We start from the raw sequence: 119,588 nt of genomic DNA on the forward strand, positions 1-119,588 counted from the left end.
TGAGATTATTTGCCACATAGACACACAGACATTGCTCAGTTCGATTAACTGAGTCGAATGGTACGTTTAAAAACTGAACAATAGTCTCATGGCACGTGATTCTGCTAAAAAAATGATAAAATCATCTGTAAATAAATAAAATTTGCCGATATTAGTAATTTCCGAGATTCCACTTATGCCTTTGGCGAAATAAAGAGAGTAAGAATTTTCAACGATCTATTAAGGAGCAAGACTCTTTGCAAGCGTATGAGTAATACCAACAATGTGTGCGTAAAAACAAATTCTGGCGCTTCTTTTCCTGATTTTAATCAATAAATCTTCCATATGGTTGAAAAATAAACCAATCGGATCATTCTGCTTAAAATTGCAATTCAAGAAAAGCGAAAATCTTAGTCTAAAACTCTTCCGCTTTCCTTAAAACTGCTCGAGAAAAAATATTTCAATTCAGCTTACATCCACTAACACATTTGATTAGCAACAAACACATTCCTATATGGATTTCCTCTTGCAGCAATTATTGCGATATAAAGATTTACGTACCTTCTATAAGTAAACCCGAAAAAAGGAGCCTTTAATTCAACACGCGAAAGGCAATGGATATGAAATGTTGTCGTAAAACTATTTATTTTTCCGGAAAACTGCTTTTGTAACAGAAAATATTTAGTTTTGTTTATTTTGTGTAGCGCAATCTAATACAAATCCATTGAAGCAGTGATGCTAACTCTGTTATTTGGGAATTGAAATCTACATTCATAAAATGTAAGCAATTTTCAATCAAACGTTGGTAAAAACTTATCAAAACTGATATTTCATCCAAAAAGTCTTAAGGTTCGTTTGAGAATAAATTATTTCTAAAAAAGATTGTTTGAAACTCAACCGTGCAAGCCACTTTGATAAACTGGTTACACTTCATATATGAATACATAGATCTATGACATACGTACCAAATAAAATGTACGTAATACACAAATTACCAACACAAGTTAACTTGGTTTACACTTGATCCTTACGACTGGGAATAATTTCACGAATGATTTTAACTTTCTATGAATCGACTCAACTCAAAGTTTAATGTGTGGAAAGTTATTTGGATTTATTTTGTATTTTTTGTAAACAAATGAATACAAATTGTATAATAATTGCAATACAAAGAACACAAGAAGAACTTGAAAAAAAATTTCATGGTTGTGTAGGAGACACGACCGATCATGATGACAGTAAAAAATCAATTTTCAAAATCTCTTCAACTGATTAGAATTTTAAAAATAGGCAAATAATTGTGAAACACTATCTGAGATTCTAAAGCTACTGTTGCTAGTAGATGGATGGTCGCCACCACAGTTCACACATTTTACAGCGATGTCATCTAGTAGGCAATCGTTGGTATTGCGTGAATCGGCACATTTCCCGCACCGACTTTTCATGTGGCAATTCCTCGCTCCATGGCCGTAGTTCAAACAGTTCGTGCACTGTGTGACATCCCGATGTACCGATTTATACTTTTGCCATTCGATGATTATGTGAAATAATGATTTCATGGTTTTCAGTTGACTCATGGTGATGGAGCCCTTTGATCTCGATACTTTTTGTCCGTGTTATGTCGCTTCATTTTAAACACCATCAAATGCTTTAGTCCAGCCTCCGACAGTGCCTGCTTTAGTTCGGCTTCCATCATATCGGGTAGTCCTCGAAGTACAACCTTCATAGGTTTATTGGCGGCAATATCGTATGTGAAGTATTCCGCTTTTGTCTGCTTCAGGTACAATTCCACTCCTTTGTAGTGGTTCAAAGCCGGAACAGTTATTTTGTAGCCTTCAGTACATAAACAGATTGTTGCCTGTAGTCCTTTGCTGATCATTGTGTTGAAATCCGATCGTAGAGTTGGTGGGAAGCCCTTCAGATAGAAAGGCGGCATTTTTTCCTTCTTCTGCAGTTCCTCTTCGACATCAACTGGCAGATCAGCATATTGGTTTTTACTCAGCAAACGGTCGTTTACCTGTACATCACTTGGCTTCAGACGCTTAGCATCCTTTGGATCCTTCTCGGATCTATGGCGCGTTTTACCCATAGCTTGGGTAGGTAGAAAGCTGCGAATAAAACATAAAACAAAATCGAAATAAGTCGTAGTAGGTTATTCGTCTATCCACATCGAGTGTTAGATGACGAATTGAAACGTTAGCTATAATTTTGTTTATATTTATAGCTTCGCAAGCTTCCAACAGCATCTCTTTTGTATCGATTCACCAATCAGAGCGATGCTTTCCCTTTGATATATCGCTTACTCCTTCAAAATCGTCGACTATGGCAGAGAAATCCGATATACCGGGGATTTTTAGCAGACAAAATAGGACACTGCTCGCTATTAATCAACATTTCAATGATATACAATTAAAAATCCATGGCTATGAACATTCAAATCAATACGTAGAAAAATTTCCAATCAAATGGTGACATAATATTAATAACTGATACAAAATTGACTGAGCTGTAATTGTTCAAAACCTGACCACATTTCTACGTATATTTTTCTTGAGTTTCTAATTTGCACCCCTATATAGAAAACAAAAATGTGTTGCACATTAAAACTTGTTTTATACTACCAAAACTAAAAATGGCAATATGAGTTTGCCTCATGTTATCGTGTACAGTCTACTCTACAAATAAGCAACCATAACCACTTCTAAAGGAGTGGAAAATTGTAATGAATTGTAATAGTATGACCAATAGGGTTAAATGCATAGGATGCTGACCATATAAGGTACTTGTTGTATGTTCGAGACCCGACATTAAAGGATTTTTAGTATCAACAGAATTTAGCAAACCAACCAACCAACCATGGAATGGTTCTGTACGTAAAGTATTGGTTGCTTAGTCCGTTGCCACAGTATTAAAAAATGCAATACCTAAACTAATTATCATGTTCCTGTTAACTAATACCGTTTTCGTTTATTGGTCAGAGCAGCCCGAGAGCTGACCCAGAGTCGCCCAAACAACTTTTGGTGTTTGTTTTAACAACCTGGGGTCGCTCTAGATCGGACTCCAATCGGGTAGTTTCGCTCTGAAAATTTTCTCGGGTCGCACTACGCATCCATGCGAGTTTGTTTATTTTTTTCCTTTTTATTGAGTTGTTGTTTAGGGCGCGAACCACGTGTTCGTTTTACTTGGAGTCAGAGTCGCCCACGTCTAGGTTCAAAAACGAAAACGGTATAAAGCTCACTTTAGCTTTCAGAGTCATTAGATGATATTCAAATTCTACGATTTAAATCCGATACAAATACTCTTGCTTGAGATTCAGTTCATATCTTTCCGTTCCCTTGTCAAGGACACATAATAATAAGTTGTAATATTGTATTTCTTGATGATACTAATCAACAAACATTCATCAATATTCCGCTTAACATAGCTCGAATTCATTTCAACCACCCGGAATGAACAAAGAAAATTAACAATTCTTCTTTTTCGATTACACGCTAGAATGAACAAGGAAAATCATTTCCGTGATATTTTAACTGCAACCAAACACACCACAGCTCCACGAAGTTCAATACTCAGCATGAAAAAAACATTTCCATCGATAAACACATTAAACCGTCACTGTGCATAGTCTGGCCTGCTTCGGTTACCGTCCAACACATACTGCTGGACTCATGCCACTAACGTATTTAAATTATTATGTGATCACGAATGCAACAAGAAGCAAAATTTTATAAATAATATATGAAGTGTGAAATAATTAGCATGATTTTAACATAAAAACAACTGCACTTGCACTTGAAACGAATGCAATAAGCCATTACGGTTAACCATCAACAAAAACCATTCGACACGAACAGAGAAATTGTGGTCTTTCCTACACTCCAGAGGGTGCGGAAAATCACAACATGCACATATAAAGAGCAATTTCCATCATCAGCGGGACGATACTCGTTGATTGAATGCCATTCGGTATTTTATATTCTATGTTACGTAGGAAATCTTTTCCTAGATTGCGCAATCGACCAGAAACAACATTTTTGTAAGGTAACTAGCTTTTCCTGAAAATTACATCACTTTAATAGGTCCTATTATAAATATAAAATAAAACGATTCGTACATATTAGTTGGATACAAAGTAAGCAGTAAAATACTGGTTTCGAATGTAGGCTAGTAGTAGCAATGTTTTCCTTTGCCCATTTTCCTATTTCGCGTCTAGTATTAAGCAGTAGCAACACTACGCCAACGAGTTTCCCATGCGGCGTGTTGTTATGTTATGTTTACCGCCGATGAACCATCACATATGCCACCGCCTGTCGGGATCACGCCGAGTAAGTAAATTATTGCGTCAATGAATCAGTAAGTCAATGCTATCAAACATATGTCATTAAACATGTTTGGAACTCACTGCTTCCTACTTGCCTACACGGCGCTACGTGAAAGTTAGGCAGTTACGTGCTTTTTGTTGAGCTAATTAGATACCACATTTCTTGTAGCTTTAGTGTGATTATTCTGTATTAAAATGTAATACACAATAAAGAAACAAACTGAATTTAAAGAACCAAAACAAATTCAATTATCTTAACGCGATATCTTTTATAATAATATTTTTAAATAATAAAAAAAATTTAAATAATTAAGGATTTCTAATATGAAATGGAATGTTGAGATGAATGTATTGTTAAAAGAATTAAAAGAATCAGTAAAAAAAACGGCGAGTTTCTTTTAATCTGAATCATTTATAATTAAAATATTGTGTTTTTGAAGATCGACGACACTTAAAATGACGTGTTTACTTGCGTTCATTGCTCCGGTTTTAACAAAACACGTGAGAATCAAACCTCAAAAAACCCTTCCTTATCCACCTAGTGGTATGAAAATGCCTTTCTCTTCCTTCATAACAGTGTCATGAAAATATTCTTCATCCTTTTATTAAATAATTTCGGACACTAATGCCGTTTCTAATTGAAAAACACTGGAGGCGTGGATTGCTCTGATTTTGCACTTTCGAAGAGAAGTGCAATTTTTTGACGGTGTTTTATTATCATTTCTGCTCGAAATTGCAAAACCAGAGCAATCCACGCCACCACTGTTTTTCAATGAAAAACGACATAATATTGACCAGATTGATGCAAGTAGTTCGCAAAAGCATGCTTCAGTGTTTCTGTCACATAGTCGGCATCATTTTTCCCATCTAGTGCTTGACATTTTAGAAATATATATTTTTTTTAAATCGACTTTCTGGAACTTTAAGAAAAAATATCAAAACTTTTCCAAGTCCCAAAAAGTCGATTTTTTCATAATTTTTTTTTTTAGATGACACATAATCTCGACGTTTCATGCAATTCTAAGACGTTTGACATCAAAAAAATTTTCGATTTCGGAAATTTCATGCACCTCCTATGGTGAAAATTTTGAAACCAAAACCGTAGGGCAGCACCCCTTACCCATATCTGTTTCAGCACAAACTTTGTATGGGGACTTTTTTCGAAGTGCTCAAGCTTTTAAGCACCACCGCATTACGAAATTAGAGGGGATCCCAAAATATTTGCACCCTTATATATATTAGAGCGGTAATAAACAACGTTTTTTGTCGGTTGCGTCACTTATATCATCATATCTCCGAAACCAGAAGTCGCAGTCATTCGACCTTCGAACTTCATCAAATGCCCAATAGTAGCCTTCAAGCGAGCCTAAGTTTGTTAAAATCGATTTAGCCATCCCCGAGAATCTTGCACGGTAAAAAAAACAACGCGTTTTGTCGGTAACGGTATATCATCACATCTCCGGAACCAAAAGTCACAGGCTATTTGATCTTCGAACTTAATCAATGGCCTCACAATAGCCTTTAAACGGATCTAGGTTTGTTAAAATCGGTTAAGCCAGAAACTTGCGCGGTAAAAAAGTCACTTATACCATCATATCTGCGGAACCAGAAATCATAGCCTTTTAATCTCTGAGAAAATCGCGCGTTAAAAAAATTCGTTAAATGGTGCGCATACACACACAGACAGACATTTTCCGATCTCGTCGAGCTGAGTCGATTGGTATAAAACACGATGGGTCTCCGAGGCTCCGTTCGATAATCGGTTTTCCAGCAAATCTAATACCTTTCTACAGAGAAAGGCAAAAAAACTTTATATCGAATTCGTATCATTTAAAATATTCATGTGGATCAATACAGCTTGTTTTGTTATATCCAGGCACGTATGCAGGAGTGGATTTGGGGGGTTCAAACCACCCCCCCTCTAACCACGAAATTCAAGAAATTTTTAGGAGAGACAGGGGCTAGACCGGACACAGGCTTAAACCGGACAGCTTGTAATTATTTCGATTCATGGATTAACTTTATAAACGCGCGTAGAGATGACGCGGTAAAGATGACTTGGGTAAAAACCCAGTTGTAAAGGATATATTTTATTTTTTAAACTGTCCGATTTGACCCCGGTCTTCTCTTTATTTTGAAAACCACTCCCGAAACTTTTTTTTTGGTACGCGCCTGGTTATATCTATTAAACAAATTAAACTAAGTGGAAAAACAAGGAAAGTTTTCATAAGATGGAGTTTAAAAATTACAGTCAAATTTATTTTTCGGTTTACTCTAGCTCTTAGAATACTATTCTAATAAGTACAGTCATATCAAATATGTAAGAATATATTCAAATATATTCATACAAAATGTATCGTTGATGCTTAGTTGAATAAGCAATCTTTTATAATGCCAATTTTCTGTTCATTATCATTATGTTGTCGATTCTTTGTATGCCATACCGGTGGGTGAAACAACACAATTATGAAACGAATTTGCCTCAGGATCAAGTAAACATTTTCAATATCCGCTTTTTGCCCTGCCATTAATCTATTAAGCATTCCATCACATCACTTGAGGCAGATGGTTCAATGTGATATACGGGTAGAAAATTACGAGGTTTGAACGAAATACATTCCACAAGTGACACATTTTCTAACCATGAATAATTTTCATGGGTAAAAATTTATTGCTCATGGTTTGAATTATTAAATGATAACCAAATAATCATGACTTCATAAGAAGTTAAAATGATTAGTTTCATGATTTTTCAATCATGACAGCTGTAACGGACTTCTTTCCGAATAGATTCAAATAACACATGGATCAATAAGTCCCGAGACTAACAATGCAATGGAAACAACATTTTTTTTTGCAAAATTTTTTTTATTCGTCAACATAATCACCTTTCAGGGAGATACAATGGTTCCAACGTTTTTCCAATTTTTCAATACCATGTATATAAAAAATTTTATCTTTCGCTTCAAAATTAGCTTCAGTTTCAGCGATGACCTTGCTTGCCTCATTTGAGCCAAATCTTTTTCCCTGGAGCATTTTTTTAAGATCAGCAAAGAGCCAGTAGTCACTGGGGGCTATATCTGGCGAGTATGGGGTGTGGGGAAGCAGCCCAATTCGTTCAATTTCGCCATTGTTTTCATCGACTTGTGACAGGGTGCGTTTTGTTCCATCGGAAGCAATCGCGGCACCCACTTGGAAAAAACCTTTTTCATGAAGGATAGTAAATACACTTCCATATGATATCTGTGTCATCTCAGCAATCTCACGGAGCTTCACTTTACGATCTTTCATTATAATTTTTGTCACTTCACTCACATTTTCCGGTGTAACGGCTTCCACAGTTCCTACCTATTTCTACCCGAGCGTTTCGCGTCATTTGTGTCGGTACGACCACGTTTAAACTCGGCGAACCACCGACAAATCGTTGCTTTTGATAGACAAGAGTCCGGATAACATTTTTCAATCTATTGTTTCGCTTGCACGGTGTTTTACCCATTAAAAAAACAATGTTTTATCAAAACACGAAACTCGGTTTTTTCCATTTTTTAAACAAACTACAAAACGACTTTACTTCAACCTCGATAACTCAGCTGTTTCTGGTCGGATCGACTTAAAATTTTGACCCGTTTCAAGCAAAGGTTAGTACTCTAGAAAGACGTGGTTACTGGTTTACTATGAGCGCCATCTCTGCTTTAGTCTCGGGACTTATTGATCCATGTGTTAAAATATTCTATAGTCTACGAACTACTGCTGAATTTTCTTCGGATTGAAACTTTCCTTTTCAAACTATCCGATGCCGCGAAAATGGTACGAAATCTCTAAAAGTTTTATTAAAGCTATTCAAATTTTGAGTTCTCATTAGTTGATGACCAAACAAACTTAATTTTGTCAGTTCTCTGTTTGCAGTTTCAACGCCTTCAATTACGAAAATGGAGATTTAATCGATTTTTCATACAGGGTGCGTACTGTTTTTGAGGAGAAAAACAATGTTCTTCTGCAACCCCATCAGCTGCAACAACATACTCAATCCTTAAAATTAAAATCGGAAATCAAATGTTTTAAGGGTCATATTGGTCATTGATGCTGTAATAACTTTTGACGATGAAATAATGTCATGGAAATGTTCACGGGTCCCCCGGTCAACTGGCACTATACATTATAATTAGTGGATTAAGGGCTGTAGAACTTGGAGCCATTGTTTGGAAGTGAAAAGAACAAACAATAAATCATGTGTCACCGAGGCTTTGTGCTCTTTAGGTGTTTTTCGTTTTGCAAAAGTTTCTATATTGCCAGCGGACATTACCTTGCCGGACACAGTCGAGAAAATTGACGTTTTCTAAATCGGTATGCTTCGCACATATGGCGACAATAACTGAATGTCAACTGATTTCCAACGTTGACTTATAGTTCACGTTGACGTCCATTACTAATATGAAAATGAATATTGCAATGAAAGACACCAAAGAATTTACAGCCACAAGTATGAGTGTCCTCGAATACTGTACCTACCCTGTATAAACGTTAATGAGAAAGGTATCATTACACCACAAAGTGCATTAAAATAAGTTTTTCGATCTCATATTAACAAAAAGGTATTGTTGACATGCATTTTCCAAAAAATTCCAGGCAAAATTTGTACATTTGCGGTTGACCAAAAGAATTTTTAGAAAGTCCCACAAATCTGCTTTAAGATATTTTTAAAGTCACACGAACCATGTTTAACCATTTCACATCAATTTCGTTTGATTGACTATTTAGTTGAATTTTTATCTGCATTTTCGAAGTAGGTTGAATGCGACTTGACCAAATTTATTATTCTTATCAAAAATAATCTATGTATAAAGAAGGATGTAAGTTTGTATGTTTGTAATGGCATAACTCCAGAACTACTGAACTTATACAGCTACTTCATGCTCTTCAGAGATGATCATAAGGGAATTTTTATATGGAATGAAGCGTAGCAAGTGTCATTGACAGAGGGGGTCATGAAAAAATTCATATAATTTGACAAGAATTGACACTTTTAGAAGACCATAGAAACATTTTCCATATCTTAGATATGATTATATGGGGGTGGATGTATCAAATGCCTTTAAAAAGGGGGTGTAATGTTTGTAACGGCATCCCTCCGAAACTTCTGAACGGGTTGCCACCAAACTTGGCACAGGTACTTCTTGCTCTTCAGAGATGGTCATAAGGGTATTTTTATAGAAAAGGGAGCGATGAGTACCTCTAAAAAGGAAGTTTAATGTTAAGTTGATAGAATTTTCCAAAAAACGATGCTTCTTGCTAAGTACAAATATAATTTGCAGTTCAGATGATCTTAAAAGCATTGTTAAGGGAAAGGTGGGGGGGTTGATGAAATGAGGGGGTGCAAAGTTCAAATTGTTTTTATGATCAACCAAAACTTCGACAAAACTCAATAGATTACCACACCTAACATAGCACAAGCTATTATTGCTGCTGAGGTGTCCATTTATCTGATGTCACATGTGACGAGGAACGTTAAACCAAATATAAGAGGTTTTTGAGAATGTACTTCTAGAGAAAGGTTTATCTTAAATGTCCTTACTAAAGTAACCAACCATAAACTGACGCGATTTGACGAGAATCACGTGAAAATTACGATTATTGTGAGATCAGAGATGGGACACTGGCCGTGTCCAATCTGAACATCTACAGAGTATTGTTCAATTGAGTTGCCGTCTAAGTTGTGTTTCACTACATTTAGAGTATTTCACTGGCAGAACAAATTTCTTTAACTCCAGCGTTGTGTTAATAGTTTTGGAATGTTTGTCAAGTTCTGTCCTTAAAATTTTCCAGAAATTTTCAACCGGGTGAAATTTTGATGAATTTGGTGGATTTATATATTTAAACACAAAACTTGGCTCGGTACTACACCAACACGTTTCGAGCGTAATGGCAGGGTGCAAGATCGAACCAATTCAGAGTTCATTCATCGTTCTTTCATATGAGTGATGAAAGACACTTCCTGATACAGTCTTCTTCGAAAATTGCACCGTTGATTATTCCGGAAGTAATTAATGGATACTTTTTTCGGTTTTTTAACGATAACAAACTAACTAGAGATTATAAGAAGAGAAAGAATATGAAATTATAGAGCCATAGTACTCAAGGAAGAGCGAGGATGTGAAGAATAAAGTGCGGAAAAGTGAGACGTGACAAGGGTCATTTAAGTAAGCAGAAGGCTTCTCGTATCTAAACTTTTACCTTCTACCAGAGGAGTCGAACTTAGGCATCTTAGCGATACGAGTCATCCGAGTCTCCGATATGTCAGAAAGTAAAGGCAAAGGTCGTTTGTCATTTACTATCCGAACCGGCCGGTGTCCTTTGCTGTATCAAGCATACGTCTCCACATAACTCGGTCGATGGCTGCTCGTCGCCAGCCACTCAAGGCACGGATGCTTCTGAGATCACCCTCCACTCGACCGATCCACCTCGCTCGCTGCGTTCCTCTTCTTCTTGTACCAGTCGGATTAGATTCAAGAACCATTTTCACTGGGCTGTCGTCCGATATCCTTATAACATGCCCAGCCAATCGTAGACGTCCGATTTTAGCTGTCCGTACGATGGGTGGTTCTCCTAGCAGCTGTTGCAATTCGTGATTCATACGCCGTCTCCACGTTCCGTCTTCCATCTGCACTCCACCATAGATGGTCCTGAGTACCTTTCTTTCGAAAACACTGAGGGCGCATTGGTCCTCTGCCAACATAGTCCAGGTCTCGTGGCCATAGAGAACAACCGGTATAATGAGCGTTTTGTAGATGGTCAATTTCTGGCGGTGGCGTGCTTTTCTAGACCGAAGGGTTTTTATTAGTCCGAACTATGCACGATTTCCTGCCAAAATACGTCTATGAATTTCTCTGCTGGTGTCATTATCGGCGGTCACCAGTGAGCCCAAATACACGAACTCATCAACCACCTCGATATCGTCGCCGTCTATCAATATTCGTGGTGGGAGGCGTAGTGTTTCTTCTCTAGAGCCTCTTCCTCTCATGTATTTTGTTTTGGACGCATTTATGGCCAGTCCGATACGCCTAGCTTCAGCTTTCAGTCCGATGTAGGTTTCCGTCATCTTCTCATGGTTACGTGTCACAATATCAATATCGTCAGCGAAGCCAAAAAGTTGTACGGACTTTCGGAAGATCGTGCCACTCGTGTCGATCCTCGCTCTTCGAATCACATCTTCCAGGGCAATATTGAACAAGATACAAGAAAGTCCATCACCTTGCCGTAGCCCTCTCCAAGATTCGAAGGGACTAGAGAGCGTCCCAGATACTCAGACGTAGCACATCACTCTATCCATCGTTGGTTTGACCAATCGCGTCAGTTTATCCGGGAAACCGTATTCGTGCATGATCTGCCATAGCTGTTCTCGATCGATTGTGTCGTATGCCGCTTTGAAGTCAATGAATAGGTGATGCGTGGGTATATTGTATTCACGACACTTCTGGAGTACTTGTCTTATCGCGAATATGTGATCCGTAGTGGCGCGGGCGAATTCCTTAGCTATGGGTGATAGACGACGGCAAAGGATTTGGGAGAGTACCTTGTAGGCGGCGTTCAGCAATGTGATTGCGCGGTAATTGCAACAGTCTAGCTTATCGCCCTTTTTGTAGACGGGACATACCACTCCATCCATCCATTCCTGCGGTAGAATCTCCTCCTCCCAAATCCTAGAAATCATCCAGTGCAGCGCACCAGCCAGTGCCTTTCCTCCATGTTTGAGCACCTCGCCTGGCAACTGGTCATTGCCCGCGGCTTTTTTGTTCCTCAGCTTGCCGATCTCCGACAGATCAGGGGCTGGGAATCTGTCGTCGGCTGAGCGTGAATCTCTGTATCTTGTGCTTCGCCATTCAGATACTCGTCATAGTACTACTTCCACCTGTCGTTCACCTCACGTTCGTTCGTGAGAAGATTACCACTGGTATCTCTGCACATTTCGGCCTGTGGCGTGTAGCCTCTACGTGAGCGGTTCACCTTTTCATAGAACGTCCGTGTGTCATTTGCGCGGTACAGCAGTTCCATCGCTTCGCGATCTTGGTCTTCCTGGTGGCGCTTTTTCTTCCGGAAAACCGCGTTCTGTCTGTTCCGCGCCTGTCTGTATCGTTCCTCGTTCGCTCTAGGGCGGTGTTCCAGCATCCTCGCCCTTGCTGCATTCTTCTCTTCGACCAACTGCTGACATTCGTGTTACAGGAACCCATGGTATTAAGTTCGTTTCAACTCTGGACCTTACCAATATTGTACCGTCGGCAATATTTTTAAATGTATTCCATATCCTCGTCTTATGTACCGTTACCCTAATGACGTTTACGTCTATTTTATACATTTCCAGTACTCTTAGCTAGTATGCGAAGAAACCAGAGGACACCACACATCAAAAGGTATATCAATCAGACCAACATTCTGATTGATATACCTTTTGATGTGTGGTGTCCTCTGGTTTCTTCGCATTTGAGTTACTTGCCAACGATGAATTCATCAATAATGACCTTAACTTTACAACCCTGTGTTAGAAACATTTGGTTAGATATTGTAAATTGTAAAAAGCTAACTCACGATAGAGTTGAACTTTGCATTTACCTATCAGCTCACTTTGAAATTCTAAATCACACTAGCAGTTTTCATAAACTGATAATGCCCATATGAGCCGATCCATGTGTATGTTTTTACGACAGCCTCCCTGTTGCGTCAGATACAGTCAAAATGTTTATCGTATATGAGCAAAAACACGTGAAAATTGGAACGAAAATTGAATATGAAGAGCTTATAGACATAATTTACGTCAATTTTGTTAAAAAAATAAACTATCTTAACTCAGGTCAAACAGAAAAACTGTAAAATATTCTCGTCCTGATTCATACATTCTTTCATTGCACTGACAAAAAGCTTGCTATTGAATGATAAATGTATTTAGGGTGACGTTACCCCCATGCATCTCAACTCCATTAGAATTGGAGTCAGATCTGTTGTCTTTGTTCTATAGATTTACTTCAAGAGTAAGATGAAATTAGGAGCATTCAAGCTTTCGCATCGCTGTACCACTATTGGTGCATTAGCCCTATGTGGTCTAAAATTCCACACGTGCAACTAAAATGCATACAAAGCAATAACTATCATCCGCGAACGTATGAGAAAAGAATAAAATAACTTTCTCTTACTTCTATATTGCATCTCAACACACCTGAACGAGCAGACAATATTTTTTCTCTGACTGTAAAACTTGTATATATTCAAACTTCTGTATGGCAATTGAACTTTTGTATGGTGCTCCTAAAATTGACTACACAAGCATTTTATAATTTTTTGATAGCATTCATGGTGTCCCAATACCGTCGCACCTCGATGCCTTCCCAGTCTGCATGCTTATTCTTTGAGAATATACTGAAAAATATTAATAGTAGATAGTAGTTGTTGCTTTTAGGATATCGGTTTACCTTTTTTTCAAATGTGCTAAGACCTCGTGTTCTTTAGTGGTTAGTCCATCATAGAAAGCATCCAAATTAATTCTAACCAAATCCTCGGTTTGCATCCCACTTAGAAATGTGGCTGGACCGTTGATTTGAATAAAATGATACATTGCCAGTTTTCCAAACTCAATTCCCTCATGCTTGCAAAACTCGCTTGCCTCCAAACAAATTTGCTTGGTCTGATCATGAGCCGGGTGCCAGGGTTGAGGGCCGGCATTTGTGAACAAACCCATACCATGACCAGAAGCACATATAACAGCCAAATTGTTTTCTTCGAAAAATGGCAAATATCTCTTCAAAGCGTCATCAATTAATGTGTAACGACTGTAACATAACACGGTATCAAAGCGCCCCTTTGCCATTGAGATAATCTTTTGTAGTACATCGATTGGATAGGCTGACACTCCGATGAATCTCAATTTTCCTTCATCACGGAGTAGTTCTAACGTAGGCAAAGTTTCATTTACTATCACGTTCAAATCGGCCGAAAATTCCACATCATGAATCTACAAAGATTAACAGTTCAAAATTTTATGATTGATTGGTATTCAAATTTATGCAAAAAGAATCATCACTTACTTGAACCACATCAAGGTAATCGACTCCAAGTAATTTCAAACTTCTCTCTATGCTCTCGCGAGTCTTTTTTGCACTATAGTCAAACATTTTATCGTATTCCATCTCGTACCGTCCAACTTTGGTTGCAATATAATACGCCTGACGCGGAACATCTTTGAATGCTTGTCCGAGTATTTCTTCGGATCGACCTTGACCATAGTAAGGAGCTGTATCAACGTAGTTAATCCCCTTTTTGAGCGCCAAATGAACTGCTTTTACACCCTCGGTTTCTCCGAGAAGACTGTAATGAATTGAATGACCACGTATATTAGCTGACTTCACTTTATTTTTGTTCCTAGCTTACCCATAAAATTTACTGAGCGTACCAGATCCAAAAGAAATTTCCGAAACGTGCAAACCTGTTCTTCCTAATGCATTGTATTTCATTTTTCTAACACTAGCTTCATCATGAAAGCCCTTAACGAAAGTGTCTGGTAGCTTCTCCATTTCACTACACGTACTGACTTAGGCAGAAGGCCGGTCAAGAGTATTTATATATGTATTTTAATCTTATCAATAGAAGCAAACGAATCAGTAGTGTTTGTTATGCTCTTCTCTCTGTTGATGTATGAATATAAATTTGGTTCTGGATTCAAAGAAAAAACCTGATGAACTAATTCATTTCAATATATTTTTAATTACCGCATAATTTGTCAATATCTATTGTACGCATATCTAATAACCCAAACAAATGGTTTATTGTGTGAGTAGTACTATTACATATAATCTTTATAATCTTTTCAATCGATGTTTTTCATTGAATGGATTTTGTTGACTATAGAAGCAATGTTACCTCTACTCCCCTACTAAAATATCGCTTTTGATAGCTCCAACTTGATCGAATTTACGATGGCGATGGTAATACAGATTTACACCCAGAAATGCGAAGTATGTCTAAAATAACTATATGTTTTATTGAAAAAAAAAACAATTGAAGATTTCTGTCTCCGAATCTGAATTAGCGAAAAGTTTGTTTTATTTTTATTTTTATGTTAATTAATCATTTGACAATAGTGTCACTATTTAAGTAACATTTAATTCCACTATTTCACTGTCACGTTATTACACTTTCACAAAGTCACTATACTTTAATGAAGCATAACAAACGTTACAATACAGATACGCGTATTTCGGAATGTTATTTACATCCTTCTTCAGTGTATCGGTTTTATATTTGACAATGAATTATTTTGACATTAGGCATTTACAGTATCTAGGGGAAGCGAAGGGAGAGTTCGCCTCTGGCGCAACGTTTTTGGGGCGACAAAACTTTTATTGCTCACTTTTCGATGGTGAAGTCAAGACCGTTTTGCATTTTTTATATAGAAAGATAATAGAATTACTGGAAAACCGACTTTTGATCGGAGCTCCGGAGACCCATAGTGTTATATACCATTTGATTGAACATTCAACAAGCTTTGGCTCGTTTGAAAGCTACCAACGGATTGTGGATTAATTTCAAAGATGACTCTTTCGGTTCCGGAGATATGATCGTAGAAGTGACGTAGCCGACAGACCGCACTTTTCGTCTTTTTCTATGGGAAGCTAATAGAAGTACTGAAAAGAAACCTACTTTCGAACGGAGCCTCCGAGACCCGTAGTGTTATATATCATTCGATTCAGCTCGAAGAGATCAAAAAATGTTTGTGTGTTTGTATGTGTGTGCATACACTAGTCAAAGATTTTTTTTTATTGTTTGATTTTCTCGAAGGTAGCTGAACCGGTTTCAGCAAGTTTAGGCTCGTTTGAAAGCTTGGACCATTGATCCAGTTAGAAGATTAAATGGCTTTTTCTTCTGGTTTCGGAGATATAACCGACAAAACGCGTTGTTTTTTTACCGCTCAATTTTCTCCGAGATTGCCGAGTCGATTTTAACAAGCCAAAGCTCGTTTGAAAATTAATATTCATCCAATGCGTTCTCATTGGTATGAGACATCATTCTTACGAAGACATCCTTTTTTCAAAAAGTTTGCAAATAAAAAAAGTTGACTGAATTTGTTGACGAAAACGGGAAATATGCATGCAATGTAATGATTCTGTTCGCTTAGAATCGACTGCGAAGTCTGATGAAACAGAAAGCAAAATTCCACAAAAAGAATTTAATTCCAATACTTTGCTTTGCTTTGCCAATAGATTTTATTTAATGAACTGTACTACAACAAGAAAACTTGAAAAGTTAAAAAAAATGATTGGATAGCTAGACACGTGCTTTAATCGAATCATCAACCGACATTCGTTATTCACATTCGGATATGAGCTGAAGATTCGATTTGGTCCAAATAAATGAGATGATAGAAGAAGCAGAAATAATTATATAATAAACTATACTAATGTGAAGCTTTTTGATACACAGAACAAAAACAAATAATGAAATTCACTCTGTATTCCCACTGCAAGGGCTTTACCATCGATTGAATTCACCCAGCGAGTACGAGGTCTAGCGACCGTCGTCGAACTCATACAGGCTCAGAGCATTACGTAGATCAGTTTCTCTTCCGGCATTCTCGCTTCATGTCCAGCCCACTGCAGTCTGCCACATTTTTTAGGCTTTTCAATATCAGCATGTATGTAACGCTTGCATTGAAAAATGGATTTTTTCGGATTTTGATAAAAGAAAAGCTAAGCCAGATCATTGCTTTGGATAAATTTCCCATGGGAGGTAATTGTTTAAGTTTAAGTGCCATTCCTCCTCAGTTTTCGCGACAACATTCTTACGCTTCAGGTTGGCCCAGGAATTGTCGATAGGACGCAGCTGATGGACGTTGGGCGGGTTTGCCTACTTGGGTACCACATCGATATTCAGCCGCTCCATGTCCTTCATTACGTACTATAAATTTTCCCGTTCACGGCTAGTCTGGAGCGAAAGACGAGCGGCTTTGACATCCCCTTCTCGCTGATTGTCAGCCACAGCAGCACCTTGTTGGGGAACTTGGTGTGTGAAATGAACTTCACCTAGGAGTTCATTTCCTTCGTGGGTGAAGTAAAAGTAAAATAAGCCGTTACCATGGGATTACAGTCGATTACTGCTACCGTGGTTAGCCCAGTTAGCATCAGCCGTAACATGCCTTTGTACCACACGGCTAGCATCATATTCACTTGTCATTAGTGTTTCAAAATACGTGAACTCGTTGACAAACTCGTACATACCCATTCAATTTTCACCTCGGATGAAACACCGTTTGGGCCGCCTTATTCCCTACCAACCACCATGTACACGGAAAAGCCAGCGATCACAAAACAACTAAAATATTAATTGTTTTTCTGATTTTGATTGGTTAATATTTGGTACAACTAATCGACTGTTGTTTTAACTAATCTGTCATTTTTTTATTTATCGTGCTGGCAGCTTAGCAACGACACCCAACAAGTAATGAAACGTTTCAGTTGAGCAAAGCCAAACACCCTGAGCGAACAATGAAACGTTTCAATGAGATGTCACTCGTGCAATTGAGCAAAGACACAATCCCAGCAAAGTTACTTGTATGCATGAAAGCAAAAAAATGTCTTAGTTTTTTCATCCAATTATTCAGTTATTTGAAATTAAAACGCCAATTGGCAAATGCTACAGATACACTTTCAAGAAAATACAAATAGTACCACTTCACTTTAGCACCAAATTTTTAAGCGTTAGTGGTTTTAATAACATTGACATGAACTGTCCTAGAATACATTACTCTCAGATGAAATTAAAACATTTATACTGTAGGAATATCTATTTAACACATGGAAAACTTGTTTTACAATTAACTGTTATTCTTCTGCATACTTTCATTTCCATAAAACGACCACTACGTGACTAACATAAATGACGTTCATTTACCATTGAAAATTTTCAATATGAAACGCTTCTGGTGAAATGAAGAGGTTTTTTGTTCTGCCTTTTGCTGTTTTCGATCTCCGCCAAGTGACAGCATTTGAATACAACAATTTCGGTTACCTGAATGGTTATGTCAAAATTAACAGATATGTTAGTTAAATCAACAACATTTTAGTTAAAACAACCAGGGCGTGAAACAACAATTGCAATATTGTAATTTTGTAATTTTGTGATCTGCGGGTTCTCCGTGATACTTTGCCTATTTAATATTTATTTATTTATTTCGATTACAGACGTTTTAACCGTAAGGCCATTCACCTCTACGGGCCAGGAAAACTTGCTGATCCTATGTGCGGATTTAAGAATCCAACCCAGGCGGGCTGCGTGAGAGTACAGGGTGGGCCATTTAACGTGGGAGCTTTTGTTTCTGAACAAAATATATGAAATAACATTTTTATTTATTTTCATTTCGGTTATAATTTATTTTGGATTAGGGAAAAGTGTTACAGCTATTTTTTGAAAATGATATTGGTATTGAGTACAAAATGAATCATTTTTACGGCATTTTCCATCGTTTTGGCGGCGATTTCATGTCATTTCTTAGCTTATCATCGTACATCTTGGATTTCAAATAACCCCATAAGAGAATTCTGGTGACGTCGAATCAGGTGAACTCGGGTACAAGTCAAAGACACCGTATTTCGATATGACTCATCCAGGTAACAATGGTCGTAACAAATCGATTGTTAGTCGAGCTGTTGTATGGCATGTTGCACCGTCCTGTTCAATTTTCACGTACCATGGGTATCACAAAATCATTTATCATGGCTCGATAACGATCGCCATTGACATCACATCAAACTGTAACTTTTTGGTCGTGTAGAAGCAGTTCCTCAAATAAATGAGGGTTTTTAGTAGCATAGAACCGACAATTTTGCTTATTAACGCATCCATTTAACGTAAAATGTAAACTGTTCGCCTGACATGAAGATTTTTCGCCAAAAGTTGACCTCGTTTTGAATGTAAAGCTGAACAATTTCATCGTGTCTTTTGGTCTGTATTGTTTCATGGTAAAATTGTCTTGGAATTCTGACAATTCTGTCAAAGGTTATTCGGTTACCCGATGCTTCACTTTAAATGGCCTACCCTGTACTTTGTCTACTGGTACCGTTCATAAACCACGTAGACCAAAATCTGTTCCTTTTTAACCCACCCATCCCCCCTCGTAGACTTTCGTAGACTTTTAAAATACGCCGAGACAGATCGTGAACGTGACTACTTTTCCTTCATACCGGAGCTTTCGAATGACATCAGCGTCAATCAATTATCAAAGCAAGAAATATTCACTGCACTTGAAAACCTCAACGCAGCAAAGGGATCTGGAACTGACGGAATAGCACCAATATTTTTGAAACAATTAGCTACTGAACTCACAGCACCATTACACCATCTCTTCAGCTTATCTCTAAGAACAGGAATATTTCCAGAAACATGGAAATCCTCCTTCTTAGTACCAGTCTTTAAATCAGACTCAAAACCAGACATACGCGAAAATCGAGGAATTGCGAGGAATTGCATTCCACAATTATTTGAAAAAAATGATCAATGGAAAATATTTCAACAAGTAAAAAAATACATAACTCACAACATGGTTTTTTCAAAAGTCGTTCTACTTCAACAAATCTCTTGGAATTCATTACATTCACTTTGGAAGCTGTAGACAATAGAAATTATGTAGAAACTCTCTATACTAGTTTCAGCAAAGCTTTCGACAGAATCGACATGCCATAATTACTATTCCAAATTAAAAAATATGGCAAAAACTTTTGGAATGGCTTGAATCATATCTCACAAAACGTAAACAAATTGTACGCTATCAAAACACAAACTCAAAATCAATAAATCTTACTTCAGGTGTTCCCCAAGGTTCACATTTAGACCCTATTCTTTTTATCTTGTACGTAAACGACATTTCCTTCTTACTCAAACATCTAAAAGTACTTGTATATGCAGACGACATGAAGCTCTTTATGGAAATAAAAAATGCTGTAGATGCTGAAATATTTCAATATGAAATTAACGTATTCAACATGTGGTGTAATAAAAGCTTACTCCAACTAAACGTTAAGAAATGTAGTTCAGTAACGTTTAGTAGAAAAATCATGTCTCCTTCTATTAACAAATATTTAGTAAAAAAACCGGTTGAAAAATGTAAAATTATTAAAGACCTAGGCGTAAAACTTACTCAAAACTTAGACCTAGACTCAAAACTTACTTTCGTGGAGCATTATAATACAATTGTCAATAAATCAATAAAGCAAATAGTATATTAGGCTTCATTAAACGTTTCAGACATAATTTTCAGGACCCTTACACAATAAAATTATTATATACAACTTATGTCAGGCCAATTTTGGAATACTGCAGTATTGTATAGAACCCATGTACTTCCGTACACGTAGAACGCATCAAATCTGTCCAAAAACAATTTCTACTGTATGCGCTTCGTAGATTAAACTGTACTACATTTCTTCCTCTTCCATCATATAAAGCGCGTTGTATGCTCATAAACTTACAAACACTCGAAGAACGCCGCAAAGCTACAATGGTTTATTTTATCAACGATATTATTTCTCAACGAGTACAATCTGAATCATTGCTTTCACAACTAAAATTTTATACTCCTAGTCGCCATCTCAGAAGTCAAATATTCTCGAAAAAAATATATAAAACAAATTATGCCAAAAATAATCCTGTTAATCAAATGATGCGCTTTTATAACGAAAACAAAACAAATAAAAGAAAAATTGAAACCAAATCGTAGAAATAATGTATAGCATATATAACAAACCATTGTAACTTTTTTGTCTGTAGTCTGTACATTTGTTTGACGAATATATAAAAACGTGTGTTTCGTGATGGTACATATGTTATTGTTTTTATCAGCTAAGGCCGCTTTTTATGCTTTCGCCGTTTAATTTGTCCAACAACTGCGTAATACTTTCATGTAAATGTTAATATATCCTGCAAGGAATCAATGAAATTCATTCCTTCCCCACTCCATTTTCCTAGTTTATCTGTTTATAGTCGATTATCAGCACCCGCGGTAACCATCACACCAACTACTCTTTTGTTTTATCGTGCATCATCGTACAAGTTGAAACCTGGTTGTTCTCCTATGAATCTCACGAAATTTTATTTTATAGTCACCCGAAAGGAGTCTATAAAGATTCATTTTCCAGTATAGAGTAATGAAGAAAATTCGTTACTGATCAGCTCATATTTTACCACTCAAAACTAAATCGAAGTCTACAACACTGAATTTGTGGTCCGTCATAGAATGGTCTTAACAGAAGAAAACCGGAAGCCAGCTATGTGATATAAATAGGATAATTTTATTCGATTGAAAACTTTAATTTACAGTAGTTTGTTTAGTGTATTTGACTTGTTGAAATAATTAACAAGTAAATTATAATAATCTGTAAACCGTCAAGCTTTTAAATTAGACTTATTGCGCAGACACATATATCGCGAGCATTATTTTCGTTCCTGCTAGAACCAGAAAGTCAAAGGACGATTGAAGCTTGGGAATCCTTGGGCTTCCGTATGTTGCCTCTTCTGAGTATTGATTACATCGTTGATCTCATGAACAATTCCATTCTTGGTAACAATATCACATTTCGTTACTCCAGCATTTTGTATCTGCGGACGACGATTACGATTCAGTTTCAAGCGCTGCTGGTTGATAGTTTCTGTGGTTCGAATGAAAGGCCAATCGGACTGAACAATCCCCGCACAACAGATAACACTAGGGACTATGTGCGATCGAATTACATTGTCCAGATCTTCCATGTTTTCTGAAACTTCATCATACCACTCGTTGACTTCTTTGAATACGTCGTTCTTTGGTACGAACACAGTGAAGCTCTCGTTCATGGCACTAAGCAATTCTGTTAGATTAGCTTTCTCGATCATGGAAACAAACATGCTATATTCTGGATTCGATCTCAGTGCTTCAAACACATTCTATGATATATAATCATACAATCAGATAGTGTAACAAAAACAATATCAACCCAACCTACCAATTTCGGAGTTTCAAGTACTTTGTCAATCTCGTGAACCACAGAACCACATGTTTCATCATCGAAATGCATCAAACGAGCGCAGTTTACAGTAGCACGGTTCAGAACGTTGCTGAATACAGGATTCTGAAAAAAAATCATTTGAAACATGTCTTTTAATGATCGGATTAAACACCTACCGTCGTGTAAAGATTTATTCTTAGTTTATGTCCGGATGCACTGTTAATCATATCTTCTTGAAGATCGGATGTCTTGATCAATGGCTCACCGACATGGTACTCTAAGAATTCTTTTAAAAGAGAATTATCCTTTAAGGAACCGGGATTTTCCTTGAGCTGCTGAATCCAATATTGTCCTGCTTCACTTTGTTCGAAAGCTTTATCCGATGGGATGAAGAACGTTTTATTTGACATAGAATCAAACTCATCTTCCAAGCCAGCGTCATCAATCAGCTGTTTGAAAATGGTAAGATTTCGACTGGACAGAGTATTGGAAACAGGCATTCCACTGTTGGTCGAAAGAACCGTATCAATCACATGAACTACACCGTTTGTACCCATTAGATCCGTTTCCTGGACGGTTGCAACGCCATTGATTCTAAGAGTTGGTGATTTCTTGGTTGACATATCTCCTGTTTCTGTTTTTCCCATAGCGACATACTCGAATTCAAGCTTCTCACTTAGCAAATTATAGGTTGTTGTTTTAGCTCCATGTACAGCAGCCAACGAACAGAACGTTATGTCCAATATGTGGTTCTTGAGAATATCTATAAACACAAACAAAAAAGGAGAGCATATTAACCTTGAATCTAGTTCCCTTATAGCACATTGATGGTTATCACTAACTTCACGGAAATAGTAACAATATTTTGTTTGCGACACGACGAAGCTTCGTTAATGTGTGAAATTGTCGTTACGCCATTTGAATACTAAACGAGATTGGTTGAGCATGCATGCAGTGTAGCTTTGATTCGGCATTAGAAGCACGAGCAACACAGTGCACTGATGTCACAAAGCTTCGTTTATTGCTATCTATCGCTCTAGTCGCCTGAATTTTAATCGACGATTGAAACATCCATGCAAAAATCCATCCATTTAATTCTACTATCTTCCAGACCGATAGATTTCTGATATTTGAAAAGTTATGAACAAATAAAAAATACATAAGACTTGACTAATAAAGTCTACAATTCGATCCTAAAATGTTCCCTAGGTACAATAACCTCGTTTAGTTAGCGAACATGCTTAGAGCGCCGAAGCCCTAGTAGTTGACTAGTAGAAACTAAACTCTATAAATAGCCAACTAAAGTAGTCTACGTTTACTGAAAATTATCACACCACACTTACTTGAAGCGCATCCATTTCCGGCCTTCAATTTCCTACGAATGTCTTTATCCAACTTCAGGAAAGCATCGTCATTTGGTGCGAAGAAAGTATAATGCTTATCATCACCAACTTCCTCTAGTTTCTTGTCCAGTCCAGTCTTTTCCAGTATCGTCCTTAGCACTGTCATGTCATCTCGTGATCGGATAATCTGCATAATGTTGTTGCGTACCGGCAACAGAACTCGATCCGCCACATGTACGATTCCTTTCTCGGCCACTCGGTTGAGTTTAACTAAGGGAGCACAATTTGCGGTGTATCGGTAAGGATGCTCGAAACTATTATCTGATGGTCCACGTGGGAAAATATTAATGCGAATGTTTGTGTTGGCCAGTTCAGTTTTCAACAACTGCTCATTGCTCACATCTTCGATATGATAGGATCCATTGACAGCATGAGCTAAGACCAAATCTCGAGCTGTCATTCCAGAAATATCCACTTGGCGTTTTGCACGCATCGCTGGATCGAAAGCGACTAGGTTCTAGGAATCGTGAAAGTACCTCATTGTAAATGTGCATATATTTTTTCGAGAATATATATACTTACATTTTCCCACATCTGTTCGGTAAACTTTGTGTACGCACTATCTGGCACAACAAATAGTGTGAGATCCTTGTTAAGAATAGCTTCCAAACCACTTTTATTCAGGGTGGATAAAAACTCCTTTGCGCCAAGACGTTCGATCGTTTCTGCTATCGGATAGAGATCAAGTTTTTCACAATGAGCATTCGGTGGTCCATTTCTTGGGCGAGCGTAACCATGACAACATTGCCGAGTAACCTTAACCGTTCGTTTTCGGCCATTATGATTCTTGCTAAGAGTTTGATTTTTGAAAAAGAGATAATAAACACAAATTATATTTTGTTTCTGATGAACACAGCTGTCGACAGATGAGAGCATACTTACAATGAGGTGCAGACATGTTTGTTTTGTTGTTCGGAGCATGACTCAAAGTTCAAGTTGACGACGCCGAAACTCTGGAAATTACCACCGTCCACGGCTATCTCACGGTTGTCATCCCCGTCGTCATCGTTTTCCTCTTGCTCTTCCCGTTCGACGCACACGTTTTCCCTGTGAAACACAACGCATGAATATCAAACGAAGCTATTGTTATCGCGTCCTGTTCTACCGTTCAGTTCGTATCGATATAAACATAAATTTAAATCTGGGATTTGCATACTAATAATTGTTATATGATTAAAACACCACTTCAATGCTCACAATGCATCATTAGAACGAGGATTACCTATATCACCATCCTTTTTCAGGTTGATTATAGAACCATAGGGTAGAAACATTTGATTTTGATATTGATATAAGGAAATAGTAATGTTGATTATACTTTCAAATCTTGAATATTATTTTTTTTGTATAAATGAATTCATGGCGAAGCTTGAGATCAATCCCTTTGACGGATTTACATTCTTATGATAAATCTGTCAAAAGCGTCTGGCTATAACTTTTCTTTCACGAAATCGAAACTATCACAAAATCCATCCACAAATGGTTAGATTAAGGGGTGGTCGATGCCTTGCATGCATCCAAACCTGGGTTCGATACAAAACTCCGCACTTGGGGTAATATACAATTAATCAATAGTTGTGTTAACAACCGTTCTATGCCTCTAAAATTGACTGAACGTACTCAAAAAGAATAGTACATAAATAGTGCAACTGTTCAAAAAGAATGCCTAAAATTAGGTTCACCGATGATTATTTAATTTTCCCACGAAAATAGCTTGCAGATTTTTTCCAAGACCGTGTGGAACCCGGCAAAAAAATCACCAAGAATATATCCACTGGGTTCCTGTTTCCATGTCGTAAAAAGCTACAATTGCAGTAGTTTCTCTTTCCCTTCTTTCGATTACCAGATTGATTCATTGTTTTAAATCTAGAGACTCTTTTTACTAAACCATTACTTCGTCCGTTGTGCGTAAATTTGCATGAATCATATTCATAATCATAGAAGCCACAGAAGCAGTTTGGTAGTGCTTGTTCGTTCTGCGATAACGTTTAACAATTACCTTTTAGCCTATGTTTAGTATCTGTGAATCCAATTTTAATGAATAAGCATCTTCAGTGCGGAACATACGACTTAGTATGCGCAAAAACTTCCATCACTGAAATTAATACAAACTATTACCCTCCTACACAGAGAGAAATTATGAATTTTACTGGTGGCATAATTCTACAAACGATACAATTCATAACTACTTAACTTCTCAAATGACGCAATATTCCATTCGTACAGAACTTTACTGGCTCCGAGTGTAATTTGCACTCGGCTACCAAGTCCTACTGTTTGGATTTATATGTATCAATTATTCATTAAGCTGAGATATGTGCTTCTGTAGCTAAGTCGACTAACTGGCGTGCTTTGTGATCTAATGTTGTTCGGTTCAAGTCGCGCTGTTGCTATCGATCTTTTGATTTTTATTCCATTCGATTTACAGACATGTAATTTTCAAATCACACAATTTTACATGTTCTTGAATATAAATTTGTGTGAAATATGACGCTTCATTTATGTGCATCTGAAAAGATGTAAAATCACAAGAATTTTTCAAATTGTGTACCGTGACATTTGTAGAGTGCGCAGTAGCATATACGACCTCTAGTAACAACAAGTATTGGACTAACAACCCTTCCTATTCCTTACCCGACCTACATTAAGCCCATTGAAGGATGATTTGCCAATAATCTAGGAATTTTCTGTACAATTTCAGCTGATCCCGATCAGCAAAAGAGTTGCAACCAGGTGTGTTTTAGGGCGTTTCTCAGAAACGGTGACGAATATAAAAAACCCAACTGACAATCTCTTAGAAAATTAGTTTAAATTTTTCTGTAAAAATTTCAGAATGATTCATTGACATTAGCGGTCGGGGAAGACTTTTTTCTGAAGGAAGAATTGCATAGCTGAAAACGTCGTCTTTTAACTTGTTCATTAAATATCTCGCCTTCAAAAGCATGGATCAAAAATCTATCCGGACAATGTCTAGATAATTTAATTTAGATGCGATTAGTGCATAAAAGCATATAAGTTGTCGCGATAAAAATGAAGTGAATGTTATTTTTGTGAAGGTAAGTCGATTTCTATAGACGCGCCATTTTTTCTGGTCTTGTATCCTGGTAACGTAACGAAACATGAGAGAGAAATAAAATTGGCTCAGCAAGGCTGCCAAACAAGCGGTAGCTTTATCGGATTTTATGTGATGTAGTCAAACTTGTAACCAAAAATACCAAAACTTTCTTGGCCACCCGGCCGCAGAGCGAGCCACGTGATTATACGCGACCTACTGACCTCAGCCCTTAAGCTACAGCTTCCCTGTACGCATTCAATCCTTAGGTTTCCGACCACCATACAAGGGTTAACTTAGCTAGCATTTACAACATATGTCGAACCAACGAACAATGTAATGCGGATCTTTAAAATCACGCTTGATCGATTACAAAAAACCTAGTTGACGAGTCACCTCGTAGATAAACAATGTAGGTTGAGGTGAGTTTGGCATCCAACAAAACACCAAAGTCATAAATATAATGAACACTGAAGCATTTGTCCGTCAATTTTATTGTAGAAATGTATTGGATTAAATGATCCGTGGATCATTATGGTATGATCAGGAGAGATGGTAGGTAAGCAAATTCTTAATCCCGAGTTGTTATTTATCTTTACAGTAAAGAATTTTTTTAGAATAATAATAACTAAAATTACTAAGCGATGAGGCAACGAGAAGTGTCTCTGAAAATTCATCATAATCAAAAGCCACCATGGCTGCGAGCGAATGGACCATAGAAAAGGATTCACCAAGACTACGGAGGACCACTTGATGGAGTTGACTATTTAGTCGTAGTAGATTTATACTCGCGATGGCCAGAAATTAGTTACTATCACATTTCTTTAGGAAATCGTCGCTCGATTCGATACTTCGAAGACTTGCCGTGCTGAATTCAAACAAATTTGTAACACATGGGCTGAAAAGTTCCGGCCCTAACACGCTAGTTTTACTGCAGTAATCTTTTTCAGTTAATAAAAAAAGCAAAGCCTTGGCATTACATTCCCTTTGTGGAATTTGGCCTTTCTGTTTCAACAGAATTCGCTGCCGATTCTTAGTGTACAGAATCATTGCATGGCTTGTACTATGGATCCTACTGACACAGAACCCTTCCAGGTCGGGGCTCGAACATACGACAAGTGGCTTGTAAGACCAGCGTCCTATGCATTGAACCGCCAACCCGGTTAATGCTAACTTTTAATTTCATGATATTCTATTCATTAGTTTGTGAGTTATTGTGCTAAAAGTGACTCTACTTCTTTTATTTTCAGAACAATGAATGTTGAAAAAAAAAATTTAAATGTTGATTTGTTGACTTCAAACGTGATCGTAGAGACACCGATGTTGCAGAACGCAGTGGACGTCCAAATGAGGCGGTAATGTCAGAAAGCATTAAAAAAAATCCACGTTCGTTTTGAATGATCGAACAGTGGAGTTGCATGAGTTAGCTGACATCGTAAAAATATTAAAAGAACGTACTGGCTTTATATTGCATGAGCATTTGACTATGAGAAAGCTCTGTTCAAAATGGGTGCCACGTTTGCTCACTGTTGACCAAAAACGTGGCCATGTTTGATCCATGCAGAGATGTCCATCTCCTCTGTGTGACGAAGAGCAAGCAAAATTTCTCCCCTCGCACTGACAACTTCAACGAGAGCTCTTCTCTTTCACATATATACACCACTGTTGTATAAAGTGTGCACGCATCATGAGTGCGTTTGTTTATTTCCTTTTACCTCCTTCACTGAATCGCACCAAAGTGCTAGAGCAGAGCTAATAAATTCTCTGAGGTGGATGCAGATACTTTGACAGAGGTGTACACGCCAGTGCGTACTCTGGTGTATGGTTTGCGTAGAAGAAGCGTGGATACGCAAAATCAGCAAAATAAAACAATTTACCGTAAAATTTTCGGTTTTCCTTGCACACTTTTCATAGCAAGGCCAGATCTACTCTCTATTAATTGAAGTTCACAGAAGTGTTCGCTCACCATCACGCGCCAGTGATCACTTGGGTGTATTTAGGCAAGAGCACGTGAGAGCGATTCGTGCGAAGAGAATGTTATTCTCTCGCACCAGCTTCTTTCAACACAAACACGCACTCAAAGTCTGTCTGTCTGGACACTGAGAAGTAGTGCGCTTTCCTCTTTGTGCGATGCTTCGTTTTTTGCATCCTCGGTGTGGACAAGAATCTGACGCCAGCGTGTATCACTCTGGTGAAATGCCATCTCTGAATCCATGACAATGGATGACACATGGACTCATCACTTCACTCCGGAAACAGAACGATCGTCATTTGAGTTGACAGCAACTGGTGAACCTCATTCAAAGCTCCCGAAAGCACAACAATCGATTGGAAAGGGTTATAGGCCTCGGTATTTTGGGATGTGCGTGGTATGATTTATCTACTATCTTGAGAAAGGAAATACCATTAACAGTGAATAATATATGGCAAAGAAATAAAATTGACAAAGAAAAAAATTTTGTTTCATCAAGACAACGCACCGTGTCACAAGTCAATCAAACAATTGCAAAACTACATGAATTGAACTTCGAATTGTTCCCACATCCACCGTATTCGCCAGATTTGGCTCCCAGAGACTACTGGCTGTTCGCAGACCTGAAAAAAATGCTCGCCGCTAAGAAATTTTGCACGAATGAAGAGTTTATCACTGAAACAAAGGCCTATTTTGAGCCAAAAGATAAATCGTTCTACAAAAGTGATATTGAAATGTTAGAGCAGCGCTGGAATGATTGCATTGCTTTTGATAGAGATTACGTTGATGAATAAAGTTAATTTGGAACTAAAAAATCGTGTTCTCTTTGTTAGGCCCGCGACTTTTCAGCCCATGTGTTAAAGCAAGTAGGAATCATTCATATTCGTACAGCTCCATTCCACTCTCGGTCAAACGGTCAGGCTGAACGCTTTATCGACACTAGAGATGGGCAATCCGATTGCGAACGGTCCAAAAGAACCATTTCTTCTGAAAGAATGAGTGAACAACAGTTCTATGTTAAAAAACGATATTGCTCTAATCGTTTCAAAAAAAATAAAAAAATTAAAAAGTGCATTAATATCTATATTTCGAAACGGTTGTAGTTTTTAAGAACGCAATAGAAATTGCATATATTCAGCGACCTCTGAAAAAGTGCATCAAAGTGAACATTCATCTCAGCTCCAGTAGTCATCTCATTTACAAAAACCATTAGCTAGAGAGGGAACTACTGTCTCTATTCAATAGAGTGACTTCAAGAGTAAGATGAATAAGGAGCATTCGCATCGAGTTTTCGCGTCGCTATAAGGAGTGTATCGAAAATAAGCTATCCCCAAATTTTTCATTCAAATTATGATAAAAAACGATATTTTATTCAAACTCAAAATTGATCCTTTATTGTACGAGGTTAAACTTGAGCATAAAGAAAACCGGATGAAATTTAAGTTATTCCTTCACGAGTTTTCGAACTTTTGATCGAATGCTCTTCATCAAGTTCCGGACAAGTGTTGCATCGCATTTTTTGGACGCTTGAGCCCAAATTTTTTTTGAACTCCTGCATGTTCCCAGCTGCCTAACCAGTCTTTTTGAAGTCTCTCTTCACGATTGCCCAGTAGCGTTCGATGGGTCGAATCTGAGGCCAATTTGGTGGATTGATATTTTTCTCAACTAAATGTATACCCTTTTCCGCAAGCCAATTGAGAGTGGTTTTTGCATAGTGAGCCGACGCTAAATCCAGCCAAAACAGTGGAAGTGTACTATGCTTCTTATATAAAGGCAGCAATCTTTTCTGTAGACACTCAGATCGATAGGTTTCTGCATTTATAGTTCTGGTAGTGTAAAAATGGTTGACTTTAAACCACAGGAACATATTTATTGTCATATCGGTACCTTTCGACCGAATTTTTCCACTTGAAACGACCTGTCCGCATCGCTCACATCCTCCCCAACGACGACAGTAAAGTATTGTGGAAGGGTTTTTGAGTCCTCTTTTACATAAGTCTCATCGTCCATCAAAACGCATGCATCCGGACCCTGCAAAAGACGCGAATACAATTTCCGGGCCCTTGTTGCTGCTTGCTTCTTCTGTTTTACACTTTGTTCCGAGATTTCCTGCTTCTTGTAAGTCTTTAGGTGATTTCGCCTCTTGATACGCTGGACCATTCCTACACTCGTCCCTGCTGTTTTGGCAAAATCACGTATTGACATTAATTTGTTCTTCATGATTAGAGATACAATTTTCTGGTCCAGTTTCGGGTTGCAAGAACCGGGTTTTCTGCCTCTTCCTGGTAGCTCATCCTAAGAATAATGTTTCCCAAACTTATTAATGATGTTTTTAACACTGGCATGATGAATTCCAAACCGCTTCGCCAATTTTCGCATAGTAATACCCTTCTCACTTAGCCATGTGTCCAGAACTTTAATTTCCACTTCCTTTTCAATACGCGACATTTTGAAACCGCAGAATGTCAACCGCACAAACAAGTAAAGAATTGAAAGCTGACAGCCAAACGCACAGCATGCTGCAATCTGAACATAAAAAACCCTTCTTAATCCACCTAGTGGTGTGATAATGCCTTTCTCTTCTTTCATAACAGTCTCATGAAAATAAGTTTCATACAATTATTAAATAATTTTAGACACCAATTGATTCGGATTGATTCGGATTGATTCGAGTAGTTCACAAAAGCATGCTTCAGTGTTTATGTCACACAGTCAGCATCATTTTTCCCAAACTAGTGCGTTGCCTATTTGTATGAGAACAGTGATGCTAATCTAAAAACCCCTTCTTAATCCACCTAGTGGTGTGATAATGCCTTTCTCTTCTTTCATAACAGTCTCATGAAAATATGTTTCATATGTTATAAAATAAATTTAGACACCAATTGATTCAGATAGATTCGAGTAGTTCACAAAAGCATGCTTCAGTGTTTATTTTACACAGTCAGCATCATTTTTCCAAACTAGTGCTTGACATTTGCGTGGCCTATTTGTATGAGAACAGAAATGCTAATCTAAAAAAGCCTTCTTAGTCCACTTAGTGAAATTTTCGAAATCGAAAAAAAATTTTTGATGCCAAAAGGCTTAGAATTGCATGAAACGTCGAGATTTAGTGTCATCTCGAAAAAAATTTTTTTTGAAAAAATCGACTTTTTGGGACTTAGAAAAAATATGAAAATTTTTCTAAGTCCCAGAAAGTTGATTTTTTCAAAAAAATTTTTTTTGAGATGACACTAAATTTCGATGTTTTATGCAGTTTTAAGAGTTTTGGCATCAAAAAAAATTTTCGATTTTGGAAATTTCATGTACTCCCCCCTATGGTGCTTTTTCAAGATCGAAAATTGTCAAACCTTTACCACCGGGCAGCACCCCTTACGCATGTCCGATTTAGGTCAAATTTTGCATGAAGGCTTTTTTCGAGGTGCTTAAACTTTTGAGCACTAGAACTTAACGAAAATAGAGGTGATCCTAAAATTTTGGCACCCTTATATATATAAGAGCGGTAAAAATCAATGTGTTTTGTCGGTTACGTCACTTATACCATCATATATCTGGAACCAAAAGTCACAACCATTTGATCTTCGAACTTGATCAATGGCCCGACAGTAGCTTTCAAACGAGCCCAAGTTTGTTAAAATCGGTTCAGTTATCTCTGAGAAAATTGAGCGCGTTCAAATACAACGCTTTTTGTCGGTTACGTCACTTATACAATCATATCTCCGGAACCAAAAGTCACAGCCATTTGATCTTCGAACTTGATCAATGGCCCGATAGTACCTTTCAAACGAGCCCAAGTTTGTTAAAATCGGTTCAGCCATCTCTGAGAAAATTGAGCGCGTTCAAATTCAACGCCTTTTGTCGGTTACGTCACTTATACAATCATATCTCCGAAACCAAAAGTCACAGCCATTTGATCTTCGAACTTGATCAATGGCCCGACAGTAGCTTTCAAACGAGCCCAAGTTTGTTAAAATCGGTTCAGCCATCTCTGAGAAAATTGAGCGCGTTCAAATATCTTCTAAAAGTGCACACACACATACACACACACACACACATACACACAGACATTTTCCGATCTCGTCGAACTGAGTCGAATGGTATATAACACTATGGGTCTCCGAGGCTCCGTTCGAAAGTCGGTTTTTCCAGCAATTCTAATACCTTTCTATAGAGAAAGGCAAAAAGCCTTCTTAGTCCACTTAGTGATGTTTTCATATATCTTGAAAAATCACCATAGGGGGGAGTACATGAAATTTTCGAAATCGAAAAAAAATTTTTGATGCCAAAAGGCTTAGAATTGCATGAAACGTCGAGATTTAGTGTCATCTCGAAAAAAAAAATTTTTGAAAAAATCGACTTTTTGGGACTTAAAAAAAATATGAAAATTTTTATAAGTCCCAGAAAGTTTTTTTTCAAAAAAATTTTTTTTTGAGATTGCACTAAATTTCGATGTTTTATGCAGTTTTAAGAGTTTTGGCATCAAAAAAAATTTTCGATTTTGGAAATTTCATGTACTCCCCCCTATGGTGCTTTTTCAAGATCGAAAATTGCCAAACCTTTACCACCGGGCAGCACCCCTTAAGCATGTCCGATTTAGGTCAAATTTTGCATGAAGGCTTTTTACGAGGTGCCTAAACTTTTGAGCACTAGAACTTTACGAAAATAGAGTTGATCCCAAAATTTTGGCACCCTTTTATATATAAGAGCGGTAAAAATCAACGTGTTTTGTCGGTTACGTCACTTATACAATCATATATCTGGAACCAAAAGTCACAACCATTTGATCTTCGAACTTGATCAACGGCCCGACAGTAGCTTTTAAACGAGCCCAAGTTTGTTAAAATCGGATCAGCCATCTCTGAGAAAATTGAGCGCGTTCAAATACAACGCTTTTTGTCGGTTACGTCACTTATACAATCATATCTCCGGAACCAAAACTCACAGCCATTTGATCTTTGAACTTGATCAATGGTCCGACAGTAGCTTTCAAACGAGCCCAAGTTTGTTAAAATCGGTTCAGCCATCTCTGAGAAAATTGAGCGCGTTCAAATAGCACGATTTTTGTCGGTTACGTCACTTATACAATCATATCTCCGAAACCAAAAGTCACAGCCATTTGATCTTTGAACTTGATCAATGGCCCGACAGTAGCTTTCAAACGAGCCCAAGTTTGTTAAAATCGGTTGAGCCATCTCTGAGAAAATTGAGCGCGTTCAAATATCTTCGAAAAGTGCACACACACACACACACACACACACACACACACACACACACACACACACACACACACACACACACACACACACACACACACACACACACACACACACACACACACACACACATACACACACAGACATTTTCCGATCTCGTCGAGCTGAGTCGAATGGTACATAACACTATGGGTCTCCGAGGCTCCGTTCGAAAGTCGGGTTTTCCAGCAATTCTAATACCTTTCTATAGAGAAAGGCAAAACCATCACAAATACATGCGTACAACACAAATGTATGTGGATAGCTTATTTTCGATACACTCCTTAACAGCAGTGATCTGCCTTTTCTGCGATATTGCTTCTTAGAGGAAATATTGTATTCGATTTTATCACAACTCATTGATTCAAAGTCGAGTAATCGGTAAAATAACATATTGACTCTACAAGCGAGATGACTATTAGTCAATAGTCCTACTTAAAGTACGCTATTAAAAAGTTTGTTACCGACGAAATATTTATCTCGTATGGTTTTGCAGAAACATACAAAATTTCGAAGCACGAATGAACGACTCAGGAGAATTATTTCTTTCTGTAGAACTATCGAGTTCTGAACAATTCTTTGAAATGAGCTGTTTTGCCCATCACTAATCGACACCTTGGAACGATCACTATGGGAAAGTGAAACGCTACAGACTTTCATAACACATCACTCAATAAGTCGTGTGACTGACACACAGATGGCGCTATCATCGTCAAATTCATTTATGAAGTATCAACAAACTGTGTGAAATATGATATTGTGATTAATCAGAAAAAGTAACAGCCATTTAAATGAAGCTACTTTTTCTATTCTCAAAACAATGGATTCAAAACAATTTCCTGTGTTGATTTATCATTATAGCCTGTTCGCACTATACCGGGACGGGACCGTCCGGGACTACTCGGGATTTTGTTTTCCTCATCGTCGATGACTGAGCTGCCGGCGTGTGTATGTATTGGAATCCCGAATCCGGGATAAAATCCATTTGGTTGCCGCCGGATTTTATCCCGGATCCGGGATTCCAATACATACACACGCCGGCAGCTCAGTCATCGACGATGAGGAAAAAAAATCCCGAATAGTCCCGGACGGTCCCGTCCCGGTCGTCCCGGTATAGTGCGAACAGGCTATTACTTCTTGATGGAATAAAATATTGTACAAGCAATAGGTTCAAAAGTGTTATCCGGACTCTGCTCCATCGAAGCTGACCCTGTCAACTCGGAGCGAAATCAATCTTTAGGTCAGCAACGCCATCGCACGGCAACACATTCAACATATTGTATGGGTGCGCAGCAACGGTGCTGTATACCGATTTCTCGGTATTTATACAGATTTTTGACCTCTATACCGGAATACAGATATGTACTCCCAAAATACCGATAATTCACGGATCGTACAGATAAATACCGATTTTCGTTTTTAGCTTGAATGGGCATAAAAAAATTAGCTTGGTGACATTTTCCTGGTACTTATGTTGACGAGATTCTGATACCGATTTGGTACAGATAGATTTTAGCGCCGAATACAGATTTTTGGAAAAACGACCTGGCAACGCTGGTGCACAGTGCTGCTATTTTAGCGCGCACAAATTTGACATTTGTCTCCCCTACTTCTATGTACGGGATTCGATGCGGACTCGCCTGAGGGTACCATGCTCGCAATGGTACCCTCAGGCAATGATTTGTTCGGGAAATGTGAGAGCTGGATATCTTGTTAATATGAAGTCTTTGATCGAAGAGAACCTTTTGTTAGTGGTTTGCTGAATTTAAAGGTGGTCGTACCGGCACCGATGAGAGAACATAAAGATATCAGAAGGCAGTGTGTTTATTATTTAGCATGAGCATTTGACCATGACAAAGCTCTTCTCACAGTGGGTTCACGCATTTACTCACAGTCTATCAAAAACAACAAGGTGTTGATGATTTAGAGAAGTGTTCGGTCATGTTTACAAGCAATAAATCAGATTTTTTGCATCGATACGTGACAATGGATGAAACTTGGATCCATCACTGCACTCTGGAATCAAAACAATCATCATTTGAGTGGACTGCAGCCTACGAACCACGACTGAAGCCTCCTAGGCACAACAGACAGCTGGGAAGGTTATGGCTTCAATATTTTGTGATGTACATAGTATTATCTTCATCGACTATCTTCAGACTCATATCACAGAGAACAGACATCCAAGCTAGTGCGAACATTAAAAATAAGCAGTGCAATGTTTACAAGTGAAAAACCGCTAAAAATAACCGTTTCATACAATTTTGCATGCATGAACTACAATTGTATGCAAACTCGAATACAAGAGCCAATACGCGATTGCTGAGCTACTCGAAGTGTCTCCACAGAGAACAGACTTCCAAATAGAGACTTCAATGTGTGTAAGAAATGTAACGGTTGTTTGGTAAAGTGATCACCAAGTAGCAATTCACCTAAAGATGCGCTTCGAGCAGCCCAGCAATCTCTTATGGATTCTTGCGTTCCACCTTCCATACAATGGTAATTCATGCGTGCAAAATCGTACGCAACGGTGATTTTTAACAGATTTTCACTTGTATCCTTTACACAGCTTTTTTGAAAAAGTTTGTACTAGCTTGGATGTCTGTTCTCTGTGGCGTCTCTGTAGGCGAGTTCTTATACACATTGACACCACTACTTGGATATCTGTTCTCTGAGCTCATAGGTCGAAGAAAAAATCATCATCATGACAAAATTCATCAAGACAATGTACCGAATCACAAGTCGATAACATTGATGAATAAAATCGATAATCGATCAAGTAGTAATTCGTCTATGGAGGCACTTTTAGCAGCCCAGCACTCGCTTATGGACTCTTGTATTCGAGCTTGCATAAAACAGTTATTCAGGTTTGCTAAATCATACGTAACGGTGGGTTGGGCAAAATCGTACACGACGGTGATTTTAAACAGATTTTCACTTGGATGCTTTACTCAGCTCTTTGTACTAACCTTGGATATCTGTTCTCTGTGCTATTGTGTTACACCCATCCGCGATGTCTTGCATTAAAATATTCGGTGGCCAATTCTGTCGAACACCGCTTCAAGATCAATGTTAAACTGCATCAATTTATCTTTTTTTTTCCAATATGGAATACAGGCGAAAAGTTTGACAATTGTTTAGTTTCAGCAATATAAGTACTAATGCTTCATCCCTTCAGCTCATTTCAAAAAAATTTCATTCCATCGAATTATTTTTTCAAATAATTGTGAAAAATTACAAAAAAAGCTCATTTTTTCAGCGCTATTTTTGATAAGACTCGTAACATTCTCCGAATTTTCCTGTCATTTTCACCCTGTAGATAGATAAAAGTATTTCAAAGGTCTGTATGTTTTTGGTTTTGTCACATTTTTCGAAATTTCCATCGAAAATTTCCTAAAACCACCCGCGCGCATGGTACTTGGACGATGGCCTTAAGCAATTTTTTTCCTTGTAGCATATTTTTCTCATTTTTTTGCATCAATGCTTTATATTCTAGTTGGTGATAGTAAATCCAGTTTCCATTCGAACAAACAATGAAAATCGATTATGATCATGTTTATAATATAACAGTTAAGCTGCTCTAGACTTTGGAGTATAGAGGTTTTACGAACATTGTTCGTAGGAGAACTGCAGGATTTTCTGTCAAACTGTGAAATTTTAAGTTCAGATAAAATCACAATCTGGTCCATTGAACGATGGACAATTCTGCAGATTCCAAATGGTTTAAGTGTTAAACATACTCGTTTACATATTCATAAGTACATACATTAAAACCATGCTAACATCATGTGTGGAAACAAATACAATATACGAAACTTACATGACCTAAACCTTTATATACTGCAACTATTATATGATTTTATACTCAATCAACTTATACTACAATATATAAATTGCAGTATAAAATTGGTTTGAAACAAAAATCCAAGCAACAACAAAACTGCTTTACAGCGAAGTTAATCGAGACCATCTCTACGAACTAACTGTTTTTATCACGATCAATTGCAAGGGCTTTATTTGACACTGGTAGCAATTGAATTCATACCTCACAATTATTTTTCAATCAAATCATGACAATACCTTAAAGAAGCTATAACATTCGAATTAAATTTGCATTAATTAACCTTGCCGTCCTTCACTGTATCGGAAATTGAAGCCACTTAATTCGGTTCAACTTTTTATGAACCTTCAGGCTGAATCTTCTGGTTCATCTCTTACAAACCACTCACCGTAAAGCAACATCAGATGACCTTTGTAACGAATCTGACGTGAGAATTTTTCTCAACAAAAACTTTAAACGGAACCAACATCAACTGACTGAATGCTATTTACCATCCCACAGTAAGTATGCTCAGATTCAAAACAAATTGAAAACTGAAATAGTCATGACCGAAACTCAAAGAGCGCATAGGGAGGTAAAGTGTGTATTTCATGAACAAGGTCTATTACTTTCACAGAACATAAAAACATCTACCGACTCAGCCACAATATAGTGAATTACTATGCGCTTACCAATTACCGCCAAAATACTTGTCTTGATTACTGTAGATCATGGTGTGCGCATGGATTTAATCGTGTAATCACTTATTCTATTTTGTAAATAAAAAAAACTAGACATTTGTTTGGTTAGACTCGAAAAAACCCGATCGGCAGCTTCCTTCACAATGAGTCATTGTTGTTCCACCAAATTGTTATTCCCCGTCTTATCTTTGTTCTCAGAATACGTATAATAAGTTCATTTTTCTTTCAATTTGATTCCGATTTATATAAGGAACACTCAAAATAAAGCTACTTAACACCATAACAATACACATTAATTCAAAAAACAAGAACTAGTTCAACGTGTGTATAGTCATTTGTGAAGATTGTTTTTTGTTTTGATTATAGTATTTTGAACATGATTTTGACATTTCCTCTTCATTTGTGAAAATGACATCGAAGTAAATTAAACAACACGCCAAAATTCTGTTCGAGCATGGTAAAAATCCGAACAACTCGCACTCCATGTTTGCTAAATTGCAGAACATGACCAAATGAACAATGTAATGAAAGTGTTCAGATAACGTTTGCAGGGAACAGAAAACGAAATCGGGGGCCACTGGAAGTATCGTCTACAACCGCGTGCATCGAGCTAAAAATCTTGGAACACGTCGTCCAAAGTACGATCGCGGAAGCTGTACATGAAGAGCCTATCTGAAACCTGACAGATTTTACACAACACCACCACAAACTTGAAGAGGAACGAAGTTCGTAAAGTTTCTCGATGAGGAAGTCAACAGTTGCTTTGGCAGAAGACTGATAATTACATCGCATCCGAGGCCATCAATCGAAAAAAATTTTGTGTAGAAGGGCCTGGAAAAATGTGTGCTGCATTTCCTTAAGCAAAACAATAGTCCCGTTCTAGTTTGGCATGATTTGGCTTCCTGACATTCACAGTGATTAGATTGATTATAATTATGATGAGGTTCATAAACCATAAATGTGAATGTTGATTTTGATATTTGTTATGGTCGTCTAATCACATATCCATCTATGTAATTCTTTGAAAACGCTGTAATACTAAGATACATGGTAGTTCCCATAGACAATATGAGTAGTATAAATTTGGCTATTCATATCAATACACTATAACTCGAATCCGATCAGTTATTATAAATCTACGCTTTTTTAAATCTTCTTATAAATTTTGAGTTTCCAAATTCAAACACGCAAAAGCAAGAAGATTCTAAGAAATTTTATTTCATTGTAGTAATTTGAAGGGAAAAAAATATTTTTATCTCCAAATTTATGCTAGGTGCACATACCCATTTTGATTTGACATAAAATAAAATTTGTTCTATTGTTTATGACTTATACATTGCTATATGTTTCAGATACAACAATTTACCAGATATGTTTCGACACTTCCCAAAAGGTACCCTTGAAAATACTAAAATACGAATCTTTTGCGTTATAAATTGAAAATATTTGGTTTCATTTGATGTTGGTCGCCATCATTTTACTTACAGTATCATGAAAAATGCAATTATTTTAGGATAGATTTTGTTTGTTTACTTTTTTTTTCAATAAATAGGTACAGAATTCGTTAAGACTAAAGAACAATGCTGTAGAATGTAGACAAGTATGTCAGTTTTATTCGTACTCAACCGTACAACCGTCTTTTTTTCTGTATAACCGAAAGAAGTTCAACGTTTTATAGAAAAATTTGACCATAGGACCTATAGAAGATGCGAGAGACTACTGTCAGAGAGCTTCAATTCATAACAAGCTCGGCGACGAGTAGCCAATGCAAAGCTTGATTGGAAAAGTCAAATAAAAGGCACAGTAATTTACATTCACTAAAAAGAATGCTTGAGTGAATTTTTTTATTCGTTATATATGAATTGAACTGGAAAATTAAAAATGGTTTAGTTTGTTAATAAAACGTCTATATAACTTGACTTATAAACATTCTGTTTGATCGTAAAACTCTTCATACTTTTTGTTTAAAAAAAACTGTCAAATTTTCAATCGATTTATTCTTGCGAAAAGTGTTAATTTTCTTCTCTCATTTGAAAAAAAAAAACGGTAACTGAAGCATGTCGAAAGCGAAACAACATCATTCCATCGCTCCAATTCAAGTGAAAGAAGGCCCAAAACCTTCGAAGAACAGACATTGATTTATGAAAATTCGTACCAGATGCAAGAAAAGCTTACTTCAGTGTTATGAGTTTCCCCTCTAATCATTCTCAAGTGATTCCATGAGTTTTTAATGATTAAAAGTAAGAGGCTTTGGTTTCTTTTGATTGGAGCAAAGAGACGTTGATTACAGCTTTCTTTCCACCTGGGAAAAAACAATTTTCTGCCAATGCCGATCACCAGCTAAAAGTCAACCGCTGCTACCCCAATACAACATTACCTGAGGATACAATCCTAGTTTTAAGTTAGTTGTTTGTTAAAATAAGAAAATGCCCTTGGCATTTTAGAGCTTTATTATTGAATAAAAAAAAAACAATTAGTGCAATCCTTTCAAAACCTTTCTCACTGTCACGAAAACCTACTATTAATTTGAAGGATGAACATTTCTTTCGTTATTGAAATTGGGTTACTTGAATGGTCTTAATCGAATAAACATTGAAATCTTTAGATTCGTTGAATGGTAATCAAAACTTAGTCATGCTATGATTTTATGATAATCAAAATTACGTACCAAATACTTCGATAATCGCCAAAATAGGAAGAATGCCCATTCAGGGGTTAGCCTAATTTTGAAGAATGCACTTTGCTTTTTCCGTACTAGAAATGAAATGAAACAAATGGTCGACATTGACGCCAACTAAAGTAACACTGTGATCATTGAAGCAAAACATTGGCGTGAATATATGCGAACACGTATAAAGAAGCGAAGTGCAACTTCCTAATGACTATGTCTTTTGATTTCGAATAAGTAACTATAGTGGACTGTTTGACCACAACCTTAATTCTTCAAATGCAAGTAGTTAACTTCAAACATTGAAGCTGTTCGAAAATGACTCATTCTTTCAAATATAGCACGATGTTAGCAAACCCGAATAGATAATTGCATTATTATTAACGATTGAATGTCACTTGAGTTCACTCTAATCACAGAGAACAGACATCGATTATTTTCGAGTGCTTTTATAGCGACACCGTTTTGACATTTCACTCGAAATTTAATTTTTTAACCGAATCGTTAAAGTCAACTGAAATAATTTTTTCCGGTTGCTTCATGTTCTTTAAAAGTGCTAACTACGAAAGCAATGGCCATTTTGTCAAATCCAAATGTCACTCCAAACACTCAACTTTCGGTACAGAATGCGACAAGAATGTGGTGAATGTAGCAGTTTGTTTTAAACAAACTTCAATTCAACGTACATATATAAAGCTGGAACGACACCAAACATGAAGAATAAGCAGAACAGGGTGGACAGAATTAGCACAAGAAAGTCGCTCGCCAAATCAAGACGCGCAGTTATGAACGATGATATGTGTATATATCAAACCCAATGCCAAATACAAGAACAGAGGATCTACATCACCAAATCTGGGTGATCGTTTCAGTGACTGTTCGGAAGAAGAAACTGTCCAAGACGTACAGTTACTCACAAAATTGATCGTACACACGTATGATGCTACATTTCATTGCTGTTTCTTACTGTTGCTAGCTAGTTTTTAATTTATTTTGAAGTGATTTTGCAATGAAAGTTGTTTTGAAACATAATTGAACGAAAACTTGGATTAAAATTATTTTGTTGTTAGAAATAATTGATTTATAAGGAAATGTATGCCTTTTTTAATCTCACAAAATTGATCGTACAACAATATCGACACAATTTACTATGAACTCATTTTGTATGTAAGCTTTCAGTGTTCGTTTTAGCTTTGGTTTGAGAGTTATAAATAGAAATACAGAGAAAACCGTTATTTTTTATAATGGAAGGCAAAAGAAAGCAAAAAGACATTTCTACAAGAAAATTGATCATTTCCTTGCGCTGTAAAGGAAAATCCTTACGCGAAATAGGAGAAATCGTTGGACAATCACATTCCACCGTACAGAATATCGTTGACAACTGGTAATACGACAGAACTCTGAAAAACAAGGCAGAAAGAGGAAGAAAACGGATCCTATCGGAAGTTGACGAACGGCTTAAAGTTCGCAAAGTACGAAATAACCCGAAAATAAGTGAACCGAATTTGACGGCGGAAGTGTCTCAAGATATCAACCGACCTGTTTCAACACGGAACGACCGAAATTAGAATTTACTTTGCTAAAAAACTCTTATTTTTAGAGAATGTGTTTAGTTGGCGAATATTCTAGACACAAACCAGCAATATTTCAATCCAACACGAAATTCTCATTGACAACTAATTTTGTTATTAAAATCAGAAAATTTGTTTCTATTTATCTATCACCATCATTACTGAAGGACAGCACAAAGAAAACAAAAATGAAATTGGTTTTATTAACAAGTTTATTAGCCAAAAACCCATGAGAAGTGTCAAAGCAAAACAATTCATTAAAAAGCTAAAAAGGACAGTCTTGTTGAAACTGATTGCAAATTGTTTTGATGTTTTTCGCATGAGTTACGATATATCCATATATAAGTTTCTAAACCGATATGTAAATTTGTGCGCATTTGAAGCGATTGTGCATAATAATGTTTTTACGCGGAACAGTGAAGTGAGATTCGAATGTTGCACTCTCATTGTATATGTCAAAAGATGTTTTTTGTATCTACCAACCTTCCGGGCTACGCTGTCCGGTGTATTACTTGTATACGGTTTTTGTTTTCCGAGTGCTCAAAGTTTTCAGTGAGAGAGTTGATTTCGCGAAGTCGAATGAAGAAAGCAGCGATTTAGAAGAAAAATTTTCAAAAAGAAGTCTATGTTTCGCTTATGTCTTTTTCTCCAATACAACATCGTATTTATACCTGCCAATATAGAAAAGACTACCGTGACTGAAATTTTTTTCGGTAGTAGTGTGCCATCTCGTGGCTAGTAGTCATTACGGTGTTAACGTTTTTTCGGTGACAGAGCGCCATATAGCTGCAAATTGCAGAAACCAATTCAACCATTTATGTTGGTTGAAAACAACGTTTTATTTCTCTAATTCTACTAAAAATTTAGTTGAACGGAAATGAAGTGTGCCTTAGCTAAGAAATGACAGCACGTAGAATCGGTCAATCAATTAAAAAAATAGCCATTTCAACAAATATTTTATTATTTTCAGGGGAATTAGAATTAAAAAATCTAAATTAGCAAAAATAAGATTTTTTTAGTTGTCTCAAAAAATAACTAACAAAAATCAGAAAACCAACTAATTTTTTCGCCAAAAATGCTGATTTCGGTCTTTCCGTGAACTGAAGCTGAAATCAAAGACACCATATTAACAAGATAGCCAGCTCTCACATTTCCCGAACAAATCATTGGCAACATCCTTTTTTGCTAACATGGTGCCCTCAGGCGAGTCCGCATCGAATCTCGTACATAAAAGGTGATTTTTTTGAGGTTAGGATTTTCATGCATTAGTATTTGCTCAGATTTTTTGAGGTTATGATTTTCATGCATTATTATTTGCTCAGTATGCTTTGACATTTCATCATGAATAGACTTACTAACGAGCAACGCTTGCAAATCATTGAATTTTATTACCAAAATCAGTGTTCGGTTTCCGCTTTTTTATCGACAAATTTTGTTCAGCGATGAGGCTCATTTCTGGTTGAATGGCTACGTAAATAAGCAAAATTGCCGCATTTGGAGTGAAGAGCAACCAGAAGCCGTTCAAGAACTGCCCATGCATCCCGAAAAATGCACTGTTTGGTGTGGTTTGTACGCTGGTGGAATCATTGGACCGTATTTTTTCAAAGATGCTGTTGGACGCAACGTTACAGTGAATGGCGATCGCTATCGTTCGATGCTAACAAACTTTTTGTTGCCAAAAATGGAAGAACTGAACTTGGTTGACATGTGGTTTCAACAAGATGGCGCTACATGCCACACAGCTCGCGATTCTATGGCCATTTTGAGGGAAAACTTCGGAGAACAATTCATCTCAAGAAATGGACCGGTAAGTTGGCCACCAAGATCATGCGATTTGACGCCTTTAGACTATTTTTTGTGGGGCTACGTCAAGTCTAAAGTCTACAGAAATAAGCCAGTAACTATTCCAGCTTTGGAAGACAACATTTCCGAAGAAATTCGGGCTATTCCGGCCGAAATGCTCGAAAAAGTTGCCCAAAATTGGACTTTCCGAATGGACCACCTAAGACGCAGCCGCGGTCAACATTTAAATGAAATTATCTTCAAAAAGTAAATGTCATGTACCAATCTAACGTTTAAAATAAAGAACCGATGAGATTTTGCAAATTTTATGCGTTTTATTGTTTAAAAAAGTTCTCAAGCTCTTAAAAAATCACCCTTTATAAGCAGGGGAGAGAAATGTCAAATTCGTGCGCGCCAAAATAGCAGCACTGCGCACCCATACAATTGACATGATATGTTGAATGTGATGTCGTGCGATGGCGTTGCTGAACTGAAGATTGATTTCGCTCCAAGCTGACAGGGTCTGCTTAAATCTAATCTGTATGGTCATGTTGCCCGTAAAAAACCATTCATATCAGCAGTAAATAAGAAGTAGCGGCTTGAGTTCGCTAAACCCCACGTAAACAAACCGCTGGAGTTTTGAAATCAGGTAACTGACTGACACAAAAATAAATTGCTTTGGATCTGATGGCAGACAAATTGTTGGGAGAATACAGCCGAATACAGAGCTCAAATATAAAAATTTAAGATCAACAGTGAAACATGGTGGTGGCTGTGTTATGTTGTGGGGTTGTATGGCAGCTTTCAGGCACAGGAACACTGGAGTTTATCGACCGGAATATGGACAAAATGCTATATATGAATATCCTAGAATGTAACCTAAAAACAAGTGCACAATAATTAGGACTATCATCAGGATATTGTTTCCAACAGGACAATGATTCAAAACACACCTCACATGTTGTTTGGCTGTTATATAACGTTCCTAAGTAATTAAAGACACCACCACAGTCACCAGACATAAATCCGTAATTTTACTAATTGTTCAGTAATCCACATGCTATTTTCCGAAATTTGTTAAAGTCAAATTCTGAAATCTCGGAGAAGCATCTTTTTTCGCCGAAGTTTGACATAATATGTTGCAGAACTTGTCGGTAAACAACAAGTATACCGAAATCAGCAAAACCGTTTGCCGAGAATTTGAACAGTGTGTTAGGTTTTACTGAAATTCAACGAGTCACCTGCCGATTTTGCAAAGTATACCACGTCATTTCTCGTGGAGCTGGAGAATTCATATGAATTGAACGAAGGAAAAGATTTCGATATTGTATGAAGAGATAAGTAAAAGGTACACATCAATTTTACACAGGTACACACCAATTTCTCCTATTTTGTTTCAGAAAAAAGGACTTCCTGTAATTAATTCAGTAAAACATTGTTTACTGTAAATTCAGTAATAACGAAGACATCATATTAACAAGATATACAGCTCTCACATTTCTCGAACAAATCATTGACAACATCCATTTTTGCGAGCATGACGCCCTCAGGCGAGTCCGCATCGAATCTCGTACATAGAAGTAGGGGAGAGAAATGTCAAATTCGTGTGCCCCAAAATAGCAGCACCGTGCACCCATACAATTGACACTTGTTTATTTGTTTATTTGTTTATTTGGAGCAGGGAAAAGCTCGGTGGAGTTAGTTTCTGTCAAACTTGCTCTCCAATAGGCATAAAACCTCCTCATCTTTAGCATCAACAGATTACAATCAACCAAATGAATTTCATTTAAACATAGCATTGCTAAACTAAACTAAAACTAAAACTAATTAGATAGTAACCCTAGGAACAATTTTTTGACAACGTTTCGTGATAGATTAAAGTCGAATGAATTGGAACAGTGGTTGAATGTTCGGCACATGCTGGCAAAAGGCTTGTTATACCCATAATTAGTTCTAGCATTCCTAAGAAAAGAATAGTTCCTAATATTACGGCGATGGATATCAATTTGTGAATGCTGTAAGAGCTCGGAGCAGTCTATTCTTGATTGGAGGAGATCAGCAACAAAAGTAGCCTTGCTGACATTCGAGCGTAGAGCGAACTAAGGCACAATATAATGCTTTCAAGCAATGTACATCATCGAATTCTTTAGTAACGCGAAAAATGAATCCTAGCAGCTTGGAGGCTTTGGTGATAGTCAACTTAATGTGTTCCTTGAAATTTAACTTAGAGTCCAGGAGGACACCATAGTCATTCACAGACGATGTACGTTCCAGAACAATTTGTGAAATATTATAGTCGAAACTGACTATAGACTGTTTACGACTAAAAGAGATGACGGAACATTTGGAGGCGTTCAAAACCATTCTGTTGATATTACAACAGTTAGTCAAGTTATTCTACTGCTCTGGTAGGAACTCTGCGTCAGCTGTGGATTTGATACCATGAAATAATTTGAAGTCATCGGCGAACGAAAGTTTCATGCACTTGATCGAAAAATTTAGATCGTTGAGATAAAGTAAAAATATAAACGGTCCAGAGTGACTTTCTTGAGGAACTCCAGTGGTAACGGCGAATGGTAAGGTTGTGCAGTCTTCTATTTTCACTATCATTTCGCGACCAGTAAGATATAAGTGAAGCCAATTCAGAAATGACCCGTTAAATCCTAGTCTGTTTAACTTTGAGATTGTTATTTAATGATTAATCTTGTCGAACGCAGCGGAGAAGTCGGTGTAGATAGAATTTACCTGTAGTCGTGATTGTAACGAACGTATGATAAAGGAAGTATAGGATACTAAATTTGTAGACGTCGAACGATTCGGCATGAAACCATGTTGAGTCTCAGGTATATAGATAGAGCAATTATGTGTTATAAAATCCAGAGCTATAATTTCAAACAGCTTAGATACGGCGCACAAAGCTGCTATTCTGCGGTAGTTGGACACTGTGCACTTGTTTCCTTTTTTATAAACAGGAAACACATAGGGTTTCTTCCATATTTCAGGAAAAGTTCTTGAACGTAAGGAGCAGTTGAATATAATGGATAGTGGAACTAATAGGCTGCCAGAGCAGTTTTTTATTACCAGAGATGGGATTCCATCGTGTCCAGCACTAGATTACCGTTTTAACTTGGCACATGATGAGCTCACAGTAGCAGTTGAGATATTAGGATGACATCCAATTGGAGAACGAAGAGGGACATTATTCGCCGCGAGAAATATTCCTTGATCAGTTAGATGTTCTTCAGAGAAAACACTATTAAAATGTTTTCGAAACAAATCGCAAATTACAAGCGTTATACCCATAATTAGTTCTAGCATTCCTAAGAAAAGAATAGTTCCTACACGGAACGACCGAAATTAGCTCTGCGCCTAATTCGTATTACTGTTTTTGAATTAGTTGATTTTAACAACAAAATTTCCAAAATAACTATAAAATTAGTTGAAATTTAGAATTTACTGTGCTGAAATAAACTCTTATTTTTAGAGAAAGTGTTTAGTTGGCGAATATTCTGGACACAAACCAGCAATATTTCAATCCAACACGAAATTCTCATTGACAACTAATTTCGTTATTAAAATCAGAAACTTTGATTCTATTTATCTATCACCGTCATTACTGAAGGACAGCAGTGTCAAAGCAAAACAATCCATTAAAAAGCTAAAAGGGACAGTCTTGTTGAAACTGCTCGCAAATTGTTTAGATGTTTTTCGCATGTGTTACGATATATCCCTATATAATTTTCTAAACCGATATGTAAAAATGACGTAAACTGTTAGTGGAAAGTGTATTTATTCAGAATTTGTGCGCAGTTAAAGCGATTGTGGGTAATAATGTTTTTACGCGAAACAGTGAAGTGAGTTTCGAATGTTGCACTCTAATTGTACACGTCAAATGATGTTTTTTTGTATCTTCTCATTCCGGGCTACGCCGTCCGGTGTACTACTTGTATTCGGTTTTTGTTTTCCGAGTGCTCAAAGTTTTCAGTGAGAGAGTCGATTTTGCGAAGTCGAATGAAGAAAACAGCAATTTAGAAGTAAAATTTTCAAAAAGAAGTTTATGTTTCGCTTATGTCTTTTTCTCCAATACAACATCGTATTTATACCTGCCAATATAGAAAAGACAACCGCGACTGAAATTTTTTTCGGTAGTAGTGTGCCATCTAGTGGCTAGTAGTCATTACGGTGTTAACGAGCGCCATTAGCTGCTAATTGCAGAAACCAATTCAACCATTTATGTTGGTTGAAAACAACGTTTTATTTCTCTAATTCAACTAAAAAATTAGTTGAATGGATATGAAGCGTGCCTTAGCTAAGAAATGACAGCACGTTCAATTGGTGAATTCAACTAAAAAAATAGCCATTTCAACAAATATTTTATTATTATTAAGAGAATTAGAATTAAAAAATCTAAATTAGCAAAAGTAAGATTTTTTTAGTTGTCTCAAAAAATAACTAACTAAAATCAGAAAATCAACTAATTTTTTCGCCAAAATGCTAATTTCGGTCTTTCCGTGTAATATTACGGCGATGGATATCAATTTGTGAATGCTGTAAGAGCTCGGAGCAGTCTATTCTTGATTGGAGGAGATCAGCAACAAAAGTAGCCTTGCTGACATTCGAGCGTAGAGCGAACTAAGGCACAATATAATGCTTTCAAGCAATGTACATCATCGAATTCTTTAGTAACGCGAAAAATGAATCCTAGCAGCTTGGAGGCTTTGGTGATAGTCAACTCAATGTGTTCCTTGAAATTTAACTTAGAGTCCAGGAGGACACCATAGTCATTCACAGACGATGTACGTTCCAGAACAATTTGTGAAATATTATAGTCGAAACTGACTATAGACTGTTTACGACTAAAAGAGATGACGGAACATTTGGAGGCGTTCAAAACCATTCTGTTGATATTACAACAGTTAGTCAAGTTATTCTACTGCTCTGGTAGGAACTCTGCGTCAGCTGTGGATTTGATACCATGAAATAATTTGAAGTCATCGGCGAACGAAAGTTTCATGCACTTGATCGAAAAATTTAGATCGTTGAGATAAAGTAAAAATATAAACGGTCCAGAGTGACTTTCTTGAGGAACTCCAGTGGTAACGGCGAATGGTAAGGTTGTGCAGTCTTCTATTTTCACTATCATTTCGCGACCAGTAAGATATAAGTGAAGCCAATTCAGAAATGACCCTGTTACGAACAACACAGTTCGTACGCACCTACCATCCAATATCTTGTCTACACATACAATCATATGCGCGATGCATCGTTACCTTCACTGATCCCCACTGACGACGACTAATCAACGATCGAGAGGAGCCGTATCAGTGAGCTACAATAAAACGTGTTAGCGAATATAATAGTCTTATATATTGTATATTATTGAATTGATTCTACCTATCCTAAGCTTTTATACTATTTATAAAGAAGTAGATACAGTGTGAAAATATTAATATTAGGTAAGAGCAAAAATTACGCACTTAAAAATAGTTATATTTGTAAGTCTAACCTAAATTCTAAAACTACAATAGGTGAACACGATCGCCGGGTTTGGTATAAATAATTTTCACATTGAACCGAGAAAAACCGTTGTGAATTATATAGTTGGTGAGTTATCAAACTACTTGAAATTGAATTTAATCATGAATGAATTATATGACATTAGGCGCACTAGTTTGGATCAAAGTTGCTACCATTATATGAGCACAGACTATTAAGGCAGTAAACGTAAGTTACACATATGAATTGTAAACAATATATCATAAATAATCAAATTGTCATGAACAGGAATTTTATAATCTTCGTATAATAAATGGATTAATAATTTCGGAAAATCTTTATGGTGTGGCCAACAACTTATAAAATTCGTTTATAAACGGTGTACTAGTACTTACGGTTAAATGTCGAATCGCGGCAATAAAAAATCTGGCACTACAACTAGCTGCAAAGTAAAGCAGTCTCGCCCGAAAGCCACTGTAGAGACCGATAATGATGAGGATGGTGCGTGGGGAGGCATACCGGTCGTGTTCCCAGAAGATTCTTCCAAGCGAAAATCTAACGAAACCTTACCTGGCCGAGCCTGTAAATCGTGCGGTGGACCTGATGAAGACGACAATATGGTCCAATGTGACAAATGCGACAAATGGCATCACTTTGCCTGCGTAGGAGTGACCGAGGACATTGAGGAGCAATGCTGGAGTTGTCCCAACTGCACTGCAAAAGGGTTCCAACAATCTTCAATATCAAACCAACACTTAACTACAACGGAAAGTAAAAATACCAACAATAGACATGCTGCCAATTTAGACAAACAATCGTCACACAAGGCAAATCAATCGTTCAGGCACAAACAACTGCCAATACCACCGCCATTGAAAACGAGTCGACATCGAGCTTCACATGTATCGGAACAACCTTCAGTTAAATCTATGTCTATGGCTTCACAAATATCGTCTAGAAGTTCGCAACTGAAACTTGAGCTCCTCAAACTGGAAGAAAATTATGCACTAGATAATCAGCAAGCAGAGAAGCACCGAGCGTACGTTGACCGAAAGTACAGCATACTAAAACAGCTGGCGGGAGAATCGAATAAGAGTCGCAGAGAGGATATTAGTCGTGTATATGATTGGATCAAGAATGTTAATGCAGAGCAACAAAATATACATGTAGCCGAGCTGCCATCCGGAAAGTTTAAACCACCGCAACATTCAACACATAATCATCTGCAGGAAGCTAATGTTTCAAGAGACTCGCGTTCGCAACATTCGAAAACAAGTACTCTCCAAATGAACGAGCGACTAACTTCTGAATGCTCTGATATTTATACTAGAGGTTCTCATCAAGTCAACCCAAACTCTTCTCGTGAGCGAACAGTTCCTGTACCGCACGGTTCAATAACCTCAAGTGGGTCTACGTTCCACGATCACAGTGTCTCGAGAAGGAATCAATCGGTCACAATGAATAACCGCTCTATACAACGACATGCTCGTTCCCCAACACAAAAACAGCTTGCAGCGCGACAGGCAATATCACGGGATCTACCGTCGTTTTCTGGCAACCCTGACGATTGGCCAATATTCTTATCTACATTTAATAGCACAACAACTATGTGTGGATTCACCGACGAGGAGAACATTGTTAGGTTGCAACGGAGTCTGAAAGGGCGAGCTTATGAAGCAGTAAAATGTCGGTTAATGCACGCTTCAAATCTTTCCGGTGTAATAAAAACTTTAAAAATGATGTTCGGACAACCCGAAGCCATTGTACAATCACTTTTGACCAAAATAAATTCCCTACCATCTCTGAAAGAGGATAAGTTGGAAACGGTTATCGATTTTGCTGTGAACGTTCAAAACTTTTGTGCGACTGTGGATGCGTGTGGTTTGGAAGATCACCTATACAATGTTACCCTCTTACAGCAGCTCGTTTGTAAACTACCACCAACAATCAAGTTAGATTGGGCGTGCCATAAGAGATCCATACCCAAGGCTAATCTTGCGACCTTTGGAAATTGGCTCTACTCACTTGCGGAGGCAATAAGCGCTATAACGATACCTTCCACCTCCCATGACTCGAAACGATCGGAATCATATGGAAATAAAAGAGGAAACGCCTTCATAAATGTACACCATGAGCCCTCTGATGAAAGTGAAAACCTTCAACTTGCATATGTGAACTTCACGGGAAACACCTCACGCGCCGATAATGACCGTGGTAACACCGAATGTCCGATATGTAAGGAAAACTGTAAGAGTGTAGCTAAATGCACCCGTTTTTTGGAGCTTTCACGCGATTCTCGATGGGCGGCTGTGCGAGAATTCGGACTATGTAGAAGATGTCTTCGCAAGCACAATGGTAGCTGCAAGGCCAAACCATGTGGGAAAAATGACTGTTCATTTGGACACCATGAGCTTCTTCATAATGACCAGAAAGACGAACGATATACACGCAACCACTCTTCTGTCGAACAAGTTCCACAGCAATCTACCATGCCTCAGTCCCATCTATGTAACACACACCAAATTTCATCTTCGACCACACTGTTCCGCTATCTGCCAGTTGTATTGCAAGGTCACAACAAAACCATTCACACTTATGCATTTTTCGATGAAGGCTCAGAGCTTACCTTGCTAGATAACGAGCTATCAGAGATTTTACAGCTGGATGGAATACTCAGTCCACTAAGCCTTAGATGGACAGGAGGGAATGAACGCCATGAAGTGAGTTCACGTATCGTCAGCCTGGGAATAGCCGGAGTACGAAACAAAGCTAAAATGTTCTGCCTGAAGGACGTGCGCACGGTGAAAGAATTATTACTTCCTGCACAAACACTCAATATAAATGAATTGTCTAAAGCTTACCCACACCTTCGCAGCTTACCAATCGATTCTTACCAGGCAGCCCAACCACGTATTTTGATAGGCCTAAAGCATGCGCAAGTCGGTCTGGTGCTAAAAAGCAGAGAAGGGCAAATGAATCAACCAATTGCGGTGAAAACAAGACTGGGGTGGACCGTATATGGCGGTTACAACAGAGACACATCCAACGTCGTTTCGTGTTCGTTTCATGATCATAATAACGTTGCGCAAACAGACGAAGATTTGCACCGCTGTATGAAGGAATATTTTGCATTAGATAGTCTTGGTGTACTGAATCCATCTAACATACTCCTATCTTCCGATAATCAAAGAGCTCAGCATCTTCTCAAGTCTCTTTCAAAGTACAAATCTGGTAGATATGAAACAGGTTTACTATGGCGATTCGATGATATTCGACTGCCTGATAATCGTACCATGGCCCTTCGCAGATATGATTCTTTAGAGCGACGTTTGGCGAAGGCACCTGAGTTGAAGGCAGTCCTCAATGACAAGATCAGGGACTATCTGACAAAGGGCTATATCCGGAAGCTCTCCAATGAGGAACTCACAAAATCACACTATCGCACCTGGTATCTTCCAATCTTTCCTGTCACAAATCCAAATAAACCAGGAAAAGTGAGAATCGTTTGGGACGCAGCCGCATTAACATTTGGTAAATCACTCAATTCTGCACTTCTAAAGGGTCCAGATCAGCTTTGTTCACTATTCTCTATTCTACTGCAATTTCGTGAACATCGTATAGGCCTGACGGGTGACATACAAGAGATGTTTCACCAAATCAACATTCTCGAAGAAGACCAACATTGCCAACGCTTCTTCTGGAGAAACAAGGCTGGGGAAATTGAAACATATGTCATGCGAGTTATGACGTTCGGCGCATGCTGTTCACCGAGCTGTGCTCAATATATAAAAAACATTAACGCTGAGCGCTACGTTAAAAAATTTCCAGAGGCAACAGAAGTCATTTTAAAGAAGCACTATGTCGATGACATGCTTATCAGTGTGGAGACAGATGCAGAGGCCATAAAAATCGCACAAGAAGTGCAATACGTGCACTCGCAAGGCGGTTTTCACATTCGTGGCTGGATTAGCAACTCTAAACGTGTACTTGCTACTCTCCAAGACAACAATGTCCAGGAAAAGAACCTCGATCTATCTTCAGAAATATGTACCGAGAAAGTACTCGGAATGTGGTGGTGTACTGCAACTGACGCCTTCACCTATAAAATTGGATGGAACCGATACGATCGAGCGTTATTAGAGGGTCAACGCTCTCCTACGAAAAGGGAAATGCTACGAGTACTTATGACAATTTTCGATCCGCTAGGTTTAATTGCGCATTTTCTTATGTTTTTAAAAATTCTTCTTCAAGAAGTTTGGCGGTCCGGTGTTGTTTGGGACGACAAAATCTCCGAGGATTTATTTGGCAAATGGAAGCTATGGCTGCAGGTTTTACCCCAAGTAGAACATGTTTCCATCCCTCGTTGTTATCGACTTCGAACTTCTGCTTCTATACCGTACAATGTGCAACTGCATACGTTCGTGGATGCAAGCGAAAATGGGTTTTCGTCTGCTATATATTTGAGATTCGTACAAAACAACCAGGTTGAGTGTACACTGGTCTCCGCAAAAACTCGAGTTGCTCCGTTGAAATTTACATCCATCCCAAAGCTGGAACTTCAAGCGGCCGTAATTGGCACCAGACTTGCTAAGTCAATCACTGAATCTCTATCGGTTCCCATATCAAAGCGTCACTTCTGGACCGATTCAAGAGACGTTATCTGTTGGTTGAACTCAGATCATAGAAGATATTCTCAATACGTTGCATTCCGTGTCAGTGAGATACTCGAAACCACTGAGACAAATGAATGGCGTTGGGTCCCGAGCAGGCTCAACGTTGCAGACGATGCCACAAAATGGACTGGGACGCCTAATTTAACTCCTAGTAGCAGATGGTTTAGAGGCCCCGAATTTCTCTTACTACACGAAGGAAATTGGCCGAAATGCCCAACCGAGTCTCTTTCCACTACAACTGAGCTCCGTCAAAGTTTATTGAAGCACTCTGTAGTCCCCGAAAATATCATCTGCGTAACGCATTTCTCATCTTGGAGACGTCTAGTCAACGTAACTGCATTTGTACATCGTTTTCCTCGTAACTGCCATAGAAGATTACGAAATATGCCAGCAGTAGTCAGCCAACTAACAAACGAAGAACTTCAAATCGCTGAGAACTATCTGTTTCGTCTCGCACAAGCCGAAATCTATTCAGAAGATATATCCATCCTACGCAGATTACAACAATGTCCGAATGATCCACTAAGATCGTTACCAAAAAGTAGCAAGCTTTACCAACTAACACCAATACTCGACCAGCATGGTATCCTAAGAATGCAAGGAAGGACAAAACACTGTTACTATCTTTCTGAAAATGCCAAGAATCCTATCATCCTGCCACGTGAACATCACATAACCGCACTGATTATCGCTTATTACCATAATATGTATCATCACCAGAACCACGAAACAGTAATTAATGAATTACGCCAGAAATATAAAGTATCAAAACTTCGTGCTAGTTACCAAAAAATTCGACGACAATGTCAGCGTTGTAAAAACGAGAGCTCGGCTCCACACCCACCTATAATGGCTGACCTTCCGACGACTCGGCTTGCTGCATACACAAGGCCATTCACACATATCGGAATCGATTATTTTGGACCAATTGAGGTAGCTGTAGGTAGAAGAGTGGAGAAACGCTGGGGAATGCTGGCCACATGTTTGACAATACGGGCAATACATATCGAAGTGGTATACACTCTTAATACAGCCTCATGCATAATGGCACTTCGAAAATTATTCGCTCGGCGGGGCATTCCTAGAACTATACACAGTGACCGAGGTACTAACTTCATCGGTGCTAACCGCGAACTATTAGATGCCGAAACCGAAATCAATCAAAACGAAATTATGAAAGAACTTTCTAGTACTGAAACGAAATGGGTGTTCAACCCTCCCGCATCACCACATATGGGTGGTAGTTGGGAGCGCTTGATCCGCACTGTTAAGAAAAACCTTGGATCTATCTATCCATCTCGTAGGCCAACAGATGAGGTGTTGCAGAATTTATTAGTCGAAATCGAACTCATCGTCAACTCTAGACCTCTGACCCATGTACCAGTCGACGACGATTCCGATCCCGCACTGACTCCTAACCACTTCCTGCTTGGATCATCCAACGGATCGAAACCACTGAGCACAAGCGACAACAGCGGCCATGCTCTGAAGCAAGACTGGCGTACATCACAAATTCTAGCCAACCAATTTTGGAAACGTTGGGTGACGGATTACCTCCCAGAAATTACTCGGAGGACAAAATGGTTCAATCGTACGAAACCCATCACCATAGGGGATGTCGTGATCATTGTTGATCCCAAGTTACCACGGAATTGCTGGCCAAAGGGAAAAATGATTAGCACGTGTGTCGCAAACGACGGCCAAACTCGATCGGCAACGGTAAGAACAGCAAACGGTGTATACGAGCGACCCGTCACTAAATTAGCAGTATTGGATGTACGGCGCGACGCAGAGTAAGCCAACCTAATGCTTGGCGTACCTGGGGGTGAGTGTTACGAACAACACAGTTCGTACGCACCTACCATCCAATATCTTGTCTACACATACAATCATATGCGCGATGCATCGTTACCTTCACTGATCCCCACTGACGACGACTAATCAACGATCGAGAGGAGCCGTATCAGTGAGCTACAATAAAACGTGTTAGCGAATATAATAGTCTTATATATTGTATATTATTGAATTGATTCTACCTATCCTAAGCTTTTATACTATTTATAAAGAAGTAGATACAGTGTGAAAATATTAATATTAGGTAAGAGCAAAAATTACGCACTTAAAAATAGTTATATTTGTAAGTCTAACCTAAATTCTAAAACTACAATAGGTGAACACGATCGCCGGGTTTGGTATAAATAATTTTCACATTGAACCGAGAAAAACCGTTGTGAATTATATAGTTGGTGAGTTATCAAACTACTTGAAATTGAATTTAATCATGAATGAATTATATGACATTAGGCGCACTAGTTTGGATCAAAGTTGCTACCATTATATGAGCACAGACTATTAAGGCAGTAAACGTAAGTTACACATATGAATTGTAAACAATATATCATAAATAATCAAATTGTCATGAACAGGAATTTTATAATCTTCGTATAATAAATGGATTAATAATTTCGGAAAATCTTTATGGTGTGGCCAACAGACCCGTTAAATCCTAGTCTGTTTAACTTTGAGATTGTTATTTAATGATTAATCTTGTCGAACGCAGCGGAGAAGTCGGTGTAGATAGAATTTACCTGTAGTCATGATTGTAACAAACGTATGATAAAGGAAGTATAGGATACTAAATTTGTAGACGTCGAACGATTCGGCATGAAACCATGTTGAGTCTCAGGTATATAGATAGAGCAATTATGTGTTATAAAATCCAGAGCTATAATTTCAAACAGCTTAGATACGGCGCACAAAGCTGCTATTCTGCGGTAGTTGGACACTGTGCACTTGTTTCCTTTTTTATAAACAGGAAACACATAGGGTTTCTTCCATATTTCAGGAAAAGTTCTTGAACGTAAGGAGCAGTTGAATATAATGGATAGTGGAACTAATAGGCTGCCAGAGCAGTTTTTTATTACCAGAGATGGGATTCCATCGTGTCCAGCACTAGATTACCGTTTTAACTTGGCACATGATGAGCTCACAGTAGCAGTTGAGATATTAGGATGACATCCAATTGGAGAACGAAGAGGGACATTATTCGCCGCGAGAAATATTCCTTGATCAGTTAGATGTTCTTCAGAGAAAACACTATTAAAATGTTTTCGAAACAAATCGCAAATTACAAGCGTGGTAGATGCTTCAATGCCGTCGAGTCTTATTGAGGTCGGTAATCCAGACTCTTTCCTCTGTTCGTTCACGTAGTTCCAAAAGTGTTTAGGGTTGAGTTTAAGATTTTTTTGGATGCGAAGTGGAAACGCGCAATAAAGCGATTTGTTCAGGCGTTTGTAGCGATTATTGAGATGAACATATTGTGATCTAAGAAGTAATGAAGGTCGTTTAGCGAATTTTTTCAGCGCTGATCGTTTGGCAGTTTTATAACGTTTTAAAGTCGACCAAGGAGGGTGAACAGATTTACGATATATATTGTTAGGTATAAATTGTACAATAGCATATGACACAATATTTGTCTACAATAGAGCAGCAGAATTACTGTCATTATCAGAAAGTAAATAGTTCCAATTCAGGCTCAGAAAAAAATTATTCTTAGCGACGAAATCACCCTTCTTGAACTCGTAATAGATTTCCTCGGCAACTGCTTCACATACAACTGGATCATTCTCACAAATATTGATTATAAGGGGAGGGTGGTGGCGACAAGTTTTTACTAGCGAGACGGGCGCATTAATTAATGAACACTTGTTGGATAATTCTTGGTTGGTAAAGATGAGATCGAGCATTCGATTGTTGCTGTTGTAATGATTTTTTAGTTGAACTAGGCCGGCTGTGTTGTAATCATCCAGAAGTTTCCAGGTTGTATGAGAAATAGAAGAACGCAGAGCATCGGGAAACAAATAACCAGATGGACAGTAAGGCCGACGACACGACCTGCCACTCGCTTTTAAAATTGTATCGTAAATCGAGCTACCCCTCAGTAACTGCTAATGTCAAAATGGTATCGCATGAAAAATTTTTAAAATTGGCAACGCGGTCAGAGAAATTGTTGTTTTCAAAATAACAGTTAATGTAACCCTAGTTACCATTGTTTATCTTTTCAAAGTAATCGTTATCGGTTTGATTATTGTACCAGCCCAATCTAGAGCAACTCTAATGCTCGACTGCGGATCTAGTTCGGAATTAAGAGTTTTTTGGCTTGCTAATTTAGTATTTAATTATATATTCTGTTCACTAATAATATGTATTCTTATAGCCTCTCTTCAAAGTTCGTATGTACGGCGTGATACCGGAATGATCTTCAACCCATTGCATTGTAGCACTCAGATGAACAGTATGACCCCGAATGTTGGTGTTGTGCTGCAATTTTGATAATATAGCTACTTGTTAGAATCATTACTTGTTTGTACATTTCGGTGTCGAAAATTCCGTCGTAGTGCTAAAAAAGCCCGGTATTTTAGTCTTGATCGTGATTGCCATTATTTAATACTTTTAAATGTACCAATAAGCCTTCACAAATTTTATATGACATCTTTACTTATATTTAATTTATATAAAAGTCCTACAATAAATAAATGTTTAGTTACTGGTGAAATATGCTGAGATTACAATTTCAATCAACTGTGATCTGCACTTCGCTGATATGAATTGCATTTAATAATATATGTAGATAGCCACACGCCGCTGTGTGAAGAAATCAAAAGAAGTGAACGGAACCGTAGGTCAAGTGGCCTACCCTAAAATGCGAAAACGGAGTTTCCCTTTTTAACTATGCTTTTTCTTCTGTTGTAGGCATATTAAGAAACCGTGTAGAGCTAAAAAGGCATCCTAATGAAAATAGAACATTTTTGTTTCATTCTCTTTTTATGATAAAGAACACTATCCATCAGGAAGCGAGTCAGCGGACCATATTTATCTATTAATCGAAGATCCAATTGCATTTCATTTGAGAGAATTGGAGAACACCTGTCGGTTTTGATATGAGAGTTCGCAATCAATCTTAGATTAGATTTTGTATTAGCGGTAATCGAAAACATGATAAAATGTTGAAATGTGAATAATTTAAGAAAATGATCGGCTTTACTGCATCTTTCAGGGTTGTTGGTCTATTTAAAAGATATTTCAGGTATAGTCGCGCATATTAATGGACTATCCAACATTACAAATATATTTCTGATTTATTTTCCAACACTACAAATATATTTCTGATTTATTTTAGTTATGGTATAAAATTTGAGCCTCTTTGTACAATTTTATACCATTTCTGGCATTTTGACTTTCTGGCCGATGTAAATTAGATTCTAGATGTTGTCCATCGTTAATTATCAGGCTGATTATGAGTTTCAGAATTATCAACGATATAGTTGAAACCGTGCTGATATTTTGCTGGTTTTGTTCAATATGGAATCTTCTTCATAAACTAGTAGTTCTAAAGGTTATTAAAAGCTGATCTTCTGAATGCCCTAGTCATTGTTATGACCTGGAAAATATCCTCATTAGCACAACAAATTTTGAGATCTAGCAGTTTTTATTCGTATCTTCATTTCATTTAAATAAATCCGCTAGAAAATAGCCTGTTTAACAAATACACTACAGTTTGCTGAAGTTTTTCGCACTAATCGCTTTTTATAATCGAAATGAGCTGCATATTAAAATTTGTTATTTGTCGTTAGGAAGGTATCTTGGTAACTAGCTCGTAGCTACACATACAGTGTTGCTCGAAAATTTTTCTTTTGTCATTAACAAGGGGCTGTTCAATAAATGGAAACTGATGGTAAATCGCTCACAGACACTTTTTATTCCAATTTTTCTTCGGAGTGTCTGGTCGTGTCGTCGGTAAGGCCATTGAATCCATGATATGTTGAATGTGATGCCGCGCGATGGCGTTGCCGAACTGAAGATTGATTTCGCTCCAAACTTATAGGGTCTGGTAATAAGCAATTAATGCCAAATTGTTTATTAATTACATCGTATTTATTGAAATTTTAGTAAAATGCTGTCATTAAATTCTGCACTGATTCACTAAAATGTTCAGCAAAGAAGATAATTGTTTACTGATTTTCCAGTGAAATTTTGACAGTTGTAAGTTGCTGAAACGGCAGCTAGCAGTTCTTGCTGGGATTCCAGCTCAGCAAAATTTCGCTGAAACTCGGCAATAATAATTTAGTGTGTAGAGACTTTGAGCAGTTATGATTTTTTCGGGCATTGCTATTTTTGAATTAAAGTTAGCATCAATAAAACACTCAATTTTCATCATACTGTGTAATTATGCCTTGCAATAATAAAACAAAAGTTGTTTCTACATTCGTTTCTGAATTGTTACTGACAAGATCGGTAATAAATAACAGTTAACGAATTTAGGATTGCAGAGATTCTCAGTAATTATGCATTCGGACGACACGATTACCGAGCAATCGGCTGTGCAAATTTCGGCAATTTTTTTGCCGAGACTCAGCAATAAAATTTATGAGTGTATGAGGCCAACGGAGCTGCACTTCCTACGAATCGAAACGGTTTTGGAGCTTTTTTATCTTTTTCTGTATTAAGTACCAAATGGGCATTCCTATCCGACACGTAACTCCGGAATCCACAGTCGGATTTTAATATAATCCGACTGTGGTTATTCTACTATACCTTATGATAAAAAGGCGGGTGGGTAATGTCAGAGACATAACTGGATGTCGTGAATACGAAAACAACTGACACTTCCGAATATCAATTAGTTGATCAATTATATGAATTATGCAAGCATTCCCTTTTTCCACATTTTTCGCAAAACAAAGAAGGATTCACTTGATCTAGATTGCTGTGAATTTCACACAGCGAAAAGTGAAAAAATCAAATCAAACAGTTCTAGATTTGCACTAAACTTGCAATTTTTCACCAATGCAAATGACTGGCAGCTGTGACGTAATCGCTCTTGTCGGAGGCAAAACTAGCTTTGCAAACGACACAAAATACATCTGTTCGCAGTGGCGATAGAATCCAAACTGATCCAATTTTTGTTGAGAGGCTTGTTTTTGCCTGATTTTGTTTGTAGCTTTTTTACTAATGGGCGGTCCTAAAGGCTATAAAAATAGCCGCATACAGAATTTTAATTTTGATATTTCATTTCTGATTTGCATTTCATTGAAAGAAACTATCCGGATGCTGTACGGGATTCATTCCTGCCTTTCAGAAGGACCAAATTGTGTAACTCACTACGATATTAAACACTGTTCGGAACATTTTCTCAAACGATTTGTTGTACAGTAGCAGATATTTTGTTCTCTTCCTCAGAACGCGTTCTGATTAGCTGGTGTTGACATGGGTCAAATGAGACAGGTTTTTCAACAGTGTACTATTGAAATACTTCAATGCTTTTTCTTTACACGCGTAAGTTGAAAAATTTCGATTCTATTGGTAGTTAGATTATATAAATCCTTTCACAGATCACTGAGCTATAAGCTTTAAAAATACGAGAAAGGCAATCGTGCCTTATGAATTATCCTCTTTGATACTCGTTTATACCAAACATTTCAGAAAAGTTTAATTTTGAATTATTTGAGATTATGTCATACAACTGAATATATTATCATAAAATTGTGATCATATTTCCGATGGCGGGTAGCAAAAATTATGTTGATTCGTTGGATACAACAAGAGATATTCACGATCAAAAACTTCTCACTCCGTCAGAGGGTAAATTTTGAAAAGGCACCCCATAGTAAAGTAAGTCGTATTCACGACAAAAAAGAACCGGAATTTTCATTTTAAAATTCCCGCGCTTGTCCAATCGGTAAACTTTTTATCTCTTAACGTTGGCAACACTTTTATACACATTCTGTCAAATTTTGACGCATATCGTACGATTAGTTTTTGTTTGGCGTCTATACAAAGAAGTTGAAAAATTTTCGTGTGGCGATTTTTATAATGGATGAAAATTTAGAACAACGGCTCGCCTTCGAAGCGCCATTCGGTCGATTGTTGTGCGGTTTCGACGTCATATTCATAGATCGGCCACTATCTGCGTCAGAATTCATCTCTTTGGCCATATCAACACGACGCTGTTTTTGAATGAAATTCAGCCTTTTTGGCACCAGCCTAGAAGCGACGCGTTTCAAACACAAAACATCAGTTGAAATGTGTTCGGCTGATCCATAAGAGATGCCCAACAACACAGCAATCTCTCTAATCGGTACAGAACGATTTTGCAACACGATTTGCTTCGCCGATTCAATGTTTTCTTCAGTAACAGATGTTGTTGGGCGGCCAAGGATCTCATCATGATCCATGCTTGTACGACCACCTTTGAAGCGTTTATACCACTCGTATGCCTGTGTTTTTCCTAGACACGATTCACCAAAGGCCTTTTCTAACTTTTTCAACGTTTCGGAACACTTAAATCCATTTGCAACACAAAATTTGATGCACGCACGATGTTCTAAATTTTCATCCATTATAAAAATCGCCACACGAAAATTTTTCAATTTCTTTGTATAGACGCCAAACAAAAACTAATCGTACGATATGCGTCAAAATTTGACAGAATGGGTATAAAAGTGTTGCCAACGTTGAGAGAATTAAAGTTTACCGAACGGACAAGCGCGGGAATTTTAAAATGAAAATTCCGGTTCTTTTCTGATCATAAGGTACTTGCTACCATTTGAATCTCAGCTAAAGTCTTTTCGCATTAAACCATCCGGGACAATCCGGGACGTTTTTTTTCCTCATCGGCGATGACTGAGCTGCAGGCGTGTGCATGTATTGGAATCCCGGATCAGGCATAAAATCCATATGGTTGCCGCCGAGTTTTTCGCACCGTCGGGACCGGAATATCAATTATATTAATAATACAATTTTCGTGGGTTGAGCAACAAATATGACCTACACATTGAAACAGTTTTGAACCTAAATAATAAGAAATTTTCCCTCTTTGGATTCGTTGCTTTAGGTGACGGTATAAAATTTTCTAACGCTTAGCCCAGCAGTTCAGGAACCGTATCAGCTATGTATCGACATTTTAGATGACGGTTTGAAAATTTTGACATTCATCTCCCTGTAATTGCGGAACCGGAAGCCGGATCCGTTTTACAGTTGCTTTGGAGATAATATGAACTCTAATTTAAATCAAGGTTTGTGAAATCGGTTCAAACATCGCTGAGAAATCGAAGTAAGTTATACTTTTGCAGTTTTTATTCACTACTTTCGGTGCTATAGGAACAGCAAACGGGAGACCGAGAGAGCCGAATAAAGTTTACATACCTACAATCTAACAAGTTCTGTAAATTAAAAGGATTTATCATGTTACTTTTTAGTGATTTGCACCTGTTTTCGACCAACGTTTGTAAAATAAATACTCATGAAATTGATTTTATTTCACTTATCGTGCTTTATGTTAGTTTCGGAACCGAAAGTCGGATCCGGATTAAACGTTCTAGAATTTTTAAAGAACTATAGAACCTTTAATTTGAATCTAAATTTGTGAAAATCGGTTAGGCCGCTTCCAAAAAAAATCAGTGCACATTTTTCTCTTCATTTTCACATATTTCCCTGTAACTCCGGAACCGGAAGTCGGATACAATGATTTCATTTGATTCTAAATTTGTGAAAATCGTTTCAGTCCTCTTCGAGAAAAGTGAGTGCATATTTTTGTTTCATATATACACACACAGACATTTGCTCAGTTCCTAGAGCTGAATCGATTGGTATATGACATTCAGTCCTCCGGGCCTCGGTTAAAAAGTCGGTTTTCACAGAGAAACTGCCTCCCGCATTAAAGTGCGATGTAATTTGCGCATGTTGAAATTTTGAGATCGACATAACACATAACACGAATTTTGTCCTATACAAATCTCGCAGTTATGTCTCTGGCATCACTTGCTTCTAATTTATTTTTGGGTTCACGCAAAATGATTCAACCATTGCAAGATTTGTATACTTTCTCTAGACATATATTCGACCGTATACAGTGGAAAATAATATCTTCGCAACAACAGCTAAATCGTTATAACCCTAAAATGTGTCGAGTGGTACATGCTTCAACTGACTTAATTCAATCCACACGGGTGGCGACATATTTTCTCTTCCACGCCTTTTATGCACAGCGAATCAGACGGAGATGGTTAACTACGATCACGTTTAGCAAATTGAGTAGAATGGCGGTAGCATCACAGCACACAAATAAATAATTCAAGGCAGAACGAAAAGCTATTTTACTTCAAGTCGTACCTCAAAATATTGCGATGGTGTCCGTAGCCGTACTTACTAACAATGTTTGCAACGGACATGACGGACGGAGCATCAACAAAACTGGAATATTTATCAAACACGTGTGGCCGCTGATCGCATCAGTGAATTTGCGTATATTCAAATGCTATACGCTTCAAGCTAGATATGCAAGTTTTCAAAATGTTACACTATGAATTAAATCATTTGCATAAACAATTGACTTTTAGTTAGAAACAATATTTTTCAAAATCCTCCGATGAACAGACGAGCGGCGACAAAAGATACCATCAGTCACCGTTTTATTATAATGAATACAGCACCAGGTAACCAGAAGCCGACACATTGTTGTCATTCGCGACGACAGAAAGTTGTGAAAAAGTGACTCACCCTTTCCACCAAGGTTTGTTGACATTCAGGTCGAAGAAGCCAAAACCGGGGAAGGCACCAGCGAAGAAACTCGTTTCCGGGGTGTTGAAAAAGGTATTAAAATGATGCTGGAATATATTGCTTTGATCTACGGGCTGCGCAACGGGTTTCAAGGGCCGAACCGATGGACGTCGTTTATCATCGTTTGTACTGCCGTAGCCTGGTAGTACCTCAACGTCCGGCTCTGGAAGAGATCAAAAGACAAAACAAAAAACATTCGTGATAAGTGTAACTGCAATATCGTATTGTAAGTTAACTGTAAATCTAGATCAGTTTTCGACAGACGCGATTTTTTACAAAAATAGTAGAGTTCAATGAATTTTGTTTGTTTATTGTTTAATAAAATCCCCCTCTATGAAAAGACCAGGCCAAAATATAACTTCGAACTTTTTTTCATACCTGTTCTACACTGCAAGAATCGAAGCAATATGTTTCAAGTTTCCGGAAACCTCCAGTCAATCAGTGGGTTCATATTGTTACTTTCACCGTCTATCACTCAAGCAATTAACACAATAACCTGTTATGGATAACCTTGAAAACAGGGTCAATTATCTCTTTCTGACCTAGGCCGTATTCTCTTTGAACTTTTGCCAGACAAAGATACATTGAAGCATTAGACCGTTTGCCTTCATCAAGACTACCATATCGTTCGTTATATTTATTCTTTTCGGCGCATCGAGCATATACCAATTGTAAAAACTTTTCACGGTTTATGCCACGCACTTTCGTTCCAAACAAAACAGCTTATGTATTCCATTCATTTGTTTGCCTCAAGCAACCGTAAACAGATTTTGAAATCGGATGCCAGTGAGCGAAAACTTTCACCGAAGAGCCGGTAGTTTACAAGATAAGTAAATATAATCGTCATATGAAAAGGTTTCTAGTAATTCTACTAATTCAAATGGTGATCTAACGTTAACCTTGAAACACATAAAAGAAAATTTATAAATTAGTATACTGCACGATAAAAACTGATAATTGCAACTGAAATATGAAGCTTACTCAACGTCAATTTTAATCGCATAACAAACATTCATAAAGGCTAATTAGTACGTAGACTACTTTTCGAAAAAAATAGCATAATTTCTCATTGTAAATTGAACTTGTGCCTCTTTTTTATCACAATATGATCAATACATTTAAGTTATCTTAAAGGGCGTCGAGACCAAAATTTCATGAGCTGCATTATAAAGAACTGCACATTTTAAAAGATGTTATGTAAGCTACATAGTAGCGTACATAGAAAATTTGGCGCCCGGGGCAAAACAAGAATTGCCGTCCCCATGATTGGTTTAGTGAGCAGAAAAAAAACTGAACTCCATCTCCGGAGTGATCGCATGGACAAGCAAATAGGCAAAAGGATTGATTTGCCGCCCTCTTAAGAATTAGATCATTCTACGCAAAACGCACTGAAACGTCTATCGGAAAGAGTGACCAATCAAGCGAACCCCCAAACTCTCCGTCAGATATGTAGCAATCAAGACTATCGAATTGCAAGATGATGGAGTCTCAAAATTATAAAGATAGGCAAAACAAGTCGAACAAAGAACGATCACGGAAGCTGTATATTAAAATGCTGATGAAGTTTGATGGCTTGGTACAAATAAAGTAACCCTTGACTGCAAAAGTTTATCAACGGTTTCGCATTAATGAAAAATATTTGCTCGATTTCCTCAATAAGGGTTACTTTATCCTAAATCCTAACACTAACAGTCTTTTCAAAGACGAATAATAGGCTCTTTTTCACGGTATTTATCCACATCATTATTTTCTGAGCTTTTCAGTATTTTTAAAGTCTAAGACTGAATCCGCCTATTTTGAAGATGTACAAAGTATTGTTTTCCTGTTCGGAAATCCTGCCATTTTCAGGATAACCACTAAATCAGTCCTTTTAACCCGAATCGGTTATTAGTATATATCCTCCTTGCACTTTGAAATTGATCATAAGGGCAAGGGTTTCCAACGAGCCGCAAAGGTGTCAAGTAATCCAGGATTACTCTAATTTTTTGCAAGTAATTCAGCAATCGGTGGATTATATTAGGAATCCAAAAGTAATCATTAGTAATTCAAAGTAATCCAGGTAATCGCTTATTTTTTTCAAATAATCCAAGTAATCAGGAAAAATATTAAAATAATCCAATAATAGTAATCCGTTTTGCCTTCTCTATAAAAAGTAAAAGAATTGCAGGAATATCTGAGCTCCGAATACCCCTAGTGTTATATACCATTCGACTCAACTCGACGAAACATGTCTGTGTACGTATGTGTGTATGTATGTGCTGTTCAAATTTGAAAAGTAAATTGCTGTCACTCCCGATTCCGGAAATATAATCGCAGAATAATGATACTTTGAATCACAAAAGAATACACTAGGTGGATGAAGAAGTGTTTTTTTTTGGTTTTGATTCAACATGTCTTCAATGAAAGTTTGTGAAAAGTTTTTAATATTAATCTTACCGGATGTTTTAACTGGTGGCCTAATATGACCCGCATATATTTCGATGAACACTGGTTTTTGTACGGCACAGCGTACCAACTGATTATCTTCTAATTTAAGCCAGCTACATACTACAACTAATCTCTTTTGGCTATCAGAATTACAGCTGTCTATGAAACAAACGGACGATACCTTTTTTGTGATGTTAGGTATTGAAAACACAAAACCTGTCCAACTATTAAATTTTTATACTTCCAAAATGCACACCACTTACCAATAGTTATTGAATTAAAGATACCTGTTTCGAAATTGGTTCTTCAATTTGGTGCATACTGCTTCCAATATATCTTCGAAGCGTATCAGCACTTACCCTCACGGGCTGCATACGGAATACTGACAATAAACGAGATATTTTAACGATAATAATTTCGTCATGAAGCCTCTTGATTTTAACGAAGTTTGTTTTACAGTAACTGTTTCTTTACCGTATTCTCGAGCGCAGTCTTTCAGATCAACATCAAAATCAGCATAAGGGAGAAGATATTTGATGTCAACAACCATTTCGTCGGTTATACTTTTTTTTTAAATCTGCCTGCATCTACGAAGCGTCGTTGTCAGGTTCTAATGTAGTATGTATTCCATCGACTAGTTTCGTGGGTTAGATTTTACATTTTGAATCTGATTTGCAATGTACTCCAACATCATTCATATCTTTAATGGCTTCTAATTTGGCTGATTCGATGATGTATTACTAAGCATTGATTCAGGAACATACATATTGGCATGTGTATTTTGCGAATCTTTCAGTATAGCCAGATTCAGATAGAAAATCCACTTATTTCACATGGTAAAGAGATTACACCACCGAAAAATTTACTATCGTTGAGTACGTCGAACTCATTGATCTGAGTTTTTGAAAAAAGCTCTCGTTGCATTGATTGTTTTGAAACGGGGGAAGAATATCTCGGGACAGTTATTCTGACGACAATACATTATAATTTTTATCATTCCACGCCCATTTGATTCGATGCAGAAATAAGAATTGTTTGTGACGAAAAAATCGGTAACGGTCAAACTCATATCTACCAGCCAATCATACCAAAACCTGAGGCAATATATGGCATACCACATACGAAATATTCTTTCATCGGCTGTTAGATGAAAATCGTTGAACGAAGATAAAGTGTATCATCATAGAACAGTGCCCTCACTTTGATAAATATGTTTTTTCAACGCCTCGAACACTTTTGGATGGATTTGCTTGTGAACTATTTTGAAATTCATACGATCTATATCCGTAATTGTGCAGATTAGAGTCAAGCTTGGAAGATTTTTTCTGTTTTTTTTTGCAGTTTCTCTCCAAATGCCGGCATGATGTTTCAAATACCCCTAACCCTGTAAATCCAGAACCGGAAGTCAGATCCGGACAAAATTCAATAACAGATTAAGAGACTATAAGACTTTTCATTTCAGTAAAAGTTTGTGAAAATTCAGTTGTTTCTTAGAATATGAAGTGTGTTTTTTTACTAGGCATTTGAAAGCTTACAATGAGATCAGCGCATTGCGAAGTTTTGAGAATTATTAATGTTTGAATAATGTGCATTGTAAATGTTCTAGAAAAATTTTTTTTGTGAAAAATTACGGGAGATCTGCATCGCGAAGCGTGGAATTCCGATACATGCTATTTCAAATGAAGTTTAATCCATTGAAATCCTTTCATTTTTCATTCAAAATTAAACATCGGTAGCAAAAATTCGTATCTGCACCGTGCATTTTGTTCTTCAACACGGTTGGAAACACGTGCACATGTGGGCTCTGATACCAATGAACTCGCTTGTAGTTTCAAATCCGAACTTAAGTTTTCGTTTTCTTTACCGCGTGCACGGCCTTCTATGTACATGTTTTTTTAATAATATAATATAATTTTGAGGCACACTGCTTAAGCTCTAAAATGCCAAGGGTATTTTCTAATCTTAATTAACCACTAATTTAAAACTAGAATAATATCATTAGGTAATGGTGTATCGGGGTCGCGGATTCTCGAAAATCCAGCTGTGGCCGGTTAATTGAATATAGCAAGTCAGTCAGATGGCGTTGGAGAATATCTATGTTGTCCGCATCATTCGGTCCGTGTGGGTCCGCAGGAAACCGAGGGCCCGGCGGGTGGCCCGCAAGCAGGTCATCGACTGGAGCGGTCGGTATGTATATGGTTCAAGGTATAAATGGTTCAACGTGGGTCCTGCACGGAACCGATGTTCTGAAACAAGTTTTTTGTTGTTTCCACAGGGTTGTGGGAATTTTTTACACAACAAACAAAAATGGAAACAATCGGAAAATGTGAGCTCTTTAGGAAAATTGTATATTAGCGGGACGAATAAAGCGTGATGGGTTAGTCGATGCCTTTCACGCAGCCCTCCTGGGTTCGATTCCCAACCCCGCTTTTCTGGCCCGGAGAGGTGAATGACCTTAAGGTTAAAACCTCTACAATTGAAACAAAAAAAAATATATTGACGTAATCCTCTATTGAAACATTGTATATTGAAAGTAATGCAGTAATTCCAGAAGAAATATTACCATAAACAAGAAGTATTCCCGAGTAATCAGATTTTAAAAGTAATCGAGTAATCCAGAAATAATCAGGGTAATAATGTAAGTAATCGAAGTAATCCACTTCAAGACTAAAAATTAATCCAAGTTGTTGGAAACCCTTGCATAAGGGTATTTCCATGTCGAAGGAAGGAGTAACAAGTGTCCGTAGTAAGAGGAACTTAGGTGAAGTTGATCAACTTTGACGTGAATTGAAATTTCTTGACAAGTAAACATAATACTCTTATCTCAGAGGAGACCCAAAGGATCTTTTTATGGGAATGTACATCTACATTCTACATCTACAAATGTACCTAGCAAGGGAGGGAAGTCGAAGGTCCAATTTCTCCCTTCTACATCAACAATTATATTTGTTTGATTTAAAGCAAAATTATGATTAACAACTAAGTTTTACATTTGTAGTAGACGGATTACTCATGCAGACTTTTTCTAATGTAACTTTCCAGTAACATTCAGAAATTTAAATGAAGCCATGATTTATCCAACAATTTCTTCTGTATTTAAATACCATAGAGCTAATTGGGCAGGGTCTAACATCAATGTGAATTGAGAAATTGTTTTGAAAAATTCTGCGACATCCATACAGCAACAGATGATTTGAATTATACTACACAATCGAAGATGAGAATCTGTCAGTCCCAAAAGCTGAATCTAAACTCGATTCTCTTATCATCGACGTCAATCTTCCACATCTTATCGTTTGAAGAATGTCGACGGTAATATCAACGTTTTCGTAATCCTGCTATAAAATCCAGGATTAAGGATTAGGGATTTACAAAAGAAAATTGAACATAGAATTACTACTTTGCACATAGAATATATTACTGAAGCTAAACAAAACAAACCATGTTTTAAACCATCCTGTAAATTTTCCAGCTCTCGAAGATGGAAATCAAATACTTCTTACAAACGGCGAAAACGTGCAGAAACTTCAGCAATGATTTTAGTTTGAACATTGTGAGTCCTACTGAACAAGATGATTCACGGTACTATGATAATATTACAACACATGTATTGTCGCATTACTGGAACGAATTATGTTGAAAGTAAGTCAATCATTAGTAAATATAAAAACGTAGCTCCTGATATTGATGGAATTGAAAAGGAATTGAATGCTGTGAATATGTAAAATCTATTGGATAAAAATTAATCAAATCAAATATGTGATTAAGGTCATTCGTACGATGAGCCATGGCGAATGTTAAAAAGTGAAATACTCATTACTCGGCTCTTTATCCCAATCTACGAAATTATGCACAATAGCAAGAGCAAATAAATCTTCTGATTCATTCACTAGAGTTTCTCTTCTAAACATTCAAACAAGCATTCGAACTGTTTGGCACAAAGCTTTTATAGTAAAATTGTCGGTTCACAGTTTCTAATTTATTATTCTAATCAAACTATTCAAAGCTATTTTCAATGGAAAATTTCACCATGTACAACCAATGCAAAATTAACTATCTTTTGTCGTGAATACGACTTACTTTACTATGGGATGCCTTTTCAAACTGGTATCCATCGGAATTTGAACTCTACTCCACACTCTCCATCACGAACGCCTTCATAAAAGGTTCTTTTCAGAACCACCGTTATTTTATCCTAAAGAACTTATACTGGTTATTTCGTAATATTTGTGTGTCAGAATGTTTAATCTAACTAATCTGTACTGTAGTTTAGGTGTATCGTTTTAAATTCTAGTAGTGTAAAAGGGCAAAACTTGCACAATTCACACAATCGATCAACTAATTTATATTCGGAAGTATAAAGAAAGAGTGTCTGTTTTATTCGTATTCATGACATCCAGTTATGTCTCTGACATTACACACCTGTACTTTTTGCTAAAAACCAGAGCATATTTTCCTAATCCGAGCAATAATCACGTCATCAAATCAAATGAATTGGAATTGACAAGGTGTGACTAAGCCAAATATACCTATGATAAAAATCTCACTTTCAACCATCCTATGAAAGGAATCTAGAAGAAGTGTAAGTTGGCTATGTCTTAAGAACAAATTATTAGTCATGTGGGGGTTTTGATACCTCAACTTCTCATCTGCTTATCGTGTCATGTTGAACTACAAGGTAGCATTAGTAGTCTAATACGCTGACGAGTCTAAGACGAAACGTAAAAGTAAATCAACAATTTAGAATTACAGAGTACCAATTCGGTCAAGTTATTATTACACCAGAAATAAAACGCTTCACATGACTAAGAATGAAATTCAAAAACAAATTCACAAATAAAGAAACATAAGATGTTATGTCACATAGTCAATCTCAAGTACAATAATCTAATTCGGACGAAAATCGAAACAATCGTCTAATAAATAGATTCGCTGTTTCTATAATTAGTGAGTTAATCTTTATAGCCTTACCTACAATAAAAACACAGCATTGCGGAAGCTAATAACATCCTAATGATAATAATCAAATCATGTAAATAATAGGGTTGATAGGTTCCAACTTGTGACTGAACACCCAATTTAAATTTAAACAATGACAAATTAAATAATAATCCAATTAATAATATTTAGAAAAATGCTAATACATCCACCAAAAGTTGACCTTCTACAAAACCTCATTAGAGCGACCATGAGACCTAGACTATATTGGTAGAGAATCAACGCGCCCTTACTGTTTCAGAACGAAAGGCTCCAGCGAGCCAACTAGGAAGAATGCTGATAGAAGCCGTCATATTAAGATGGAGCTCGAATCACAAGATGTCATTTGAATGTCGGGTGACACCACAGTACATATTATTCCTGAAACCTATTCGGTTTGTACAAACAGGAGAAAAATTTGCTGAAGCATTGCTCAAATGTACGAAAGCATTTACTTGTTGCGTTTTCCAAGGATTCATTGCATTGTATTCTGATCAGAGCTCTGACAGAACATTTATTATTTTAAGGTAGCGCTTCGCCGTGGTCACGGGAGTTCGCTGCCTATCCCGGGGTTTCACGCACTTTACCCAAAGAAAACTGAAATTCCAAGAACATACGATTCTAGGTAATTAATTTTTCTATCGATTCGTATATAAATTGTGCCTGATAAACGTTTTCATCGAAAGATTTCGTGCGAGTTATAAAAATATATGAGTTTTTCCTTATTCTTTCGCACGCACACAATGTCAACGCATGCATTGGGGTGTGCAAAATGCCACATGCGGTAGACGCTAACAACATTTCTTTTGTTTTCGTTGTCCGTTCTCGCTGCGTAAACGTTGAATATAAATGAGTAGAAAATGTAAGTAAGTGTTACTACTTTGTAAAATAATTTCTATTCATATTTCAGTAGAATCAGAAATAAGTAATGATTTTCATCGCTACTAGCTTTGACGCTTTGTTGAAAACGTAGCACATCCCTACATGTGCGAGTTGTTTATAGCGAGAAAAGGAAAAAAGAAAACAAAACTCGCACGAAATCTCGCGAAAGAAAAGCTTTCTCACTGATATTTTTCGCCAAATGCATAGTAAAATCATTTACCTACAATCGTATGTTTTTGATTTTTCGTGAATCGGGTTAGCATTGGGGAAATTTGTAATTTAGGGTGAAATTTCGGCGATAAAGCAAGAGGACACAGTGAGTTGTCTTGCTTCGACCGGACCACTGCGAAGCGCTACCTTAACATGTGCATTTTGGTATCTGCAAATCGTTCAGCATCCTTTCAGGGATGCAGAACGATTCATTTTTTGTTTCCTTTTCCACCAGGAAAATGATGAGATGTCATGGCAACTTACAAATCTTTAAATAACCAGAGAGAACGTGCCACTTGAGCTATTTTACCTTTTTTTATAAATATTAAAAATAGGTATAGAATTTGCTCAAAATTTAGAAAAATTGTCATACACCAATCGATTCAGCTCGACGACCTGAGCAAATGTCCGTGTGTGTATGTGTGTGGGTCTGTATGTGTGTTGTCAACTAAGAGGTCGAGATCTCTGAGATGACTGGACCGATTTTGATCAAACTAGTCGCAAATGAAAGGTTTCCCCGTCAATCAGAACGCTACAGAATGGTTTTTAGATCGGATGTTTACTTTTTGAGTTATACGAAGTTTTATGTCAATTTTTTTTAACAGTATCTGTCACATTTGGCCTTGAAAACAGAATATATTTCCAGACTTAGATTCCGCACGGTAATAGCTATCCAACAAGCCATAGATTGTTAAAATCCGTCCATTTTTAACGGAGATATCGACATTTTTGTGTAAGCGACTTTTCCCCCTACTCCAGCAGTTGGAGTTTTGAGCGCTGTATGACAAGACAATGCTTGGGAGCAACGCGAAACACGATTTTTTAAGTGCTGAAAAGACTATGTGCAGCATACTTTTTCATGACCGATTTTAGCATGGTTCGTTTTTGGTAACACAATCGTTCGAATATGACACATGTAAATCAGATGATGGCAGCATTTTCGAGTTGAAAGCAATTCCATAATTATATTGATTTAAACTACTTACAGCAATAAATGCCGGAAGAACATTACACCCATATACCATTCGAATTAGTTCGTCGAGATCAGCAAATGCGCGTGTGACAAATAATTTCACTCAATTTTCTTGGAAATGACTCAATCGATTTCTGCAAACTCAGATTCATATGAATAGTCGTATGCTCCCAAACAAGGTTCCTGAATTAAGTTTGGATCCGACTTCTGGCTCCTGAAACTACAGGATGATATGTGAAACGAAATTAAAATAGTGTTACTCATTTTTCTCTTATGCCGTTTTTCATTGAAAAACACTGGTGGCGTGGATTGCTCTGGTTTTGCACTTTCAAGCAGAAGTGCAATTTTTTGACGGTGTTTTATTGTCATTTCTGCTCGAAAATGCAAAATCAGAGCAATCCACGCCACCAGTGTTTTTCAATGAAAAACGGCATTAGATTGCTGAACCGAAGTAAGATTCAAATGAAATCTAGGAACCATAAAAGATTAAAATGAAAGGTCTTTAGATTCTATAAAATATCTCGCTTTTTAGTCAGATCCAACTTCCGGTTTAGGTGATTAGTATAAAAATGTCAATCTCACATAAATTTATTACGTTTATCGGGTTTGTAGATAAACTTATTTTCAGTTTTCGATTCGGCAGATACCCAACAATTTAATTCGCACTACGATTTCTCAAAGATGTATACACTGATTTTCAAACAGTTTGAATCAAATGTAAACTATAAAGCCCCTGAGGTGGATTTAACTAACTTCGGCTACACTTTCTACACAATACAAGTAGGTTTAGAATTTTCCCTACACAAAAATCTCAGAATTGCGGAAGCAAATAATGTCCTCATGGTAATAACCAAATCATATATATAATAGGGCTGAAAAGTCACCACTTGTGGCTGAACACCCAATTTAAATCTTAATAATTAAATTTTAACTCATATTCCAATAAATAGTTATTAAAAAAAAAAAAAAAAAACTTCGGCTACACCGATTTTAGAATTCCGGTTCCAGTGTCGAATCGTTTCTCAAAGCTCAATCGTTTTTTTCAAAAAGGCCAAATCAAATTTCAAAAACAAAAATTCAAAATAAAGGATTTATGGTCCCATACAAAATTAATGAATTTTATCAGATTCTGGAATTACAGGGTGAAGAATTTTTTAAATTCAAACCGATATAGAAGATCGATCAATCCGAAAAAGTCACAGTTCGCTTTCACATATCATCCAAGTCAGTCGATAAAACAAAACCGCTTACGTTCGGGACAGAAGAAACCAAGTACAGTATTGTGTAGTGAACAATAGAACAACCTCGAAATACAATTGTTGTTGACTTCATCTTGACATTAAACTCTTGACATTAAACGTGTGCATTTACTTCAATGCAATAAGACGAATAATGTTGTTTACATCCAGTTTTATAAAGAGTTGGATGCAATTCAATTCACAAAAGACAATAACAATCACTTGTTACCTATGACAATCAGATGGCCACATGTCAATATTGCCAAAAAGCTGTTCACTACGGTAAGCCATGTGATAAACTGGACAAGGAGACAACCACACCAAAGGACAACGGTACTTCCTTCACACCAACCCTGAGCAACCCCAGTACACCTGTGACACCCGCCAACAACAATGAAGCATCCCCTTCAACGAAACCATCAGTATCCCCTATAGAACAAAGTACACCGGCTGCAGTTAACAACTTACCCTCCAACCAATCAGCAATTGCAACCAATATACAACAAAGCGCATCTCCAGCAACTAGCAACGAAATCAACAACAATACCACCGATGCGGCAATGGATGACGAGACGAACCACGAACGAAGTGCCCCTCAATCCTCGCAGGAGGGAAATGGAAGCTCCTCTCCCCCTAGAAAAAGGGTGATAACGAGATCCAACTAAAACAAACAATTATTTAAAAAATCGGCTCAATCGGCCACGTAAAGCTTGTACACAAATAAGCCTGAATAAAAATATCTTTTGAATAAAAAAATAAATCCGAAAAGCTTCAAAGTTGGACTCAAATTTATTGCAATTTATACGCCATTTTAATTCATGGCCATACGATTCGTTTTCGGTTATGCTGGTTCCTGAACTCTAAAATGGATTTTTTTTCGACATCTCATGGAAGGTTCAATCGATTATTACACGTTTAGATTAAAATTCGATAAGATTTGCAGTTACGACATTACAGGGTAATAAGTGAATAGAACTTTAAATTGCCGCTTGAGTGTCATTAAAATAATGTCATGCGAATAAACACCGAAGAATATTCATGCAAAAAACACATGCAGATGAATAAAAAAGGAATCATCTCCCTGCTAGGTGGGTTAAGCACGTTTTTTTAAAGAAGTTAAAAAAGTATGAACGTTTAAGGGAAGTCTGTGTTTTATTCAACGTCATTCAAAATTAGTCCATTTATTTAATGCATAGATTGAGTGTCTATAAAGATTCAGATTTCACATATCATCCAAGTCAGTCGATAAAACAAAACCGCTTACGTTCGGGACAGAAGAAACCAAGTACAGTATTGTGTAGTGAACAATAGAACAACCTCGAAATACAATTGTTGTTGACTTCATCTTGACATTAAACTCTTGACATTAAACGTGTGCATTTACTTCAATGCAATAAGACGAATAATGTTGTTTACATCCAGTTTTATAAAGAGTTGGATGCAATTCAATTCACAAAAGACAATAACAATCACTTGTTACCTATGACAATCAGATGGCCACATGTCAATATTGCCAAAAAGCTGTTCACTACGGTAAGCCATGTGATAAACTGGACAAGGAGACAACCACACCAAAGGACAACGGTACTTCCTTCACACCAACCCTGAGCAACCCCAGTACACCTGTGACACCCGCCAACAACAATGAAGCATCCCCTTCAACGAAACCATCAGTATCCCCTATAGAACAAAGTACACCGGCTGCAGTTAACAACTTACCCTCCAACCAATCAGCAATTGCAACCAATATACAACAAAGCGCATCTCCAGCAACTAGCAACGACATCAACAACAATACCACCGATGCGGCAATGGATGACGAGACGAACCACGAACGAAGTGCCCCTCAATCCTCGCAGGAGGGAAATGGAAGCTCCTCTCCCCCTAGAAAAAGGGTGATAACGAGATCCAACTAAAACAAACAATTATTTAAAAAATCGGCTCAATCGGCCACGTAAAGCTTGTACACAAATAAGCCTGAATAAAAATATCTTTTGAATAAAAAAATAAATCCGAAAAGCTTCAAAGTTGGACTCAAATTTATTGCAATTTATACGCCATTTTAATTCATGGCCATACGATTCGTTTTCGGTTATGCTGGTTCCTGAACTCTAAAATGGATTTTTTTTCGACATCTCATGGAAGGTTCAATCGATTATTACACGTTTAGATTAAAATTCGATAAGATTTGCAGTTACGACATTACAGGGTAATAAGTGAATAGAACTTTAAATTGCCGCTTGAGTGTCATTAAAATAATGTCATGCGAATAAACACCGAAGAATATTCATGCAAAAAACACATGCAGATGAATAAAAAAGGAATCATCTCCCTGCTAGGTGGGTTAAGCACGTTTTTTTAAAGAAGTTAAAAAAGTATGAACGTTTAAGGGAAGTCTGTGTTTTATTCAACGTCATTCAAAATTAGTCCATTTATTTAATGCATAGATTGAGTGTCTATAAAGATTCAGGTTTAACGATAATTTGAAATATTCGAAGTGGTATATAACCGCCATAGTTCGGCCGAAAATATCAATCAATATTTGGGTTTGATAAAATATTTATTGCTTCATGATTCAATGTTTCCAATCCTCGTTCCATTCTATGATCGTTTTAGTTAGTAAGCTTTACTTACCTAGAGGTTCACGGTCCCTCTCCAAGCCAACCACTGACAATTCGGGATTGCGTCCAGTCGCTTCCTGTGGTCCAGCCTCGTAGACTAGATCAGTCGCTTCCCTGGAATGCGGTTCATGGTGATCGTTACTAAAGGGCCAAACAATTCCAACGTTACTACCATCTCCCTCGATGAATGGGTCTCCAAAGTTTTGGAAGTTTTTTCGCCAATTATCAAAATCTTCGTCAAATTGGTGAGTTAGTCTTAAGGAGTCCTCATCGAACAAGCTGCACGTAAATTTATTTTAGATCCCCAAAAGTAAGATTGAAGCGATGGGAGTGTTATGAGCATTACAATTTGGTATAAGCACAGAAATACAAAGATAGGACACCATACCCTCAGTAGATTGTGAGTATTTTTTATTAGTCCACAGAAGGGGTTGATAAATTTAATATTGAAATGACCCGCGATTCAACGGTGGAAGCGCAATTGCGAGATTGGATAATAAACATAACGACACGAATCTCAACATAAACTCGGTATTGTGGCGGAGAGCTACTATAATTCTAAGAATTTGCGCTACTCAAGACTTAAAATAAGAATCTTTGATATAAAACGACAAATGAATGGTATTCGGATCGTTCAAACCGAAAAACAACGACTGCCTTTAACATAAGAAAAATTACACTATAAAATAATCTGATGCTCTTCGGTTCTCAAAGTGCACAATCGACGATGGTAGAAATGTTAGTCATAGTCGATTATTGAAAGGTAGTACTCAGTAGGAAAAGATCTTATTTAGATATAATGAGCTGTATAGTTCGTTTAGATATGCATTGTTACACCGGCAACATTTGTATGTCTACAACATCGAACGAATTTAGATTGCCGGTGAATAGTCATATTAGGTGCCACTTGTTGTCCATTCAGCAACTGAAACTGCACTATAGCACGCAATTATTTATTATCCAATCCATCGGTCGATTACTGGGGGTGTCGATTAAGATGATCGCGATCGTGATGTTAGTAAGATAAAATGCATAAAATTATCAGGTTAAAAAAAATTAATTACTCGAAACATCTCGAGGAACCGAGTAACGAAACCAGAAGTACAATCGAGACGAAAGGAAAGCAGTTCATCCTTCCAAACAGTGCGCAAATTTCACTTCTAAGAAGCGGCACAGTGTTTAAACTCAATCACTTTTAACTTAAAGCACTATCACTTCACTTCTCTGTTTAAGCTGAGAAAAAGAGACTATGCTTATTCACCACTTCCAATACCGAACTACTGTTCGACAACCTTGATCCGACGAGACTTAAACGAAGACTGATGAGCTACTCTGGGCCGTACTTGTATTTATAACATTGCACCTGTTTGTATGGATCGTATAGCTGTATTTTTGCTCGACACAAGTAACAACAATGGTAGGAACATTTTTCAAAGACAAACCTCGACGTGCCGAATGCTTCTAGAAGCTTAACCCATACATTCGTGCCAAAGCGGGTCCATCTGTTTCGTTGCTGCTTTCTTTCTGAACTTCACGCTAGGCTGAAACTGATATTCTTGCATTTGTAACCGCGATCATTAGCAGCAATGTCCGGAGAAAGCACAGATGGATTTACTGGTAAAAAATATAACGAATGTGTATTCAGGGATTTAACTAAATTTGATAATAAAGTAATTAAATTATATTATATAATTATTATTTTAATATAATTATATAATTATTTATTTGTTGTAACTATTTTTCTGATGCCAATTTTTACACTGGTATAAATTAATTTATGAAGAAAAGAACGATAGAAAGTGAGCATTACTTTTTTCAGATCAATGCAAAAGTATATACTTTATGCTTAAGTATAGTTCCAACTAGAACATATGGCAGAAGTTGTACTTAGCTTAATTCTAAGTTTCAATAAATCGATTGAAATTTCATGTAGAACTTTCTTGGAGCTGGGGTCCTCTGAGAGACTGATTGTACCTTTTTTTTTCTCCGGACATGACCAGTCTAGAGACCGTGTGGAATCTACAGCTACAATTGCACGATTTTCTCTCTTTGCATTTCTCTATAGAAAGGTAATAAAATATCTAGAAAAATCGACTTTCAAACTGATCCTCGAAGACCCATCAGCGGCCCCTACACGATCATTAAAAGTGTCATTACTAAAAAGTAATGACACTTTTAATGATCGTGTAAGGTCTACGAGCTCAGCAATGACACGAGTAATGATGGAATTTCGGATTTTCCATCATTACTAACATTATTTCTTCTTCTTATTTTTTTGTGGAAGTGCTGAATATCGTCAGTTGTACTAGATGAGAAAATTTGACAACCATGAACTATACGTGTAAAAAAAATTCTGAAAATGGCAAAGAGAAAGATTTAAATTATTAATGTTTCATGAACCTTAACGTTTCAATGGCAAATCAAATTTATTTTCAGCTAAAAGAAGATAAAGAATATTGTTAATATTCTTTAATTGCCGAGGGAAAGTTATTCTGGTTACAAGCTTCGTAGTTAAAAATACTCATCATTAATAATGAACGTGTAATGCTAAAAAGTAATGATGTACAGTAATGCAGTAATGACGAGCGTTTGAGCAGAAGTGTCATTACTTAGTAACAACACTTCTAATGATCGTGTAAGGTAGAGATGGGCAATTCGCTCCTGAGCTGTTCCAGTGAATCGAATCATTGAAGTGAGCTGACAGCTCACAGCACTTTTCAAAAGAACCGCAGCTCACCAGCTCACTCATTTGCTACCCATGTCACTGCATTATGACGAAGGGAACACGCTACGAGCTGATCGGATCTTCGGCTCTTTGAGAGATTCAATTTAGTCGACATCAATTAAAGATAAATTAATTCGCTTAGCATTCATTGCATCATTGCAAATTAATGATTCAATTTCGATCATGCATATGAAAGAAAACCGGTGCATAAGAAAAGCGACGCACCTTAAGTTCAAACTAAAAGAGCTGATGAGCTGATACATCGAATCGATTCACTTTGGTGAGCTGATCGGTTCGGAGCTGTTCACCAAAATGAGCTGTTTTGCACGCCTCTAGTGTAAGGGCCGCTATCGTGTTATATACCATTCGACTCAGCAATTTTCTCGAAGATAACTGAACCGATTTCAACAAACTTAGACTCGTTTGAAAGCTACTATTGAGCCATTGAGCAAGTTCGAAGATCAAATGGCTGTGAATTTTGTTTCCGCTAATATAATGGTATAAGTGACGTAACCGACCAAACCAAAAATTACCACTCAATTTTCGCACAGATGACTAAATTGATTTCAACAAACTTAGGCTAGTTTCGAAGCTACTTTCAGGTCATTGATAAAGTTCGAAGATCAAATGGCTGTGACTTCTGGTTCCGGTAACATAATTGTATAAGTTACGTAACCGACAAACCCCGTTGCTTTATTGCCGCTTAATTTTCTCAAAGACGGCTGAACCGATTTTCACAAACTTAGACTCACTTTTAAGCTACTATTGGGTCATTTATCAAGTTTAAAGATCAGATTTCTGTCACTACTGATTCCGGAGATATCATGGTATCAGTGACGCAAACGTCAAAACACATTACCGCTACGTTTCCGCGGGTACGGATTAACCGATATCAATAATTATATTATACTAGCTGACCCGTCGAACTTCGTTTCGCCCAACAATTATTTGTTCGATTTTATGTTTTCGGACCTCAGAGTTGTCAAACGACTAAATGATTAACGTTTCTCTCCATTATTTTTCTGATTAACCTACAATCAATGGAATTCGACACACATTCGCTTTAGCCCGAAAAAGAAATATCACCAAAAATTAATGTGAAAATGTGAAATACTTCTGTTAAGCAAAATTTGAGCAAATGTACAGATTATCAGATATTACAGATCAAAATACTGAACAGAGATCCCTCACTAATGGCTTCGTCATAAAGGATATAAGGTGCCACGTTTTCTCTTCCAGATGTGATTCTTGCTTTCGGTAATCGATAAAGAAGCTCACTAACCAGAACTTCGTATTGATAAACCTAACAAAATGCTGAAGAGTTTCTCTTCTAGAGTTGTTCGTTCTTTAGAGTAGGATATGTTTACAGTTTGTATTTAGCCCAAGTAACAAAAAGTTCGTAAAGAAAAAGATTTCTGAAGAGGATTCTGAACAATCCGTTTTTAAGGAATTACTCATACTTGAATATTCACCCGACGGAACAGAACAAACGTTGAAGCTTTTACAGCTTTTAAGTAGTGAGAAAGTTTTCTCATAACTTGTTCTGTACGTTCAAGTTGCCAAAAAGTGCCACGCGTACTTCACAGCTCTAATAAAGTGGATATTTTTCAGGTACTGTGGAACTTCTGGTTATTTGGAGAGACGATGCTTAAATTTTGATTTGATATTCATCTTACCAATTTGAACATTCTTCACAGAATATGAAATATAAAATGGTCTCGTTCCATTATGGTAATCATCTTGAACATTGTTCTAAATGCAACTTATTATGTGCGCTTAGTGTAATCTAAATCATTAGAAAGCAGAATGCAGTGAAAATCTCTTAGGTTGACCTTAGCGCTTTTACGGCACACTCTTTTCATTGATTCGCTCAAAAATATTCTGATTAGTTGAACTCGCGCTCGCGATGACCAATACTATTCATCTGACTTAATTGAACACAATTAATCAACTGGTAAATGATATCAGAACTTTTCTCCTGACTGAGCATTCCGTCATTGAGTCATTTGGCAAGCAATAATTTCGATACCCAATCAAGCACGTGGCTCTAAAAGAAGAACCACATGAATCATGAATCGTTGCGCGCCAAACAATTCTTTCAACGATCTAGTATTCCTTTCTTCGACGGCCAAAAGGCTTATGCAACTCGCTATGCGCCAAACACCTATCGATGATCTAGTAAGCATACGCGACTTTTTCAGTGGAAAATTCCATTGCCCATACAAAATAACTTTATTGGTTTTTCCCACTTTTCCGGTAAGTTTTCCTAATTCTTTTGATGTACGAACCCGGTGGGGGTAAAAACTGATCAAACAAAAAAAAAAGCATCTCAATCCGTCCATCCGTTCTTACGTGATGCGATTACAAAGAATGATCTCTGCATTTTTATATATATAGATTAATCGATCAATTAATTATTTTAATTATTGACTTATGATCGTTCAAATTTATTATGTATTATGACTTATGATCGCTCAAATGTATTATTGCAGACACGTTTGTTTGAGAAATGTTGCATAAACGTTAAAGCATGCTTTTGTGAACTACCTGAATCAATCTGAACGCAGAGAAAAAAACGATATTTTTGCGGTTTCACATGAGACACTATTTTAGGTGCTACATTCACTTCACGCTAGATTTTTGTTTGGCTATTGGTTTATTTGTGTTTTATTCCGATCGAATTCTCGTGTGATTTATACGCCATGCAAATGAAGTTGCCTTTTACACTTAGGGAAATCGTGTGATAAGTATTCAAGTGTTTTGTTGTCATTCCAGAACGTGATGGAACGTTTTGGAAGATCGCAACGAATAGTCGAGTAAGTGTCAGTAGTGTTTCCAACGTATAGCAAATTTGAAATTCACACAAAAAAAATTTTTTTGTTCGAGTTTGTATATCTATTATCTGTGGTGTTAGTTATCAAAAATTCGCACTCAGTAGTACATATTTCATCTAGCTTCTCTTGGTAAACATATCAGTTTTTAGTACGTATCATTGAATCTATTCAAAACAAAAGATAATAAAAACCTCGTTCCTGCTCTACTCGAACACTCTTGAAAAAATGAAACTTACACTTGACATAAATTCACACATGTCGTAATTTCTCGAGTAATGACAGAATATTACATCTATTAGCATGTAACCATAATTTTTGTGTCGGTTTCGATGTCAACTTCAGCTATATTAGTTGTAAAGTTAATGAGATGATTCAATTTTATATGTGTGGAATCAGACAAAACTATTTTCATTGTGCACACATTGCATTGATGTCAGGTTAGTTTATTTCACAATATCTCCTTCATTGGAAACCAATTTGCTAACTATTGGTTGATAGATATGTTTCTATCAGGAATCAGGAATCAGAACAAAATGGCTCAAATGGCACGTTCCCCTTGATATTTGGAGATTTGTGATTTGCCATCAATTTGTTTTTAGCATCATTTTCCCGATATATAAGAGGGAAGGATTGAAAGGAAATGGTAAGGGTTGGACTAGGAGGATGGGAAAAATTGACGACACAAAAACACATAAAAGCAGAAGTAAATTCTGCACCCCTAAGGGATGCTGAACAATCTGCTGAGGATCACATTTAGTGGAAGCAGAAGGAAATTCTGAACCTCTAGGAGGTCCCGAACAGTCTGCTGTTAATAAAACCTCCAACCCCGAGAGGATTTAGAGATCTTACAAAAGCGACACCATTCTCGGAAGAATGCAGAACGACTCGCAGTATGTACGAGCAGAAGTAAATTCGGCACCCCCCAAAGGATGCCAACCCTGCTAAACCCTATTTAAGGTGAATACAGAAGGGATTCATTCACTCCAGGAAGAACGATGAACCCTTCTGACTATAGCTCCTTACCACATTGGGTGAGAAACGAGAGAATATCCTTCAATTTTAGCTCCGCATACACAGACTCAACCATGTATGGAGAACCAAAAACCCGGATACGTAGCTGCGTCAATGCGGGACAGTTACATATCAGATGATATGAAGTACCATAATCGCATTCACATAAATCACACGAATAATACTCAGCACGTTGAATAGTAGCCATGTGATAATTGAGTTTGCAATGTCCAGTCAGAGCTCTGACCAGAATACTGCAATGATACTTGGAGAAATGCAGTCTCTGACACTTTCAGATCCAAATCTGGTAGAAATGCTTTTGTCTGAGCGCAAGTTTGCAAGCTGCGCCAGTAGCTGGCATGTTTGGATGCAGCCCAAGAACGAATCTTGTGCTTTATCCAACTAGTTGAAAGTGGTAAAGCTGGTTCAGGACCAACGAAATCATTCGTTGCACCAGCTCTAGCCAACTCATCAGCCCATTCATTTCCAGTAACACCAGAATGGCCGGGTACCCATAAGAAGTAAACAGCATTTGAAATGCTGAGGCCTTCAATTTGAGTTCGACATGCGATCACTAGATTCGACCGAGAGTCATTCGAACTGAGTGCTTTTAAGGCTGCCTGACTGTCGGAACAAAAATAAATACGTTTACCACAGATCCTCTGCTGAAGTGCCGATTGTACTCCACACAGAATTGCGTAGATTTCTGCTTGGAACGCAGTACAGTATCTACCAAGTGAATGAGACTGCTCCAGCCTCATTTCACGACAGTAGACACCAGCACCAGCACGACCATTCAACAGAGAACCGTCCGTATAACAAACTATGTGTTCATCAAGTTGTCGTTCCAGACAAGCAGACAACCATTCCTGACGAAGAGGATAGCTCATATTGAATGTTTTGAAAGGAAAACTGCATGTGAGAGTTAGGTCACTAGGAGCGAGTAAATACTCATCCCACGTAACCATTTGAGACCACAAGCGAGTGTGGCTGGTAGCATAATCTAATGAGTTACAGTTCCAAAGCCCTGTAACCCTAAGACGGTATGCACAAGGTAATGCTTCTTGTTTTAGAAACACATGTAGTGGTTTAATACACAGTAGCACCTCTAGAGCAGCATTAGGAGTTGTCGTGAATGCTCCTGTCATCGCCATTAGGACCATCCTTTGGAGATGATTCAGCTTTGACTGAACTGTCGCGACTTCTACTTTCTGCCACCATACAAGACATCCATAAGCTAAAATTGATCTAACAATAGTTGTGTAGATCCAATCAATGTATCTGGGTTTGAGTCCCCATGATTTTCCAAAAGCTCGTCTGCATTGGCCGAAAGCCATGCAAGCTCTTTCAATCCTGAAGTCAATGTGAGCAGACGAATTCAGTTTTGAGTCAAGAATAACCCGACGTATTTAACTTGATCGACCACAGTGACCTCCGAACCAAAGAACTGTAACGGACGAGCTCATGTAATTATCCTACGATGAGTGAAAAGCACCATTGATGTTTTGCCCGGATTTACAGATAATCCAACCTGACAACACCATTGTTCAACAGATCGCAGGGCTTGCTGCATTAAATCAAAGAGAGTGTTAATGCTTATACCGGTCATTAATATATGATAATCGTCGGCAAAACCATAAGTCGGAAATCCAAGGTTATTAAGTTTCCTTAACAAACCATCAGCGACTAGGTTCCATAAAAGTGGGGATAGTACACCACCTTGAGGACACCCACAGACACTCAGCTTTCTAATCTCTGCTTGCCGAACTGCAATGTTTAACCTCCTGCAGCCATTCAGCAATCGGCACGGAAATACACCTTGACTTAGGAGTTCCTATTTTTGTGGCCTTTTACGACATGGAACAGGAAACCAGTGGATCAATTCTTGGTAAAAAATAATTCCGCCGGATGCCACACGGCTTACCTGTTTGGTGGATTTATACCACCGGTACAGGTGGACCGTAGCGTTATTCTTAGCCAGTTGGGAAACCGCTACCGACACTACACGGCTATCTAGGCTGCTCAGAGAGGGAAGTTGACATTGATGGTCAACTTAAATAAAACCTCGTTACTGCTCTACTCGAACACTCTTGAAAAAAATGAAACTTACACTTGACATAAATTCACACATGTCGTAATTTCTCGAGTAATGACAGAATATTATATCTATTAGCATGTAACCATAATTTTTGTTTCGGTTTCGATGTCAACTTCAGCTATATTAGTTGTAAAGTTAATGAGATGATTCAATTTTATATGTGTGGAATCAGACAAAACTATTTTCATTGTGCACACATTGCATTGATGTCAGGTTAGTTTATTTCACAATATCTCCTTCATTGGAAACCAATTTGCTAACTATTGGTTGATAGATATGTTTCTAACTTAAAAACGCAGTCATTTAATAGAAAGCTTCAGTTGTCTTTATGAAATGATAAAAGTTTTCTGTATGGAAAGTCTCAACAAGCAAGAATATCGCGAATTAAAACATTGAATTGTCGTTCTTGGGTACACAAAAAATCAACAGCTGAGACCTACCACCACGATATTTGATGCATGTTCAAACGACATAATCAACATAATCGCGACGATCTTTTCCATAGACGCAGAACAAGGCCAATACGATGGCGATGTGTGTCTAATGTGTAATGACATCATACGTATGAAATCTCTCATGATTCAATAATGGTTTGTATTCTTTCCGGCTCGAGAAAAAAAACCCATATCTTTTGATTGAACTAAAAAATGTGAAAATGGCTTTATTGCAGTAAATTACAAAGCACTGTTTGTAAAACTGTTTTTTTTTATCAAAAAATGTCGAAAATCGTAGATTGCACGGTCATTACCCAAAAACAATATTTTAAGTAATAAAAATAATATTCGAATTCTGATTTTTTTTCATAAAAAGCGCCGATCATGCGAAAAAAACTAGTTATAGCAATTAGGAACAAAAACTTAAAATTTGGAACTAATCGTTTCATTGGTTTGACTACGATAGAGCGATTTGAACATAAAGATTTATTTCTAGAAATGGTTTTTCATAATTTTGATGATGAAAACAGCTAAGAACAAATAGAAATCCTTTTACATTATGATGCTTTACTATATGAAGGTACAAATGTTGGTAAACGACTGGACAATGCGCAATTCAGGCCCCAATGTGGTTCTTAACCTCTTGTCCAGTAACTCCTATCCCTACCTCCCCGCGGTGCCGGCTGGGGTACGAGCAACCATAGGAAAGATCGGGTAACCAACCCCGGTGGGACCTTGGTCGTATGCTGACAGGGAAGGGGGGGCTTGCCTTCTCTTTACAGAGAGCGAGCATATCCGAGCGTCTGTTCCCCATGTTGGGGCGGCTCGAAACAGCGTCTGTTCTCCATGTTAGGAGCGGCTAATTACCATCCTTGTGTCAGTGTGGGACTCTAAACAGTGCTGACATGATGGCCCTCCGGTGAGACAGTAGGTTGGTGCAGGCCTCACAAGCCGCCCGGAAAACATATGTTACGTACGAAGGAAATACGACTCGGAATAATCGGCAAGGACCTACGCTACGAACAAAGGACTACGATTGGAATCTTGGCACATGGAACTGCAAATCGCTTGGCTTCCCAGGATACGACCGAAAGCTGCCTGATGAGCTTCAAATCCGCGGCTTCGATGTCGTAGCACTGAAGGAACTTTGTTGAACGGGACAGAAGGTGTGGAAAAGTGGGCATCGAGCGGCTACTTTCTACCAGAGCTGTGGCACAACCAACGTTCTAGGAACGGGATTTGTAGTGTTGGGCAAGATGCACCAGCGCGTGATTGGGTGGCAGCCAATCAGTGATAGAATGTGCGTATTGAAGATCAAGCGCCGTTTCTTCAATTACAGCATCATCAACGTGCACTGCCCACATGAGACGAGACCCGATGACGAGAAGAAAGCATTCTACGCGCAGCTGGAACGAACCTACGACAGCTGTCCACGGCGGGATGTAAAACTCGTCATCGGCGACATGAATTCTCAGGTAGGCCGGGAGGCAATGTACAGGCCCGTGATCGGGCTGGAGAGCCTGCACGCGGTAACAAACGACAACGGTCAACGATGCGTAAACTTTGCAGCCTCCCGAGGAATGGTAGTTCGATGCACCTTTTTTCCCCGCAAAGATATCCACAAAGCCACCTGGAGATCACCGGATCAACATACGGAAAATCAAATCGACCACGTTCTCATCGACGGGCGATTCTTCTCCGACGTCATCAATGTCCGCATTTACCGCAGTGCCAATATTGATTCTGACCACTACCTTGTCGCGGTCTGTATGCGCTCAAAACTATCGACGGTGCACAATACTCGTCGTACAGGAACGCCGGGACTCAATCTCGAGCAGCTACGTAGCATTCGTACTTCAGAGGAATACGCGCAACAACTGAAGCAAGTGCTACCAACGGAAGAGCAGCTTGGCGCGGCGACTCTTGAAGACAGCTGGAGGAACATAAGGTCCGCCGTGAGTAGCACTGCTGCAACCGTTCTAGGTACGATGTTATCGAATCGAGGAAATGACTGGTTTGACGGCGAATGTCAGCAGTTGGTCGAAGAGAAGAATGCAGCAAGGGCGAGGATGCTGAAACTCCTCACGAGGGCGAACGAGGAACGATACAGACAGGCACGAAACAGGCAGAACACTGTTTTTCGGAGGAAAAAGCGCCACCAGGAAGACCAAAATCGGAATCGATCTGGGTGCACGCTCAGAAAACGACAAATACCAAGCCCCTGATCTGTCGGAGATAAGTGAGGAGATTGGCAAGGAACAACAAAGCCGCGGGCAATGACCAGTTGCCAGGCGAGCTGCTCAAACATGGAGGAGAGGCACTGGCTAGAGCGCTGCACTGGATGATTTCTAGGATTTGGGAGGAGGAGATGGATGGAGTGGTATGTCAGGTGGTAGAATGGATGGATGGAGTGGTATGTCCCGTCTACAAAAAGGGCGATAAGCTAGACTGTTGCAATTACCGCGCAATCACATTGCTGAACGCCGCCTACAAGGTACTCTCCCAAATCCTTTGCGTCGTCTATCACCAATAGCTAAGGATTTCGTAGGGCCGTACCAAGCGGGATTTACTGGAGCCCGCGCCACTACGGATCACATATTCGCGATAAGACAAGTATTCCAGAAGTGTCGTGAATACAACGTACCCACGCATCATTGATCACCTATTCATTGACTTCAAAGCGGCATACGACACAATCGATCCAGAACAGCTATGGCAGATAATGCCCGAATACGGTTTCCCGGATAAACTGACGTGATTGGTCATAGCAACGATGGATAGAGTGATGTGCTACATCCGAGTATCTGGGACGCTCTCGAGTCCCTTCGAATCTCGGAGAGGGCTACGTCAAGGTGATGGACTTTCTTGTATCTTGTATCTTGTAACTAGGATTTTTGACGTAATGTTATGTAAGATTTTATTTCACAGGTAATTTTTAGGGACTTTCCTTTATGCATGTTATTTATTGTTTCGCTTTAAATCAGGAAGATTGATTAGATCTTGGTCATTAGAAATCAAAACTTGTATTGTTTCAAATCTTCCCATATTTGTATTAAATTTCTTGAAATAATACTCCAGAAGTGTTTTCTCCCCTTGGCAATTTATATGTTTGATAAGATTTGCGTCTATGCGCTTCTATTTTAAATCGACCCACAGACGTTCCTAGGCTATGGTGCCCACTTGGTCACTGTTTTGATTGTGCTGATTCAAACAGATTTTTCAGATATTTTTTGTTCAGGCTTATTTGCGTACAAGCTTTACGTGGCCGATTGAGCCGATTTTTTAAATAATTGTTTGTTTTAGTTGGATCTAGTTGTCACTCTTTTTCTAGGGGGGAGGAGCTTCCATTTCCCTCCTGCGAGGATTGAGGGGCACTTCGTTCGTGGTTCGTCTCGTCATCCATTGCCGCATCGGTGGTATTGTTGTTGGTTTCGTTGCTAGTTGCTATAGATTCACCTTGTTGTATATTGGTTGCAATTGCTGATTGGTTGGAGGGTAAGTTGTTAACTGCAGCCGGTGTACTTTGTTCTATAGGGGATACTGATGGTTTCGTTGAAGGGGATGCTTCATTGTTGTTGGCGGGTGTCACAGGTGTACTGGGGTTGCTTAGGGTTGGTGTGAAGGAAGCACCGTTGTCCTTTGGTGTGGTTGTCTCCTTGTCCAGTTTATCACATGGCTTACCGTAGTGAGCAACTTTTAGGCAATATTGACATGTGGCCTAAATCTGATTGTCATAGGTAACAAGTGATTTGCACGGGATTCTTGTATCTTGACCGAAAATCACATAAGAAGGTATAGGACTCTTCAAGTGTATGCGTAATAAACGTACGCCATTTAGAATACCGGGGAAAAAATTCTTCCACTTTTCTTTTTCGATAGAGATAATCTCTCCGTATTGGGACATAGTTTTGCGAATATAAGAATCGGTGACGCTTGAGTGAAGATCATGCACACGCACTTCTATAGCACTATCATCCATATATACTGGAATGTTGTACTTAATGTTCTCGTGCTCCACATTGTTATTGTCTTTTGCGAATTGAATTGCATCCAACTCTTTATAAAGCTGGATGTAAACAACATTATTCGTCTCATCAAGATGCATTTGCTCCTTAAGCAAACCTTCAAGTTCTCGTATCGAAGGTCGAATTTTGCACTGCCTGAAGTCAACAACAATTGTATTCTTTCGTGTCGGCGGTAGGTTTTGTTCGTTTGGTTCACTCATTTCGAGGTCTATTGTTCACTACACAATACCGTACTTGGTTTCTTCTGTCCCGAACGTAAGCGGTTTTGTGTTATCGACTGACTTGCATGAGATGTAAAACCGAACTGATTTTATAAATGTGTATGTATAATGTGTGTTCATGTTTGTTTCTTGTGGATTTAGTTGTAGTTTTCGTCATCGTTTGTTTTTTATCTATAATGTATATTGTGTATGTATGTACAATATACATTATAGATAAAAAACAAACGATGACGAAATCTACAACTAAATCCACAAGAAACAAACAGTGTTGGTGATTCCCGATAATTTGACAGAAGCTGCTCGATATTTATCTATATTGTATACAACATTTTCAATCCGGTAGAAGATGCTACAAGAACTCGTGTCTCTCAATGCATGAACCGTGAGAGAATTTTTCTACATTTCTTTCTTTGCTTCACTTTACAGTCTGATAATAATCGGTGCTGTGTGGAATTTACCAAGAGAGAATCGCAAGATGATTCGACATGATTATTCTCATACTAGATTGCAATATTTTTTTTGATGTGGAGCATTCACATACATTTTCATAGACACAACTTATACAAATGATTATATCGCAATTATCTACCGCCCGTATAGAATCGGATCGCTAGACGAGATTAAGCGACCGTTTGTTGCTTCAGAGAAAATCCCCAGCGCAGCGTGCTAACCTTTGATTCTCGCACTGGTGTCTATTCTATGTTAAATGAACCGTGTCGGTTTTTTATTGCTGCGATGATATCCGTCCCTCTTTAATGGCACTGATTGAATCGTGTGAAGAGCTAGAGAGCGTTCTTTGACACGATAAAAGCCATCCTTGCATTCATATATACATATACACATATATCCATACATATACACATATCGTAACGTTGAGCCATTATTTCTATTCTAATAGATTCTAACAACTTCTATCTCTACTATTGGTCGATCGTTAGTACTGAGCTGTAACGGTGGACTTTGTTACCGTTCTTGTATTCTATTACACTTACACTTCACTCACGCATCACCTCACCCAGGCGCGTACACAGGGGGGGGGGGGGTTTAGGGGTTCAAACCCACCCCCCCCCCCCCCGAAACAAAAATTTATAACCCATGGGAAACATTGTGATATAAATTGTACATGTGTTGATTTATCACCATGTTCTAAAACCCCCCCCGAAAATTTTCTCTGGCTACGCGCCTGACCTCACCCATCAGGTTTCACACGAAAGCGACACAGCCTCACGAAATTAACTGAATGAACATCATTTGGCAACTATCAGTGGTACACAAACCACCAATAAACGTCAAAAATGTACTTGATTTACCGTTCATCTGCTGACATCGTTTAAAACCGAAAGAGATACGTTCAATTCACTTAATTTCCACTTCATACTGGTAATACCAGCCCTAGTATAAAATTAAAACGTAAAGCAGATCTCAGTTATGCCCAGCTGGCCTCTCCAACCCCGCATGTTGGAGTGTTTTACAATCATCATCTCATCCAAGTCGTTCCATATATCATTAATAAAATTCAATAATGAAGCTAAAAGTTGTATCTGATGATATTTGCAATACAGTCAAGCCCACCAACCATTGCAGGGAACAGTTTGAGTTCGGGATTTTTTCGGATTTCACGAGCCCACAGTCCATGTTTAATACATTGCTTACTTAGTAAAATTTTAAACAGATATTTTCGAAACATTTAGTTTTTATTCGATAGAATTAAACTGTACACACAGAAGTATACAAAATGCACGACACTAGATACTGCTCAATAAATTCAACAGTAGAGACGGGAGGAAGATGTAAAAATTAGAAAGTTACCCACTATACCTATCATCTGCCGAAACCATGCTTCCTTCACAGGGACTAGTGCGAACTCCCAAAGTCTAGCAACGTTTGAAGTATCAGTTGGTGGAAATAAATTTATACTTATAGTTAAGAATCCATGCTATACTAGAAAAGAGAATCGCAGCCGTTGCAAAAATAACACCACGGATTTTCCAGTGCTGGTTACTGTCCTGTAGTACAGATAAAATTTTCAACGTTTGCTCTTCGGTGTCCTGGAGTGTTCCTGAAAGATGAAATTATACTACTATATACAAAAATATTTTATGTTTATATACGAACAAACCTGAATTCTCAATCACAAAATGCGATTGGTTACACTTTTGCTCAAGTGGCATTTGTTGTTTGATCCGCTTCTTTGCATCTGCTTCCGACAGATGGTTTCGATCCATCAATCTCGTGAGTTGTATATCTTCTTCGCTGTTGGATAAATTATTGAGATGTTTCGTTCATTACGGATTATTTACACTTACCACGTAACCGTTATAATCTTATGCATTAAATTAATCATTATTCCAGTCTCAAACAGTAATGGCAAATCTAGCACAACAAAGTTGTGGCCGAGGAAGAAACATTTGATCACCTCCTTATAAACAATTCGGTGAATCTCGGGATGGGTTATCTCGTTTAGTATTCTTCGTTTGTCAACACTGTCAAAAATAATTCTCCCCAGCGCTTCCCTATCCAACTCTCCACTATCGGCCTTGATCACACTATCACCGAAAGCTGCTTTGATCTTGTGCCATGCAGGTTTGCCTGGTTCTACCACTAGAACGATAAACATTCAAACTGTTATGCAACAGCACAATAGCGTCATGTTCGGTTGATAAATATTTCTTTCCTTCCAATGTTCAATAAATTTTAACACGAAATTAAAGCGTATAACATGTATATCATTTACGATTGTCTGGGATTTTAAATACATGGACTGGTTTTATTGATATTGGCAAATTCTTACCAAGTTTAGCAATCGCATCGGCATCTATGACGGGAATTCCACTTTCTCGAAAAACCTTCGAGACGGTACTTTTGCCCGTTGAAATCCCCCCAGTCAAACCAACGAGGAACATTGCAACTTCCAAATAATCTAGTTTATTTCAAAAACTTTTGAAGTGGGTGGTATATAGTACTTCGTTGATTAGAGCTAATTGACAACACAACAAAAATCGAGGTATGTTACGCACAAAATTTAAGAAAGTTACTAGTTCGAACGTAAAAATAAGGAACTTTGAATGGTAATTACACTGGACTGTGTAAATGTCCGTTCTACCAACGAGGAAATGTGATACGAAAATTTCTTGAAAATTGTAATTTAAAAGCAATATAGCCATACACTATCGACGATATTAACTCTAACTAACTGCAGCTCACACGGAATGACAGAATTCGTGACATTTCAGCCGGACATGATAAATAGTACACGGAAAATCAAAACTATCCAGGAAGATTACGAACACAACTCATAATCAAATTCTAGGTAGGTTTCTCAAAAGACCGTATCAGTATGTGAAACTCCCCACTCAGCTAGCGATTATTTTTTTTTTTTTGGTCGTTGAGTGTTTGTTGAACGACATACTGCACAAAATAACCGTTCAGTTTGCAAGAACGGTTTGTTGTTGTTTTTACTCTTACAAAAACAGTGTGGAAATTTTGTTAATATTCTACACGTAGTGTTAATATTCTACAACGTAGTGTTCATTTAAAAAATAAGTGGATAAAAAAAACAGTCGGTGTTGAACAGTCGTTCGCACCGCACGCGTATAGCTCTTGGCTCCTGGAATTTTTTTCTGGCTACCTAGAGTTTCATTGATTCAAGGCTTCAGTCTTTTTCAAGGCTACCTGAATCACTAACTAAGTGACTAAGTGATACAAAGAGTGATATTAGAGTGACTAAGTGATACAAAGAGTGATATTAGAGTGACTAAGAAATTAATCAGCCTTTTTTAAGGCTAGCTAGGAGTCTAATCGAAGACTAATTTAGCCTAGTTAATTTAATTTAAAATTTCATTAATTTCAAAAATGCCTGCGTCCAACCGGAAAGGCAACAAGCCTAAGGCTAAAAATAATTCAATACGGAATAAATCACAATCCGTTATTCAACATTTTTCTAATAACATTCACGATCTTATAGAATCTGAATGTAAAAATAAAAGACAACGGACGGATTTCCCTTCCGTTGATCCTATGCCGTCTAACAATATTTACGAGATTCTTCCTGAATCCGATTGTAGCGACATAGAAGAAAATTCTTCAAAAATTCCCAAAATGGACGCTTGTCGTTCTGGGAAGAAACATCAATCTATGCCACCAGTGACGGTGATGATTTCCGACTTCAAAGCATTCCGTACTGAGCTTTCTACTTTTCTCCCGGAAGTAAAAGTCTCATTTCAAATCGGACGAAGAGGAGAATGTCGAGTCTTGGTTGATGGATTGGAAGATTACGAACGTCTTATTCGATATTTGTCCGAAAAACTTCATAAATTTTATTCATATGATATAAAATCAGACAGACCCTTCAAGGCTGTCTTGAAAGGATTATCAAATGATCAAAGTATTGATGAAATTAAAAATGAACTAAAAGAATTGCTTGGTTTTGCCCCTTCCCAAGTAATACTTATGAAAAAAAGAGCGAATGGTACTTCTAAACCACGCTCTGGAATTTCCCATGAACTTTACCTAATACACTTCAATCGAAGTGATGTAAACAATTTGAAAACTTTAGAAAAAGTACGTTTCATTTCCCACATTAAAATTCATTGGGAACATTATAAACGGCATAATCGTATTGCTAACTTAACGCAATGTCGTCGTTGCCAAGGCTTCGGTCATGGAACCAAAAATTGTCATATGGATATACGGTGTTTGAATTGTGGTAAATCGCATTCGAAAGACGTTTGTCCAATGAATGAAACCACTGATAAATTTTCATGTTCAAATTGCAATGGAAATCATAAATCCAATTATTTGAAATGTCCTGTCAGGGAAAAAATTTTAAACGCTCGTTCGCTTAGACAACAAGTCAAATCAACGACCTTAAATTTACAGATCATACCTGAAAATTCTTCTAAGGCACCTGCCAATTCGTCTTCTAACGAAAACAATTTATTGACAGGTAGATCGACCTCGTCATCATCTTCTTCTAATGTCAGTTATGCTGGTATATTAGGTAGAAATCTATCTCCTATTTCTTCTAATGTAAATAATCAAAACACAGGACCGCCTTGCAGTTCTTCTTCTAACGAAAACAATTTATTAATAGGTAGACCGGCCAAATCATCTTCTTCTAATGGCAGTCTACCTACAAATATTCCTTCAATGCCATTCGCTTCTTTAAATGAAGTCGATTTAGGCGATATAACTGAAAATAAAATGATCTACCTACAAGATCAACTTTTTCAAATGATCATCCAAATGAATTCGACTTCATCACTTTTTGAAGCATTTCAAATCGGATGGCAATTTGCAAATAATATTATAATGAATTTAAAATTTAACAGTGATGTTAAATAATTATTTGAATATTTTAAATTGGAATGCTCGATCTTTGAAATCGAGTGAAGATGAATTTTATAATTTTCTCAAAGTTCACAAAATTCATATTGCCATTGTGACAGAAACTTTTCTTAAACCAAATGTAAAATTGAAAAGTAATCCACATTATGTGGTTCATCGATTTGACAGGTTTACTGGAATTGGTGGTGGAGTTGCCATTTTTGTCCAACGGCAAATTAAACATCGAATTTTACCTTCTTTCAATACTAAAGTTATTGAAAGCTTGGGAATCGAAGTTGAAACCATTCATGGAATTTATTTCATCGCTGGAGCATATTTGCCATTCCAATGCACCGGCGAACAATTAAATTTCTTTAAAGGCGATTTGCAAAAACTTACAAGATATCGATCGAAATTTTTCGTAATAGGGGACTTAAATGCTAAGCATGTCCAGTGGAATTGTAGGCAAAATAACAGTAATGGTAAAATACTTCATAATCAACTCTCAGCTGGTTACTTTACAGTTCTTCATCCCAGTAATCCTACTTGTTTCTCTTCCGTGAAAAACCCGTCTACAATTGATCTGGTTCTAACAGATCAAAGTCACATTTGTAGTGAACCGATTACTCATGCTGATTTTGACTCAGATCATCTTCCTGTAACATTCAGACTTTCCAACGAAGCTATAATTAATCCAATTAGTTCTATTTTCAACTATCATAGAGCAAATTGGTTGGATTACAGATCTCACATTGAAAATCATGTGGATCATGAAACTATTTTAGAAAATTCTGCGGATATCGACACAGCAATTGATAATTTGAATCATTATATTATCGAAGCTAGAAATCTTTCAGTTCCCAAAGCTCAAACTAAATTAAATTCTCCTATCATCGATGACAATCTTCAACTGCTCATTCGGTTGAAGAATGTTCGTCGACGACAATATCAACGTTCTCGTGATCCTGCTATGAAAAACATAGTTAAGGATTTACAAAAAGAAATTAAACATAGATTTACTCTTTTGCGAAATGAAAATTTCGCTAAAGAAGTTGAACAAATTAAACCATATTCTAAACCTTTCTGGAAACTTTCTAAGGTTCTTAAGAAACCTCAGAAACCTATTCCTGCTCTCAAGGAAGGTAATCAAATACTTCTTACAAATGGCGAAAAAGCCCAAAAACTTGCTCAGCAGTTCGAGAGTGTCCACAATTTTGATTTGAACGTTGTGAGTCCTATTGAAAATGAAGTCTCACTGAAATATGATCATATTTCAACCCAAGTGTTATCACACGATGACATTATTGAGACGAATTTTGATGAAATAAAATCAATTATTAGAAAACTTAAAAACATGAAGGCTCCTGGTAATGATGGAATTTTTAATATTCTTATTAAAAATCTTCCCGATGTTGCCTTGAGACTCCTGGTTAAAATTTTCAACAAGTGTTTTTCATTAGCTTACTTCCCAAAAAGATGGAAAAACGCTAAAGTAATTCCTATCCTAAAACCTGATAAAAACCCAGCAGAAACATCAAGTTATCGCCCAATTAGCTTACTTTCTTCTATCAGTAAACTTTTTGAAAAAATTATCTTGTTAAGAATGATGACTCATATAAATGAGAATTCAATTTTTTTACCAGAGCAGTTTGGATTTCGTCATGAACATTCAACTACTCATCAACTTGTCAGAGTAACGAACATGATAAAATCAAATAAATCTTCTGGGTTATCCACTGGAGTTGCTCTTCTAGACATAGAAAAAGCATTCGACAGTGTTTGGCACAAAGGTTTAATAGCAAAAATGTCTGATTTCCAGTTTCCTATTTATTTGATCAAAATGATTCAAAATTATTTAACTGATCGTACTCTTCAGGTTAGCTATCAGAATTGTAAATCTGAATTGCTACCCGTACGATCCGGTGTTCCGCAGGGTTCGAGTGTAGCTCCAATCTTGTATAATATTTTCACTTCTGATCTTCCAAATCTACCCGTTGGTTGTCAGAAATCGCTATTCTGTGACGACACAAGTCTGTTAGCCACAGGTAGAAATCTAAGAGTGATCTGCAGTCGCCTACAAAGAAGTTTAAATATTTTCAGTGATTATCTGTCAAAATGGAAAATTAAACCAAATGCAGCAAAAACGCAATTAATTATCTTTCCTCACAAGCCAAGAGCTTCTTTTCTTAAACCAAACAATAATCACATTCTCAAATTGAATGGCTTGGAATTGACATGGTCTGATCAAGCTAAATACTTAGGTTTAACGTATGACAAAAAACTCACTTTCAAGGATCACATTGAAGGAATCCAGGCAAAGTGTAATAAATATATTAAATGTTTATATCCTCTTATAAACAGAAATTCTAAGCTCTGTCTAAAAAACAAATTGTTAATTTATAAACAAATTTTCAGACCAGCCATGCTTTATGCGGTACCAATTTGGTCAAGCTGTTGTTCCACCAGGAAGAAAACGCTTCAAAGGATTCAGAATAAAATTCTGAAAATGATTCTGAAGCGTCCTCCCTGGTTTAGTACAAATGAGTTACACAGACTCACAAATATAGAACCATTAGATGTAATGTCACATAAGGTTATAAGCAAATTCCGACAAAAATCGATGCAATCTTCAATTGAATCGATTCGCTCTCTGTATTAGTTAGTAAGTTAGTATATAAGTTCCTTTTCCCCATTACACAATACAAGTAGGTTTAGAATTTTCCCTACACAAAAATCTCAGAATTGCGGAAGCAAATGATGTCTTCATGGTAATAACCAAATCATATATATATATATATATATATATATATATAACAGGGCTGAAAAGTCACCACTTGTGGCTGAACACCCAATTTAAATCTTAATAATTTAATTTTAACTCATATTCCAATAAATAGTTATTAAAAAAAAAAAAAAAAAAAAAAAAAAAAAAAAAAAGTGGATAAAAACTTCCAGTCTGGCAGACAGATGTCCATTGATAATCCATTTTTAATATGAGGAGTTAGAGCTCCGTTGGATTAGTTTAACTGGAGAATTTAGGAAGTTTAACATTTAACGCGTAGCATGCAAGAGGTAGGTTGTTGGTTGTTGTTAGACAGCAAGACAAAAAGTACCATAATACGAAGCTTAAATTGGTATGCTCTGATCTTCTGTCATGCAAGCTCGGATGAAATTCCATGTTATGTCGTTTCGTCTGAGAAATTGACAACTACCCCAGGGTAAATTTTGAGCGCTTAAGATTAATGTCTAATTTATATAAGATGAACTCGATTGATAATGAGAAAAACTTTATCGCTTCGAACGAAATCGCATAATAGTACGAAAACTTAACGCTATAATAATAATTGCTTGCATAAAAAACTTGAACACAAGGTTGGCGAAGAGAAGCTTAAATCTCGGTTGATTTTTCAAAAGGGCGTATAAGCAAGTGACAGTTTCTCTTCATTTACTTTCTCTTCTATTAATTACCAAGCGGTTTTCACGTTTATCACTCAACTCTTTGCATGAAATGATACCCGAAACATTCGACTTTCAAATATCAAAGAAAATCTTTTTAATCACATCACAACAGGGTTTGGAATATTCATTCACCGGTGAATGAATATATAGTTTCCATTGCAATGAGAACGAACAATTCCACCGCTCACAAAGAGGACGCCTTTCGAGCCAAAAAGAACCACACAAACAAAACGCTAGTCACTTGCTTATACGCCCTTTTTAAAAATTAACCGAGAAATATCGAAATCCATATCACAGGTCTGTACAAAGATATAATTGCATACATTTGGGATATTGATGTAATTTCGTCGGCTATGAAACAAATACAAATCAAGACAAACAGAGTCTATATTATGGGTTCGCGTGTTCGGTGTTGGTTCCTAATGAAGATAAATTTCAGCAGAATCTCGTGCAATTGCGGATTCAAAAGTGTGACGATTGATTGAACTGTTTGATTGTAGATGATTAGAAATTTTGGTTATCTTGTTCAACATCAATGGCTGCGAACAACCCCATGGGTATATTTGAAACACGAGGAAAACACTGATGGTGCTGCCAGTTTTTCTTGTTATAAAATCCAGATTTAAATTTTGTAACTGACATAAATTATGCATCTAGAACTAGAACACTACTGAATATGCCCTTACGTTCACTGCATTGCAATTATCATACCACTTGATATCATTTTATTTTCAGCGCAAAATAAACACAAAACGTCGGTTGATTTTTCATTAGGGCGAATAAGCAAGTGACAGTTTCTCTTTAATCACTCTCTCTTTCGATTATCGTGATGTGATTGAAAAGATTTTCTTTGATATCACTATTTTGTTTGAAAGTCGAAAGTTTCGGGTATCATTTCATGCAAAGAGTTGAGTGATAAACGTGAAAAACCGCTTGGTAATTCTCGGTTGATTTTCTTGGATTTCACAGTTCTGTTTGGAAGTCGACCGTTTCGAGCATCATTCTATGCAAAGTTATGTGCTAAACGTGTAAACCGCTTGGTAATTAATAGAAGAGAAAGTAAACAAAGAGAAACTGTCACTTGCTGTTACGGCCTTCTGGAAAATCAACCGAGGTCCGAGAATTAATAGAAGAGAAAGTAAACAAAGAGAAACTGTCACTTGCTTATACGCCCTTTTGAAAAATTAACCGAGAAATAACATTGCATCTTTCGGATAATTTTTCAAAAGGCCGTAAAAGCAAGTGACAGTTTCTCTTTGCTTACTTACTCTTCTAATAATTGCCAAGAGCACAGATAACAGATATACAGGCTCGAACAAAATTTTTCAAAATCATGTGTGAATTTCAAATTTGCTATACTTTGGAAATACTACTGCCACCTACTTGACTATTCACCGCGAGCTTTCAAAACGTTCCACTACATTCTGGAACGATAACAAAATCCTCCTGCCTGTTGCATAAATATTCGAACTATAACAATTTAGCACTTATCACACGATTTCCCTAAGTATTAGAGAAAAATTTATTTCCATGTCGTATGAATCACATGAGAATTCGATCGGAATAAAACAATAATAAAATTGCCATTTTAACCAACAGCGAAACAAAAATCTACCGTGAAGTGAATCCCGCATAGCGTTTTGGCTACCTGGACAGCCATGGCCACCAGACGGCTTCCAAAATTGATTCAGTGACGGTTGTCAAATTCAATTTGACAAAACAAAGTTGCCGGTATCTAAGTTAGCCGACCGTTTTCATCTTCTCACCTTCGCTGAAAATGTTAAAGATTTCAATGTGTAAAAATCCTGGTCGATACGGTTGTATCGTTTGAGTTGTATATCTGGCAGCGGTGAGACAGTCGGTCACCAGAATGTCTGCCAGCCATATGGTGGTGGCACCTTGTGTCGATCGTGGTGACATCTGCAAGTGTTCGACACGCTGATCGAACAAATTTTACACACAGTTCATATGTGAGCCTGTATATCTGTTATCTGTGCCAAGAGGTTTTCACGTGCATTACTCAACTCTTTGTATAAAATGATACCCGAAACCTTCCACTTTCAAACAGAATTGTAAAATCCACGGAAACCTTCATATTTACGTCGTAAGAATCGAAAGAGACAGTAAAAAGAGAAACTATCACTTGCTATTATGGTCATTTAAAAAAACAACCGAAAACTGTCAAACTTTGAAATGGGCCGCAGTTTTTAATAATTCAATTTTAATTTAAATAAGTTAACTACTAGGTGAAAACTAACTGCTCGACTGCCAAATGTTAGCTAAATGTTAAAATAATTCTCGAAATGGTTCACGACCTAAGTTACTAAATCCAAATTCGATACTATTTCCATTAGTTAATGCAGAATTTTTGTCAAATGTACAATATTTCTAATGATTGACCTGGCATCCCTGATCAGCATACGCTATAGAAAACATGCCGATTTTCACGTACTCACATTTTCATTCATCATTCCCGTAGTTCATTGATGATTTCCGTGTATAGTCACTATAGTCTTGTTTTATTATGATAGGTTAATCGTGCCGGTACTGTTTACATATCAATCTAAAAGTTATTGGAGTAAATATCCGAAATGTTCTTTCGAACCATACGTTTCAATGTTACTAGTTGGGTTGCCGGTAGTCGTAGGAGAAAGTTAATTGGGTAAACAATATATTCATAACATTATGATGCATTTGTATCATGCCTTTTTTAGGGTAATTGGAACTGCAGTGGCAGGTGGCGCAATCGCCACATACTTTCAAAAAAATGAAGCAAATATGGCAGCAAAAATATCTGTAAATAAATTTATGGCCGAACCGATAACTTCAACCAAAACATTAGCTGCTAATTCCAACGACATGAAGACTAAAATGGAGCTACTGATTATGAAGATTCAGGCAGACTTCTGTCGTGCGCTAGAAAATGAAGAAAACTTCGGTAAAAAGTTTACCGTAGATCGCTGGGAACGTAATGAGGGGGGTGGCGGAATCACTTGTGTTCTTCAGGATGGCGATGTATTTGAGAAAGCTGGTGTAAACATTTCTGTAGTGCACGGAATGTTACCAAAAGGGGCAATCCAACAAATGAAATCACGAGGAAAGGAGCTGGCTGACGGAGACTTACCATTCTTTGCAACAGGAGTGAGTGCAGTGATTCATCCCAGGAATCCAATGGTGCCAACTATTCACTTCAACTACCGTTACTTCGAGGTTACGGATTCCAAAGGTTACAAACAATGGTGGTTTGGAGGAGGTATGATAGTTGTTCGAAAATGTCGAGCTATTTTGTTTACAGTTTTATACTTTTAAGGAACGGACCTTACACCTTATTACCTAAATGAAGAGGATGCCATTCATTTCCATCGAGCTTTGAAAGAAGCCTGCGATGAACATGATAGAAATTACTATCCCAAATTTAAGGAGTGGTGCGACAAATATTTCTACATTCCTCACAGAAATGAGTGTCGTGGAGTTGGTGGTATCTTTTTCGATGATCTTGACACACCTGACGAAGATAGTGCCTTCGAATTCGTTTCAAGTTGTGCCCATTCAGTGATACCATCTTACCTTCCGTTGGTCAGAAAGCACAAAAACGAAACCTACGGAGATCGCGAGAGGCAGTGGCAGCTACTGCGACGAGGACGTTATGTGGAATTCAATCTAATTTACGACCGTGGAACAAAGTTTGGTTTGTACACACCAGGAGCTCGGTATGAGAGTATACTAATGTCACTACCTCTGACAGCAGTACGTATCTTTTTACATGACCCGTGAATATTGCTGTTCATTTTGTGTCATTTCAGAAATGGGAATACATGAACCAGCCAGATCCTGAGAGCAAGGAAGGTAAAATAATTGATGTATTGAAAAACCCAAGAAAGTGGTTATAAGCTCTACAATAACAGCAAAACTTTTATTACTTGTTTTTGTTTCTTTTTATGGATAAATAAATCAATTTATTGGAGAAGGTTCATCGCTAGGCACTCTGCTTCATTTAGTGTAATGTCTTTTACGTCGATAGCGATTTTTCGTTTCTTAGAGGATTTTTTATGCAAAGCTGTGTTTCCTTCAACTTGTTCATTTTTTCCTGTTTCAATAGAATACACTTTATCGGGATCTGGAAGCCAATCTAGATTGACACTGTTCTCATCATCACTACCGAATCGATCCTCGTCATCCTCCTCTGCTTTCCGTTTCAGTTTTTCCTTTTTAGCTATTCGTTTCGCCTTTTTCAGATTTTTGTATCGTTCCTTGTCGTCGATATCATTCAGGCGAAGTTGAGCTCGAGCTTTCTCGATATCATAAGCATCATTTCTCATCTCTTCTTCTAAAACATCACCATTATCATCGAAATTGATTTTTTTATTAGTTATCATTGATTTTTTCAGTAGTTTAACTTTAGTCAATTTTTTCTTTGGCTCCGTACTAGACGGGACATTAACCAAACTGGCTAGTTCTTGTACAGTTTGTTTCTTGACGGTGAACAAATCATCATCATCATCTTCGTCATTTTCATCCAACGTTACTTTAACATTTGTATTGACGTTCTTTGATTTACCACCAATTTTGGACAAAAAACGTACACGAGGGGTAACCAATAGTCCCAATGATTTGGCATATCTTTCCAAATCTAGCTTAGAAACATCAAATACAGTCTTATCTTTCATCAATGCAACCGATTTCACATAAGCAACGAATGCTCGTTTCGCCATTTCTTTCAGATCGGGCGACTGAGCCAAAAAAGATTGTATTTTTACCAACGGTGAAAACAGTTGCTTTTCATCAATGTTAATTTGGTTGATTGGTACCTTCGCCTTTTCCAGCATGCACATTACACCTGATTCTTCCTGTGGAAGTAAAACAAGCAAACTTTCGCCACTAGTGTTGAGACGGGCGGTTCGCCCAGCGCGATGAATGTATTGGGTGGCATCTTCTGGGCAATCTAACTGAACAACCCAATTTACTTTAGGAAAATCGAGACCTCGAGATGCAATATCCGTTGCCATTAGGCACACATTACTGCGAGCGCAAAACTCCGCGTAGATTTTGTTCCGTTTCTCCTGGTTCATGCCACCATAAAGCGGAAGAAGTAGAATGCTCGGACGAAGCTTACGAAATATCTCATAAAAGTATTTCACCTGCGAACAAATTGATAAATTTTTGAGTTTTTAACGAATCAAAAATAGTTTGCCATACCTGTTTGCAAGTGGCAAAGAACACAATAATTTTCTGTTTAGGGTGGGCCTTTAGAAATGACCACAGCATCGTCAGCTTGTCACCAAGTTCTATTGCTATGTAATTTTGTTGCAGACGATTTGGAGTCGTGTACTTTTCCGACTCGTGTGGTGCAATATAAACCGGATCCTTCAGATTCAAACGAGCTAAATCTTTCACTGATTTTGTTTGAGTTGCCGAAAACAGTAACGTTTGTCGTTGTTTTGGTAAATTCTCGATAATAGAATTCATAGCCATTTCAAAACCCATATCTAAACAACGATCAGCTTCATCTAGAACCAATATTTTGAGATTGGTGCAATCAAATAGCGGATTTTGATCCATGTGCTGTAGCAAACGACCCGGCGTACAAATGATAATATTCAACTGATGTAGTCGATTTCTTTCAAACTTTAGATTTTGGCCACCAATTATCAGACCAGTAGTGAAATCATGGTGTTTTCCAATTTTAGCGACAGTCTCAAAAATCTGCAATGCCAACTCACGAGTGGGCGTTATTATTAAAGCACCAAGTCCATCTAAACGAGTCCACTGACTAGCGAACAATTTTTCAAATACTGGAATCAGAAACGCAAGTGTTTTTCCGCTTCCGGTTTTGGCCGCCGCAAGAACATCTTTACCAAGAAGCGCCGGTAAAATTGATTCCCGTTGGATTGCAGTAGGTGTTTTGTATTGACCATTTGATAAGCCCTGAAGGGTCTTCCTTGAAAGAGGAAAATCCGAGAACTTACTGTGTTCTTCAACTTTCGTATTGGCATATTTATCTCTCAGTTGACCAATTTCAACAGTTTCGTCTTCTATTGAAAACTTCAACTTGTTTCCTTTTCGTTTATGCTGTGAGCGATTTTTAGGCTTCTCACTTTTAAGTTTTGTGTTGTGTGGTCCCTTATTTTCAAATTTGTGTTTTGCCATGATAATTACGAACTTTTTTTAATCTGCACTGGAATCGCCGAACTTGGCGCACATGTTTTTGTATACATTACTAACACGTACCCGAAAAACAAAATAATTATGTTGGGTGCTTTCAGTGTTGCCAGTTTGGTAGTGATTTTTTGAACAATTTATAAACACAAATTACAGATATACAGGCTCTAACAAAGTTTTTCAAAATCCTGTGTAAATTTCAAATTTGCTATACGTTGGAAACACTATTGCCACCTACTCGACTGTTCGCCGCGATCTTTCAAAACGTTCCACTACGTTCCGGAACGATAACAAAATCCTCCTGCCTGTTGTAGAAATATTCCAACTACAACAATTTTAACACCTATCACACGATTTCCCTAAGTGTTAAAGACAATTTTATTTCCATGTCGCATAAATCACACGAGAATTCGATCGGAATAAAACAAAAATAAACTTGTCATTTTAACCAACAGCAAAACAAAAATCTAGCGAGAAATGAATGTTGCACCCAAAGTTGTGTCTCATGTGAAAGCGCTAACCAAATAGTGGGGGCACCTCCTGTCGATCGTGGTGACATCTGCAAGTGTTCGCCATGCTGATTGAGCAAATTTTATACACAGTTTATATGTGAGCCTGTATATCTGTTATCTGTGCTTTTATTTTTGCTCAAAATTCCATTCCAAAATGATGTTAAGGGAAGTGTGCACAGATTTTACAGTCTGATTTTTGATTCTTTTACAGAATTTTGAAAAAAAAAATACCTGGCATCCTTGAGAATGACACCGATGAAAATGTTTCTTCCAAACCTGACACTGTTATTTTCTATAATGTATGTTTTCGGTTATTTTTTTCCAATGTCTAAAGGTATAATCCTAGTTCAATTATTTCATACCAGCTGAAAATTCATCACTTATCAGGGTAAAGTAAGAATATATCTATTCAAAATGAATAACGATTGTTGTATTTGTTTCACACGCCAAATTGCATTAACTAAAGATAACTCATCGGGTCATTTAAGTACGTCTAAAAACGATATGTTCAATATTTTCAAATTACCAGAGGTAAGAATTGAAGTTTTTTTTAAATAAATTTAAACATTCAATCAAATTTCAGGAGTTTCGAGCTCCACAATCGTTATGTGTTCAATGCTCAGAGAAGCTTTATCTGTCCTACACATTTTTCAATCAAATTATTCAGTGGGTAGAACAGCGGAAAATTTCGTTAGTAACCGCATCAAAACTCACAGATTCACCTATTGACAATTGCCCCAATAATTTGGATAATGATTCCGTTTCCAAATTACAGAGTCCTCTTAAGCTAGTTCATGGTGAATTGTCCGAGTACTGCCACTGTTGTGAATCATGTCGAAAGATTTTCAAAACCAATAGGGGATTGCAGCAACATTTGGTTTATTGTCAGTATTCGCAATCGAAACGAAACTTCAACTGTAAGCTGTGTAGTCGAGATTTTCAAACTAATGCCAACTACATTAATCATATGAAGTATCACCAAGATTTTATGTGTATTTTTTGTAACCGCGGTTGGATCACAGAAGTCAAACTTCTCGAACATGTCCAGAGTGTACATAGTGACCGTCTATTTCGTTGTGAGAAATGTTCAAGAACCGAAAGATTACGGAAAAATTTGAACCGTCATCGACGAGTGGCACACAATACTGAGCAAATCGAACTGTACTGTGGCCATTGCTCGTCTGGGGTTATATTCGGAAATATCGTAGCGTTGAACGAGCATATCCACACTGTACATAAATCTTTGGATCATCCAAGTGGTGTTTACGAGGAGCTGTTACATGAATCTCTTTTTCCAAAGGACTTAAGTTTAGTGTTAGAGACAGAATTCGAAAAATCTAATCAAGATGAGAATCAAGAAATGTTTCTCCGACATTTAAATCTTGTTAGAAATAGTGCCAATGCAACACACGATGCTACAGAAACGTCACAGAACCATAATAAAATGATTCTAGAGGAATTTTTGGATGAGGCTTTTGAGAATGATCAGATTTGGACCAAATATATTGAAGGAGGAGAAGAATATCTCATAGACAATTACGATTTTTATTTAGACGGATCATCTGGAAACAAGTTTAGTAAATATAAGTGTCCAAAATGTGAGGAAAACTTTGACAAACAGCAAAGACTGACAATACATTTGGCCGAAACTCATCAAGTTGCTTGTTTAATTTGTAATGATTGTGGGGCTAACTTCAATAAAATACGCAACTATAGAAGTCATCGTCAAGAGCATATGAAAGATAACACCCGGTTCAGAGAAAATATTATCCCGGAAGCCGAAGAGGCATTAGCCTTAGTACAGCAGGAAGAGAAGAAGTATGACATTCGTGAAACAGCCAGCAGTTATATCTACATCTGCAAATTATGCGATCGAAAGTTTCTCAAAAAATGTAATCTTGAAAAGCATCTATGCAAATTTTACTCCAGAAGTAAGCAGGTGGCTATGGAAACGGAGCACTTTATACCTGATTCAACTGTTTCCGAAAGCCTCTTCTGCACGTTGTGTGATAAAAAGTTCACTTCAGTTTCCGGATTGAAATACCACCTAAAACGACACACAGACGTTAAAGCATTTCCTTGTTTGTACTGCAACAAAACATTCACCGCAAATTCAAATCTAAACGCTCACATTCGTAATGTTCACTGTGAACATAAAAGCCATGTTTGCTCGGAATGTAACGCACGATTTGCTTGCAAGGATCATCTCACGAAACACATTCGTTCCAAGCATCGCCAGGAACGCCCTTTTCTATGCCCGGAGTGTCCGAAACGATACTTTCAGAAGTCTCATTTAAACGATCATGTTACTGCTACACATATGAGTTATAAGGCGTTCAGCTGTGAGTTATGCAGCACATCATATAGTTGCAGAGGATCTTTGAGACGTCACGTGGCGAGGACCCACAAAAATAATTAAATATTGAATTGTTATTCCATTTCAGTGAATCTAAAAATCAGCCAGCAAATAAATACAATAAATATAAGAGTTACAGTACAGTTCTTGACTCGTTACTCTAAAACATTAAATATGGTATTATTCTGATTTTCCTCTTCTTGTCGAATACCGCAACGAAGATCTTCGCCCAAGTGATATGATGGATTGCAATGATGTGTAGTGTAGTGTAGTGATTTTATCGAAGTCGGTAAATGAAATTTTCAAATCAAACTTCGTGCAAAGTTAAAAACAGCATTTAAAATAGCAGCCCGATCAGCAGTATCTGCGAAAAATATGTTTCAATTTTTTTGCAATTTTTTCATGTTTTCGATAATCTACATATTTATTACATTGGTAAAATCATGCGTTTAATATAAAATAAAATTGTTTGTCCATGGCGTATTTTACATAAAATACCTAATAGACGTAAAATTTGATCCGCAAAAACTTAGAACTGCGCATATATTCGAAGGCTCGCCAGAAAAACTAGCATTTTACTATGACTGATATGCTTTCTAAATGTTCTATGCAAAACGCAAATTTATGATTTGATTGCAAATCATCTTTAGATTCGAAAATAAATTTGTTGGAAATCGGTTAAACGAATCGAAACCACGGCATTTCGTCTATTCGTCCGTAAACGAGAATGGGACTTTTCGTTCGTACGAATGATGTCCGAATACACGTATCGTTTGAAGCTACACACTTATTTTCGGATTTTCAGTTCGGTAATATTTTTACTGGAAAATTCGTTATTTTTATCAAAATTACCGATTAGTCTGCTGTTCTTATTCAGCATATTTTGTTACCGAAATTCAGCTCTTCAAAAACATGTACTGAAAATTTGGCAATTATCTACCGAACTGTCTTCACTTTGAAACTATTCGGTAAATTTAATAGAAATCGTGCTGATCGATCAGTAATTTATCGATTTTTAGCGAATTGTTCGGTAAAGAGTACCGAATCAATGTGCAAAACGCAAGCACATAGCACGCCATATTGGTTTTTGTATACTGTGATCGAAGTGAATAAAATGGAATATATATTGAACAAAATCCAATCTTTAGATGTATCGTTATTCGAACTATTCAGTTTCACAATAAATGGATGCAATCACTTGTTTTTTTCTGTCGAAAGGCAGTTTCCGGTTATGTAGAAGACCTTGGACGCCATGTCTCTTTACATATCCGAAATCGCGATTTTCTTCCAGACGCTGTACATTGCGACTGTACATTTTCGAAATGTAATATGCGTTATAGTCGGTTCTGGTCTTCAAAAAGACATATTTTTGGATAAACATCCCCGAGAACCGCCATTTCAATCTGCATTTGAATATGCGGAACTAGCGGATAATGAGTCAGCAGATTCAATTAATGAAGACACTAAACATACCGAAACAGATGAAATTAAAAATTCTCGTGGCGCTAAAAGAACAAAGGATGCAGATACAGAAAAAATAAACCCGTTAAACGGTATAATTCAGTGGTTAAAGGTAAATAACTGTATTTTTTGTTTTTTTTTTAAATTCCATCTTGTTTATACCATCACAAAGAACGAATATATTAGTATTAATTAATTACGCTGTTATATCTGTGAATTTATATGTGTTATTCCAGGTTGATGACCCGTTTCCTGAGGTTAATTCCTATATCGCGATACTACTTTACAAAGCTGAAGGAGGAGCTATTATTTGGCGCGATCTTAAAATTCCAGTAGAGGGAGATATTATGTACTGCTTCGGATTACTGTGCCAGTGTTTTGAAGTATTCAACTGTAAAAGCCATCCTGCAGATAAACTGTTTTATTTGTTCATTATGAACACTTTATATGGTATTGGAACTCATACTACAACGGGTGAAAACTTTCGCCGAAGCTATGAGATGAAAGAAAATTAATGTTTTTTAAATCAAAAATATAACGGACGTTGAGCAATCAGTGGTTCAAGATATTTTTTCCGAAATTTCAAATGAAATAATTTAATTCAAAATTAATTTTCTGCTGCACTGAACTGTAAAAATTACTGATTCAATCAGTTGGCTTAACCGCTGGTTCGGTAACTTTTCAACGTAAAACAAATGCTGACTAAACAGCAATATTTATTGAATCCTCATTAACATTTGCTGACCAGTACAGTTAAAAATGAAAATTCGAACAAACTTCAGTTTTACTGAACCTTCGTCAATTAATAAATTACTGAACAGATTACCGTACGTTCAGCTGTGTAAAAGTCGGTAAAATATTGCTGAAGTCGGTAAAGAAAACTAAGTGTACCAACTCTATAGAAGCTAACCGCTCGATGCCCACTTTTCCACACCTTCTGTTTCTGTCAACTACACAAACTCACATCGGATATACTGGTCCTCGGAAACCATTTCCAGATGTACCGGAAATAGTGATTAGAAACCTCCGTTCCTCTTTTCTCCGAGATGCCTAAGCCGAATTTCACGAACAAATGGCCCAAATAAAAGGTATTCCGGGACTACAGGGAGTAGTGTGTTCATAATTTCAAGCCGTCGTTTAGACCGACGTCGAAAAAAACGGAAAAAATTCTCTAATTTTGAATCAAAACTATTTCGATTTGTAGGCTATGCTAGTTTACGCCCGAACAAACTTTCCTGTGAGCAGTGTTTCAAAAACACCACAGTAATTTCTGAGAATTTGAGTAATATGAGAATAGCATCATCAAACTACTAAAGGGATTAAAACAGTTTGTTTTTACTTACCGTGTTATATATATATATATATATATATATATATATATATATATATATATATATATATATATATATATATATATATATATATATATATATATATATATATATATATATATATATATATATATATATATATATATATATATATATATATATATATATATATATATATATATATATATATATATATATATATATATATATATCTATATATATAAAAATGCAGAGATCATTCTTTGTAATCGCATCACGTAAGAACGGATGGACGGATTGAGATGCTTTTTTTTTTTGTTTGATCAGTTTTTACCCCCACCGGGTTCGTACATCAAAAAAATTAGGAAAACTTACCGGAAAAATGGGAAAAACCAATAAAGTTATTTTGTATGGATAATGGAATTTTCCACTGCAAAAGTCGCCAATGATTGCTAGATCTACAATTGATGTTTGGCGCGCAAGAAGATGCTCAGTATTTCGCCGTTGAAGAAAAGAATACTAGATCTTTGGAAAATCGTTTGGCGCGCAACGAGTAGATTTGGGTGGAGATTTTACATGCATGATTGATTCGTCATTTGGAAACATACCGTAAACAGAAGCACAAGTTCTAATGTCATTTACCAGTAGATGTAGTTAGATGAATTATGTTGGCCATCGTGGGCGTGAGTTGAACAAATAAAATTATGTAACGATTTTTTTACGTATCAATGATAGGATTCTGCTGTTGAAATAATGAGTTTAGATGAAAATATTTTCCTTGCATTTAGCATGTTGAAGTTTGTTCAGCCGATTCGGGTGAGTTTTCAAGAGTGGTTTACTTCAAAACGGATGGTATTCATGACATTTGTAAGCTGCTTAAGTCAAATCATTTCATTTTCCGAACTTTGGATTATTTGACGAATTACCATATGGGAATCGTGAATATCATATCTGAAGGAGAAATCGTGGCATGTAAGAACCATTAGTTGTGAGATCTGCTGTTTTATACATTGGTGTACAATTTATATCACAATGTTTCCCATGGGTTATAATTTTTTGTTTCGGGGGGGGTTTGAACCCCTAAACCCCCCCCCTGTATACGCGCCTGACTTTAACGATAAGAGGAATACTGGTATAATCACTCCTCATGTTCACTCCGCTAGAACAGAATATTGATTCTCAGGACTAAATACTAAGAAAAACGATGTGGTGGCTCGACGAATGAGAGACCTTTTGATACAATTCTTGAACGAATCCAGCGTTCATGTCAAAGTTAATGGACACAATATTTAATAAAAGGGTAATTTGAACTTTCGAATGTCCAAGTATTTTTCATTTTATCGCTAATTCGTTAATCGAAAATTGATCCTGTCATTATCCTGCTACGAACATTCATCAAACACGACTAAATAATATCACTAGCGGTGAAGCAAGTTATGGACAACCGTTCAAAATTAGTTTATTACTTTCGATAATCCCTAAGGATTTGCTATTAAATTTTTAAACGTCTTCAGTACAAATAAGTCTTAACATTCAATGACAAACAACCATCCCCGAGGGCTGCTTTTGGAAATTTGTGGGGTCAATTTAAAGTGTTTATCTTGGTCATCTCTTTTTCATCCATCTGTTAATTTGTTTATTTGTTTATTTAGGAGCAAGGGAAAAGCCTGCTGGAGCTGAGATTTTGGTTCTCCTTCTCTAGCCGGCATAAAACCTTCTCATCTTTTGTATCAATAGATAACATTTGACCAAATCATACATAACGAAATCTTTAGTTACCCTTATTTAAACTACAAAGCTAACTAACAACTATTCATATCGTCTAATTATGTAAATAAAACTAGCGGGAAAAGATTCGGAGATAACGGGTTTTAATGGTGTTACGAGATAAATTGAAATCAAATTCATCAGAGCAAGTATTGAATACGCGGCACATACTCGAAAACGGTTCATTGAAGCCATAGTTAGTTCTAGCACGAGGAATTCTGAGAAAGGGATTAAACCGCAAATTACGCCGAAGAATGTCAAAACTTAGCTGTTGTAGGAGATCTGCACTATCAATTCGACATTGGATGTGGTCCGCGACGAAAACAGCTTTTTGTGTATCACGGCGGACAGATAGCAAATCGAAGTGTATGAGCCTACAACGATTTTCGTAGCTTGGAAGATTAAATGGATCTCTCCAGGGCAGGCGACGCAAAGCAAAACGAATGAACTTGCGCTGAACAGTTTCAATGCGCAGCTTATCAGTTTGGTAATATGGTGCCCAAACAACAACAGCATACTCCAGTGTAGAACGAACTAGAGCGCAATATAACGATTCCAGGCAGTATATGTTATTGAAATTTTTTGAGATGCGAAAGATGAATCCTAGCATCTTTAATGCTTTAGAGATTCTATGTGATCTTTGAAACTAAGTTTTGAATCCAATAACACTCCTAGATCCTTATTTGATGTCTCCCGTTTTAGTACAGCTTGCGGAATAGTGTAATCATACATGATCGTGGTTCGTTTACGAGAGAAGGAGATAACGAAACATTTGAAGGCGTTTATAACCATTCTGTTGACGTTACACCAGTTAAAAAATACATCCAACTGTGACTGCAAGAAGTTTGAGTCGTTCAGATATTTGATGAGATGAAACAGTTTGAAATCGTCGGCGAATGATAGCTTCATGCATTGCAATGCGCAATTCAGATCATTTAGATATAGCAGAAATATGAATGGTCCTAGATGGCTTCCCTGAGGAACACCAGAGCTCACGATGAATGATGGAGTAACGCAGTCGCCAATTCTCACGGTCATACTGCGACCAGTCAGATATGATTCAACCCAATCCATCATCCCACATGTCACATCTTTAGTTTGAGAGAGATCTACAATCTCTGTTCAATACACTGACTCGAAGGATGAGATGGCAAACGGTGCATTTGTTTAGTTTTTGCGTAACAAAAGCATTGAACATATCCACAATAATTCTTGATGATATTTCTTCTTCGGGACGAAGTTATTGTGTTGGATATGAATTTGTCGTAATTCGTTTATTGTAAGCCAAGTAATCAGTAAAATAATGGAAAGAAACATTAACTCTGCAACTGGCAACTCTGCTGTTCGAAAACACAAATTTAAAAAAATAATTTCAGGCGAGACGAAGTTCGACGGGTCAGCTAGTATATATATATATATATATATATATATATATATATATATATATATATATATATATATATATATATATATATATATATATATATATATATATATATATATATATATATATATATATATATATATATATATATATATATATATATATATATATATATATATATATATATATATATATATATATATATATGATGGCGCTCACCACACGATTATGATGAGGCTCATCTGAACCCTACGTTGTGTTTAAATTGTACGGAAATATGAAGTCTGGGACGGCTTCCAACTTAAGCCTGGGACGGCTTTCGTGCAGATTGGGACACTGCGGACACTTCGAATACATTAAGCCATGGTACGGCTTTCGCACGGGTGGGGACACCGCGGAACACTTCGGATGTGATGTAATAAACTGGTACGCGTTTATTCCTGATTAACTGACTAGTATATTAAAATGACTATGACAAACAATTACTATGACTACGACAATCACGACGAATATAAAAACTTAATATACTATCGAAGTACCGTAGTACTGTAGTACCGTAATACCGTAATACCGTAATAGGTATCGTAATACCGTGAAGAACAGTATCGTGCCTGATCTGATCTGCACTGCCCTTATATAGTTTGCGTACATTATTATATGAACAAAGAGAACAGTATCGTGCCTGATCTGATCTGCACTGCCCTTATATAGTTTGCGTACATTATTATATGAACAAAGTTTGTCTCTACCGGAAAGCATATTACGTGGAATATGCCGGAAAGCCTATAACGCAGACGAATGTAATCGCAAACTCTCTCAACTACTAATAAAACTGATCGAATAATAACGTTGATCGATTTCTACTTCATGTACAGTGAAGCTCACTTAAACTTGTCTTCTGACATATGCAATTGTGCATCAACATACCGCCCGCCTTGAAAGACTGCGCTTTCAACAAACTTTATCTGATGTCAATGAACTGACCTATCTTAGCTTAATACAATTGAGATTCATTACTGCTGTGTAATACTGTATGCGATTTCTGAAATGCCTACTGTTATCACATATCCAAAATTACTGTACGCGTTCTATTTCCCTGACTAGCCTATTTATTACAAATTCTCTGTATTTGCTATTCACAATAATTTTAGTATGCTGCTTGCTGGTACTCTATGATCCTTTGGCGAACCATGGGCGTCGAGGACGGGAGACTTGAATTCGACTCCGTCAACTGCTATGCAGCCGGCGTCGATAAGACAAGACCCGAGCGACTCCGCTGGTTCCACCACTGCGATGAGCCGCAATGATTGCTAAGACCGTAGCAATGTTATTGACTGGGATAAACTTCCTCGAACAGCGTGTTGTTGCATGGAAACGGACTGTTGCTGCAGGACAAGTGAGCTGATGATCTAGTAGACTACAACTGATACAGTGATCCACTTTCTTTGATGAAAATCTGATAGTTGAATTCCTTCTGTTAACCGTCTCCGTAGTTCTGCTTCACCCTTGGTGGTGATGAATTATGATCTGCGGTAATGTTGACTATTACAACGTTGCCTGTATGGGAGGACGGATCAGTTTCTGCTGCTTTCAATTTAGATTGTATACTTAACTTGGAATAGTGTTGGGATGGTAGTTCTGATCACCTCGATCAGAAACTGAACCATCCCTGCTTGCTTCGTTGCTGGAACCTCGAAACCACTTCTGGCATGTGGTTGTCAACCGCTGATTTTGTTGACATTGTACAGCATACTGGTGAGAGAGTGTATCGGAGACATCGATGACGAAGATTAAGGTTAAACTGCTTCTCTGACGTGATGGCGATTATATGCAGCTGTAATGATCCTCTAACTGGCGAAACTGTTTGGTACATGAAGTTGATGCTGACGATCGGGAAAGTTGACTATGGATTTCCAATAAAACATTGCTGATGCTCTGACGAGAATAGTGCTTCGACTTTTGCTGAACTGTTTCCTAACATACGATAATTTTTGTGTACTTTTGTTCCGATGATACGAAAGAAGATGAATTGCTGGTAATGGTTGAGGCCTGGGACAGCTTTCACCCTTAACCCTGGAACGGCTTGCAAACTAACAGTGAGGAACGTCGGTGACGGTGAATTAAAACCTGGGACGGCTTGTTAGCTAACAGTGAGGTACGTCCTTTTAACCTACGCCTGGGACGGCTTGCGAACTAAAAGCTGGGACGGCTTGTTAGCGGATAGGAACACCGCCGGAAACTGTTTCTCCGAATTCTAAAGAATGCTTCAACACAATGTCAAACTTTGTTGACTGGCGACTCATCTCCTACTCGAGCTTTTGGAGTTCGTACTTGATCGGATGAGTACGCTGATGGTTCAATATAGAACTTGATTGAATTGTGCTGAATTCAACCCGAAGTGAATGAATGCCGCTGCTTGTTGTAGAAACAAGCCCGAATGACTTACTGGCACGCACCGCTGTTGCGACATTTACAATTCGCAAAATGGATTATAGAACCATGCAGATGATTGGAACACCTCAGCAGGCCTGAACGACACAAAGCACGAACGATCCGAAACTGCTGAACTTTTCGACCGACATTTTGCAAAATTATCAGCTTGACAGTTTGTTTTTGTTCTTTACGTGAGGTCATGACGTATGACAATAGACGGCGGAGATGCATTCTGCTCGCATTTCATGATGGGTGAGTGAAGGTGCGCACATTTTGATATTCGATAGGTATCACAGTTAGAGTGGCATTACTCAACGGAAATATGTGGGGATTTAACTTTACAAGTGCATGCAATTTTATTATCCGATGATGAGTTTCAAGACAAAATGGGAACGTTGTCATTACGGGCATTTTGGGCACATGTCACACACATTTTCTAAACAGCATTTTCGTTTTGCGGAATAGTTTTACACTGAAATGAGTACTTTCTGGTTATCGTTTTTATCGACAGGGTTTCGCCGCACATCAAATAGTGAGCATAATCGAAACAAAGACAGCTGCGGCTGTTACGAATACTTCCAGTTCATTGTGAACAGAATGTAAACGACAATGAAGGTCGTTCTGAAACTTTAACAATGGCGGTTTCGGGCAGGCAATCGTACCATTCCACGTGGTGATCATAGATTATCGTTTTCTTTTTAGGAATTGCACTTATTTCTTCTCATTATGAACGGTAATGAAAAACCGTATGGAAAATTGAACTGCATTTTCACATTTCAACCGTCGCGTCCGATACATTACATTACACTGGTAACTGATTGTTCGTCTCGCAAGGAGAATTCTGGTAACTCTACGTTCGTCTCCCAAGGAGAATCCTGGTCACGGCACCAAATTTATGATGGCGCTCACCACACGATTATGATGAGGCTCATCTGAACCCTACGTTGTGTTTAAATTGTACGGAAATATGAAGTCTGGGACGGCTTCCAACTTAAGCCTGGGACGGCTTTCGTGCAGATTGGGACACTGCGGACACTTCGAATACATTAAGCCATGGTACGGCTTTCGCACGGGTGGGGACACCGCGGAACACTTCGGATGTGATGTAATAAACTGGTACGCGTTTATTCCTGATTAACTGACTAGTATATTAAAATGACTATGACAAACAATTACTATGACTACGACAATCACGACGAATATAAAAACTTAATATACTATCGAAGTACCGTAGTACTGTAGTACCGTAATACCGTAATACCGTAATAGGTATCGTAATACCGTGAAGAACAGTATCGTGCCTGATCTGATCTGCACTGCCCTTATATAGTTTGCGTACATTATTATATGAACAAAGTTTGTCTCTACCGGAAAGCATATTACGTGGAATATGCCGGAAAGCCTATAACGCAGACGAATGTAATCGCA

The 119,588-nt window shown here is 37.5% G+C and overlaps 6 protein-coding genes across 12 annotated transcripts; 2 read left to right on the top strand and 4 right to left on the bottom strand.

The window, feature by feature from the left end:
• Positions 1-13,233: 13,233 nt before the first annotated feature.
• On the bottom strand, positions 13,234-14,984 carry LOC131429550 (uncharacterized). The gene is made up of 4 exons (XM_058593745.1): positions 14,714-14,984; positions 14,371-14,650; positions 13,759-14,297; positions 13,234-13,705 (listed from the first exon to the last, which is right to left on the bottom strand). Exons 1-4 carry the CDS (start codon positions 14,854-14,856, stop codon positions 13,618-13,620), a joined length of 1,050 nt encoding a protein of 349 aa, XP_058449728.1. The 5' UTR covers positions 14,857-14,984; the 3' UTR covers positions 13,234-13,617.
• A 6,614-nt stretch (positions 14,985-21,598) lies between these two features.
• On the bottom strand, positions 21,599-79,970 carry LOC131433057 (transforming growth factor-beta-induced protein ig-h3). Of its 3 annotated transcripts, none has more exons than XM_058599809.1 (9): positions 79,711-79,970; positions 78,660-78,760; positions 65,259-65,481; positions 24,600-24,764; positions 24,240-24,507; positions 23,658-24,174; positions 22,491-23,077; positions 22,312-22,437; positions 21,599-22,252 (listed from the first exon to the last, which is right to left on the bottom strand). In XM_058599809.1, the coding sequence occupies exons 1-9, from the start codon at positions 79,776-79,778 to the stop codon at positions 21,779-21,781; spliced, it is 2,529 nt and encodes an 842-aa protein (XP_058455792.1). In that variant the 5' UTR covers positions 79,779-79,970; the 3' UTR covers positions 21,599-21,778. The 3 variants fall into 3 exon arrangements, with proteins under 3 accessions (XP_058455792.1, XP_058455791.1, XP_058455790.1); XM_058599808.1 differs by having other exon boundaries at positions 78,660-78,787; XM_058599807.1 differs by having other exon boundaries at positions 78,660-78,925.
• Positions 79,971-93,669: 13,699 nt separating this feature from the next.
• LOC131433069 (dephospho-CoA kinase domain-containing protein) lies at positions 93,670-95,219 on the bottom strand. The gene is made up of 4 exons (XM_058599826.1): positions 94,786-95,219; positions 94,301-94,595; positions 94,114-94,247; positions 93,670-94,053 (listed from the first exon to the last, which is right to left on the bottom strand). Exons 1-4 carry the CDS (start codon positions 94,895-94,897, stop codon positions 93,887-93,889), a joined length of 708 nt encoding a protein of 235 aa, XP_058455809.1. The 5' UTR covers positions 94,898-95,219; the 3' UTR covers positions 93,670-93,886.
• Positions 95,220-103,199: 7,980 nt separating this feature from the next.
• On the top strand, positions 103,200-104,749 carry LOC131433063 (oxygen-dependent coproporphyrinogen-III oxidase). Of its 2 annotated transcripts, none has more exons than XM_058599819.1 (4): positions 103,200-103,440; positions 103,493-104,031; positions 104,089-104,525; positions 104,582-104,749. In XM_058599819.1, the coding sequence occupies exons 1-4, from the start codon at positions 103,370-103,372 to the stop codon at positions 104,666-104,668; spliced, it is 1,134 nt and encodes a 377-aa protein (XP_058455802.1). In that variant the 5' UTR covers positions 103,200-103,369; the 3' UTR covers positions 104,669-104,749. The 2 variants fall into 2 exon arrangements, with proteins under 2 accessions (XP_058455802.1, XP_058455803.1); XM_058599820.1 differs by having other exon boundaries at positions 103,200-103,431.
• On the bottom strand, positions 104,704-107,022 carry LOC131433059 (probable ATP-dependent RNA helicase DDX10). Its single transcript, XM_058599810.1, has 2 exons — positions 105,975-107,022; positions 104,704-105,916 (listed from the first exon to the last, which is right to left on the bottom strand). The coding sequence occupies exons 1-2, from the start codon at positions 106,923-106,925 to the stop codon at positions 104,735-104,737; spliced, it is 2,133 nt and encodes a 710-aa protein (XP_058455793.1). The 5' UTR covers positions 106,926-107,022; the 3' UTR covers positions 104,704-104,734.
• Positions 107,023-107,714: 692 nt separating this feature from the next.
• On the top strand, positions 107,715-112,146 carry LOC131433060 (uncharacterized). Of its 4 annotated transcripts, XR_009230016.1 has the most exons (4): positions 107,715-107,837; positions 107,916-107,980; positions 108,033-111,378; positions 111,503-112,145. XR_009230016.1 is itself a non-coding variant. In XM_058599813.1 (3 exons), the coding sequence occupies exons 1-3, from the start codon at positions 107,864-107,866 to the stop codon at positions 111,505-111,507; spliced, it is 336 nt and encodes a 111-aa protein (XP_058455796.1). In that variant the 5' UTR covers positions 107,715-107,863; the 3' UTR covers positions 111,508-112,146. The 4 variants fall into 4 exon arrangements, 2 of the variants coding, with proteins under 2 accessions (XP_058455796.1, XP_058455794.1); XR_009230015.1 differs by having other exon boundaries at positions 107,715-107,980; XM_058599813.1 differs by having other exon boundaries at positions 107,715-107,980; positions 108,033-108,246; positions 111,503-112,146.
• Positions 112,147-119,588: the final 7,442 nt, after the last annotated feature.

This window comes from Malaya genurostris, chromosome 2 (genome assembly GCF_030247185.1).
Source record: "Malaya genurostris strain Urasoe2022 chromosome 2, Malgen_1.1, whole genome shotgun sequence".
NCBI lineage: Eukaryota > Metazoa > Arthropoda > Insecta > Diptera > Culicidae > Malaya > Malaya genurostris.

Coding starts and splice junctions, on each gene's coding strand:
- LOC131429550 (XM_058593745.1), bottom strand. CDS start 14,856: ATGGAGAAGCTACCAGACACTTTCGTTAAGGGCTTTCATGATGAAGCT. Junction 14,651..14,713: donor ACGCTCAGTAAATTTTATGG/GTAAGCTAGGAA, acceptor AATTCATTACAG/TCTTCTCGGAGAAACCGAGG. Junction 13,706..13,758: donor TTAGCACATTTGAAAAAAAG/GTAAACCGATAT, acceptor AATATTTTTCAG/TATATTCTCAAAGAATAAGC.
- LOC131433060 (XM_058599811.1), top strand. CDS start 107,864: ATGAATAACGATTGTTGTATTTGTTTCACACGCCAAATTGCATTAACT. Junction 107,981..108,032: donor ATATTTTCAAATTACCAGAG/GTAAGAATTGAA, acceptor ATCAAATTTCAG/GAGTTTCGAGCTCCACAATC. Junction 108,247..108,307: donor TCCTCTTAAGCTAGTTCATG/GTGAATTGTCCG, acceptor CAAAACCAATAG/GGGATTGCAGCAACATTTGG.
- LOC131433063 (XM_058599819.1), top strand. CDS start 103,370: ATGTTCTTTCGAACCATACGTTTCAATGTTACTAGTTGGGTTGCCGGT. Junction 103,441..103,492: donor CGTAGGAGAAAGTTAATTGG/GTAAACAATATA, acceptor TGCCTTTTTTAG/GGTAATTGGAACTGCAGTGG. Junction 104,032..104,088: donor ACAATGGTGGTTTGGAGGAG/GTATGATAGTTG, acceptor TATACTTTTAAG/GAACGGACCTTACACCTTAT.
- LOC131433059 (XM_058599810.1), bottom strand. CDS start 106,925: ATGGCAAAACACAAATTTGAAAATAAGGGACCACACAACACAAAACTT. Junction 105,917..105,974: donor TCTTTGCCACTTGCAAACAG/GTATGGCAAACT, acceptor ATTTGTTCGCAG/GTGAAATACTTTTATGAGAT.
- LOC131433069 (XM_058599826.1), bottom strand. CDS start 94,897: ATGTTCCTCGTTGGTTTGACTGGGGGGATTTCAACGGGCAAAAGTACC. Junction 94,596..94,785: donor CGATGCGATTGCTAAACTTG/GTAAGAATTTGC, acceptor TTATCGTTCTAG/TGGTAGAACCAGGCAAACCT. Junction 94,248..94,300: donor AAGATTATAACGGTTACGTG/GTAAGTGTAAAT, acceptor TTTATCCAACAG/CGAAGAAGATATACAACTCA.
- LOC131433057 (XM_058599807.1), bottom strand. CDS start 79,778: ATGAACTGCTTTCCTTTCGTCTCGATTGTACTTCTGGTTTCGTTACTC. Junction 78,926..79,710: donor GGTTCCTCGAGATGTTTCGA/GTAATTAATTTT, acceptor ATTTACGTGCAG/CTTGTTCGATGAGGACTCCT. Junction 24,508..24,599: donor AAACATGTCTGCACCTCATT/GTAAGTATGCTC, acceptor TCAAACTCTTAG/CAAGAATCATAATGGCCGAA.